This window comes from Schistocerca americana, chromosome 7, assembly GCF_021461395.2.
Source record: "Schistocerca americana isolate TAMUIC-IGC-003095 chromosome 7, iqSchAmer2.1, whole genome shotgun sequence".
Taxonomy (NCBI): domain Eukaryota; kingdom Metazoa; phylum Arthropoda; class Insecta; order Orthoptera; family Acrididae; genus Schistocerca; species Schistocerca americana.
The window spans coordinates 104,812,630-104,956,808 of NC_060125.1; the positions used below are offsets into that span (position 1 = coordinate 104,812,630).

Here is a 144,179-nt window from a genome sequence, read left to right on the forward strand (position 1 = left end):
TGTTATAGGAATAATTACTTTGTGTTCATGGCAGTCATCGTTTTGGCGGAATGTAATTTGAAGTTATCCGTAAAATGTGTGTGTAAGGAGACCTGCACTAACATTTTTGATCTGCAATGAGGCCTGCTCTTTAGCGATAGGAATGAAAGTCCGTAAAAATATAAATATGCGAAGTGACTTCGTGTGAATGTTTGGTAAGAACTACAGGAATTCTCTTTTTATTTATTAAGAGATACAGTCCTGTCACGAACATTTTCAGCTAAAGGACCATCGTCGCCGTTGGCAACATTAACCTACAGGTAGCTAGCTCCCCATTGTATCTTCAGAGCCTCCCCACGGGTCTCACCAGATGCCACAGGCCACATCACGCCACAGACGTCGCTAGCAGCTTCATTCCTGCACAGAGTGCTCCAATCGCCATTGTACTGTATTGTTTTAAACCAGGAACCTAGAAACCACGGAGAGGCTTCGTCCCGCCGTAGCCTTCAGTGGTTCTCACCCCCACAACAGGCCACAGCAGTCCAACCACCCTATCGCCGCCCCACACCGAACCCGGGGTTATTGTGCGGTTCGGCCCCAAGTGGAGCGCCCCGGGAACGTCTAATACCAGACGAGTGTAACCCCAAGTGTTTGCGTGTTAGAGTAATTATGCTGTACGCGTACGTGGAAACGGTGTTTGCGCAGCAATCGCCGACTCACTGTAACTGAGGCGGAATGAGGGGAACCAACCGGCATTCGATGAGGTAGATGGAAAACCGCCTTAAAAACCATCCACCGGCTGGACGGCACAACAGACGTCGACACCACTCCGCCGGGCGGCTTCGTGCAGGGGACCCGCACGCCTTCCCGCCCGGAAAGCAGTGCGTTAGACCGCGCGGCTAGCCGGCGCCCACTCGCCGTACTTGCTAGGTCTGCGCCCGCTGTCGGGTATACTCCAAGACTTGTCGACGATCAGGTCATTTCGTATCAGTCAGGACGGCTGATAACATATCGATACACCGGTATACCGATATTTTCTCCAAACTGCATCGATATATACTTTGGCTATAGTTTATCTCCGATGTATAGATATCGAAACGACAATATCGAAAGCCGATGTTTTTATTTCATATTTTTTTCGAAATTTTCTATAAATCCTTGAAGTTGTTCTTTTGAAATTTTAATGGAACAAAATTTTACTTTCGCTGTGTGAAGGAGTCATATTACCTTCAGAGCTTTCAACACGTCCAGTTTCTCTTATTAACTGTTTGAAGCAAATATAGATGGCACAAAGAAAAATTCTGATTACACTGGGTGGTGGCGGTGTGAATGGAATAACAAGATATCCGATGCGAAGAAATAACACAACAGTTGCGTAAAAAAATTGTTTTATAACGCAACTACTGCACTATTTCTTCACATCGGCATTCTTCAAAAACAGTTGCTGAAAGTGATGAACAAACATCTAAATGACAAGATTTTTCTTTGCTGTGGGAGGAGTCGTGTAAACAGAAATGCTGGCGTAATCGGCACTCGGGGCTACAAACAGAAACTCCAATGTTTAATTTCCAACGCCATTCTGACACTACAACTGCTAGGTTTCTGGCGTTTGTAAGAAATGAAAAAAAAACAGGGAAGTCAACATTACGTGTTCCAGACAAATCCGATACGAGGCTAAACCGAATGAAGGACCGATCGGACACATTTTATTTGTGGCACTTACCTGCAGTTATCATTGTTAGCAAAGTGGTTATCGCCAAGAGTGAAGGTGCATCGTTTCCTTTCAATTCTTGCTCTAAGGGGAATAAGCAGGCTTCTGGCTTGTTGGTGTACATAATGTCTAATAATAAATCAATACTTAAAAATACAGCTCTAAAATTCGCAGTCTACTTACATGTGCAGCCGATATTTTTTCCGGTACATTGATATCTTTCCCGTCGATGTATCGAATACCTTATACAGAATATCCCCCCTATGAACCATGGACCTTGCCGTTGGTGGGGAGGCTTGCGTGCCTCAGCGATACAGATAGCCGTACTGTGGGTGCAACCACAACGGAGGGGTATCTGTTGAGAGGCCAGACAAACGTGTGGTTCCTGAAGAGGGGCAGCAGCCTTTTCAGTAGTTGCAAGGGCAACAGTCTGGATGATTGACTGATCTGGCCTTGTAACAATAACCAAAACGGCCTTGCTGTGCTGGTACTGCGAACGGCTGAAAGCAAGGGGAAACTACAGCCGTAATTTTTCCCGAAGGCATGCAGCTTTACTGTATGATTAAATGATGATGGCGTCCTCTTGGGTAAAATATTCCGGAGGTAAAATAGTCCCCCATTCGGATCTCGGGGCGGGGACTACTCAAGAGGATGTCGTTATCAGGAGAAAGAAAACTGGCGTTCTACGGATCGGAGCGTGGAATGTCAGATCACTTAATCGGGCAGGTAGATTAGAAAATTTAAAAAGGGAAATGGATAGGTTGAAGTTTGATATAGTGGGAATTAGTGAAGTTCGGTGGCAGGAGGAACAAGACTTCTGGTCAGGTGACTACAGGGTTATAAACACCAAATGAAATAGGGGTAATGCAGGAGTAGGTTTAATAATGAATAGGAAAATAGGATTGCGGGTAAGCTTCTGCAAACAGCATAGTGAACGCATTATTGTGGCCAAGATAGATACGAAGCCCACACCTACTACAGTAGTACAAGTTTATATGCCAACTAGCTCTGCAGATGACGAAGAAATTGAAGAAATGTATGATGAAATAAAAGAAATTATTCAGATAGTGAAGGGAGACGAAAATTTAATAGTCATGGGTGACTGGAATTCGAGTGTAGGAAAAGGGAGAGAAGGAAACGTAGTAGGTGAATATGGATTGGGGCTAAGAAATGAAATAGGAAGCCGCCTGGTAGAATTTTGCACAGAGCACAACATAATCATAGCTAACACTTGGTGTAAGAATCATGAAAGAAGGTTGTATACATGGAAGAACCCTGGAGATACTAAAAGGTATCAGATAGATTATATAATGGTAAGACAGAGATTTAGGAACCAGATTTTAAATTGTAAGACATTTCCAGGGTCAGAAGTCGACTCTGACCACATTCTATTGGTTATGACATGTAGATTAAAACTGAAGAAACTGCAAAAAGGTGGGAATTCAAGGAGATGGGACCTGGATAAACTGAAAGAACCAGAGGTTGTACAGAGTTTCAGGGAGAGCATAAGGGAACAATTGACAGGAATGGGGGAAAGAAATACAGTAGAAGAAGAATGGGTAGCTTTGAGGGATGAAGTAGTGAAGGCAGCAGAGGATCAAGTAGGTAAAAAGACGAGGGCTAGTAGAAATCCTAGGGTAACAGAAGAAATATTGAATTTAGTTGATGAAAGGAGAAAATATTAAAATGTAGTAAATGAAGCAGACAAAAGGGAATACAAACGTCTCAAAAATGAGGTCGACAGGAAGTGCAAAATGGCTAAGCAGCGATGGCTAGAGGACAAATGTAAGGATGTAGAGGCTTATCTCACTAGGGGTAAGATAGATACTGCCTACAGGAAAATTAAAGAGACCTTTGGAGAAAAGAGAGCCATATCTATGAATATCAAGAGCTCAGATGGAAACCCAGTTCTAAGCAAAAAAGGGAAAGCAGAAAGGTGGAAGGAGTATATAGAGGGTCTATACAAGGGCGATGTACTTGAGGACAATATTATGGAAATGGAAGAGGATGTAGATGAAGATGAAATGGGAGATACGATACTGCGTGAAGAGTTTGACAGAGCACTGAAAGACCTGAGTCGAAACAAGGCCCCGGGAGTAGACAACATTCCATTGGAACTACTGACAGCCTTGGTAGGGCCAGTCCTGACAAAACTCTACCATCTGGTGAGCAAGATGTATGAAACAGGCGAAATACCCTCAGACTTCAAGAAGAATATAATAATTCCAATTCCAAAGAAAGCAGGTGTTGACAGATGTGAAAATTACCGAACAATCAGTTTAATAAGTCACAGCTGCAAAATACTAACACGAATTCTTTACAGACGAATGGAAAAACTAGTAGAAGCTGACCTCGGGGAAGATCAGTTTGGATTCCGTAGAAACACTGGAACACGTGAGGCAATACTGACCTTACGACTTATCTTAGAAGAAAGATTAAGGAAAGGCAAACCTACGTTTCTAGCATTTGTAGCCTTAGAGAAAGCTTTTGACAATGTTGACTGGAATACTCTCTTTCAAATTCTAAAGGTGGCAGGGGTAAAATACAGGGAGCGAAAGGCTATTTATGGTTCAAATGGCTCTGAGCACTATGGGACTCAACTGCTGAGGTCATTAGTCCCCTAGAACTTAGAACTAGTTAAACCTAACTAACCTAAGGACATCACAAACATCCATGCCCGAGGCAGGATTCGAACCTGCGACCGTAGCGGTCTTGCGGTTCCAGACTGCAGCGCCTTTAACCGCACGGCCACTTCGGCCGGCGAAAGGCTATTTATAATTTGTACAGAAACCAGATGGCAGTTATAAGAGTCGAGGGACATGAAAGGGAAGCAGTGGTGGGGAAGGGAGTAAGACAGTGTTGTAGCCTCTCCCCGATGTTATTCAATCTGTATACTGAACAAGCAGTAAAGGAAACAAAAGAAAAATTCGGAGTAGGTATTAAAATCCATGGAGAAGAAATAAAAACTTTGAGGTTCGCCGATGACATTGTAATTCTGTCAGAGACAGCAAAGGACTTGGAAGAGCAGTTGAATGGAATGGACAGTGTCTTGAAAGGAGGATATAAGATGAACATCAACAAAAGCAAAACGAGGATAATGGAATGTAATCGAATTAAGTTGGGTGATGCTGAGGGTATTAGATTAGGAAATGAGACACTTAAAGTAGTAAAGGAGTTTTGCTATTTGGGGAGCAAAATAACTGATGATGGTCGAAGTAGAGACGATATAAAATGTAGACTGGCAATGGCAAGGAAAGCGTTTCTGAAGAAGAGAAATTTGTTAACATCGAGTATAGATTTAAGTGTCAGGAAGTCATTTCTGAAAGTATTTGTATGGAGTGTAGCCATGTATCGAAGTGAAACATGGACGATAAATAGTTTGGACAAGAAGATAATAGAAGCTTTCGAAATGTGGTGCTACAGAAGAATGCTGAAGATTAGATGGGTGGATCACATAACTAATGAGGAAGTATTGAATAGGATTGGGGAGAAGAGAAGTTTGTGGCACAACTTGACCAGAAGAAGGGATCGGTTGGTAGGACATGTTCTGAGGCATCAAGGGATCACCAATTTAGTATTGGAGGGCAGCGTGAAGGGTAAAAATCGTAGGGGGAGACCAAGAGGTGAATACACTTAGCAGATTCAGAAGGATGTAGGTTGCAGTAGGTACTTGGAGATGAAGAGGCTTGCACAGGATAGAGTAGCATGGAGAGCTGCATCAAACCAGTCTCAGGACTGAAGACCACAACAACACAACGACAACATACAGAATATCGAGGGCCGATCATGAGATATTTTTAAATATTTATATACCGGACTTCAGATTTTTTTTTAAAGTATCAACATTTCTTGTCACTATCATCCCCAGAAACAGGGCCACGAGGCCAACGTCACAAACGCGATTAGATGCCAGCCACATGACTGTCTTCGGTGTATCTTAGGGACATCATTAGTTTCGCGCCTCGCTGGGAGACAACGTAATTCCAGAACTGTTATGCCTGATGCCTATTTTCAGGGCCTCTTGATAATAAATTGCAACAGTTTGTGGTGATTAATACAGCATTTGAGTAGTATCAGTACCACAGACTGCCGTCCGGTGTCTGTAGTTTATTGTGAATCCTTCACAGGTACACTCAACAGCTCCTGTGTGGTGTTTTTCAACTCGAAGTAGGATATGTTGGTCAACCAACGGAGTCTGACATATAAGCCAGCAGATACTGCACAAAAATGGTATACAACTGCAGGAGTTATCTGCTAATTACTATAGGCATTTCATATTAAAGGCAGTTACAACTGCAACACCATAAAATTTGAGGCGTAGCGCCGTATAACGATCCTGCCTTAGAGGCGATTAAGCGGGAGATGTGTCTCAGAGCTGGAGAGTGAGAGATGGTGACGCGAGACTCGACGCGCACGTAGTTTATATATCAGCCGATAGGGGACAATATTGGATAGGGGGACTGTGATTTTAGTTTAGATTGTGCCCACTAGAGTGCACTAAAGCAATAGAATGTTTTTCATAAACTGTTCTAGTGTTTTCATAAAGTGTTCTTATGTCTTTTTGTGTATGTAAAATGTTATAAATGTGTTTTAGCAGTATGAATGATACGTGGTTGTGGTTTAAGGTTGCATGGGGGCTTCATTAAATATTATGATAGAAAATGATTTTTAGGTAGCTGTATGTCTGTCCGATTACGCAGTCTCGTAATCGGTTAGCCCTGACTAGTATTATTACGCTATCTGACTGCAAAGAACAATGTAAGAAAATTTTCGTAGACACAGTTAATTAATTAAGTCCCCAGCAACTATAAAACCTACAAACCAATAAGCACAAGAGTAACTGTTCTGTATGTGGGAGTGTGACTCAACGTCCACATCTGGCACGGTTCTTCTCCAACAAGACAAGAATTTTTAAATACCAACTATACTGACGTGACAAAAGAAATTTAGAAAAACTATAATTACGCAAGAAAACCAGAATTACACTCTAATACAAGAACACAAGCCAGATGCTTTGTTGACTGAACCTGTAGTGACGCATTATTTCAGGCACACAATTAATAAAAGAACATTGTAGTTTTTACCTTCATATATATTGACGAAATGCACTCATTACAATAACATTTGCTATCTCTCCCATCAAATAACTGCATAAAACATGGAACAACACTCTTTACTACCACATCTCGCTCCAACTTCACGACAACCACGAGCTCTGCCCACGCACACACTGTCCTCTACGAACTCTCAACAACCACTGACTGCCATGAGATCTTAACACGCACTGTGGAGGCGGCTTAATAGTACTCTTTGGCGCAATCTCTGGCGCAGTGGCACAGTGTAGCCACCTTTCATATGCCCCTCCTCCACAGGCCAGAATTTGATGGTATTTTTGCCAGCATTGGTGGTGAAAATACCACCAAATTCGTCCAGAAAAATACAGACAAAAATAAAAGATAATATTAATACCTAAATATCACATAATTAGTTAAAATTTTTTGGCTTTGCACTGACCTTTCACTAACCTAATATATGCAATACAGTAAGCAATACAACTTCTTTTCATACATGTGACTTTACATAATAGTTTACACAATATACAAAAAATCAGTTTATACAAATGTTCACATAAAATGCTTTCAATGATTAGTTTATACAAAAAAGAACACCAACAGGTAACATCTTTTCAGTAAAAGCAGTCCATCAGTTGCACCCAGTAAAGTTTAGCAGGTACACCCAGCAACAAGTCACATTAGTTCAGTAGAAGCAATCCATCAGATGCACCCAGCAATGTTAAGCAGGTGCAGACGCCAACAAGTGACTTCATTTCAGTAAAAGCAGTTCACCAGTTGCACCCAGCAATGTTGAGAGCAGGTGCAGACACCAACAAGTGACACAATTTCAGTAAAAGCAGTCCATCAGTGACACCCAGCAATGTTAAGCAGGTGCAGACACCAACAAGTGACATCATTTCAGTAGAAGCAGTCCATCAGTTGCACCCAGTAATGTTGAGCAGGTGCAGACACCAACAAGTGACATCATTTCAGTAGAAACAGCTCATCAGTTGCACCCAGCAATGTTGAGTGCAGGTGCAGACGGGGCAACAAGTGACATCATTTCAGTAAAAACAGTCCATTAGTGGCATCAGCAATGTTGATCAGGTGCAGACAGCAACAAGTGACACCATTTCAGTAAAAACAGTCCATTAGTGGCATCAGCAATGTTGATCAGGTGCACACAGCAACAGGGGACATCTTTTCAGTAGAAGCAGTCCATCAGTGGCACCCAGCAATGTTGAGTGCAGGTGCAGACACCAAAAAGTCACATTCCTCAGCAGAAGCAGTTCCAAAAAATTCACTAGCACTGATCACACTGTTTATCAGAGTTTATGAGCAGAAATTAAACATGTCCTAGTGGCACCAATCATGTAGAAAAGGTACAAATAACAGTCCATAATTTTTTTTTTACAATCACTGATCACACAGTTCATCAGCAGAAATTAAACACGACCAAATGTCACACATCATGTTGAAAAGTGCAGGTAACAGTTCAGAATATTTATCTTCACTAATCAGACAGTTCAGGCATGAACAATAGTTTGAATGCACATACAAATGCTTTTACAGTAACATACAAATCATAACAAACACACAAATGATATCAGATAATTGTCCTATTAACTATTACAATACACAAATACCAGTAAACCTATAATATTTATGGGTGTCAGTGCAAGCCACTACAAACAAATAAAATAATATTTAGGAGATAGGTGGGTAGGATTAGTAAAGGAAAACACACAAAACACACTCACTCATCTTTCATCCACATTAGTGCTACTGTGTAATTGAATAGTGTCAACTGTGTAAATGAAATTCTGTCTAAATCTGATGTTCATCATGTGTATCAAGTAGTACTGGCAGCAATGTATAACAGTCAATAATAGTTAAGTCAACGTCATAGTCATCATGTCAAGACCAATGTTTGCCAAGCCAGATCAAAATGTACTGTTGTTGAACAACTGTCAGTGAGCCAAGATATGCAATTACTTCCTCTCTTCAAAAAAAGTATATACTGCTTAGTGATTTAACAAAGTGTGTATATAGACTATCTTCCTTCTATTTTAGTGTTCTAGTCTGCTATTTTCATCCTCCTTGTTCCATAAGACCAACAAAAAAATATGCTCCTCACTTACTTTACCTCTTATACACCAAAACTCCAATAATCATCAGCTTCACACAATCTCAATAATACCTTAATAATACCTCTTCAATACGTCTTATCATCAATATCATTTACCTTACCTCTTGTCCACAAAAACTCCAATAATCATCTACTTCACATACTCTCAATACCTCAATAATACGTCGCTACATATAAACCTCAGCACCAATATCATTACACTTCCATAACAACTCTTTCCTCTAGTCAGTCTCCTCGAACAAGTACAGATAAAATCCTAATGCAACTTCAATTCAGCATCCCATACAATCCGAAGACACAGTGTCCACACACAACCTCTGTGTAATCCATCTGACCCAAATTTTCTACTCATTATAAATTATAAGATACATTTTGGTTCCTTGTGCATCATTAAATAAAAGAAATGCATACCTGACCTCTAACAGACTTAGTTCGAATAACTCTCAGTAATTAAGTACGATTACGGAGTGTGAATGATCATAATATTTCACAGTGTGTACACCACTTCAAGAATCATAGCAGAAGCAAACATGTGGAGTATTTCTTGTATCAAGTGTCACTTCCTATTTCAATTGCTCACGAAAAATGCAGTGTAATACTGTCAATGGTCTAAACCTAGTTTTGGTCTGTCATGTCGTTAGCTTCCTTCCTATTAGCATACATTTATACAGCTTTCATAAAACCTCAGCTCATGTGACTTCTATGACTTTCTTGTACTAATGTCGTTCGTCGAATTATAGCAGTTAATTTTCTTATCTTAAAAATATAAGGCACTGAGCGTAAGCAAAACAAGCAATAGCGAGTAAATATACCAGTAGAGAACCGAATGTCAACAAGTGGATGCAGCACAATTCCTACAACGAGGCTCTCCCAAGCGAACAATCTATAATTAATCCAATAGTGTGACCTAAACTCTATGTTTGTACACCTTATATCAGCATTTCTATATACCAAATTAAAGAGCAGTTATGGCAACAAAACAGAAATGTGTAAATATGTAATCCATACGCATAGCAGTAAACATATATCTTACGTAATAAACAGGTCATTAGCATCATATCAGCATAAGCAAATAAATGTTCATATGTCATCTTAATAAGTAAACATGAAGGCGCAAGCAGATAAATGACAAAGTATAACCTACATACATAATCACAGTCAGCACAATAAATCAGGTTACAATTATAATTCAAATAAATAAGCACAGCAGGCACATAATAAAAAAAATGACATCAGTGAGAAAAAAGCAGCGCAGCCAAGCGATGCATAATATACACAAGTTACAACCCAGTTCATTAATAATCATTGTCAAAATCAGTTAACGTACGCAATCACGTCGCTTCACAAGTAAATTCATAGAACATGAAATTAGCACAAAGTATGAATCACGTAATCGCGAGCAGCAAATTACGTCTAAAGTACGTACCTAAGTGGAAATATGTTACCTGAAAAATGAACTCAATTAATAGTTACCCTTTTTAGTTTATTAGTTTCTTCATCGAAATTACATTCTTCCTGAAAATTTCTCGATAGCAAGTCCTCTTAACGTCGGAGACACACAGAGTTTACCTGAAGGTCTTAAATATTTTATACAACCGTATCCTGAAAAATACTGAATGTTAATAACATAATTCAACAAGTCACTATAGCTTTATACTGAATTTAATCGGAGAAATTAAACTGTGTATTTGTTTACGGCTGTCAGTGCATTCGCACTGAGCGCTCGATCAGCTGTAGGCGCGTGACGTAGGAAGCAATTGTTTGCGGTCAACGACTGCCTTGTGCGGCGCGCAGACTTGACTGTTGCTTTGAGTATGTGCCGCCGCCAAAACACAGCGCGGTATCCTTGTACTCTCCGCATGTTTACATGTAGCTGTTAGTTTCTCTAAAGTATGTTATTCCACAAAAATTTTAACGTTAGATATATGATGTATTCCTTTAGAGCGTCGAGATTTGAGAGTTTCTACTTCAACAGTATTATCATGTATAATTTTACGAATTCTATATGGACCGTTATAAAGCAGAAAAAATTTGCGACATAAGCCTTTTCCTTTGTGAGACAAACGGTGGGACTTAATTAATACCTTCTGACCAACTGACAAGATTTTTAAACGACCAGGACGCTTAGCTGATCTCTCTCTTCTAGCAGCCGCAGATGCAATATTTCGCAGAGCCAAATTGACAACTTCAGAATGCCGCAGTTCCCGTGTAGGTGGAAAAGGAACGATTTCAGATATGCGATTTGTCGGTGATTTGTTTTTTAATATCTGTATAGGCGGTAAAGAAGTCGAATCATTAGGGAGTTCATTCAGAATGTTTTGAAAAATATGAAGATACTGATCCCACGTTCTGTGATTCTGATGACAATAAAGACGACACAATTTATTGATTTCCTTCGTCCATCTCTCTGAAGCGTTAGATTGAGGGTGAAAAAGTGAAATGAAAATTGGTTTAATTTTACGACACTGTAGAGTACGAAGCCAAATTTTAGAACGAAACTGTGATCCATTATCTGATATAACCTTATCAACATGACCAACTTCTGTAAGAAAATGTTTGATGAAAGCGTTAGATACTGAACGAGCTGTTGCTTTGCGTAAAGGTGTAAAACACACATATTTTGACGTCAACTCCACTGCTACGAAAATGTACGCAAAACCATTAGTAGAACGAACCACTGGACCGAACAAATCGACTGCAGCCATCTCCTTTAATTTCGCTGGAATGACGGGAAACAACGGTGCTCTGTGAGAAATCGTTGGAGGCTTAGCCATTTGACATAATTTGCATTTGGCAAGAACAGATCGAATACGTTTTTCCATATTACTGAAGTAACAATTCTCTCGTAATTTATGAAAGCATTTTCTGGAACCAAAGTGTGCATAACTGAGATGCGTATACCAAATCAATTTATTGACCCACTCATCAGGAATACAAACTAACCAAACAAAGTTGTCGACCGATTTTCGTTTAAAAAGAATGTCATTGCGACTGAATAGCATCTAGTTTCTCTGGATCAGGAAGAATACCTTCTATAGCAATAATGTGACCGAGAAATTTCACCTGAGAACGACCAAATTCAGATTTTTCTAAGTTCACTGTAATGCCAACTCGTGCAAAAATACGTAACAATGAATCCAAAATTTTGTTGTGCTCACTCCAAGAACGTTTAGCAATAAGAATGTCGTCAACATAAGAAGTAATGTTGTCACGAAGATAAACAGGTAAAATTTCGTTTAAACTACAATGAATGCTGCTGAAGATACAGTAACTCCACATGGTAATTTCCAAAGTCACTTTTGGGTAAAACAGTTATATCCGGTTATTGTTCACTTACTCACTAGATAGATTGATAGTCGAAGAGTTGTTTTGACAGATGCAAAGAATAGTAAAAGAGTAGGCAGCGGTCCAGAAAACTAAAAGAGAAATAGCACCACTACAGCTCGGGGCCCTATGCTCGCTACGGCACATATTCACTTAGAGTAGTGAATCCCCTGAGGACTTTAATAGCCGCACATAATTTCCAGTTTGTGACTTTGTGGCAAATCTGGCGGAAGTGCGTAGGTAAATTGATCTAACCATGAACATGGATGAATGTCATTCTTAGAATTGCGAAAGATCTTAAATTTCCGAACAGTCAAAAAGTGTTTATATTCAAAGTTTTCGCCTCGTGGCGACAAAGACCTACCGCGTCTGTCCCAGTCCCAATGACGATTATTGTTAAATTCACGCGCCTGGCGCTCTCTTGTCGCATCCCGTAAATGAAATAAATTACTTTCTTCATACCCCTCTGCTATCTGTGATTCTAAGTTTCTTCTACTGTCCTTTCCTACTATTTCGCCTTCAATTTGTTTGACTTGCTTTCGTAATGCCTCAACTTCCCTTTTAACGCGTTCATTAAATTTTCCCTGATTTTCAACATGTTTATTTATGTTCTGGTATTCTTCGGTTTCTGCAAATGGCAATGGTGCTGTATCATCTGAATCTCTGTCCCCATGTAAACTAAGATTTGTCAATTTATCTGAAATCTCCTCAACTCTTTCCGATAAGTCACCTATTTGTTCTTTCTGTTTATTTACGTCTTCCGTAAGTGTCGCGACTCGGGTTTCAGTATTGACACATTTGGTAGTTAACTGTTCATATTGTTGTGTTAGATTATTTAATCTGTCATTTGGTATGGATCCTTCGATTCTCTCAAATATTTCTTCCTTATCCTTTGCATGTTGTAAATTTAATTCTGAAAATTTCTGTACTATCACGCCATCTCTTTCTTCCTGTTCTCTATCCTGTTCCCTTTGCCTGATTTCTACTGCAATTAATCTATTATTGTGAGCATTCAAAATTGGTTGCACTTCTTCTCTAATTTCTTTCTTTAATTCATCTTTCATATTTTTGAAACATGTTCCTATTCGTGAATCTATCCGAGTTTCCATTGTTCCCAACCGTGTTCCCATTGTTCCCATATCAGTTTTAATTGTTCCCATCTCTGTTTCTAAACGTGTTGCCACCGTTTTTAATTCAGATCCCAAATTTAATATTGCACCCATCAACTGCTCCATAGTAGCCGGTTCGCAATTCTTTTCGCGCCTAACATTTCCCGCAAAACCAGTTTCCTTCGTAATAGCTGTAAAGCTATCTGTGTTCGATACTATTCCAGAATCTTCTATCGTTACTCTCGTATTCTGTGAATTTTCTGATTGAGAAAAATTTTGAAATGGTTCCGGACTATTTTCCCGACTTATTACATTGTTTTCCACTTCATTATCCATCATACTGTTTTCCTCTGTTGGCGAATTCGCCATGTTAACAATTTCGTTATTCTCTCTATTCATCATTTTTGCCTTTTTCATTGAACGCGTAATCATTTACAAAACATACGAAAGATTCGTCACTGTACGAAAATTACACACAATGACTCTTTATCTCAACAATACCATTTACATGCATTGTCTCCCTCAAACACGATCAATCGAACAATTGAAATAATTGCACTAGATTGTCAAACGCGTAGACAAGACAACAACAAAAAAAAATTTTGAAAAATACCATTAGAAGAATGCCAATTACCAAATCTACACATGCAAAATAGACTACAATTACTAACTACAAATTACTGCAACAATACTACCATCTACTATTTCTACAATCAGAAGAATCCAAGGGACGATCCGAAGCAGCGGTCGCCACGTGCATGGGGGCTTCATTAAATATTATGATAGAAAATGATTTTTAGGTAGCTGTATGTCTGTCCGATTACGCAGTCTCGTAATCGGTTGGCCCTGACTAGTATTATTACGCTATCTGACTGCAAAGAACAATGTAAGAAAATTTTCGTAAACACAGTTAATTAATTAAGTCCCCAGCAACTATAAAACCTACAAACCAATAAGCACAAGAGTAACTGTTCTGTATGTGGGAGTGTGACTCAACGTCCACATCTGGCACGGTTCTTCTCCAACAAGACAAGAATTTTTAAATACCAACTATACTGACGTGACAAAAGAAATTTAGAAAAACTATAATTACGCAAGAAAACCAGAATTACACTCTAATACAAGAACACAAGCCAGATGCTTTGTTGACTGAACCTGTAGTGACGCATTATTTCAGGCACACAATTAATAAAAGAACATTGTAGTTTTTACCTTCATATATATTGACGAAATGCACTCATTACAATAACATTTGCTATCTCTCCCATCAAATAACTGCATAAAACATGGAACAACACTCTTTACTACCACATCTCGCTCCAACTTCACGACAACCACGAGCTCTGCCCACGCACACACTGTCCTCTACGAACTCTCAACAACCACTGACTGCCATGAGATCTTAACACGCACTGTGGAGGCGGCTTAATAGTACTCTTTGGCGCAATCTCTGGCGCAGTGGCACAGTGTAGCCACCTTTCAAGGTTAATATGAAGATAATTGTTTAACGAGTTGTGTAGTAGCATTTAGTGTGGGAACATTTCGAAGAAATATGGATATGAACAAAGGGGATTTTTGTAGAATAGATTTCAAAAAATGGCTCTGAGCACTATGGGACTCAATTGCTGTGGTCAGCAGTCCCCTAGAACTTAGAACTACTTAAGCCTAACTACGCAAAGGACATCACACACATCCATGCCCGAGGTAGGAATCGAACCTGCGACCGTAGCGGTCGCTCGGTTCCTGACTGTAGCGCCTAGAACCGCACGGCTACTCCGGCCGGCGGCCACTCCGGCCGGTTGCTTATAGTTCATACTATCATTTTCACCGACGCATCACTTTTTCTCAATAGTAGCCTATGTAAGTACAGAGCTCTTGACCTGCTTCCTAGGTAACCTTAACTTATAAGACTGAATAAATTATTTAAACGGTCAACAGTGGTTATCACTTTTGACACTCTCAATCAGCAGTACAATTTACACCAACATGAAGTGATTTGAAGTTCGAAATGACGCCTATATAGCAGGCCACGTGAAATATTTTAGGCTATCGGAAGGAAGTCCAAAATTCTCTGACTTTCTCGAAACTTGAAAAATCGTTGGTTATACCAGATTTTAATCATTTTTCGAAACATTTTGCTTCTTAAAGAAATTAAATTGCAACATTGTCACGAGGAATTTCTAAACGTAGTTCCCTCTGCAATGTCACATTTCTTACGCTTATGCATTCTGTGAGTATGAAATTAATAACTCTTCTTTATATCATAATTTACTGTTTAACTTCTGAACGTAGTTCCCTCTGCAATGTCCAGTTTCTTACGTTTATGTATTCTGTAAATATGAAATTAATAACTTTTCATTATATCATAATTTACTTTATAACTTCTAAACGTAGTTCCCTCTGCAGTGTCACATTTCTTACGCTTATGTATTTCGTAAGTATGACATTAATAACTTTTCGTTGTATCATAATTTACTGTTTACACGATGTACGTCGTCGAGTTGTTTTACCTGGTTTCCTGTTTCTCTGTAGTTCTCAAGAGTGACATTACTGACCGGGAACGATAGCGTGACGACAACTTTTTGATTAATTTTATACATCTCCCAAATTATAAGTACGGAACTGAAACGCAAACAGTGCTTATTGCTGGTATTGTGAATGGCTCTGTAATATTTCACCTCAGTTGCAGTACGATATAAGAATTTATTAATTCACAGATTGGTGTGTAATTCAAATGATCCACACGCTCATGGCTAGAGCTGCTACTAGCAGGCGAGCACGGAGCTGAGAGACGGCTTCTTACAGCTTCCTAATCGTCAACGCATATCGCTACGCCGTACACTCCCTGTAATTCCTAACTTTCTGTTGGAAATTTCTGAAATCAGACTAAGGGCGTAGAACAACAAAAATTAGAAACTGCAAAACTAACATAAAGCTGTTTCGAACCAGAATCTATACTCACTGCCTTGACAGGTCTGAAAACCAAACAAATCACACATTTTACAAAAAAATTCAAATTTTTAACCAATTCTTACTTTAATATATAAGTAGTTGATCGATAAGTTTCCTTACAAAAAAGTAGCTGAACTGAAGTACCATCTAATTCCCGATCAGAAAATTACTACATATGGCAGTTGAAATTATTATTCGTAAGTTGTCTTTCTCATACAAAGTTTTTGTGGTGTTTAGTTCTTCATTATTTCAAGTACTGCTACTCTCCCCAAGACTCAAAGTTTTCGCTACCACGTCACAATCGTGCCTGAACATTGTATAAAGCAACAACTATTAGTTTTACCATCGAAGAGGCACTTCACTCACTCCATTTCCTCTCTAAATGCATTGTTTCCGTTTGCCACCATTCTGTTGCTTCGCTTCTATAACTTTTTTAAGGGTTCTCGTGGTACACCCGGATTAGATCGTGGAATGCCCACGATATTTCGGCGAATAGCCGTTCCGCCATCATCAGGTTCTGCTGATACAACGATATTTCAGCAAATAACTGTTTCATCACCATCAGGTGGTGCTGGTCCAATGGCATCGACACAATGTGGTGATGGCGGAACGGTTATTCGCCGAAATATCGTGGGCATTTGACGATTGCGTCCGGCTGGAAACCCGAGTATCCTTCAAACAGCATATATGCCGGAAAAGCCTCAGGTAAGTGTTTTTAATTTTTTATTACGTTTATGCTTGTATCCGTCATTAGTTTTTTCATGTTGCTTTCCGTTAGTATGAAGTTCATAACATTTCTTATTTCATTGACAATCCACACTCTTGTTCCTTGTATGTTTTCCCTACAAACACAATGCCGTCTAGGACGATAACTTACCACTGCACAGGGTCTTTTATAACTTCTTAAATTTACAAATCACGACTACCGCAATTTTTGTACGGAAAGTGATTTAACAGAGAATCTAATTTACTGCCTTTTTATTTGACACACAAAATTGGAGTTACTCGAAACAATTATTGTCAAAGTGAGAGTGTACTCAAATTTAGCCAAATTTAGGTTGCTACTGGAAGCATTTTTACTCTATTTAACGAACTCCTGAAGTTCACTTTCAGATATTTATGCAGTTCCATTTAAATACTAAGTCCAAGAAAAAGTCATACTTACACATAACTAAAACATAGCGTAGTTACCACTGATTACCCACACCTTCCCATAACGTCATACATAGTCACAAATGTGGTGGATAAACAACATTTCCAGTCAAACCATCTGCACCTTCGCAACCTTCTAGCTTAGACATAATTAAATTATACATACAAAAACATCATCATCATTACAAAAACTTTCCATGGAGTTCTCTCTCTCACGCTTACTGTGACTCACGTGGTTCATTTCACTAAGACAAAAGTTTTTGTTCTATTTACTGTCTACCGGACTCCTTGGAGCCAAAATCTTGTAATACAATCGTAATAAGATCTCATTAGCTCGTAACCTAGCACCTTTCTACACCACTAAATAGTTTACGTAAAACTCTGGGTACTCCAATAAAATATCCTCTACAACTTATTTTCCGATTCATCAAAGTATATTAGTCAGAATCCTTCCATAACAGCATTCTGTTTTCCTACATGCTCCTTACTTATTTCAAGTCAAATTGATAAAACTTTACTTAGTTCCTTTATGAACCACTACATATTACCACAAAACGTTATTCTTTAGCGGCTAATATTTATTACAATCTTAATGCACCACTCGTTAGTTTTGGCTGAAAACTGATTCTTTATAACTTTTGACAACCAATAGCATTTTATTACATCCAATCATCATAATTTATGCACTGTAGCTCAATCCTATTCGTATATCACCACTTCGGTTTTATGACCTTTTATCCACACCTTCTGTTCCTTGTGTACATACGTTCCAAGCTCTTCTCTACTTTGTCGGAATCGCTTCTGGTTCCACACACCTGAATTCTCGAAATATCTAATCCACCTTCAATCATCTTCTTTTTCCTTCTGTGTCTTACGGCAGTACTATCTGTTTAATCTGGTGTAAGTTTCTTTCTACCTTCAGTGTCACAGTCACTTTTACAATGAAATGAACACCCTTAGCTGCTTACAGGCGTTGACATACGTCAATGGGGACAGATGAAAATGTGTGCCCCGACCGGGACTTGAACCCGGGATCTCCTGCTAACATGGCAGACGCTCTATCCATCTCAGCCAACGAGGACACAGAGGACAGTGCGACTGCAGGGATTTATCTCTTGCACGCCTCCCGCGAAACCCACATTCTCAACGTATTGTCCCGCACTACATTCCTAGTGCCCTAGCCCATTATACTCGTTACTCGCGGCGCGTTGCCGATTCCCGTAAGATTTCGGGCGCTGTTTGTGCATTCGCACAGAAGAGGAAGATGAGCAAGTGGCCGGTGAGCCTTAACTATATATATACTAAGATGGTATCTGTTCCTTCGGACAAGTCCGAAAGAGCAGATACTATCTTAGCATATATACAGTCACTTTTGTCATATACCAAGAAAACTAAGTAACTGCTGACGAAAAGCAATTACATTTGTTAAATGAATGCACACCAATTAACATGTCTACACTCAGTCTTGAAATTACGACTAAATATTGAATAACAAGTGATTTCCCCATACAGACTTTCCTTAATTTACATTTCCGTTTTTGTAATAGGAGACGTTATCTGCTATGCTAGGTGTTTTATGAGATTACCTTCACTTAGGTCTTTTCCGAACTTGTTTACCTTCAACTGATCCTTCATGTTTGTTATAATTTCTTTTGGGTGTTCTAGTGAGGTAGACACCACACTTGCTAGGTGGTAGCTTTAAATCGGCCGCGGTCCATTAGTACATGTCGGACCCGCGTGTCGCCACTGTGTGATCGCAGACCGAGCGCCACCACAAGGCAGGTCTCGAGATACGGACTAGCACTCGCCCCAGTTGTACGGACGACTTTCCTAGCGACTACATGGACGAAGCATTGCTCATTAGCAGAGCAGATAGTTAGAATAGCCTTCAGCTAAGTCAATGGCTACGACCTAGCAAGGCGCCATTAGTAACATTGTATGTATCTAAAGAGTCTCACTTGTATCGCCACAATCTCCAGATGTACAAAAAGGATGGATTAAAGTTAAGTATTCCAGAAGCTACGTATTTTTCTTTATAGCATACATAACGTATCCTGTTTCAGACCTCACGCACCCTGCTTTGGCTTAGCGCGTGCCTTTCGGCTTCCTCTCATTGTGTCTAGACTGTCTTGTCTAGACACAACAATTTTTGGCGACGCGTCAACGGAAAGGGTCTTGTTCTTTCTAATCGCTTACATTTACTTGTGTCATGGCTTCGCCAGATGTACTGTCCGAATTTTATCGCCTGCAGAATCAGCAGACGCAGGCGTTATTGGATGCCCTTGGACAGCTCGTCCAGGGTCAACGCGCACTGCAAAACGATGCGGCGGCCGCCGCTTCACCGCTACCGCAACCACAACATGCAGTTGCACCACCATACCGTAATTTTGAAGCAGACGTGGAAACATGGACGGAGTGGTCACGCCAGTTTGGATTTCATCTCACCGCCTACGGAATTCAAGGTAACGAGCGGCAGCCTCATTTATTGGCGTGTTTAGGGGTGCAAACGTACCGTGTGATAGTGAAATTATTTCCCTGACGCGACGTAGCGACTCTGTCCTACGAAGAAATTTTGTTGGCATTGGACGCCTATTTCAAAGAAACAGTCAATGTCGTTGCAAAAAGGTATACTTCCTTTCGTACAAAACGTACAGCCGGTCAAACTAACAGGGACTGGGTTGCAACATTGCAAGGCCTTACAAGGGATTGTGCTTTTGAGTGTTAATGTGGACTCCCTTATTCAGATACTATGGTACGTGATGCAATAGCACAGAGCGTTTCTGATGTTCGCATACGGGAACAGATTTTGAAACTAGTTAATCCCTCCCTTCAACAAGTGATAGACATATTGGATAGACAAGACACGCTTGACTTTGCTCAGGAATCATTTGCAACTTCGCCAGCCATGTGTAACATTAACCGGCCCGCCGGGCGCGCTGCACGGCCCGGTAAACTGCCCTCGCACACATCTGCGCAGCTGCCGCCACGCTCTAAACCAGGTGTGCCGCACCAGCATACAAATGCAGTGAAATCATGCCCGCGGTGGGCTACTAGACATTCGCGTGAAAATTGCCCGTCATGCCACGCTATTTGCTTTTTCTGTAATAAGAAAGGACATGTTCAAAGTGTTTGCCAGAAAAAGCTCAGATCAGGCAATCACAACCATTCCAGGCCCTTTGCTTCGCGCCGGAATCGAACCACGAATACTCAGGCTCGTGAACCTTCGCCCATGGACATTCATGTAGTTAATTCCACTCCGCCCAGTGCCACTCATTCTAACAGTGACTGTGTTCGTCCCACAAAAAGTGTGCGTCGACGTCGCTGGAAATCACGTCAATTAGCAAATGATGCTGTACCTGTATCAGTTCAAATTGCACGAGACAGTCGCTCTTGTTGTCAGCAGGAAAATAAACTTTTTGTAGATTTGGACTTTAATGGCAAGGTCATACCATTCCAGCTCGATACCGGAGCTGCAGTTTCATTGATCAATCACGACACGTACAAACAACTGGGCAAACCTCCGTTGCGTGCCGCAAATGTTACGTTAAATAGTTATTCAGGTCAGAATATCCCTGTGTTAGGACAGTGCACTCTTCTTGCAACATACAAGGGACAAACAAAACTTGTGTCATTTTACGTTCTTCGTTCTTCTACTGCAGTGAACTTGTTTGGTTTAGATTTATTTCAATTGTTTAACATGTCTATAGTAAATCAGGTCCTATCAGTGAATCAGACTGTGCCTTCAGACAGTGTTTCTCATCTGTGTGAAGAATTTGCAGACATTTTTGCACCGGGCTTAGGTTGCGCTCAGAACTATGAACCACATGTGGAACTGAAAGTCAACGCGCAACCGAAATTTTTCAGAGCGCGCAATGCTCCTCACGCATTGCGTGATGAGGTCGCAAGAACATTACACGATTTAGAATCACAAGGTGTGAGTGAATGTGCGCAATGCCTCTTCCCTTTCAGCTCCGCTTCATCGCTTACGCCGTACAGGTGTTCCGTTCGTCTGGACGACGGAATGCGAACGCACCTTTCGCCAGTTGCAATCGGCGTTGCTTTCAAATACTTGCCTTACGCCATTCGATCCCCAGAAACCCCTTTTGTTGATGGTAGATGTATCGGTTTCGGGATCGGTGCTGTGCTTGCGCACAAAGATGGGTCGCATGATCGCCCTATTGCCTTTGCGTCCAAATTGCTCTCGTCTGCGCAGAGAAATTATTCACAGATAGAGAAAGAAGCTTTGGCTCTCGTGTTTGGCGTTACCAAGTTCCATGATTTCTTGTATGGTCGTCACTTTACCATCATCACAGACCACAAACCTTTGACGTCGCTTTTTCATCCGTACAAGCCTGTACCTCCCAGTACAGCGCAGAAATTCATTCGCTGGTCTATTTTCCTCTCGCAGTACCGCTACGATATCTTGTATCGGTCCACCGCTAAGCACGGAAACGCCGATGCGTTGTCCCGTTTGCCTGTTGCTGAGGATAGAGCATTCGATTCTTCCGAACTTGCTTGCATGTTCATTGATGCGGAAACTGATGACGTGGTCGAATCGTTTCCGATTGATTTTCGTCGTGTAGCTACAGCCACAGCTGCTGACCCTGTCCTTGCTACGCAATGGCCTTTGTCAAACTCTCGGATCGAGGATCCGTTGGTTCGCCGATTTTTTGCTCACAACGAGAGACTTTTTGTTCGACGTTTTGTTTTGTTGTTGCGTTCTGATAATGATCAGTCCAGAGTCGTGGTCCCACGTTCATTACAGTCCTCTGTTTTACGGCTTCTTCACCAAGGACATTGGGGTATAGTGCGCCCGAAACAACTTGCTCGTCAGCACTGTACTTGGTTCGGCATCGATGCTGCGATTACGAATATGTGTTCTTCTTGCATGGCGTGTGCCGAACAACAACCAAAAGCCACTTCCCCTTGGCAACGCTTGCACATCGATTTTGCTGGTCCATTCTGGAATGCTCGATGGTTGGTTCTGGTAGATGCCTTCCGTAATTTTCCTTTTGTTGTCCGGATGTCTTCCACGACGTCCTCTGCCACCATCCAAGCGTTGTCTGCTATCTTTTGCATTGAAGGTCTTCCGCAGACTATTGTTTCAGACAATGGCCCACAGTTCATGTCCACAGAATTTCAGTCATTCTTCCAGGCCAATGGTATTCAACATCTGACATCCGCGCCGTTTTAGCCTCAGTCAAACGGTGCCGCTGAACGATTGGTCCGCACTTTCCAGTCACAGATGTTGAAGTTGAAAGAGTCGCATTCTCGGGAGGACGCGTTATTGCTCTTTTTGTCCTCGTATCGCTCTCAGCCCCGAGATGGTCGCTCGCCGGCTGAATTGCTCCACGGTCGTCCTCATCGAACCTTGATGTCTTTGCTGCACCCGCCGCATTAGATGCGTCGCCATCTCAATCAGTTGCGCCTCTGTCGTCGCACGGGTTCTGCCGCTCCCCGTCTGCTTTCAGTGACGGTGCCGTCCGGTCAGAGCCCTGGGGACTCATCTACTGGCTCGCCTCATTCCCAGGTGTTACCGACGATGCCTTCCATTTTGCCCCATGGCGACGCGCCGCTGCCGCCTCCGCCGCCGCCGCCTGTCCTCCAGCCGGCGCCGCCCGCAGTGGACGCTTCGCTGCAGCCGCCAAGCGCCTCCCTGGGTCACGCGCCGCCGATCGCTTCCCGTGACCAGCTGTCCTCCGCCATGGAACTCTTGCCCGCTCCGGACCACATGGCGTCTCCCGACGCAATGGAGGTCGACCCTTCGGCCCCTCCTGTCTCTTTACGGGCGCATACACCGCATGTTGACGTGCACCCTGGACTAGGTTTTCAGGCGTTTCCTAGCTCCCCTCGGACCGAATGGCCGGGTGTCGGTGGCACAGCCTCGCCTGTTGTTAGGCTCCCCACCTCATCGCATACGTCAACATGGGGTCCTCCCCACGGCGGGCGGAAGCCTTATAACACGACCGTTCGCCGATTTGCGGGGGAGGAATGTGGTGTCACCGCCAGACACCACACTTGCTAGGTGGTAGCTTTAAATCGGCCGCGGTCCATTAGTACATGTCGGACCCGCGTGTCGCCACTGTGTGATCGCAGACCGAGCGCCACCACAAGGCAGGTCTCGAGATACGGACTAGCACTCGCCCCAGTTGTACGGACGACTTTCCTAGCGACTACATGGACGAAGCATTGCTCATTAGCAGAGCAGATAGTTAGAATAGCCTTCAGCTAAGTCAATGGCTACGACCTAGCAAGGCGCCATTAGTAACATTGCATGTATCTAAAGAGTCTCACTTGTATCGCCACAATCTCCAGATGTACAAGAAGGATGGATTAAAGTTAAGTATTCCAGAAGGTACGTACTTTTCTTTATAGCATTCATAACGTATCCTGTTTCAGACCTCACGCACCCTGCTTTGGCTTAGCGCATGCCTTTCGGCTTCCTCTCATTGTGTCTAGGCTGTCTTGTCTAGACACAACAGAATGCCCTTTCCTTTCTTTCCTCCTCCTCTTCTTCTTGTTCTTCTTGTTTTCCTTTTTCTGTTTCTACATGGGTAAGTCATTTTAATTTTAAGTGATAGTTGATTGCTGGCTTCAAGAGCCATCACTCCTCCCCCCCCCCCTCCCCGGACGGAATCTGTGTACCCAGTCTGTCTGAAGCGTTATGTTCCAGTGTGTGCTGTGGCGCACCTACTGTGGAGCATCTCTGGCTGACTGTCTGCATGCTACAAAATTCAAACACCTGCAGCTACACTTGACCGTTCGAATCAGTGAGTCAGTGAGTAGACCATTAGATGATGATGCCAACAGCCACACCAGAATCTGAATCGTCGTGTACAGATAACATTATTGTATGCTGATAAAGCCCATATTGTGCTTCCGCGACTTAACTAAGCAGCCAGTCAGAAATATGTAGTACTCTTCACATCGAGGATTTAATTTCCCGCCATGGCAGAAGGAGTGACATCACCAGCCCAAAACCGATTATCTTCACCAGAGGTGCAGCTTTTGTTAACGTTCTGTTCACCATGCACTGCCGCTCTTCAACCAAGAGATCGTGTCCATAAGGCCCAAACTCTGCGAGCTGAGCATGTCTTGACTTTGTCTTCGTTTCGGTGATTTTAACTTTTTCTTTACTTATTCTGGGCACAGACTTAATGTTCACGAGCAGTGTGCTCCACAGTGGCCTGTCTGAACTTTAACTTAAGTTCTATCCATTGTATCATCCAGCAAGAGACTAAATTACTTGCTTTCCAAACAGTGACTTCTCATAAGATTGTGTAGTTTACACAGTGTTCAAGAACAGCTCTTCTAGCCACACTACATTTACTGAAGGAATATTTAATGTCTATGGTGATAACGGATTAGTTTTGACACATACTTCAAGAAGCAGTTTTGTGTTGTTGTTAATATTTAGATAAAGGCCCAGATAAGTGAGCATTCAACATACTGGTGTCAACATTTTTCCAGTTTAGATAATGTGTATCACAATAATGGCGACGAATGAAAAACTGTGTTCCATGCATGCTTTTGCAGAATGTGTGCAAGAGTAATTAGGTCTTGCCATTTGATTAGAAAGGCTACTGCGGACTGTAATTTTGCACCCTAACAGCAATCACTGTAACTTGTAAGCCTTCCACGTGTTTAAGTGGCCATGCATCAGCAAAATTGATTCTGCCGTGTGACAGGATTCAGTCATCCATAATACATAAAAGGACAATAATTAAAATTATACAACACACTCATTCTCAGAATCTAAACAGGCAAGCAACATGTGTCATCTGTTGTGCTTACTTCGTGCTTACTTCCTAGGGGAACGTAATGTTGTTTCTGCTACTTACAAGACATTTGCGTGCAGTTTTCAAATCGAATTTACATAAATACCTGACAAATTATCTCCACCAGAAAAGCTGTATCAAAAATTAAATCAGTTTCACAAGAGAATATACAAAATTATATGACAGTAAGAGTCACAAAACATCCTCACACTTCCTCCAAAAGGGTTGAAAGGGTCCTGTAGCCATCTTAGTCCGGTAGCCCATTTTCACTAGAATTTCTCTTTCTTTTCCTTGTTTCTCTTTTTTCATAACTGATTGAATGAATGTGGTTGTGTGTCACGTTGCTAGATGGTGGCGTAGTCTGCTGCAGAAAGTGTGCGATAGTCATACAGATTCAGCAGCAGTTGTACAGAATAGCCAACTTTCATGGTGGTCAAGTAGGCAAAGAGGTTTTCACTACTTGTGAGAAATCTACCTGCGTTAGGTTGGTGGCGGAAATGGCATCTTTGGGTTTTCCGGGCCACTCGGAGCGTGGAAGAGGCTGGAGGAGAAAAAGCGGGGCCGTCTGCCGCCGGTAGGGGAAGCGTCCACAGCTGTGCTCCAGTCGAAGAAGGGTGAGTTAGGCTGACCACGTAGCGTGTTGTTACTTGGTGAGAGGAGAGCTGTAAGCTTTTGGTCTCGCTTTTCAAATCTGAAAGACTAGTTTGCCTTGTCGGAGCAAGGAATGCAAAACTTTGGCAGATTTTTCTTTTATTAAATTTCTATAGCAGACTTGGATCCGCCGGAAGAGCGCCACACAAAGGTGTCACAACTATAAGAAGTGAGCCATTGCTTCTGTACGAATACCTGTTTGCCTTTAGCTGTGCCTGTATACGCTTTTATTTTTCTAAATATTAATAGCTTTGCCTTCTCGTAAGTTTTCCTTGCTTTATGTATCTCTCGTACGGGGGGGGCCAACCACGTGGTTGAACATTAGAGTTTGATGGGCTACCGTCGCCTTTAACTGTCCGATCTCATGAGTGTTTTGATGACCGTTAACTGTTCATGGTTGCGTGATGTGATATTGTTACAACTTGGCCGCGACACTTAGAAATTTTCTCTCCACAATCCACGTGGGCACGCTGGTGTGCTGCGAAACGTGTACCGTTTCAGGAGCCTTTGCAGTTAGACATCAGGCAACCACAGTTGTAAGAATGATTCACACCAATGATTTTAGGTGTAGATTATAACGGTAAATTTATCGATGCTTTTCTTTAATGTTTTAGGAATTAATGTTATCAGGAATTGTGTACGTGCCTCATATCCATGTCTTAGGAGTAAATGATTTTATCCACCATTTTCTCTTGCTTTCCGAGGTTATGTTTTTACACCTGAGCAACTCACCTCGTAGCCTTTCCGTTAACACATCCAACGCGTTTCCTTACGCACAGGTCCAGTGATTAGTGTCCCCGCTTATTTTAAAACAAACGCTGTAGATTAAGTCTTATTTTCAGGTGTGTTGCTCGGAGCTAATCTTAGGCACAGTGTTCATGCACTTTCTATTTTATTTTAAATGTTTGATTCTCGTGAACAGTGCTCTGGCAATACTATAATTACATCGTATCCCTTAAACCGTATGCAGTTTTTGATCTATGATCAAATTAATTTATTTTCCGACGCGGCCAAACCTTAGATTAGTTGTATGGCTAGAGTCGGCGGCGACCCTATTCTTCTCACGTTAATTTCACAATCAATAAGCATTTTCACTTGCATATGGTTCATTTAAATATTCGGACACAGTTCCGAGCGCTACGTTCTGTTGACTCAAAGGTGCTCCATGCCACTTACACAGAACGCAACAAGTACACGGCTGTCCTACACGATTTAGTCGCAGGTGCCGCACGACGACTGCCAGCAGCGACAAAATCCCTATGCTTTAGTTCAGTAGCAAGAAGTAACCAAGTGAGTTGCACGGAGTCGGTGCCGACACAATAACAACGTAATAACCCGTAGAAACAGGTTAGTTAGAGGATCCCTTGGAAAACAATTTACTTTTAAGAAGTCACAGAGATAGAAAATGGCACTAAACACACATACAAATTGTCTTAGGCCTGGCTAGAGCATCAAGGTACAGCGAGGTTGCACCAGAGTGAGATTTGCGCTCCACCCAGCACTTGATGTAGGAGCAGCAGCAGATGTCTCTGGTCCCCCACCTTGTCCATGGTAGCATCAGTAAAACATCTCGACCTCCAGCAATTGGCAGCCTGGGTCACTGTTTGGCGTGACTGACATGACACCTGGTGGGAGGAAATGAGACTTTAGTGTTAATCGATGTTGCCCACACCTCCAACGCAGGAGGTGAAATGTCTGCCCCTGTCATGTCTCTCACGCTGGTAGCTCAAGGAGTGCAATCTCCCCCTGAAATGAGTGGTGAGACAACATTGAATTTGATGCACAACCTGTCTCTTAGTGATAATTTCTTGACCCTCAGAGTGCCAGTCGATAGAGTGTAATGTCTCCACCAGTGCCTGTCTGTATCATAGTGCCTGATTGATGGAGAAACTAATCCAGATCATGGCCATACGACTCACGCCGTCTATAGAGGGGTGTGTCTGTCTGATGGATTTCTCCAGAACTTGTTGCAGCACTGGCTTGTTTGCAAATCATTTGAGGATGTGGTGCGATGTCAGGGATGAACCTCCCATCCCATGGGTCCCACTCACAGTGATCGCTGGGTGGCTGCTGTTGGCTGCCACTTACTCACGGACAGGCTGTCCACAAGGCTGTAAACGTGACACCAATGCAGGCTGCCCTTGTCCGCCGGGTTGCCTTCATTCATAGCCACCTGATGTAGGCTGTTTATGGCAGCCGCAGCATGTGGTGCAGTTCCCCCTCCGCTTTCATTCTAGCTAGGCTGCGAACGTGGCTGATTCATTCCCAGCTGTCCCAGCAGCATGCAGTGCTATCGACCGGCCCATCCCTCAGCAGCTTTCTGGGCGACCTATGCCACTAGCACTCTCATTCTAGCTACTACATGGTAGTAGTCGCCGGCCGTTGCCTCACGACGCCTCGTGGGATGCCCTGATACCAGATTTGACAGCTACCAAGATCTGCACAGTCCTGATAGTATGCTTCAGTACCAAGGTTTCACATCAATATTTTTGCAAATAGTTCCTTATGAAGAGAACAACAACACATACATTTTGCGAAAAAACAGTAAGAACCCATGTATGACTATATGAGTGATTTTAATAAAATTATGAGAAGAAATAAGTGTTATCGTACTGACTAAACATGACATCTTTAACAGTTGTAGTTGTCTTTATGGCATGAAGTGTCTCTCGTGTGTGTGTGACAGTTATGTTACTGCCATTTCCCATCATGCATACCCCTACAATATGTCACCACTGCATCCGCTCATCACTCAACATGCCCATCCCATACGACACTTAGTATTAACATATTATGTTTGCCCAACACCTGTCAACATTTCCGCTAAGCCCTCTATACTCTTAGATTGTGACTCTGGTACATAAACTCCTCCTGTTCTTAGTAACTCCGGCGGCGTTCTCACCCGATACTGATGTGGTCTGAAACTACACTCCTGGAAATGGAAAAAAGAACACATTGACACCGGTGTGTCAGACCCACCATATTTGCTCCGGACACTGCGAGAGGGCTGTACAAGCAATGATCACACGCACGGCACAGCGGACACACCAGGAACCGCGGTGTTGGCCGTCGAATGGTTCTAGCTGCGCAGCATTTGTGCACGGCCACCGTCAGTGTCAGCCAGTTTGCCGTGGCATACGGAGCTCCATCGCAGTCTTTAACACTGGTAGCATGCCGCGACAGCGTGGACGTGAACCGTATGTGCAGTTGACGGACTTTGAGCGAGGGCGTATAGTGGGCATGCGGGAGGCCGGGTGGACGTACCGCCGAATTGCTCAACACGTGGGGCGTGAGGTCTCCACAGTACATCGATGTTGTCGCCAGTGGTCGGCGGAAGGTGCACGTGCCCGTCGACCTGGGACCGGACCGCAGCGACGCACGGATGCACGCCAAGACCGTAGGATCCTACGCAGTGCCGTAGGGGACCGCACCGCCACTTCCCAGCAAATTAGGGACACTGTTGCTCCTGGGGTATCGGCGAGGACCATTCGCAACCGTCTCCATGCAGCTGGGCTACGGTCCCGCACACCGTTAGGCCGTCTTCCGCTCACGCCCCAACATCGTGCAGCCCGCCTCCAGTGGTGTCGCGACAGGCGTGAATGGAGGGACGAATGGAGACGTGTCGTCTTCAGCGATGAGAGTCGCTTCTGCCTTGGTGCCAATGATGATCGTATGCGTGTTTGGCGCCGTGCAGGTGAGCGCCACAATCAGGACTGCATACGACCGAGGCACACAGGGCCAACACCCGGCATCATGGTGTGGGGAGCGATCTCCTACACTGGCCGTACACCACTGGTGATCGTCGAGGGGACACTGAATAGTGCACGGTACATCGAAACCGTCATCGAACCCATCGTTCTACCATTCCTAGACCGGCAAGGGAACTTGCTGTTCCAACACGACAATGCACGTCCGCATGTATCCCGTGCCACCCAACGTGCTCTAGAAGGTGTAAGTCAACTACCCTGGCCAGCAAGATCTCCGGATCTGTCCCCCATTGAGCATGTTTGGGACTGGATGAAGCGTCGTCTCACGCGGTCTGCACGTCCAGCACGAACGCTGGTCCAACTGAGGCGCCAGGTGGAAATGGCATGGCAAGCCGTTCCACAGGACTACATCCAGCATCTCTACGATCGTCTCCATGGGAGAATAGCAGCCTGCATTGCTGCGAAAGGTGGATATACACTGTACTAGTGCTGACATTGTGCATGCTCTGTTGCCTGTGTCTATGTGCCTGTGGTTCTGTCAGTGTGATCATGTGATGTATCTGACCCCAGGAATGTGTCAATAAAGTTTCCCCTTCCTGGGACAATGAATTCACGGTGTTCTTATTTCAATTTCCAGGAGTGTACATATCCAATCGTTTGCATAGATGCCCTGTCTCATGACACCTGCTCCTGTATTCACACATCTGAAAGTTGTAAATGTCTTTAGTTCTCACTTACGTGTTGCTGTACATGTTGCCAAAGTGCCTCGTGCATTTCTCTTGTTGAATCGCCGCTGTAATAAAATGCAAAATGGTCGCCATCTTATTACTGCCTTCCTTCTCCTGAGCCTCAAGTACGACAGACCACCGTCAATCATTCTGTACGAACATACGCCTCATAATACATTTTTCCCCCAGCGCTCACACGGCGCCAGAAAAGTACAAAGACCTCGAGAAAGGCTTCATCGCACGTCGGGCGATGGACCAGAATCCCAGCAGACTTAGGGTCTCCAGCGAGAACGCTATCGCACGACCACGAGCTCAGGGCAGGGATGTCGTGTTGCCTGTCGGTATGTGTTTCCTCTGCCTGGTTGGTTTCGAGCGGGTGTCTCTCTTTCACCTTTGACCTAGCAATGAGACCTGAATTAGTCATTTTGTGAATTGAAGTCAGTCTGTTCCTGGTGCATGCATGAAGTTAACCAGTGGGCGTGTTGCCTCTGCATGGACGGGTCCGAGCGAGCGTCTCGTTTGCGGCTTTCTCATGCCCATTGTCTTTTGCTTTCATTTAGGAGCTGCCAGTCAATTTCATTTTGCTTTGTCACACCCCCGGGTTGATGTTTGTGGGATGGAGGTTGAGGCGCACCCGGCTCGTGTTCATGCCATTTATTGTTTGTCATCTATTACCGTACTGCAGCCTCGTTTTCTTATTCCATTTACTGGCGTGACTAACTTCCTGGCTTACTTGCCCGTGAGCGACAGCAGCAGCGCGTATCGATAAGTGCACCGTCGAACCAACTCTGGAGCGACCGATAGTATTTCCGGGTCGTCGTGTGTCTGGCGGTCAGTTGGAGACGGACCAGCAGTGCAGTCGGGACGCAGCTGCAGTGACGTCTGGAGAGAGCGCCAGTGAGGCGTCGACAGCCAGTGCTCGCCGACCGCTGGCGACAGATACGAACTGTCCGATGGAGGGAGATTGGAGCGGGACGACCGTTGGTTGGTCGTTTGGTTGGTCGTCTCATCGGCCGACGTATATTTGGTCCTTTCACCATTGTTGGTCGGTTGGTGTGGAGCAGCGAGGAAATCTCCACGGCGCGTCATTTGGCCGAGGCCGCTGGCGGCGTCCACGCGTGGTCGGAGTGTATGTTGCTGTTCTCGTCGCTACGACGTCCGTGGCTCACTGATCCTGGATACGAAAGCTGAGATTTAACTTAATCAACCAGCAAGTCACGACTGTTCACATTGTGTCGTTTGGATTTCGTAGTCGGCTGTTGGGATATTCCCCCGAGCAACAACGTGTATTTTCAAGTTGGCAAATTTTACCCAACCTCAGGTGGAGTTCAATTGTACCTGGTTATTTTGAATTGAAGTGCACTAGCGGAATCTTCTGCCTTGTGGCAGTGAAATCAAATGGCTCTGAGCACTATGGGACTTAACTGCAGTGGTCATCAGTCCCCTAGAACTTAGAACTACTCAAACGTAACTAACCTAAGGACATAACACACATCCATGCCCGAGGCAGGATTCGAACCTGCGACCGTAGCTGTCACGCGGTTCCAGACTGTAGCTCCTAGAACCTCTCTGCCACTCCGGCCGGCTGTGGCAGTGAACGTTCCGGTTACTGCCCTGGCCGTTGACGTAAATTCAGGTAGTGTATTTTCCTCATCGTGTTGTCGCTGTCCAGCACGGTGTGTAGTTTGGCAGCTTGCGGGCGCCAACACTTTCTACGTTGTTCCATTGAACTCCCTGTCGTGTGCTGGTTGGGTGGAGCTGAAGTTATCCTGTCGGTACGTCCGTTGACTGTCTGTCAGGTGGGTTGTCGTCGGATCGAGAATGGTTGGACCGACTGCCTGTCTCACGTAAGCAAGCATTAGTGTTTGAATTCTTGGCAAACCCTCGAAAAATTCTGAGGTTGTACTGGGTGTACTGCCTTTTCTTATTTTCTCTTGTTGTTTGTATTTGTATGGGTTCCAGCCGACTTTTTAAATTACGTTTGTTTTGGTCTTAAGGCGTAAGATTGTTGGGGCCTTCAGCCTAATTTAAGGAACTGTTTTAAATAAGGCGTTTGGCTTTTTTAGAAATTTAATTTTGTTGAGTCTTAAGTGATGGGCCTTCAGCCGATTTTGAATTAAAGTAGCTTTGCTCTTAAGGTGTCAGATTGTTTTGGCCTTCGGCCTAATTAAAGAACTGTTTTAAGATAAGGCCTTTTGCCCTTTAAAAATTTAAGTTGGGTGTGAGTCTTCAGTGATGGGCCTTCAGCCGATTTTTAAATCAAAGTTGTTTTGCTCTTAATATGCCATATTGTTTGGGCTTTCAGCCTAATTAAAGAACTGTTTTAAGATAAGGCCTTTTGCCTATTAAAAATTTAATTTTGGTGTGAGTTTTGAGAGATGCGCCTCCAGCCGATTTTTTTTTTTTTTTTTAATAAAGGTTGTTTTGCTCTTATGGTGTGAGATCGTTTGGGCCTTCAGCCTAATTGGAAGAACTGATTTAAGATAAGGCCTTTTACTTTTTAAATTTCCGATTTTGGTTTGAGTCTTAAGTTATTGGCTTTCAGCCGATTTTAAATTAAAGTGGTCTTGCCCTTAAGGCACGAGATTGTATGGCGTGTGCAACTGGATATTAAGTTCCAAAAATTAATGCTGTGTTTCCTTTTTTAAAATTTTCTGGGCTCTTGTAATGTTTGGTCAAATAAATAAAGTTGTATGTTCGAGTTTAACTGATAGCCGCTTATTTTGGCCCCTTTACACAATTTAAACTACCTGTCCTGTCCTGTCCTGCGGGTTTAGCAGGGCGTATCAGCCATGTCTCTCGAAATATTTTGATTCGCAGGTCCACGTCACACATGCGAGGCATCACAATTTTGCTATCAAAAGATAGGCTCTCAGCACTATGCGACCTAACTTCCGAGGTCATCAGTCGCCTAGAACTTAGAACTAATTAAACCTAACTAACCTAAGGACATCACACACATCCATGCCCGAGGCAGGATTCGAACCTGCGACCGTAGCAGTCCCGCGGTTTCGGACTGCTTATCAAAAGATAGCGTCTGAGTCCTACTGTGAGTGGAGGAGGAGATTAGTGTTTAACGTCCCGTCGACAACGAGGTCATTAGAGACGGAGCGCAAGCTCGGGTGAGGGAAGGATGGGGAAGGAAATCGGCCGTGCCCTTTCAAAGGAACCATCCCGGCATTTGCCTGAAGCGATTTACGGAAATCACGGAAAACCTAAATCAGGATGGCCGGAGACGGGATTGAACCGTCGTCCTCCCGAATGCGAGTCCAGTGTGCTAACCACTGCGCCACCTCGCTCGGTTACTGTGAGTGGATCGCCTGGTTACAGAAACTGTACTAATGAACCTTTTCGTCAGTCTTGTGCTAGTTAGAGGTATGGTGTTAGTGCATGCTCCTGACGAACTGTGACATTACCTGCTTAAACTCAAGGACCTGTCCTTTAGACGTGTCTCCCAGTTCTTCGTGCATATGAACAGTTACTCTGCTCTATGATGGCCTTTCAGAATACCGCCTTGGTGTTTGTGTCCAAGCTGGGCAAACCTGCCCATGGACTGCATTGTCCATACCAAAAGTAGGCTTTGGTGAGCCCGACATTCCACGAACAGCAAAAGAAATGGTTCAAATGGCTTTGAGCACTATGGACCATAACTTCTGAGGTCATCATTCCCTTGAACTTAGAACTACTTAAGACTAACTAACGTAAGGACAGCACACACATCCATGCCCGAGACAGGATTCGAACCTGCGACTGTAGCGGTCGCGCGGTTCCAGACTGTAGCGCTTAGAACCGCTCGGCCACTAAGGCCGGCACGAACAGCAGCGCCTCTCATCATGTGCGTAACGTTTCGTAGAACACGCACTCAAGTAAAGTTGTATTCGAGGCAAAAGATGTACATCTGGGGACAAAACACGATACAATGCCACAGGACATAAAGCCACTCCTCCCCACATGCGAATGTGGATTGTACTGAAGTGGCACAATTTGTGCAGGTCCAGGAGTCAGTCCTCATCTGTCGGGACTCTGAAGCGAAATCTCAGGTGGTCACGGACTCATATCCAGTCCCCAAAGTAGAAAGTATTATGACTCGTCTGCCTGGGGGTAGAATCTGTGAAGACTGGCATAAAGCATGCTTATCAGCAGCCCCCCCTTGAGGACGAATCTAAGAACTTACTAATGGCCATTTGGACGTTTATGATATAATCGATTGCCTTCCGGCATGTCCAGTGCACAGGCCATATGCGAAAGACGTTTAGAACCATTGTTCAGACAAGTTACTTGTAAGATCGAATATCTGGACACATTCTCGTATCGAGAAAAACTAATGAGGACCTCACTCATAATTTAGAAGCATTATCTACTATTTTTGAAGAAGTGATAGTACATTGCAGGTTGGACAGATGTGAATTGCTTTTTTATCAAGTGGAATACTTGGGACATGCTGTAAAAGTCTTGGGTACGCACCCCACCCCAACTTATTTGGAGGCAGTCCAAAAAGTAACTACTCAAAAGGACATCTTGCAACTGAAGTAAGTCCTGGGTCAGATAAATTACTACCACCACATCATCTCCCAGGTCGCAGCTGTAGTGGATCTGTTACATCAGCTCATACGAGAAAACACACCATAGAAACAGACAGACAAATGTGACCAAGCCTTCGGCAGTTCGAAGCAGTCTCTACCCAAACGTGCTTGCCTAATAGCATATGATCCTACAAATCAAATGGCTGTCGCAGCTGATTATGGGCTGGAGGCAGTGCTCTCACACATTGTGAATTGGGTGGGAACCCTATAGTTTTGTTTGCAAAACACTGAATCGTCCTTAGAAAAACTACAACGAGTAGGAGAAGGGGGATCTTGCTATCATATTAAGCACTAAGAAATTTCGTGACTCTGATTATGGCTGTCAGTTCACAATCCCCACATACTACAATATGCTCCTTCTGCTCCTACACTCCCTGGCATTTCTTCCCACTAAGACTGCTTGACACTTACAATGCTGGGTCCTCTTTTTACTAAGTTACTCATACGACATCCAGTTACGTTCAACAGCATACAATGCTAGTAAGGATCTTCTCTCCCATTTACCTGTAGGATCAGCTCCTTCCCTCTGGATGCTGACACTGTGAAACACAGAACAGCACAGGACTAAGTCTCCAACAAGGTCTTCAAATGCATGTACTTTGGGTGACCAGTTAGAAAGCGACTGCAGAACTCAGAATTCTGGCCTTTTGGGATTGGTGCCATGAACTTTCTACACTACAGAACAGAGGGCCCTTAAACTACTTCACCACGGAATGTGGGGTGAGGAAGTGGGGGAGCATGGTTCTCACAAAATAGCTGGAATGACCTCACATATAACGGTGGGGAGTGGACATAGGTACGACAAACATGCTTTCTGATTGTACCACTTGCCATTCCAAGCAAGGAGCACCTTCCTGTAGATATTTCCCACGGCCATCCACCACAAGTAATTAGGCAACGATTTATCCGGAATTCACTAGCTCCATTCTGGAGAGATCTTTGCTCGTTGTTGTAGATGCAGGCTCTGGATACCAATTTATCTCGCAGTTGACATCCACCAATTTTGTAGCTACCATCCAGACCTTAGCCAGGACAATTTCCTTAGAGGGTCTCCTGGAAACTCTAGCAACAGATAATTGTCCCCGATTATCATCCATTGAGTTCCAGAAATTTTATTGTTAATGAAATCATCCAGATGGCCACCTTCCACAGAGCTTCAGACGGCCTAGTGGAACATTTTATAAGAACTTCCAAAACTCAGATATCTAAACTCTGGCAGCATCACTCTGTCACTTATGTAAGCTTCCTTTTTCTGTCACATTTACAGGGAACGCCCTCACGAATAGGTTTCGCCCATCAACAAACTACATGGACGCTAGTTATGTTCCCAACTTTCCATGATCCAGACAACACTTCTATCACGTCACCCCTCCTGCCTACGTCATGACAGACATGGTCCGGCAAATCTATATTTCAGAGGTAGGCCACGATGGGTCCCAGCTACACTGCCTCCTAGGAAAGGCTGTGGTAGGCACCATCTTAACCAGCGTCGCACACAGTAGGCAGTGTAACAACTAGCAGAAACTCTGATACCACTGTTTGTTCCAGAAATCCTTGCTCCAGCAGCTCACGTTGAACAGGCACCGGCCTGAGAGGACTACACCTAACCACCAACAGCTCGACAGTAGTCCTGAGGGACTCCTAATGGACGTCGATCCATCACCGAACTTTCACCCACCGCCCTCCCCTTCCCCACTGTTGGAGAGCTCGGACGTCAGCAAGGTTGCCAGCACCTGTCTCCACCCCGATGCCACGGTGCTAGGGAAGGAGGGAAGCTGTGGCAGGCCTCCCATGGAGTTTCTGCAACTAAGCGTTTGCCACCTGCCCAATTCAAACTACCGTGGCTCCACTCGAACTGTGGCAGGGCCAAGAGGACAGCGAGCAGAGCATGAAAGGGCGACACCGGCAGCCACACCAACTGTCAATCGTCACAAGCACCTAGGATTGGCGTGCGCCAATCTAGACTGCGATCTGGTTCTGAGAGCCAGCCAAATAGGCAGTCAGAAAGATGTAGCCCGCAGACTCCATTTGAACTGTGGCAAGGCCAAGAAGTCTGCAAACAGACCATCAGGGGGCAATGCTGGTGACTGCGACAAAATCTTGATAGTCGTGCGCAGTTAGAATCGGCGCTGTCCTTGTTCTGTTCACCATCCACTGCCGCTAATCAACTAACGCATTGTATCCCTCGAGATCAGACTCTGCCAGCTGAGACCACCAGGACTCTGTCATCGTTTCAGTGATGTTAGGTAGCAACATTGAGGTTTCCATTACCTGTACGCCTGCGCTCAACGATGGCTTGTCGACATGTTAACTTATGTTCTACCCACTTTATCGCCCACCAAGGGGCTAGATTACTTGTTTTACAAGTATTTTTTGTTTTGATTTGATTACAGCTGTGCTCAGGAATAGGCCTTTTAGCACAGTAAATTATCTGAAGAAATATTCCATTTATATGGTGTATTAGTTAATTAATTTACACTTCAAGAAGCATTTCTTTGTGTTATTTATATTTCGATAAAGACCCAGAAAGGTGCGCATTCAAGGTGTAAAGAAACCTTTTTTCCGATCCGTGTATCAATTATGTCGGATGTAACACTGTGAGAACACTGTCTGAGTGATTTTGTAGTGGGTATTTGATTTGGGATGTTGGTACCAATAGAAGATTTACCTACGTGGAAGTGAGAAACCGTCTAAAAACTACATGCAGGCTGGAAAACTCACTAACCCTCGTCGTTAATCCACAAGGGAATTCGAAATGGGGCAAGCCAGGCTCCTCAAAAGACTGAAGTGTGGCACTTAGTGCTCGACTATATGGACGGGTTACTGACTATGAATTTCTGTATCTGTCGAATTATTGATCACACCGACGTAACGTACTAATATACACTGAAGCACCAAAGAGACTGGTACTGGCATGCATATTCAAATACAGATATACGTAAACAGGTGGAATACGGCGCTGCAGTCGGCAACGCCTATATAGGACAACGTTGGCGCAGTTGTTAGATCGGTTGCTGATGTTAAAATGGCAGGTTATCACGATTCAAGTGAGTTTGAAAGTGATGCTACAGTCGGCTCACGAGTTATGGGACACAGCATTTCCGAGATAGCGATGAAGTGGGGATTTTCCCATACATCTATTTCACAATTGTACCGTGAATATCAGGAATCCGGTAAAACATCAAATCTCCGACATCGCTGCGGCCGGAGAAAGATCCTGCAACAATGGGACCAACGATGAGTGGAGAGAATCTTTCAACGTGATTGAAGCACAGCCCTTCTGAAAATTACTGCATATTTCAATCCAAGAAGTGTCAGCGTGCAAACCATTCAACGAAACATCATCGATATGGGCTTTCGGAGCCTTGCCATCCCCCCCCCCCCCCCCCACTCGTGTACCCTTGATGACTGCACGAAACAAGGCCTTAAGTCTCGCCTTGGGTAGTCAACACCGACACTGGACTGTTGATGACTGGAAACGTGTTGTCCGGTCGGACAAGTCTCGTTTCAAATTGTATCGAGCGAATGGAGATTGGAGGTGTACAGGTATGGAGGCAACCTTATGAATTCATGGATTCTGCATGTCAGCAGGGGACTGTTGAAGCCGGTGGAGGCTCTATAATGTTTTGGGGAGTGTGCAGTTGGGGAGATATGGCAGCCCTGATACGAGTATGTCTACATACTGCTCTAACAAGTGACGCATACGTAAGCATCCTGTTTGTATACATTCATGTCCATTGTGCATTACGGCAGGCTTGGACAATTCCAGCAGGACAATGTGACACCCCACACGTGCACCATTGCTACAGACTTGCTCCATGGACACTCTTCTGAGTTAAACACTTCCGCTGGCTACCAAACTCCGCAGACATTCAACATATCTGGGATGCCTTGCAACGTGCTGTTCAGAAGAGATCTTCACCCCGTCGTTCTCTTGTGGATTTGTGGACTACTGTGCGGGATTCATGATGTCAGTTCCCTCCAGCACTACTTCAGACATTAGTCGAGTCCAGCCATGACGTTGCGGTACTTCAGCGTGCTCGCTACACGATATTAGGCACGTGTACCAGTTCCTTTGTCTCTTCAGTGTATTATTTGCTAACTCCCTAGCTGTTCCTCATATGTCATACGAAACACATGCCTTACAAAGGCTTCACCTATCGAACTAATCCTCCCCCACGCCGTTGTTGCCGTTCGCAACAGAGCCTTCATCACTACAGTTGTTCCCTTCCCTACCGTGTCGCCTGAGCAGGTATGGGCAACATTCTTTTGTGCGCACAGTATGGGCCGGTACACATCGACTGGTTGTTTTAGAAGCGCTGGACGCGCATTCCGATGGACCAGTGCCTATTACAGGAATGTCTTGGAAACGCATTCGTCGTTGGTGCGTCTCATTAAAATTGAAAGTGCTTTGGAATGTCATTGTACTTGTTTTGCGACTCTGTATTCACATCCTACGTGAAGAGGCAGCTAACAGGCGTCGTCTAAAATCTAGCGCGGGAGGGGGTAGGGGGTGGGGGTTGGGGGGTGACATCAGACGCGGCCGCTATTGGCAAACTGAGTGGTGGTTGACGCGACAGAGCGGCTAGTCTTGATTGATTGTCTATCTCGGCACAAAAGAAATACGGCCACTTATAGGGGCAGTGTCTGAGCGAACCGAGATGCGAACGCGGACTCCACAATTAGGGCTGCCCGTCAAGTTGGACTGATTGGAGCTGACAGGCGGCGCGGCGAGCGGCGTCTTTGATGGCCAGCCGTCGAACTTTACGCAGCACGCGTCCCACATGAAAGGCGGCGCCGCCCACAGACCAGAGGTGGGAAGCCGCACCGAAGGCGGGCAGCTTGTCACGTCACGGCTGAGGCGGCGGTGACGCGGACACGCCTCTCTGGCCGAGCGCGGCGCACACACACCCCAGTGGCCGCCGTCCGCTCTGGAGGACGGCGTGCATAGTTCGTATGGCGACGGCATTGCCATATGTACTGCACCGTCCGCGCCGCGTATCATTTCAAGGTAGTCTGTCCTCTAATCATCCTACCCCTTTAATTGGTTCATAACTTAGCAAGTACAACTGCACTGAGTAGGAGTGCTCACACTTCCACCTGCCGTGAATCACCACTTACGCATTAATAACAGCCTGAGACAGCCTACACATTGTTCACATCACTTACTTGCATCTCAGACGCGACATTGACAATTAGGTAGTTACCTGTCCCTCGGATCATATTCACTTTAAACATTTCCATATACGGGGTGTTACAAAAAGGTACGGCCAAACTTTCAGGAAACATTCCTCACACACAAATAAAGAAAAGATGTAATGTGGACATGTGTCCGGATACGCTTAATTTACATGTGAGAGCTCATTTTAGTTTCGTCAGTATGTACTGTACTTCCTCGATTCACCGCCAGTTGGCCCAATTGAAGGAAGGTAATGTTGACTTCGGTGCTTGTGTTGACATGCGACTCACTGCTCTACAGTACTAGCATCAAGCACATCAGTACGTAGCATCAACAGGTTAGTGTTCATCACGAACGTGGTTTTGCAGTCAGTGCAATATTTACAAATGCGGAGTGTGCAGATGCCCATTTGACGTATGGATTAGCACGGGGCAATAGCCGTGGCGCGGTACGTTTGTATAGAGAGAGATTTTCGGAACGAAGGTGTCCCGACAGGAAGACGTTCGAAGCAATTGATCGGCGTCTTAGGGAGCACGGACCAATCCCATGGCCTCCACGCTCTCCTGACCTCAACCCTCTTGGCTTTCATTTATGGGGGCATTTGAAAGCTCTTGTCTACGCAACACCGGTACCAAATGCAGAGACTCTTCGTGCTCGGCCGGCCGCGGTGGTCAAGCGGTTCTAGGCGCTTCAGTCCGGAACTGTGCGACTGCTACGGTCGCAGGTTCGAATCCTGCCTCGGGCATGGACGTGTGTGATGTCCTTGGGTTAGTTAGGTTTAAGTAGTTCTAAGTTCTAGGGGACTGATGACCTTAGAAGTTAAGTCCCATAGTGCTCAGAGCCATTTGAATCTTCGTGCTCGTATTGTGGACGGCTGTGGTACAATACGCCATTCTCCAGGGCTGCATCAGCGCATGCGACGGAGGGTGGATGCATGTACACTCGCTAACGGAGGACATTTTGAACATTTCCTGTAACAAAGTGTTTGAAGTCACGCTGGTACGTTCTGTTGCTGTGTGTTTCCATTTCATGAATAATGTGATTTGAAGGGAAGTAATGAAATGAGCTCTAACATGGAAAGTAAGCGTTTCAGGACACATGTCCACATAACATATCTTCTTTCTTTGTCTGTGAGGAATGTTTCCTGAAAGTTTGGCCGTACCTTTTTGTCACACCCTGTATAACGGGACAGGTTATCAAATGTAAAACACCTATTCGCTTCGTAAATAAAAGTCGACTTTTCTTGCAGCAAGAAAGGCGGTTTTTTACTACCAAACGAATATTTCTGTGCTTGCTGCGGACGATGGCCATGCGAAATACACTTCTAGAACACTCGTAATCAGAAACCAAGAAAATATTTGTATTGATATATCGTAGCCATTCAAGAGTTATTTTTGTATTAATAATTAATTATCTCTATTGAAGGATTCCTCAGTGATTTAGAGAAACTGTTGAGGCGAAACATCTCAAATCTGATATAAGCTCGCGGGCGGGTGTCAATTTGAATAACTCTGTTTCGTGTATTAGGAAACGTCATTATGTATTAGGCAACGTCATTACGTACAACATTCCATTTCATGTGACTCAACGGCCTCGTGCAGTTCTTTCAATTGGGCACCACTTCGGCCATATAGCTTTCCCTGTCCTACCCCAATAATTCTATCGGGGAGAGGGAAGGACCGGTGCGAAGACGATGGAAACGTTGGTGTTCTTGTTGTTCCAGTGTTTCACAACGGCACGGCCTAATCGGTAGAAATGCTACAGCATCCGCTGTTTAATATGTTTCAAAACGGCGCTGCAGTCTTCTGGAGCCGGCCCCGGTGGCCGGGCGGTTCTAGGCGCTTCAGTCCGGAACCGCGCGACTCCTACGGTCGCTGGTTCGAATCCTGCCTCGGGCATGGATGTGTGTGATGTCCTTAGGTTAGCTAGGTTTAAGTAGTTCTAAGTTCTAAGGGACTGATGACCTCAGATGTTAAGTCCCATAGTGCTCAGAGCCATTTGACCCATTTGAACTCTTCTGGAGTTCATACCTCAAATTCTCTTGGTGGAAGAGGGGTCAAGTGTTGTGGATAGCCCTTTCGCTAGGGATGATTTTTGTGCCCAATAGAATAATCGTCTGAGAGTCACTACGCTACAGTACAGGGTCAAAATATGAATATTAGTTCACGCTTCCTCCTGCTTAAGCAAGTTGAGCATATCGGTTAGTGTTTTTGCACTTGATGTGGTCTACTGTGAGACTTAAGGGGCTTATGACAGCGCCACTAGCTCATGGATGGTTCCTTAGAGAACCCCAAAATTAGGTTTTTATCACTTTTACGCACTAAAACCGAGTCGCAGTTTCCAAGAGGTCTATGCACAGCAGATCTCTGGAATTTTTACGAAACGTTTCTAAGATCCCGATTTTGAAAATCTAGAAATTTTTATGATTTGTATGTTAATCCGTTTCCGAGGTACAGAGGTTCAAAAATTATTAGCTCATTGGCGTTTTCTTAAGTGGCCTGAAAAACTCGTTTCAGTTACCATTTTTTCGCATCAGAACCGAGCCGCCTACTCTAACTCCGCTATACAACAGCAAATGGATTAAATTTTTACTATATATTGGAAGTAGGATGTTTAGGTTCTTATATTGGTAACCCCACGTAGCGCTTTGTATGAAAATCACTGGCTGTGCTGTGTGCAGTCTGTGGCTGGTTTGCGTTGTTGTTCGCTATTGTAGTGTTGGGCTGTTGGCTGTTAACAGCGCATAGCGTTGCGCAGTTGGAGGTGAGCAGCCAGCAGTGGTGGATGTGGGGAAGTGTGGTGGCGGATTTTTGAGAGCGGATGATTTGGACGTGTGTCCATCAGAAACAGTACATTTGTAAGAATGGATGTCATGAACTGCTATATATATAATGACTTTTGAACACTATTAAGGTAAATCCATTGTTTGTTCTCTATCAAAACCTTTCATATGCCAACTATGCCTATCAGTAGTTAGTGCCTTCAGTAGTTTGAATCTTTTATTTAGCTGGCAGTAGTGGCGCTCGCTGTTTTGCAATAGTTCGAGTAACGAATGTTTTTGTAAGTGATTTGTGAAAGGTATAGGTTAATGTTAGTCAGGGCCATTCTTTTGTAGGGATTATTAAAAGTCAAACTGCGTTGCGCTAAAAATATTGTGTGTCTGTTTAAGCACAGTCATGTATAATTTTTCTAAGGGGACGTTTCAATATTCCTAAGATCCCGATGCTGAACAGACGCGAAAATGTTCTTGATATTTTTATCCCTTTCAGAGAGACAGGGGTACAAAGTTACCTTACAAGTACACGTAAAATATGCATGTAAATTCCGATGCGAGGCGAAATGTAAATAATCTTATGAAATTGTTGTAATTTTAATTTCTAGCTATTTGTGTAGAAGTGCCATCTTCCTGTTTCCAAAAATCTTTATCCGTTATTTACAAAAACCGCAGGAACAAAGACGACTATACATTTATAAGACCTAAATCTCGCACGAACTTGAAAATTTTCTTGATTCCTTATCCATTTGGGAGGTATAGAGATCCAAAACTTTCGAACTAGTACGCACAAAAAAATGCACGTAAAATACTGTGTAGGGGGATAACTTAGTTTGTAAAATCGCGCAGTATTGAGGAATATGCTCTAAAGTGTCTCTGTGGTCATCACAATGGTTCTGGAAACCCCATGTTGCAGTACTGAAGCATGAGAAAAATATTTGTGGACGTAAAATTCCGTCTCAGTTGTCACGTTAGTTTGGTGTTATTTCAAAAAATGGCTTTGAGCACTATGGATCTTAATATCTGACGTCATCAGTGCCCTAGAACATAGAACTACTTAAACCTAACTAACCTAAGTACATCACACACATCCATACCTCAGGGAGGGTTCGAAACTGCGACCGCAGCGGTCGCGCGGTTCCAGACTGTAGCGCCTAGAACCGCTCGGCCATAGCGGTTTCAATTTTACGTAAGTAAACTATCAAAATTTTACTGACCTATAGAGGTCTGTTCATATGAGTGAAATGTCCAACTGAGGTAGGGGAAACAAGGGAACCAGCGGGAAAAAGGCGAATATGCACCTGTTTATTGAAAGAATCTGACTGAAAAGTGGGGTTCGAGTGGCCTCATTCTATCTTCCCCAGGACCTTTAAAATTTTTCCCAAGTGTTGTGGCAAGCAAATAAACGATAGTAGACAGTGCTTGTGGCATACGAAGTGCGCAGGAGACAATGGCAGTGCGAGAGAAAGAGCGAGACACTGTGGCAATGGAACCTGTTTGACAGTGACAGAACAGCGCTACGAAAATAGTGAAAGAAACAGCGTCAGAGGGAGAAGGATAAAGAAAAGGAGACAGTGAAAGTGGTTGAGAGCTCAGGTAATGAGAGACTGTCTGTGAAATAGAAAACATGGAAGAGGGAGATCGTGACAGTGAGAAGAAACTGCAGCAGTGGTAAGGAATGAAAGAGATAGTAGCAATAAGAGAGACCAAGTGGGAGGCAGTGGCAGTTAGAGCAGACAGTAATAGCAGGACAGAACGAGCGAGACTGTAGCTGTGACACAGAAGACTGTGACAGTTATAGAGGCACAAAGAGATAATGAGAGTGAGTAGGGTTGAATGAGTGAGTGGGAATGGGCAAGTGTTCGTTGATCTGCCTAACGTTCCGTCTGCTAATGCTCTCTTTAGTCATCTCTTCTGGTGGGTTTTATGCGCCCAATCACGATTTGCACTCCTGTGCCCAACTCTTCATCTCACATTAATTATTGCACGCAACGTCCTCAATTATTTGTTGTATGTATTGCAGTCTCTGTCCTCCTTTACCGGTCTTACCAACTGCAGACGCCTCTAGTACCATGGAAGTTATTTCCTGATGTCTTAAAACATGTCCTATTATACTAGCTCTCGTTCTTTCCATTGTTTGCGATACATGGGAACTTCCTCATTCCTTAACTTACCAAACCACCTAATTTTCAACATTCTTCTCTAGCTCCACATTTCGAATGACTCGATTCTTTCCTGTTCTAGTCTTTGTTCTGCCCATGAGTCATGTCCACACTCCAAACGTAAATTTCCGGATATTTCTTCCTCTTATTAAGGCTTGCGTTTGATGGTAATAGACATCTGTCGGCCAGGAACGCACTGTTTGCCTGTGCTGATCTGCTTTTTAAGTCCTCCTTCCCTCGCCCGTCGTGGGGCATTTTGCTTCCTAGGTAGCAAAATTCCTTAACTTCGTCTGTTTCGTAATCACTAATTTTGATGTTAAGGTTCTCCCTCTTCTAATTTCTGCTACTTATAATTACTTCCTCCTTCCTTCGCTTTACTCTCAGTTCTATTCTGTACTCATGGGGCTGCTCGTTAGTCAACAGACTAATTCTTTTTCACCTTCACTGCAGATAGCAATGTCATCAGCAAATATTGACATCCTTTCGCCATTAATTGTAATCCCACTCTTCAGCCTTTCTTTCAATTTCACTATTGCACCTTCGATCCATAGTAGGAGTGTCCAACCCGAAGCCTAAGGGGCCGCATGACGTCAAAAGTAACTATTCTGCATCTACATCTACAGGGATACTTTGCAAATCACATTTAAGTGCCTGGCAGAGGGTTCATCGAACCACCTTCACAGTAATTGCGTATTCCAATCTCGTACTGCGCGCCGAAAAGACGAACACCTGTATCTTTCGGTGCGAGCTCTGATATCCCTTATTTTATTATGGTGATCGTTTCTCCCTACATAGGTCGGTGTCAACAAAATATTTTCAAATTCGGAGGACAAAATTTGAAATATCGTGAGAAGATTCGGCCGCAACGAAAAATATCTTCGTTTTAATTATGTCCACCGCAAATTCTGTATCATTTCAGTGACACTCACTCCCGTTTTTCACCATAATACAAAACGTGCTGCCCTTCATTGAACTTTTCCGACGTACTCCATCAATCCTATCGGGCAACGATCCCACACCGCGCAGCGGTAGTCTAATAGAGACGGATAAGCCTAGTTTAGGCAGTTTCATTAGTACATCTGTTACATTTTGTAAATGTCCTCCCAGTAAAACGCAGTCTTTGGTTATCCTTCCCAACATCATTTTCCGCGTGTTCCTTCCAATTTAGCCGGCCGGTGCGGCCGAGCGGTTCTAGGCACTTCAGTCTGGAACCGCGCGACCGATACGGTCGCAGGTTCGAATCCTGCCTCGGGCATGGATGTATGTGATGTCCTTAGGTTAGTTAGGTTTAAGTATTTCAAAGTTCTAGGGGACCTCAGATGTTAAGTCCCATAGTGCTCAGAGCCATTTGAACCATTTTAGAACCTTCCAATTTAAGTTATTCGTAATTGTAATTCGCAGGGATTAGGTTGAATTTACAACTTTTAAATTTGACGTATTTACCGTGCAACGGAAGTTTAACGGATTCCTTTAAGCACTCATGTGGATGACCTCACATGTTTCTTTATTTAGGGTTAGTTGCAAAGTTTCGTTCCATACACCTATCTATTCTAAATCTTTTGCGATTTGTTTTGATCTTCTGATGATTTTACTAATCGATAAACGACAGTGTCATCCGAAAACAAGCTAAGAAGGCTGCTAGGATTGTCTCCTAAATGAGAAACAGCAAAGGGCGTATAACACTACCTTGGGGAACGCCAGAAATCACTTCTGTTTCACTCGATGACTTTTCGTCAATTACTACGAACTGTGACCTCTCTGAGAGGAAATCACGAATCCATTCACATAACTGAGAAGGGATTCCATAAGTATTCAATTTCACTACAAGCCGCTTGTGAGGTACAATGTTAAAAACCTCCTGAAAATCTAGAAATACGGAATCAATCTGAAAACTGTCGTCAACAGCACTCAACACTTCGTGTAACTAAAGAGCTAGTTATGTTTTACAAGAAGAATGTTTTCTAAATCCGTGTTGATTGTGTGTCAATAGACAGTTCGAACACAATAAATGTTCCAAAGTCCTGCTGCATATCGACGTTCAAGATTAGGCCTATAATTTAGTGGATTACTCCTACTACCTTTCTTGAATATTGTTGTGACGTAGGAGCTTTTCAGTCTTTGGGTAAGGATCTTCCGTCGAGCGAACGGTTGTATATAGTTGTTAAGTATGGAGGTATTGTATCAGCAGTTACTGAAAGGGACCTGAATGGTATGCAGTCTGGACCCGAAGACTTCCTTTTGTTAAGTGATTTAAGTTGCTTCACAGCTCAGAGGATATCTACGTCTACCTTACTCATGTTGGCAGCTGTTCTTGGTTCGAATTCTGGAATATTTACTCCGTCTTCTTTTGTAAAAGAATTTTGGAAGGCCGTGGTTAGTAACTCTGCTTTGGCAGCACCGTCGTCGATAGTATTTCCATTGCTGTCGCGCGGAAAAGGCACCATACTTTGTCTTTCCGCTAGCATACTTCACATACGACCAGAATCGCATTTTTGTTTCTGCCAGTTTGCGAGTTTCGTCCAGGAAACTATTACAAGTATCTCGCACTGAAATCCCCGCTAAGTTACGGGCTTCTGAAAAATCGATAAACTTAGAGATTTTGCATCCGTTTAAATTTGGCATGTGTTTTTCGTTGTTTCTGCAACAGTGTTCTGACCCGTTTTGTGCACCAAGAGGGATCAGCTCTGTCGTATTTTTGCTATAAATCACTTTCTATCGATATTATTTCTTTTAATCTAGGCCACATCTGGTCTACTCTTACATTGTTAATGTGGAAGGAGTGGGGATTATCTCTCAGGATGGCGTCACGTGAATTTTTATTAGCTTTTTTGAATAGGTATATTTTTCGTTTATTTTTCAAGGATTTGAGGGTTAAAATATTCAATTTCCGTACGGCTAACCAGTGTCCACTAATCCCTGTATCCGTTTTGATGCTCGTTAGTAGCTCAGGATTATTCGCTCTAAGAGGCAAAGTGTGTTTTCACAACAGTTTAGTATTCGCGTGGGAACATGAACTAACTGCTCGAAATAATTTTCAGAGAACGCTTTTAGGACAATTCCGGATGATTTTTTATGCGTACCTCCGGAATTAAATTTGTGTATTCGCCAACATATCGAGGGTAATTTAAAGTCACCACCAACTGTAATTATATGAGTCGGGTACGTTTTTAAAATCAAACTCATGTTTTCTTTGCACCTTTCAGCAACTGGATGATCTGAATTGGGAGATCGGTAAAAGGATCTAATTATTATTTTATTCCGGTGGCCAAGAATAACCTGTGCCCTTACTAACTCACAGGAACTATTTTATTTAATTTAGGGATAAGCTAAGCTACTTCAAACAGCAGCAAAAGCGCCACCGCCAACGATGTTCGGAACGCCGTTAGGCTCTTCGCAAAAAGATCTGCTGAACTTATCTCCGGCTTTAGCCAGTTTTCAGTACCTACAACGATTTGAGCATCAGTGCTTTCTGTTAGCGCTAGGAGCTCTGGTTCTTTCCCAACACAGCTACTACAGTTTACAACTGTTATACCGGTGGTACCTGTATCTACGTTCTTACTGTGTTCAGCCTGCACCCTTTGTGACTGAAGCCCTTCTTGTGTTTTCCCGAGACCCTCTAACCTAAACAACCCCCACTCCACGCCACAAAGCCCCCTGCTACCTGTGTTGCTGCCTTCTGCGTGCCGTGGACTCCCGACCTATTCAGAGGAACCCCAAACCCAACCACCCTATGGCGCAAGTTGAGGAACGTGTTGATACACGGTCGCAGAACCGTCTGAGCCTCTGATTCAGACCCTCCACTCGGTCCTGTTGACTATACTGCTTTCATCACACAACAGGCAGAATCACTTCCGATCCCAAGCGACACACATCATTGATACCGACGCGAGCTGCCACCTGCAGTTCCCTACAGGTTGTGGTCTTCATGTCATCCGGAATGACCCATGCCACATCTGGAATGAATCCACCCGGTATGCACACGGTAACGCGTTGGTTTTCTTCCCCTTCTCGGCAGCCATGTCCCTAAGGGGCCGCATAAAACAACTAATATTGGAGCTTCCAACGACGAATAATCTCTCCCTCGGTGATTGCCCAGACCTTGCAGGCTGGGAGGTTTCCTCCGAAAGAGGATAGGCGACTGGATCTGGCTGAGCGACATTGTTTGCCACAAACAGCACCTGGATCCAGTTTGATGATACTAATAGGGGAGGCCTTACGTGCGGTCCCCTGGGAAGCCTTTCTTCACCTGGCATGCCACGAAGTGACCTCCTACTCGACCACAGGTATGGTGTCAACATCAGTGAAAGCAGTAGATGGGCTGGCCACCGTTGAGGACCGATTGGAGGACTCAGACGTGCTGGTCTGTTGGATTCCCTTGGCTGGCCCACGCCAGTGGTGCCCATCCACTGCAGCTTCAAACTGTATAACGAAAGCCATCACAGCCTGGAGCTGAGAGCAGTCATCAGCTTGGCTCGCACACACACACAATAGTTGCTATCTGTATCCATACTAAAGACTGTGGAAAACTACACTTTTTTTTTTTGGTCATCACTCTACTGACTGGTTTGATGCGACCAGCCACGAATTCCTTTCCTGTGCTAACCTCTTCATCTCAGAGTAGCACTTGCAACCTATGTCCTCAATTATTTGCTTGATGTATTCCAGTCTCTGTCTTCCTCTACAGTTTTTGCCCTCTACAGCTCCCTCTAGTACCATGGAAGTCATTCCCTCATGTCTTAGCAGATGTCCTATCATCCTGTCCCTTCTCCTTATCAGTGTTTTCCACATATTCCTTTCCTCTCCGATTCTGTGTAGAACCTTCTCATTCCTTACCTTATCAGTCCACCTAATTTTCAATTTTCGTCTATAGCACCACATCTCAAATTCTTCGATTCTCTTCTGTTCCGGTTTTCCCACAGTCCATGTTTCACTACCATACAATGCTGTACTCCAGACGTACATCCTCAGAAATTTCTTCTTCAAATTAAGGCCGGTATTTGATATTAGTAGACTTCTCTTGGCCAGAAATGCCTTTTTTGCCATAGCGAGTCTGCTTTTGATGTCCTCCTTGCTCCGTCCGTCATTGGTTATTTTACTGCCTAGGGAGCAGAATTCCTTAACTTCATTGACTTCGTGATCATCAATCCTGATGTTAAGTTTCTCGCTGTTCCCATTTCTACTACTTCTCATTACCTTCGTCTTTTTCCGATTTACTCTCAACCCATACTGTGTACTCGTTAGACTGTTCATTCCGTTCAGCAGGTCATTTAATTCTTCTTCACTTTCACTCAGGATAGCAATGACATCAGCGAATCGTATCATTGATATCCTTTCACCTTGTATTTTAATTCCACTCCTGAACCTTTCTTTTATTTCCATCATTGCTTCCTCGATGTACAGATTGAAAAGTAGGAGCGAAAGTCTACAGCCTTGTCTTAAACCCTTCTTAATACGAGCACTTCGTTCTTCATCGTCCACTCTTATTATTCCCTCTTTGTTGTTGCACATATTGTATATGACCCGTCTATCCCTATAGCTTACCCCTACTTTTTTCAGAATCTCGAACAGCTTGCACCATTTTATATTGTCGAATGCTTTTTCCAGGTCGACAAATCCTATGAAAGTGTCTTGATTTTTCTTTAGCCTTGCTCCCATTATTAGCCGTAACGTGAGAATTGCCTCTCTCGTGCCTTTACTTTTCCTAAAGCCAAACTGATCGTCACCGAGCGCATTCTCAATTTTCTTTTCCATTCTTCTGTATATTATTCTTGTAAGCAGCTTCAATGCATGAGCTGTTAAGCTGATTGTGCGATAATTCTCGCACTTGTCAGCTCTTGTCGTCGTCGGAATTGTGTGGATGATGCTTTTCCGATAGTCAGATGGTATGTCGCCAGACTCATATATTCTACACACCAACGTGAATAGTCGTTTTGTTGCCACTTCCCCCAGTGATTTTAGAAATTCTGATGTAATGTTATCTATCCCTTCTGCCTTATTTGACAGTAAGTCCTCCAAAGCTCTTTTAAATTCCGATTCTAATACTGGATCCCATATCTCTTCTAAATCGACTCCTGTTTCTTCTTCTATCACATCTGACAAATCTTCACCCTCGTAGAGGCTTTCAATGTATTCTTTCCACCTATCTGCTCTGTCCTCTGCATTTAACAGTGGAATTCCCGTTGCACTCTTAATGTTACCACCGTTGCCTTTAATGTCACCAAAGGTTGTTTTGACTTCCCTGTATGCTGTGTCTGTCCTTCCGACAATCATATGTTTTTCGATGTCTTCACATTTTTCCTGCAGCCATTTCGTCTTAGCTTCCCTGCACTTCCTATTTATTTCATTCCTCAGCGACTTGTATTTCTGTATTCCTGATTTTCCCGGAACATGCTTGTACTTCCTCCATTCAACAATCAACTGAAGTATTTCTTCTGTGACCCATGGTTTCTACGCAGCTACCTTCTTTGTACCTATGTTTTCCTTCCCAACTTCTGTGATGGCCCTTTTTAGAGTTGTCCATTCCTCTTCAACTGTACTGCCTACTGCGCTATTCCTTATTGCTGTATCTATAGCGTTAGAGAAGTTCAAACGTATCTCGTCATTCCTTAGTACTTCCGTATCCCACTTCTTTGCGTATTGATTCTTCCTGACTAATGTCTTGAACTTCAGCCTACTCTTCATCACTACTATATTGTGATCTGAGTCTATATCTGCTCCTGGGTACGCCTTACAATCGAGTATATGATTTCGGAATCTCTGTCTGACCATGATGTAATCTAATTGAAATCTTCCCGTATCTCCCGGCCTTTTCCAAGTATACCTCCTCCTCTTGTGATTGTTGAATAGGGTATTCGCTATTACTAGCTGAAACTTGTTACAGAACTCAATTACTCTTTCCCTCTTTCATTCCTTGTCCCAAGCCCATATTCTCCTGTAACATTTCTTCTACTCCTTCCCCTACAACTGCATTCCAGTCACCCATGACTATTAGATTTTCGTCCCCCTTTACATACTGCATTATCCTTTCAATATCCTCATACACTTTCTCTATCTGTTCATCTTCAGCTTGCGACGTCGGCATGTATACCTGAACTATCGTTGTCGGTGTTGGTCTGCTGTCGATTCTGATTAGAACAACCCGGTTACTGAACTGTTCACAGTAACACACCCTCTGCCCTATCTTCCTATTCATAACGAATCCTACACCTGTTATACCATTTTCTGCTGCTGTTGATATTAGCCGATACTCATCTGACCAGAAATCCTAATCTTCCTTCCACTTCACTTCACTGACCCCTACTATATGAAGATTGAGCCTTTGCATTTCCCTTTTCAGATTTTCTAGTTTCCCTACCACGTTCAAGCTTCTGACATTCCACGCCCCGACTCGTAGAACGTTATCCTTTCGTTTATTATTCAATCTTTTTCTCATGGTAACCTCCCCCTTGGCAGTCCCCTCCCGGAGATCCGAATGGGGGACTATTCCGGAATCTTTTGCCAGTGGAGAGATCATCATGACACTTCTTCAAATACAGGCCACATGTCCTGTGGATACACGTTACGTGTCTTTAATGCAGTGGTTTCCGTTGCCTTCTGCATCCTCATGTCGTTGATCATTGCTGATTCTTCCGCCTTTAGGGGCAATTTCCCACCCCTAGGACAAGAGAGTGCCCTGAACCTCTATCCGCTCCTCCGCCGTCTTTGACAAGGCCGTTGGCAGAATGAGGCTGACTTATTATGCCGGAAGTCTTCGGGCGCCAATGCTGATTATTTATCAAAAATTTAGGCAGTGGCGGGGATCGAACCCGGGACCGAAAATGTTTTGATTATGAGTCAAAGACGCTACCCTTTTTTTTGTTATACTTGCGCAGGGGCCATGCTAATCTTCTCTGTATCGTTCCAATTTTAGTATATGTACCGCCGAAGCGAGTACGTCCTAGACCACGGGTTCCCTATACTTGTCAGAGAAATGTACTACTGACACAGCTGCGGAACTCTACTGTAGACCCCGACGAAAACATAAGAAGTGTGTTTAATAAATAGAATTAATAAGCAGAGATTCAAAAACCCAACTACACAAGCACTTAGGTGAAACTAAGTAATTCGCCTCTGATTAGGAACTTGTAATATGTCACAAAATCGGTTTAAGTTCCGACGCAAATGAAAACGCAAGAGCCAGATCGAAAAAAAGAAATCCATTGGATTCCGTTTATGTTAAGTTGTGAAGGTAATTAAATCTCATAAAAAAGTCCAAATGGGGCAATGAAATACCTCCGATCCCAGTTTTCTCTTCATGGGTGTTGTTAGTCTTAAGAATATTATGTGCAGCCCAAAGTATACTGGTCTTCTTCAAATGTGGCCAAGAAAGTTGAAAGGTTTGAACACCACTGATCTATACATTACACGGAAGGAACCAAAGACTGTCTTTTAGTCTTTTTAATCTGAGCCCTTCGTTGTTGTTCGAGTCTTGTTGGCACCTCTTGTTTCGTGTGCAATGGAAGTTGGACGTTCATAGCATTTTGGCTACTGATACGATTGCTGCGTGCGTACATAAAATCTGAGTCTGAGGCATTATTGTAGCTAGTGGTACCGAGCGGACAGTTGTTGAACAGAGTTGGACGCTGCCTGGTGTGGAGGGAAGCGATGCGTCAGGGGAGACCGCAGCCAGTCCTGACCACACTAGTAGCACCGGAGGAGACTTTGGTGTTCGCATGTTTGGTAATTTATCTTGTTGTTGCACGTAATTGTTACTTGTGCACTGGAGGAATTTTGTCAGAATGGTGTATGCGTACATTGAGAGTAATATTCGTGTCTTTGTTGTGACCAGATACGTGATTATTGATTACAGACATTGTGCAATAATTAAAGTTCTCAAACTATTAAATGGAAAGAAAGGTCAGACTACAGTCTTTCAATGTGTGAATCAACATTTTCAGAGTATAGTAAATTTGGAGTTCAGTTTATATATAAGGAAAAAACATAGGAGTAGTGGCATCTGTAGTTGTAACGATGCACTGCACTTTGCATGGTTCGCAGTATTTCTTTTGAATTATTTTAGCAAGTAGCTAGTCATGCAGTCACAACGGCAAGATGGGTAAGTTGTCCGTTGCATACAGGAGCATTGCAGTATAGTTGTTAGGATATGTAATAGAATATTTTGAAATTCGCAGTCAGATACTAGAGAATTGATTAATCATTATTTGTAGGAAGAGCAATTAATTTCTGTTTTTGTTCTCTATTAGAACACTGACATGTCCAATTGTAGGAGGTTCCAGAGAATGTTTGGGTACTGACATGTTTGAGTAAGCATTTTCATAATAAGTGTTGTACAGCTACATATCAGATTTTATGATACCGATTATAAAGATTCACTAGATTGCCTTGAAACTTTAGAAAAATTGTAGGTAACGATAATATTCTCAGACGTAGAGCATTACACATTTCCATACTACAGTTGTTGGATGATTTTTGCAGTAGAGATGATTCGTCTTGCTACTGCATTTGAAAAATATATGCAATTGTAGTTGGTCAGTACTTCTTACATATTTTTGTTGCTTGCTCGTTGCTCCGCATTAATTCATTTTTTTTATTTTTGCTATTTTCTGATTCAGAATTTGTTTAGTTATTTTGTATCACTGAGGTTAACACTGTTGTGTTGAGATATTTGTTTTACATTTTTGTCTCAGCGACAGCGAAAACTAGGTCACAGGCAGGAATGGACAGGACTGCAGAAGTAGCTCGAAACGATGTTGCGGAAAATTTGAGACGTAGCTAGAAAATTTTTCTCAAGATGATGAAGTCAGGGAACTTTCGAACAATACGACGAATAAGCAGAGTGTAGGCTATTATTTGCCAATCATGCGTGATGAGTTGCATAGAATTATACACAAATCAGGATATCAAAATACTGTGGCAAAATCCGATTTTGTTGTGAGAGATTCAGGTATTGCTTCTACTTTACAGCGCAAAGTAATTTTGCCTTCCCTTCTTTCAGTAATAATGTTACACAATAATACTAGAGAAAACTGCCGACACAAGAAAATCCAGTAATGATATTTGAGTATTTAGTAAGGAGATTAAAATTCTAATGACGATCTTCGTGGAGAGATCAAACAGTCTATTAATAAACTGGAAGATAATTTCAAATTGTTTCGGGGTGATTTTAATGACAATTTAAGTCGTAAATTCGAGGAAATGTCAGAACGGTTGAAAACTCAGGCACGCTGGTAACTCAAGTCTGATATTAATAATCTTGAGTACAGACTTGATCATGTGCAGTCTGTTGATATTGTTGGGTTGAGACAACAGACGTCACAACAAGAATTGAAAATAGAGGAATTAGAAAAAATGTTCGAACCATAACAGTTACGGACTAACACTGAAATTTCAAATACGCTAAATCAGTTGAGGAGGTTGCTAAACGATTCGAATAATTTCCCGAGAGAGTGATGCAAACGCACAGTGAATCAGATGAAAGGGCAGAAGGCACTCAGCCGGTTCGGTTCGTTGATAACGAAGTATTTCAGTCACTGAAACACTTTGAAGAAGAGCAGATGATGGTTAATCAGGAAAATAAACACAACGTGAAAGAGATATAGGAACAACTTGCTAGTATCTCAAAAGATCGGTCGTGGCAACGATACCATTAGGTTGACGAATTATCATGTTGGAAATCTCAACCAACGCATTAATTTTGGAGATGCCCAACTGATAAACGTGATATGTTTGCAGGATACAATGACTGGCATGCGAGTTACAGTATCAGAGGAAACTCATCCGTTCAGAAAACTATGGATTCGATTACAACCATTTTCTCACAGCTACGAAATTTAAAATTTTTCGCAATGCCACCAATAAAATTTACCTGTAACGTTATTTAAAAATATTCATTTTGTAGTACATTGAATGAATGCCTGAACGGAGAATGCATACAAAACTGGAGTTATCGTGTAGAGTGTTGCAACTGCAAGTGGTATGCTTACTCTGGGTCATTTTTAGCAAACAAATTTATATGAATTGATTGGACAATGCAACTCCCAATACCAGTTAAGAAATACAGTCACTGCAAAATACCTTCAGCCCCTTAGGTGCTGAATCCTCTGGCCCTGTTCAAAACTGATAACTTTGGTCCCTGTGCACATAACGAATAAATAAATTTGTCTTGCCTCTAAAGCGGCAACGGCGGATCGCGACGTATTCTGGTATCTCATGAAGAAGAATAAAACACCTGCAGGCTCAGCGGTGTGCAGTGGTGGCCGGAATACTTCGAAATATACATGAAATTCTTTTGGCTGTTGAATGAAAACATTTAAGAAAAAATTCATTGTCTTTGAAAAACATATTACCTGGACAGGGAGTGGTACTGATTTGGGTGACTTACTGACACCGACATTTTGAATAGTGAAATAGTATTCGAAGTTAGTTTGGCTTTTCAAAGCATCTGATAATTGAAATTACATTACTCAATAAATTACGTCCCTTTTACTAATTGAGTCACAAACAATGAGATTTACACAGCAAGTATTATCTAACCTCGGTAAAAAAGCATAAAGTCAAATCATCAAATTACGTATACCTGTGTCAACAAATCTCAGTAAAAAAGCATAAAGTCAAATCATCAAATTACGTTTACCTGTGTCAACAAATCTTAGAAACATTACAAAAGGGAAATATCTAACTAGCCTATAGATATAATCTGTTAACATACATAATGGGGTTACTCGAAATTATCAGCCAAATAATTTACACTAACGCGCTGGCAAAACGGAAGTCATAAAAATTTCACTTCTTTACTTTTCTTGCGAGAAGACGTCTGCTTCCAGAGTTATATACATGCACTCGTAATTCCTACATCATAATCTAACACTTGCCGGCTTCACAGAGAACAGCGCAAGAACTGCCTGCTCCATCCTCTTTCGCTCACACACAGATGCCCACTGGCGTGCGCCAAGCGGTCTCTTTCTCCAACACTATAGTCTCAGACCAGAAGCAGTATCTCTAACTCTGTGGTCGTCCACAGTCAGCGATCAGTTTTATAGAGCCCATCAGAGGCATACATCATCTATAATAAATAATTTCGTTTTAGTTTACATTAGTATCAATACAATATTCAGGTGCCACATATAAGTGTAAGCCCTTAGACTCCTTTCACACCCAAAGAAGCAGTTACAACAACTTGATTATTCTTTGGCACCAACATGGCCAACTTGAATTCACTTGTAGTTAGCTCGCAAGAGAACCTGTGACAACAGTGAGACTCAGAGGGCCATAGACACGGGTTCCCAGGTAGATGCCGTGTTTCTTGACTTCCGCAAGGCGTTCGATACAGTTCCCCACAGTCGTTTAATGAACAAAGTAAGAGCATATGGACTATCAGACCAATTGTGTGATTGGGCTGAAGAGTTCCTAGATAACAGAACGCAGCATGTCATTCTCAATGGAGAGAAGTCTTCCGAAGTAGGAGTGATTTCAGGTGTGCCGCAGGGGAGTGTCATAGGATCGTTGCTATTCACAATATACATAAATGACCTTGTGGATGACATCGGAAGTTCACTGAGGCTTTTTACGGATGATGCTGTGGTATATCGAGAGGTTGTAACAATGGAAAATTGTACTGAAATGTAGGAGGATCTGCAGCGAATTGACGCATGGTGCAGGGAAAGGCAATTGAATCTCAATGTAGACAAGTGTAATGTGCTGCAAATACATAAAAGGAAAGATCCATTATCATTTAGCTACAATATAGCAGGTCAGCAACAGGAAGCAGTTAATTCCATAAATTATCTGGGAGTACTCATTAGGAGTGATTTAAAATGGAATGATCATACAAAGTTGATCGTCGGTAAAGCAGATGCCAGACTGAGATTCATTGGAAGAATACTAAGGAAATGCAATCCGCAAACAAAGGAAGTAGGTTACAGTACGCTTGTTCGCCCACTGCTTGAACACTGCTCAGCAGTCTGGGATCCGTACCAGATAGGGTTGATAGAAGAGATAGAGAAAATCCAACGGAGAGCAGCGCGCTTCGTTACAGGATCATTTAGTAATCGCAAAAGCGTTACGGAGATGATAGATAAACTCCAGTGGAAGACTCTGCGGGAGAGACGCTCAGCAGCTCGGTACGGGCTTTTGTTGAAGTTTCGAGAACATACCTTCACCGAGGAGTCAAGCAGTATATTGCTCCCTCGTACATATATGTCGCGAAGAGACCATGAGAATAAAGTCAGAGAGATTAGAGCCCGCACAGAGACATACAGACAATCGTTTCCACGAACAATACGAGACTGGAATAGAAGGGAGAACCGATAGAGGTACTCAAGGTACCCTCCGCCACACACCGTCACGTGGCTTGCGGAATATGGATGTAGATGTAGATGTAGATGTAGAACGAGAGCTCATGAACGTAATTATCACGTACGATGATTTTTATCACGCATTCTTCTCCGCTTACTGGTCTGAAACAACTCAAGATCGCGTCAAACATAACATTATTACAACTCACAACTATGAACAATCGAATTTCTCAACTTCCGTGCAGTACTTTGAAACCACGATGAGCATGAACAGATATTTAACTAATCCGTACGGTCTGCCATAATTAATCCGCATTTTTTGGACTAAATTACCTATCATAGTACACCTCGTAGTTTTGGCAAGACGCTGTAAGGATGACTTGGAAGCTTTTCAATCTCTTTTGTTAGAACTTCAATTTGACACTAACGATCACACACGCAGAAACAATAATAATCAGTATTGGGAAAAATTTCCGTCAGCGGCGTAACCGTAAACGTAGATGGAATTCGCGTGAGCGGTATGTTGAGAGACGTGACGAAGACAGGCATGGACTTCAGACGCTACAGAAGTGTTTCTCGTGGCCGTCGAAATTATCAGAACAGGAACAGAGATAGCGGATCGCTGAATACATGTTATGGCATTGAAGACAATTTTAGACGTAAGAACAATGACAGAGTAAATCGATATTAACGAGACCGCAAAGTTTTGGTACCGAACGTGGTGCGCAGGTTGTATAAATTAGGGCATGGAGCCCACTGGACAACAGTACTAGTAATAGCTACGTAAAAGTAAATAATTCTGATTCTGAGAGTGGTACAACTTCAGAAATCAGACCGCCCAACCCAGTGCAGGCGAAACGAACCGACACAACGATGACTGGAAGCCACGCCTGCAAATGAAGTTTACAGTTGCCGATTGTCTACATACGAACCATAGTAACTTTCTAGGTTTTGACGACAATATAAACAAATTCTTACAATAAAAAGAGATTGTGAAAATACTCTGGTACTCCGTATTGTAAAAATTTCCGTAGGAAAACTTTCACTTTCTGCTGTACTTGATACTGGTAGTCCGGTTATCGTGATTAGTGAGACACTGTTTAGCAAATGTGCTCAATCAGCTGTTTGTCCTGTATTATGAATTGAAAGGACTGATTCAAGGAAAGAGTGTAGATGTATATTATCAGACCTAGTTACTTTTCATGTGTCAGGGACACAAGTTTTCTGCGAATTTTCTCATTGTTCCTCTTGTACCAACAGAAACAATTTTTGGTGTAGAGCTTTCTCGTGAATATAAAACGATGTTAAATCTTTGCGTTTCTGAAGTAATGTTACAAGTAAATCGTGAAACTGTAACGCACAAATTTCAACGATGGTTGTGAAAGGAAGACGAATATGTGAACGGTTTGTATTTTCTGCTGTCGCTCAAGGCACAACTCTCTCTGAATTTGTCTAACGGTTACATTAACGACATAAGAACATTTCATTGCGAACGCGAACAATCTATTAGCACAGAACAGTTAATTAAATAGAAAGTACGCGGAGATGAAGTAGATTCTGATGCAAAGACACATGAGTTATTCGAAATTATGAAATCACATTCTGATGTTTTTTCTGACAAGACAGGAACTACACATAATTTTCCTTATAAATTCAAAGTTAAGGAACATAAGAAATTTTTTGTAGCATCATACGTCCGTTGACACAAAGACGAAACGTGAAACAGGAGATACAATCGACGCTACATCAGGGAATAATAAAAAATGTTGTGAGTGCATAACAAAGACCGTTACTAGTTGTTAATGAGGAGGATGATTCTTTTAGACTTGTTTTCGATTCTAGACAGCTTAACACTATAATACAACCAGAAACAGATCGACAACAAACAACAGACGAATTATTACAGAAATTTCATGTTATAAAAGTCATGTCTTCTTTAGATTTACGATCCAGCTTTTGGCGAACTGAGTTACATACTGAATGTAGGAAATATACATCCTTTCTGCGTTTTGAAAACTACTACCGCTTTCGAAAATTACTATTTGGCCTCAATGATCCATCGGCCTATTGGTGTAACATTGCAGGTATACAATTGAAAATGAAAAAAAATTTGTGCCGAAATTTCGGTATTGTGACGATATTGCTCATGAAATCCACACATTGCATGTTGTATCACCATACAGCGACACCTTGAGAGGTGAGAGGTGGTGGATCAAATTGCTATACACACCGGTACCTCTAATACCCAGTAGCACGTCCTCTTTCGTTGATGGATGCCTGTATTCTTCGTGGCATACTATCCACAAGTTCATCAAGGCACTGTTCGTCCATTCCTCAACTGCGATTCGGCGTAGATCCCTCAGAGGGGTTGGTGGGTCACGTCGTCCATAAACAGACCTATTCATTCTGTCCCAGGCATGTTCGATAGGGTCCATGTCTGGAGAACATTCTGGCCACTCTAGTCGAGCGATGCAGTTATCCTGAAGGAACTCATTCACAAGATGTGCACGATGAGGGAGCGAATTGTCGTCCAAGAAGACAAATGGGTCACCATTACGCTGCCAATATCGTTGCACTATCGGTCGTAGTATTGGCATTCACGGATCATACAGCCTTTACGGCGCCTTCCATGACCACCAGCGGCGTCCCCACATAATGCCACGCCAAAACAGCAGGGAAGCTCCGCCTTGCTGCACTCGCTAGACTGTGTGTCTAAAGCGTTCAGCCTGACCGGGTTGCCTCCAAACACGTCTCCGGCGATTGTCTGGTTGAAAGCATATGCGACACTCATCGGTAAAGAGAATGTGATGCCAATCCAGAGCGGCCCATTCGGCATGTCGTTGGTCCCATCTGTACCGTGCTGCATGGTGTCGTGGTTGCAAAGCTCGACCTACACATGGACGTCGGGAGTGAAATTGCTCATCATGCAGCCTATTGCGCACAGTTTGAGTCATAACACGACGTGCTGTGGCTGCACGAAAAGCATTATTCATCATGGTGGTGTTTCTGTCAGGGATCTTCCAAGCCGTAATTCTTGGGTAGCCGTCATCCACTGCAGTAATGGCCCTTGGGCGGCCTGAGCGAGGCATGTCATCGACAGTTCTTGTCTCTCTGTACTTCCTCCGCGTCCGAACAACTTCGCTTTGGTTTACTGCGAGACGCCTGGACACTTCCATTTTTCAGAGCCCCTCCTGGCACAAAGTAACAATGCGGACATGATCGAATCGCGCTGTTAACCGTCTAGGCACGGTTGAACTACAGACAATACGAGCCGTGCACCTCCTTCCTGGTGGAATGACTGGATCTGATCGGCTCTCGGACCCTCTCTGTCTAATAGGCGCTGCTCATGCATGGTTGTTTACATCTTTGTGCGGGTTCAGTGACATCTCTGAACAGTCAAAGGGACTATGTCCGTGATACAATATCCGCAAAGAACGTCTATGTTCAGGCGTTCTGGAAACCGGGGTGATGCTAAACTTTTTTTGATGTGTGTGTTACAAAAATCTCAAACATATATTGGCATTCATTTAGCCAAAATCGTCAAAAGTGATGAGCTACTTGAATCGCACCATTGTTTCTGTCTTAATATTTTCCGAATATATCACGTTTTTATCATCATAGGAAAATCAAATACATGTTTGCAGATTTTCACTTGGATGGCGGTGATAAATGTGAATTTTCGACATTGCGTTACAGTAACGAATAGTTAATTTTAGTTAGCAGTTTATAGTTTATGCTCATTTAAGTCTCTGAAAACATATTCGAATCTTTTCGTAGCACATTCCACTTACTGAGAATTGCTGTGGGTTTTAGAAGTCCACTTAAATCTCAGTTACCTGTAATTTGTAGGAACAAATCCATTTCCAACAGCATATACGATAACCTGTTGAATATTTCGGTCTCCCATTTTAGATGGTCTAGAAACACCGTATTGGGATACTGCACCTAGTTATTTAAATTAATTTACTGTAAAATTACGAACTTATAGCTGGAATATTACGTACAGTACGGGTCTGATTTAATAACGCACTACGCCAAGGAGGGAGTTGCATGCAAGCTTAGTTATTTGCGATCATTATCAGCGGTCGTTGGCGATGTACTGTGTTAACCGCTAGAGAGAGGGCCTTTGCGCCGCAGAAACATAAAATGTCAGCCAGCGGCTATCTGTGATGTGACATACATGAGTTCTTGTACGTACAACCACACAGCTGTAATCGATGTACTTGACACGCGCCATTCGAGAGCGGAATGGTAGACAAGTAGTATGAAAATGGTTTAATGAACCCTCTGCCAGGCACTTAAGTGTGAATTGCAGAGTAACCATGTAGATATAGATGTAGATGTACAAATATGCACACATACACAGTCTTTTACATGTCATGCCACTAGTTCGGTCTTTAGAGATAAAGATCTAGCTGATATTTTCTTAAGATCGGTGCAAGCTGTGATCTTCCAGGAGGCATAATCGCAGTAAATACCTCGAGCGACGCGGACAGAGGTTCGCCAAACGGCCACCATGTTCTGAATGGTTACGTAACTGGCGATTCATAGGCACGTGTCTTGTTATGTGCCCATATTATGACAGTGTACGTTATGTGATCAGAATAGAACTTGACGTGCTGTATTTCTTATGTGATCCACTGCGTTTCTGGGTATGTGCGCTGTTTCGTAAAATAAAACAGTAGGAACAAATTGATTACAACGAGGAAAATTATGTTTGCCTGTTCCAGCATTGTACTCTGTTCAGAGGTGTAGCTGTGGTGAAGCTCAAATGTAGGGTAAAGATTATTCACAAAAGAAACAAAAACTCTCATTTTAAATTAAATAAATATTTATTGATTAAGTATAGGATACATAGATAACAAACTACGTACAATTCACGGTTCTGTAAGCCACGTTAGCCAAACAATTCAAACATATACCTTTCTCACCTTTTTTTCGGCAAACTTATTTATCAATCATATCTGAAGACGATTTTAGTTTTTCGAGATGTTATGCCTCTGTAGACAGCACGGACAAGTCTGAAAACTGTTCGTGGCTCACAGAAATCCTAAGATAGTTTTTAATCAGTTTTAATTTCGAAAAACTTCTTTCAGCTGTTGTAGTTGTTACAGGATGGGTCAAAAATAGGAATCATGCTGCTGTTACCCCCGGAAAAGTGGATACAAGGTTACTGAATTTAATCAGTGACATTTCCGTGGATTACTAAATAGAATGGATTTTCTGAATTTCAGTTTTTAAGCACATTTTGACAGAAATCAGTTGTTCATACAGATCAAATGACATGTCTTTCTGCATTTAGGAGACAGTTTTCCAGCTTCCTTATTTATTATTTCATTTGAAAATGGTAAGGGTTTTTTCGGTTTCAACACTTCTGATGTATTACTAAGGTCACGGACGCTTTGAAATCTTTGTTTAGTCTGAGAAATTAATATATCTAAACAGCAATAGTACACATTGACCTTGAAGTACAATTCCGGGTCTAAAATTCCCTCATCTTCTGATAACTCATCAAAATATCGCTTCATCATCTTCCGTCTTTGGCTTTTGAAAACAGTTACTACCCCCACTCTTTGGTAGGTCTACGGGCTATTTTAAGAAATATAGAATGAATTTTGATTTCTTATTTCTCTCAGTCTATTCAAAACATTACTTCCTAAAATACTAGCTAGTTGTTAGCCATTAATTTCATGCCGTGGAGCCTTATAAACTGGATTTATGATTTCAAATAAAGAATTAAAGAAGGCTACAAGTTCTACAAAATTCTACTCTCTAAAATATTAATTATAGTTTTACATTTGTCAAGTTCGTCTTTTTTAGTGGAGATTAAATTTAATCGGTACAAAGCTTTCATTGCTAATGAATAATTTTTCTTTATAGCCGATAAATTGGCTATCTTGAATTCCGCCTAGTAGGGCATACCTTCTTAAGCGTAATTTTATATTTTAAATGGTTATCGTGATTTAGCATTGACCATCGTTTTATAATATCCCCAAAAATGTTATATATTTTTTTCGAAATTATCGAAAAAAATTGACACTTCAGGGACACGTTTCGCAGCATCATTCAAAATTAAACTGAACGCGTTTGCCGCACAATGAAAATAATTCGCATTTGGCGCATGTTCTTTTATAAGGGCTTGTAATTCTCCATACACGCCCGAAATAATATTTGCTCCATCGTACCTCTGCCCTCTACATTTTTACAAATTAATTCCATATTCTTTTATAGTATTAAGAATTTCAGTTTAAAGCCCTTCTGCACTACAGTCAGCTACGCATATAAACCCCAAAACGGACATGCAGAATTTTATTTCTTTGGGCACACGATCATCATTTTCCGCTATCGAGGCCTATCGAAAAACTACAGATAAGTGGTTAGATTTGACACGTCTTGAGTTGTATCCAAAATAATTGCCAGAAATGGAGCTATTCTAATTTGTAAAACAATATTTTGTGTGACTGCTGTAACAAGTAAATTAACAAACACATTTTGAATCTTGGGGCTTAAGTTATTTATTTAACCTCTTTGGCATTAAAAGAAGTTCTTTTAAAATATGATCATAATTCGATAGTAAACGTAAAACTAACATGAAATTTCTAGATGGAGAATTATAGCCTCTTAAAGTAAATTGCATTAAGCTAAAATAATTATGACATTAATAGCACGATGCAATACATCTCGCCCCAAAGTGATTTTGTCATTGCTTTCACTCTGCAGTAAAGTTTCGATGGTATTACCTTGTAACCAATTATTAAAGGACAGAGCCACGTTAATATGCTGCTGTGACTTTTCTTGGTCAGACATACATTGTGTGAAACTGCTTCTAACTGAAAAACCGTTAACCTAGGTGGAGGAGTATGATTTGCACTGTCAATCTGCAAACAACCAACAGAAGTGACAATAGGTTTTGTTTACAATATTAGAATAACATAGCCATGGCTTTGAAAATTTTTATGCCACCCTTATTGAAATATGGATAATGATAGGCTGAAAAGTATCGCTTTGTTTCTGGATCCTTTGGAAAGGGTCCTTATGGTTTAAATGGTTCAAATTTAAATTTTTTTTCGTTCGCAGCCAGTAAGGCTATCACCAAATTTTCCTCTATCTGACGAAGATACGAAATTCCTCAGACTTATTAGGATTTTCGATATGGGTTTCTTACATGTCCCGAATCTCTGGCAGACGATGTGTTCCAGATGATTCCAAAAATAAATTCAAGTAAAACTGAAATAGAAAATTTTTGGAGTATTCAAAAATATAGGATTAAAAATGTTAAATAAACAAATCTATAATTTTTTGAATTAATCTTTAACTAGGCCTGGTGAACCCAAATTGTTTCACGGACCTCCTTGAAGACGTGCAACGTCAAAGCGGGTTATATTTTATAGGTTGTTGAGTCATAAGATCTCTGTAGTGTGGGGGGTTGCGAGGTGCAGAAGGTGGACGAACAACTGTGCGGTGGAAGGAGTGAAATAAATAGGCCTAATCTGCCCCATCTTACTCAGTGTAAGTAAAACACACACACACAAACACACACACACACACACACAAACACACACACACACACACAGTCACACACACATACACACACATCCTTTAGTGCCATGCGGCTGGTGTGGTAGAGATTCAACGAATACAAGTGAAATTTCGTGGAAGGACCTCCTTTGCAGAGTCATTGATATTAGTATGTGGTATATATTTCTACCGAAGAATATGACATTAAGGTAAACCAGTTATGATACAAATATTTCATGAGTTAAGGAAGACTGACATTTAAAAAATGGTACTTAGTAAACTTATACGATTCTGTTACTTGCTCTTGGGATGCGTTAAAGAAGTAGTCGAAAATGTGCCAGGAAAAGTTTCCTCACCCATCTTTTAATATTAGAAATTCAACAATGCTATAATCACAATAAAACATAAATGGCGTAACTGATACTGCAGCGCAACACAAATGTTCACTGTATAGATTGGATGATGTTTCAAAGCAGCACGAAAAGTTCCAAGCATCACGGGCGAGATTCCTTCAGAACATATGGGGATCGTAAAAAACTGAACAAATTAGTGGATTTCAGGATTTCATTCGGGCCGGAACACGCCGGACCGGCGATTCGCCACCTTCGAGACGAAATTCTTTTGTAACCGACTGGACCAAGTCAGCGCTGGAGATTTATTACATTTATTTTAATTCCAATCGCAGAGACAGCAGGTGTTGATAGGCGTGAAAATTACCGAACTATCAGGTTAATAAGTCACGGCTGCAAAATACTAACACGAATGAAAAAACTGGTAGAGCTGACCTTGGGGAAGATCAGTTTGGATTCCGTAAAAATATTGGAACACGTGAGGCAATACTGACCATAATACGTATCTTAGAAAACAGGCTATGGAAAGGCAAACCTACGTTTCTAGAATTTGTACAATTGGAGAAAGGTTTTGACAATGTTGAGTGGAATACTCTCTTTCAAATTTTGAAGGTGGCAGGGGTCAAATACAAGTACTGAATGGCTAGTTACAATTGGAACAGAAACCAGATGGCAGCTATAAGAATCGAGGGGCATGAAAGGGAAGCAGTGGTTGGAATGGCATGGTCAGGGTTGTAACCTACCCCCGATGTTATTTCATCTATATTTAGAGCAAGTAGTAAAGGAAACAAAAGAAAAATTTGGAGTAGGAATTAAAATCCATGGAGAAGAAATAAACACATCAAAAAATGTTTTGGATCGCCACGGTTCCGAGAGTTCCGGAACCTGTACAGAAAATTGGAACAGGGATAAACATAAACATCATTTCTGCCCTTTTTATTGCCCTTGAAAATCACACAAGGCAAGTTGTAACGTCATGCAGCGAAACCTCCAATGGTGGTGATCCAGACTACAGTATACGCTTTGATTTTCCTCGCCGTGGCATTTCCTGTCTGGCTTGTGAATATCAGACAGCAGATTAATAACAACTATTAATAATAGTAGTGGTCAGTTTATACAAACTTTGCGCGCATGACAAAGGCTTTTGGCGTAAGGTCCGTTCTTGTAAGATTGACCGTGTGTGATTCTTTGTCGGACATCGTACATTGAATAATTCCCAAGCTTTGGTTTGTGCTGCACCTTTGATATAATTTGTAACACGGAACCTTTAACCTTGCCAAGACGCCGTTTAAATGGAAGAATAACTTGCAACATAACTGAAACACAAGATTAAATAATATCATTGTATTCACAAAATAGTATACTAAACAGAATAACACAGAAACTTACATTAATTCTGTTACTGTGTGCAACTGTGAGTATGCCTAGTGAGATTGTGTCTCAGTACATGTAATAATGGCGGTATGCCAATTAATTATCTGCAGCGATGGCAGATATGCGTCCGATCAGGTCGGCTTCCAGAGCAAAAATGTTGCCGTGTTCTCGGCAAGACAAATGCACTGCGTAATTATTCTAATGTTTCAGCGGTTGCACGCTACAATCGATACGACCGCTTATATTAATTAATATCTTATGTTATTCTGTATTTATATTCAGAACTTGTGTCAATCTTTTCTATATATCCACGCCCATTATACAAATGTACCTTTAAATTGCCCCCTGAATTGCGAAGGGAAAGGAATCACCTGCAGGCGAGCAATTCACCCTAAAGCACATTCAGTACAATATTTAGATACATATCCAAACACAGTTCATGGTATACAGTACAGGGCTATTACAAATGATTGAAGCGATTTCATAAATTCACTGTAGCTCCATTCATTGACATATGATCACGACACACTACAGATACGTAGAAAAACTCATAAAGTTTTGTTCGGCTGAAGCCGCACTTCAGGTTTCTGCCGCCAGAGCGCTCGAGAGCGCAGTGAGACAAAATGGCGACAGGAGCCGAGAGAGCGTATGTCGTGCTTGAAATGCACTCACATCAGTCAGTCATAACAGTGCAACGACACTTCAGGACGAAGTTCAGCAAAGATCCACCAACTGCTAACTCCATTTGGCGATGGTATGCGCAGTTTAAAGCTTCTGGATGCCTCTGTAAGGGGAAATCAACGGGTCGGCCTGCAGTGAGCGAAGAAACGGTTGATCGCGTGCGGGCAAGTTTCACGCGTAGCCCGCGGAAGTCGACGAATAAAGCAAGCAGGGAGCTAAACGTACCACAGCCGACGGTTTGGAAAATCTTACTGAAAAGGCTAAAGGAGAAGCCTTACCGTTTACAATTGCTACAAGCCCTGACACCCGATGACAAAGTCAAACGCTTTGAATTTTCGGCGCGGTTGCAACAGCTCATGGAAGAGGATGCGTTCAGTGCGAAACTTGTTTTCAGTGATGAAGCAACATTTTTTCTTAATGGTGAAGTGAACAGACACAATGTGCCAGAACAGCGAGCTCGCATCAACGATGCTTTCGAACTCATTGATGGGCACATGCTGCGCCGAGTGTTGGAGGAACTTGATTATCAGCTTGATGTCTGCCGAATCACTAAAGGGGCACATATCGAACATTTGTGAATGCCTAAAAAAACTTTTTGAGTTTTTGTATGTGTGTGCAAAGCATTCTGAAAATATCTCATATAATAAAGTTATTGTAGAGCTGTGAAATCGCTTCAATCATTTGTAATAACCCTGTATTTGAGTGGGGAGCGTGCGCCCAGATTTCAATGTTGGTATTGCTGCTGCCGCGCATGCGCAGTCGCGTGTATTTCAGTCTGGCAGTAGCCGTTAGTTGAACTCGCGAAACGGTGATAACAGTTTATATACAGTTCGTATGTGCGTGTGCGCAGGACATCACTGTGACAGGACATTCCATGACGTTTTTACAAAAAATATGCACTACTACCTAAAACAAGTACAATAATCTCAAAACTACTACATATATTGAAGCAAAAAGGAGAGGGATTTCATTATTGGTCATTGTCCCTCATGCAATGTATAGCATTTACATGTCTTTCTGTTTTATATTAGCTGTCGTCCTTTGCAGTTCATTTACACAATACATAAAATAATAGCACAAAGGAGAGCATTGTTTTGGCAGTTTGTCTAAAGTAAATGTCACTGCATATCGACGTATCTGTTAACATATTTAACAACCGGTATATGGGTACGTTCACTCGTTGCTCTGTTTAATTTCACTGATAACACTGTTCTTCCTAGGTCATGCGTCGCGTGATTGAAGACTAGTGGATTTCTATTCCACAACATGGGTTTCGTGAAGGCATGGATGCAAGACTTCGCACGCCAAACTGCTGGCATCGAGCCCCGATTTGTCCAGGTAAGAGTGGCCATCGTATTCCGAGAATATTACATTCCCTGAAGTCCTATCCAAAATTTATCCAACCGTGGAGTTGTGTTCAGTGCTTCTGTGCGTCGCGGCCGTATTTCCAGTGGTTGACCAGATCCTTATTCTGCACAGTTACCTCGTGGTAAATGTCCTTAGGCGATGCACTATAAATGTTATTGCACTTCGCATGCACAGTTCCATGGCTCTCACAATTTATTTGGCGAGTACTAAAAATGTTTGTTATCAAGTTTTTACATAAATATTTCATCGCGATCATTCTCATAGCGATATATGAAGAATAGTTCCAACAATTTTGCACACATACTTCATCGCGGTTACAGGCATTCCGATGTATGTAGAATGTTTTTAAAGCAGTCTCTTTCACATAAATCTCGTGATTTTGCACATTTTAATACATATTACAAATTCAGATCACATTTCATACCAACATTTTACATTTTGCTTTTCATCAGTACAGATAATTACGCATGAATACATAATTACATTTTGGGTTTACACAGAATACAATTATTTACATAATTTTACAGGTATTACAGATTTTGAACCAAATATTGCATTGCGCAATGTGTGGTGTCACCGCCAGACGCCACACTTGCTAGGTGGTAGCCTTTAAATCGGCCGCGGTCCATTAGTATACGTCGGGCCCGCGTGTCGCCACTGTCAGTGATTGCAGACCGAGCGCCGCCACACGGCAGGTCTAGAGAGACTTACTAGCACTCGCCCCAGTTGTACAGCCGACGTTAATAGCAATGGTTCACTGACAAATACGCTCTCATTTGCCGAGACGATACTTAGCTTAGCCTTCAGCTACGTCATTTGCTACGACCTAGCAAGGCGCCTTTACCAGTTAATATTGAAATTATAAAACATCTATCAACAAGAGCGATGTACACCACGTATGGATTAAAGTTAAGTATTACATCAACTACGTACTTTATTTGCTACTATTAATTCCCTTAACTGTTCCAGACCTCGCGCCAGCCTGCGTGAGCTTAAGCGCGTGCCTTTCGGCTTCCTCTCATAGTGACTTGGCTGCCTTGCCAAGTCACAACACAATGATGTCACCTGAAATTGGAAAGATTAGACGCAACATCTAGTTACATCAACAAACAAGCCCACATTTGCTAACGGACAAACGTCTAAAGCAACACACAGAATTCTCGAGTTACGAGTGTATGTAGAGTGGGTACATGGGTATATGGCCTTGGCTTCACATAAACCTTTGTTATGCTCTATGAAGGGCATCTAATCAGTTCCTAGGTGATAGTGTTTGGTTGTAGCCTGTCTTTGTGTGTACGTCAATCAGTCATGAATAGTAGTTGACCGATGCTACAGTTAGTCTATTATGCTGTCCCAAAATATTTTCATCTCGCTTGCGTAAATGTCGATTGCTTTCTTTGCAATTATATGTACTGATCGACTGGTGTATGGAAAGTAATGTACTGCCCATAAATGTCGCGATTGTAATTGGGTGTCACGTGAACAGGTGTGTACAGTTGCTGTGAGGTGTGTGTTGTGTACGGAGAATACGTGTCATACCTATATTTGTTTTCATTACCAAAGAAAGCACTTTGATTATTAGTGTTATTACACTCCTGTCGTATGTCATCATTTAGTTGTTTCTGTTGTGCTGCGTTGGACTGAGTTGCCTCAGCTATGACATGTTTGTTATTTTTAACGAAGTCGGCTACAGTGTCGTGCACAACCGTCGGGAATTTTTCCTCTGTACATTGGCCAAAATAATTACTTTTCTCATCAATCCAGTCATGAAGTTCTTTATTTTTGTTGGCAAAATGGTTGTCTGTGTGTAATTGCAGTTTGTAAGTTTTTTATCCATAGTGTTAATTTTGACTTCAATTACTGTAATGCTTGTTTTTATCGAATCATGAATCGACGGATAAGATTTCACTTGACTGGCAACAGCTTCGCACGTAGCGTTTAAATGTTTGACTTCAGTCAGAATATCTTTTACGTCTTTTGCAGTTTATTCTTGTTGTAAGTTCAATTCGGGAAATTTTGAGCAAAGTTCGGACACACAGTCTCGTGTTAATCGCGTCTATTCTTTCACACAAAGTGTCGTTACAAGTTTTTAGTGCTCTTAATTCAGCCTTAAACTCGTCATGTCGCGTTTTTGAAACTGTCATGTGTCCGTCAATGTCTTTTTTGTTTTCAGTTATCTGATTATGTATTGATAACATATGTGCGTCTGTGTCTTACTAGTTTTTAGTCATTTGATTAGGTATTGATGTCATGTGATTTATGTTTTGAGTCATTTGCTTCATAATACTGTCGAACATGCTGGCAATATTTGTGAACTGAAACAGCTCTGCCCCCGCCACGTCGTTTGACGTGACGTAACGGACAAGAAAGGCCTCTGAGCTAGATTTAGCTATTTGACTGGTGGTCGGTCTATTAACGAAATTTCCGTCACTGGGCATGTTAACTGCTGATTTATCGTTAATAATGTAGTCAACTCTGGAGTCACTGTCAATGTTTTGTCCAGTGTCCAAGTTGGATTCTGTTTGTGTGTGTTGTCTGTAGTGTTCCATATTTGCTAATTGTTTAGGTGTCACCACCATGCCACACGTAATGTATATTGCAAGAAAAATCTTTAAACACGATTGAGGATGAATTCATGAAATTAATTTCGTATAGCATCAATGTTGGCTTAAGTAAGCAAGAATTTCCATTAATGGCACAAAAATTAAGATTCATGGCTGCTTGCCATTTTGCGTTACACATGACACAATTCGGCCATTTTGTGGATTGGTATGACTGTATTGCTGTGCGAAAGTGTATGAAAAAAATTATTTGGAATACGCGATCTTGCGTGAAAATGACTGCAACAGTTACGGAAAATGTTTACAGAATTAGGAAGCAAGCTACAATTACTGGAAGCGCTTGGACTAGCATGCTAATGTAAAAGTGCAGTGTCTTACCTTGGATCCAAGTATGCAGTGTGGATTCTAGGTTTCATCAACCATTTCAGTGGTTGGTCTTTTTGATTGGTCTTTACAAATGTGCAATGGCAATGGCTCCTCAGATATGATCCCATTATCCATGCAACAAAGAATACAATACAAGCACCAGACACGAAGTCGCCAGTTTAATTTTTCTCGCCGTGGCTTTTCCTGTCTGATTTGTGAATACCAGACAACAGATAAATAATAATAATTTGTATTAGTAATAGCAGTGATCGGACCGAGCGAGGTGGCGCAGTGGTTAGACACTGGACTCGCATTCGGGAGGACGACGATTCAATCCCGCGTCCGGCCATCTTGATTTAGGTTTTCCGTGATTTCCCTAAATCGCTCCAGGCAAATGCCGGGATGGTTCCTTTGAAAGGGCACGGCCGACTTCCTTCCCCATCCTTCCCCAATCCGATGAGACTGATGACCACGCTGTCTGGTCTCCTCCCCCAAGCAACCAACCTAATAGTAGTGATCAGTTTATAGAAATTTTGCGCCCTTGACAATGGCTGGTGGCTTTCTGCGTAAGGTCCGTCCTTGTAAGTTTGACCGTGTATGATTCTTTATCGGACTTCGTACAAGGAATAATTCCCAAGATTTGGTTCCTGTTGGACCTTTGATATAATATGTAACACGAAACCTTCAGCCTTGTCAAGACACCGTCTAAATGGAACAATAGCTTGCAATATAAATGAAACAAAAGATGAAATAATATCACTGTATTCACGAAATATTATACTAAACTGAATAACACACAAACTTGCATTAATTATGTATCTGTGTGCAACTATGAGTACACTTAGTGAGATTGTGTCTCCATACATATAATAATGGCGGTGTGCCAAATATTTATCTGCAGCGATGGCAGATATGCGTCCGATCGGGACGGCTTCCAGCAGAAAAAAAGTTGCCGTGTTCTCGGCAAGGCAACTGCACTGAGTAATTATTCTAATGTTTCAGCGGTTGCACGCCACAATCGCTACAACCGCATATACTAATTAATATCTTATATAATTCTGTATTTATATTCTGAACTTATATCTACGTTTATCCACGACCATCCTATAAATGTGCCTTTAAAATAGCGATATCTCTAATACCCAATAACACGTCTTCTTGCACTGATGCATGCCTGTACTCGTTGTGGCACAATATCTACACGCTCATCAAGGCACTGTTGGCCAAGATCGTCCCACTCCTCAACGGCGATTCGGCGTAGATCCCTCAGAGTGGTTAGTGGGTCACGTCGTCCATAAACAGCCCTTTTCAGACTATCCCAGGCATGTTCCATAGGGTTCATGTCTGGAGAACATGCTGACCAGTCTAGTCGAGCGCCGTAGTGATTCACAACATGTCCACGATGGCGGCGCGAATTGTCACCCATGAAGTGGTTGCTCTAACGGTTGGAGGATGGCATTCACGTACGGCCGTTACGGCGCCATCCATGCGCACCAGCGGCGTACGTAGGGCCACATAATGCCACCCCAAAACAGCACGGAACCTCCACCTTGCTGCACTCACTCGATAGTGTGTCTAGGGCGTTCAGCCTGACCGGGTTGCCGCCTAAGATGTCACCGACGATTGTCTGGTTGATGGCATGTGTTACACTATCGGTGATGAGAACGTGATGCCAATCCAGAGCGGTTTATTCGACATGTCGCTGGGCCCATCTGTACTGCACTGCAGCCGGCCGGAGTGGCCGCGCGGTTCTAGGCGCTTCAGTCTGGAACCGCGCGACCGCTACGGTCGCAGGTTCGAATCCTGCCTCGGGCATGGATGTGTGTGATGTCGTTAGGTTAGTTAGGTTTAAGTAGTTCTAAGGCCTAGGGGACTGATGACCTCAGATGTTAAGTCCCATAGGGCTCAGAGCCATATGAACCATTTTGAACTGCACTGCATGGTGTCGTGATTGCAAAGGTAGACCTTGCCATGGAATTCGGGAGTGAAGCTGCGCATCATGCAGCCTATTGCGCACAGGTTGAGTCATAACACGACGTCCTGTGTCGGCACGAAAAGTATTATTCAATGTGGCGGCGTTGCTGTCAGGGTTCGTGCAAGCCATAATCCGTAGACAGCGCCCATCCACTACAGTAGTAGCCCTTGGGCAGCCTGAGCGAGGCATGTCATCGACAGTTTCTGTCTCTCTGTACCTCCTCCGCGTCCGAACAACTTCGCTTTGGTTCACTCTGAGACGCCTGGACACTTCCCTTGTTGCGAGGCCTTCCTGGCACAATGTAACATTGCGGCCGCAATCGCACCGCAGTATTGACAGTCTAGGTATGATTAAACTACTGACAACACGAGCCGTGTACCTCTTTCCCGGTGGAATGACTGGAACTGATTGGCTGTCGGGCCCTCTCCGTCTAATAGGCGCTGCTCATGCATGGTTGTTTACATCTTTGGGCTGGTTTAGTGACATCTCTGAACAGTCAAAGGGACTGTGTCTGTGGAACAATATCCACAGTCGTATGTCTTCAGGAGTTCTGGGAACAAGAATGATGCAAAACTTTTTTGATGTGTGTAAAAATTTAGAGTTTTGCCGATGAAATTGTAATTATGTCAGAGACAGCAAAGGACTTGGAAGAGCAGTTCAACGGAATGGACAGCGTCTTGAAAGGAGGATATAAGATGAATATCAACAAAAGGAAAATGAGTATAAGAGAATGTAGTCCAATTAAATCTGGTGATACTGAGGGAATTAGGTTAGGAAATGAAACACTTAAAGTAGTAGATAAGTTTTTATTTTTATTTTTGGGGAGCAAAGTAACTGATGATGGTCGAAGTAGAGAGGATATAAAACATAGATTGGGCACGACAAGAGGAAGTGAAACGTGTTAACGTCGAGTAGAGATTTAAGTATCAGGAAGTCTTTTCTATAAGTATTTGTATGGAGTCTAGCAGCGTATGGGAGGTGAAACATGGACGATAAATAGTTTAGACAAGAAGAGAATAGAATTTTTCCCAATGTGGTGCTACAGAAGAGTGCTGAAGATTAGATGGGTCGATCACGTAACTAATGAGGAGGTGTTGAATAGAATTGGGGAGAAGAGTAGTTTGTGGCACAATTTGATTAGAAGAATGGAACGATTGGAAGAACATGTTCTGAGGCATCCAGGGGTCACAAGTTAGTAATGGAGGGCAGCGTGGAGGTTAAAAATCGTAGAGGGAGACCAAGAGATGAATACACTAAACAGATTCAGAAGGATGTAGGTTGCAGTAGGTACTGGGAGATGAGGAAGCTTGCACAGGATAGAGTAGCATGGAGAACTGCATCAAACCAGTCTCTGGACTGATGACAACAACAACAACAACGTGGTACTTACTGGAATGAAGGAAAACGTGGAAGGGAGGACCCATCAATAACTTTCTTTTTAACAACTTGTTTATTACCAAATTACAAACTGTGTTTTACAGATAAGCGAAGCATTTAACCATAAAATTTTCTTAACAAAATGAACCAATTTGGAAAATTTCTTTTGACCTTAAATGTTAACTTGAATAAGCTTGTACTCCTTGCAAAAGAAACCTGAAGTGCTGTATTTCGCCGGCCGGAGTGGCTGAGCGGTTAAAGGCGCTACAGTCTGGAACCGCACGACCGCTACGGTCGCAGGTTCGAATCCTGCCTCGGGCATGGATGTGTGTGATGTCCTTAGGTTAGTTAGGTTTAAGTAGTTCTAAGTTCTAGGGGACTTATGACCACAGCAGTTGAGTCCCATAGTGCTCAGAGCCATTTGAACCATGTTTTGCTGCATTTCAAAACAGCAAACAATATAACAATATTTACAAGTCCCCGGGCCTGCAGCCTGCCCGTTATCGGGTTAAACAGCGGTGTCTACTGCCGCGCTCGACGCAGTCTGTCTTATTAAATGCCCTGCTGCAACACATGATAACTATATAAGTACCATTGATGACAAGAGTAATTCAACTACTCAAAACAGATGACTTAGCTTTTAATTTGAATGCTGCATGTCGAAAGTTTCGGGATTAAGATGCGCCCCTGTGCTTAAAGGTTATATAGATTAGCAGACAATATGACAATGATAAGGCTTACTTCAAAGCAACCAACTTCATAATTTCAATCGCCAACTGAGGTACGACTGGAACCCAACCCGATCCTACTGAGATTTTCATTTTGACTAAAGCCCTGGTGACAGTTGGCTATTAATATTTTCAAAGTTAAACTGATTGCAAGTTATTAGCACCGCTCTGATGGAAGGTACTAAAACCATTACGTGTGAACAGGTATTACAAGAGAACTCACTCGGCGGAACCACAAGATCCAGCTAAAATACATAAATAATGACCCGGTCCTTCAAACATAGAAACTAACAGCTCAGTACAACAGGTTGTTTTGATTATAACTAGTGACAGAGAAATGCAATTACAATCAAAGAGCTGAACTGGTTAACAGCTAAATTTAACCACAAGGTCCCTCTTTTGTTTAATGGCAACTGTCCCTCATAGATATTGGCAATGTGCGGCGGGGGGGGGGGGGGGGGGGGCTAGAGGGATTGTCGATACTAGACCTGAGCCACTGTCGCCTGACAGAACAGTCTACTAATTCGATTGCACCACAGCTCATTGACCTATGATGTTTCCCAAGGCGGATAAAGATAGAAACAAATATTTGTAGTAGCTCTAAGATGAAGTTAATGGTATTGGGGAATATGCAACCAGCAGCCAGAAAGGAAAGTCCCTATAATACAGCTACAAATTTTCGAAGGACTATTAGTGTCTTAGTACACCACTACTGCCTATATCTAAGCCCAAAGAGACGACGGAGTAAAGCTCAATGAGGGTCGGGTACAAACCAGAAAATAATAAGAAGAGCAGGTAGACAATGAAACAAATCACCACGAGGATTACAGAATGCTACTCCCCTTTATCAGCAAGCAGTTCCATGGATGTACGGTGCGTAGCAGCGGTTGCTGAGTGGTGCCGATGAAAGCCAGGTGTAAGAGGGCAGCCAGGCCACGAGCGGTCGTCCGACACGAATGTTGCCAACCAACCGACGGGATGTCGGCCTGCTGCTTGTAGTCGACGCTGACCCCGGTGAAGTACTCCGCCATCTTCGCTCTGCGCGGGCCCTCCTTGCGCAGCTCGTGGCTCCGGTCACTCGGACCTCGTGACCACCTGTTGTCGCGATGCTAACGCCAAACCGTAAACTTCGTGCCTCCCTCTCAGGCCAGCGAACCTCGTATATACTATATCGGCAAGCAAAGACCTTCTAAGGATACACAACCCACTGATACCAACTGTCCCTCATTGATATTGGCAATGTGTGTGTGTGTGGGGTGGGGGGGGGGGGGGGCTAGAGGGATTGTCGATACTAGACCTGAGCCATTGTCGCCTGACAGAACAGTTTCTACTAATTCAATTGCACCACAGCTCATTGACCTATGATGTTTTCCAAGGCGCATGAAGATAGAAACAAATATTTGTAGCAGCTGTAAGATGAAATTAATGGTATTGGGGAATAAGCAACCAGCAAAGTCAACACATCGAAAATAACATCCTGGAATTTGTATAGCTGGTTCAGACCTTTTCCTCTAACCTATAATCCACAAATTCTTCGAACTTACTCGAAAAAATCTATTATCGTCTTTACTTGTAACGAAATTTCCATCGGGACAGTGCTCCCAAGAAAATATTTCTTTGCTATTGGAGGTATCAGTTCTTATTTTGTTTTCAGTACGCATGACAAAGCGCAAAACTCTGTAAAACATACTTTTATAATCTTTGCTAAATGTACCGTACACGCAGCGCGGGCTAACCGCGCGGTCTTAGGCGCCTGCTTACGGTCCGTGCGGCTTCCCCCGTCGGAGGTTCGAGTCCTCCCTCGGGCATGGGTGTGTGTGTTGTCCATAGTGTAAGTTAGTTTCAGTTAGATTAGGTAGTGTGTAGGCTTAGAGACCGATGACCCCAAAAGACCTTTCCACAAATTTAATTTTTTTTTGGTACCGTGCACGCTGTAAATCGCTCCTCCCGACCTGCTATATCTTAGAAACGAACCAATAATTGGTAGTTAGCTCTGTATTTAAATTTCTTGCATTCATTTCGGAAAAAAATGACTGTAACATTGGAAGTTTGTGTTAAAATTAAATTTAGTTACGCTTGGGGCCGAAAAAGAGTTCGTGTTAACCGATAAAATTTACTGTTACAACTAATATATTCCTCCCTGTACTGAATTTTTTTTCGAGTTAACATTGAGTTCGTCTTGAGCGATTTCGCAGTAACGAGGTTCAACATTAATGTCGTACTATATTGATCAAATTTTAAGTTTATTGAATGTGTACTTAACAAAATCTACATTGACTGATTTTATTTTTCATACCCCTTTGCACACCATATGTGTTGGCTGGAAGAGACCTTTTCCTTACATAAGCCCACTATAATAAAAAAAATTAATTTATCACAATGTTGTTAATTGTGTACGATAAAAAAATTATTTAATTAATACACTCTACACGAAATGCGTAAAACTGAACATAAATGTGGGAGAAGGGGTGTGTATAAAATTATGGAATGTGTTTTCGTATAAAGATGGGTACTGCATGTGTACACGCTGCTCGCGTTATTTACTTAGTGTAATTTTTTCTATTAGACGATACACCTAGATGCAACTTCTCACAAGATGCTGCTCTCGAGTGATAAGTATGGGATGCGTACCCTTAATGTAACACTGTGGTCTGTTACCACAGTTCAAATAAAACTGAGTTTGTTGTACATTTCGGCTACGACGTGTAGTTTTATGTTACACAGCGTAGAACCCTACGTAACGTGACCTAAATTACAAACAAGAAGTATTTTTTTCCGTGGAGACACGCAGGGTTTTAGTACTTACCACTGAAAAGTAAATCATTCATAGAATTTGATATCTGGAAAAATGAAGAAATTTTAGGCAATTTCTTTAGAAATTTCTCCTGTTTATTTTTCTTTTCAGTGCTCCACTGGGGTAATCTCTCTTTCTTTCACTCATATCTTTCACAATCAGACTTACTAACGAACAAATAACGACTAGATTTACAACGTCTAAACATCATGAACCGCGTGCACAGATTGAAATAAACACGTAAGATTGTTCTCATTCACATGAAAATGAGAAACACCGTAATCATTGTTGCCTGCTAACGTGCACCGTTGGAAATGTGAGACTTTCAGTGTTACCAACATGTGAACTCCCGGCTAATTAAGAGTTTAGTGTACGGCCTACGACTTAAGCGTTTACCTTCAGTGAGAGTGTGGAAACATTCTACGAATTTTTGCTGATATATATCGGGGCCCCAATACACCTGGGACCCCGTATCATTCATGCGGTTGATACGGCGTTAGCTACGTCCCAGACTGCTGTAAAATCTGCCAAAGATGGCCGCCTATTCCTGTTTGCCTCCTACCTCCACGACCTGTGGTGAGGTGTGAACGTCCAACACATTGTCTCCTACTCCCGTTTAAAGTCACTTATGCCACTGGATTTTCCGATCTGCAGCCGTAATGGTTCACCATTCACCTCTGATCCGTTAGTTATTTCATTTTTTTCTTGCTTACGTGTCCGTTATTTGATGATCCGACACAAAGCCCGCCTTTAAATTACGTAAACTCGCATTTAATAGAGGCCAGACTTCCGTAGGCAAGCCAATGAAATAAGAATATGTGAAGAGAATAGAATACTGGCTTTGCATTTATTTTTTGTTGGTGGAATCAGTTTCTCATAAAGGTGCCTAAACAATTTCTATATTTTAAGAGCTTTTAGGTGTTAGTCAGGCCAAAGTTATTGTACCTATCTTGGATCTAAAATATTGTTGATACTGACACTACAATAAAATGAACTGTTTGCTATGCAAGCTTTTATTAAACGAAATGCTTTAAACTGCTTCGTGGCGAAAATTTTTCGTCGTATTTGAAATAACCGCGTAAGGCGGCTGATAGTTGTACACCAGCTATGAGCCGGCCGAAGTGGCCGTGCGGTTAAAGGCGCTGCAGTCTGGAACCGCAAGACCGCTACGGTCGCAGGTTCGGATCCTGCCTCGGGCATGGATGTTTGTGATGTCCTTAGGTTAGTTAGGTTTAACTAGTTTTAAGTTCTAGGGGACTAATGACCTCAGCAGTTGAGTCCCATAGTGCTCAGAACCATTTGAACACCAGCTATGTTCTGTTTCCTGGCGGCGCGGCAACTATACATTGACAGAAATTGTTTAATTGTTCGAAACATTGAAATCAGTGATTGGAAGGTTTCTTTAAATAACAACAAGGTTAACATTTCGTGCACATATTAACAATTAGAACGTAACCCGCATTCTCAACTTAAATGACTCTTTCTCCAATAGCAGCGAAAACAATAGTAGAGCAGATAAAATATCTAACAGCTATTACGACCGTTTTTTGATACAGCAAGAAAATATATTATTATCTATAATTGCTTTCGTCAAGGATGGTAGCTATGTTCTTCAGACCATGTCTCTGGCGGAAAATAGTTAACTATACTCTACAGACATTTTAATAATGGTTCAAAAATCACTCAGTGTTTAACGTCCTAATTTTGAGACTTCATACGTTTACGTACTTTCCTTAACGATCCAGGTGCCCACATCATTACCAGGCGCAATTCAACCTCTCGGTTGACAGTGGTCACAATGGTTTGGCTCAATCTGTGCAATCAGCAGAACTGTGAGTATACTCTAACAAGAGCCGCGTCTTTCGAAGAGAATCGCCCAGTCGTGCCTTCCGACTGTTACATAATGATTAGCTAACAGAGCTGCAGACACGGCAGTGAGACATCGGACAGTTCCTATCCGGAACGCCTACCTACGACCATGGAAGCGCCAGCCACCCAAACATGGTACCTTGCTCTTGCGGCCAACACACAACAGAGACACTTCCAATTGTCCAGCTCGTACACAGCACATAGTTGGCTCTCTCAAACGAAAGTTGCTGCGAAACACACATTCGGAAAAGCGATCTACGTTTAAATCTGCGTCTCACAAGCTACAGTACGGTGACTAAGAGGAGTGTACATGGTATGCCATAATCATTTTACCTTTTTGCGATTTTCGGAATGTATGAGGTTAACAAACTGTCAGTATTCCCGTGTACAGATTTGAGTTTTCTGTTCCGGACAACGTCGTGCACAGCACCAGACCCAACTGCATTCACAATCAAGCCTATGTATCGAACATACTTCGCAATAATTAGTATATGGTGTATACCATTTTGAACAGTAAAGTGCTGTGATGACCCAAAGCCGAAATCACTCACAGAAAAACAAATTTCTGCTTACTAGTAGCTTTGGTGTTATATGAGGAACGGTCAACATTCAGTGATATGACAAGAACGACCATTCAAAGCCAAAAGTCTAGTAAACAGGATATCTTGAAAACTATGAGCACTTCTTCATCTTCGACACTGTGAAACAAATCTCTTCCACTGCAAGCTCTTTGTTTTTCATACTCTGACAGGTGGCAGTAAAGGCCATAATAAGAAAAGCAGGCCTGTAAAGTGCATAACGTAAGAGCTATGACCACATTTTCGTCGTATTCGCCGTGAAACGTTTCTCTTCTAATGAACAAGTGCTCATAACTCATGACTTTTTTTTTTTTTTTTTCTTGAGTGCGTCTATAGCCGGCCGCGGTGGTCTAGCAGTTCTAGGCGCGCAGTCCGGAACCGCGCGACTGCTACGGTCGCAGGTTCGAATCCTGCCTCGGGCATGGATGTGTGTGATGTCCTTAGGTTAGTTAGGTTTAGGTAGTTCTAAGTTCTAGGGGACTGATGACCACAGTAGTTAAGTCCCATAGTGCTCAGAGCCATTTGAACCACTTTTGCGTCTATACTAACTACTGCCAAAATATGAAAAGCAAAGACCGTGGGGTGGAGGAGATTTGTTTCACAGTTCCGAAAATGAAGAAGTGGTGATTGCTCGCTCTTAACGTATACATTTTCGAGCCCAAGTTTATTTAAGGTTCTGCTACGAATGGTCGTTCCTGTCCTATGCCTAAATATTGACCGTTCCTCCTGCGATATCCTGTATATAACACCAAAAGCTGCTGTCAAGTAAAAATTTTTGTTGTTGCTGCGACTGATTTCGGCTTTTGCATTTTACAGCTGAAAATGATATACACCACGTTTCGTACAGCAATGTCTGCAGCTCTCCCATTCTTGTTCTGTCAGCTGCAAATGACTTAAGCCTAGATAGTGGCGAAAATGAGCGTACACAAAATTAACTCCTCCGAATTGTCTAAAACCAGAGAAGGTATGCAGAGAGATAACAAGATCGTTAGCGGTGGTCGCGAAATGTGTATCGCCGACTGAGGGGCACGGATCCACAATAGTGGTCATGTGCGGACGACGTACACAACCAACAAAGAAGTTAGAATACGTGTTATATATAATAGAAGGGCAGATATTCTTGCTGTGACAAAGTTCTTCCCCACCTTTTTTTTATCAGGGGTATAGTATAAGATTATGGGTGAACAGAAATAGCGACTGCGACATTGCACTCAAGGGTTATAGCGTCCATACTTACTGCATGTTCATCAGGCATTAAGAGATTTTTAATAGAAGGTTCGCTTTTTGCATAATGTTTATAATTAAGTATCTGGACTTAATGACTATCGTATCGCAGGCTGATGGTGTCACTTTTAAATCTAATAGCGAGGTAAATACCTGCAATAGTCATTAGTGGTCAGGAGTAAACACACCCGCGAGCAACGCAACTAGAATATCTGGAGCATAAACACGAGGTCTGGCCGCTTTCATTATACCTAATTTTACTTTTTGTATAAGAAATTACGTCGCGAGCGATACACTGAATTCCTCCAGCATGCACTAGGGAGTTTCCGGCCAATTTTGCACTAGAAACACGTTTCTTAATGTGAGTGCAGCAAAAACAAGCTACATTCACAGATAGTTTCTCTTAGATTTCAGAAATCCCTGCAAATCTAGACTAAAGGAAATCGTTGAGGCCGCACTTCCAACTCTTGAGCACATCAAGCTAAGTATCAACGCAAAGAAAGGTGTCTGCCTCTGCTTACTTACATCAGGTACGATAACAATGTGAAGCGCAAGATATTATTGTTCTTTCGCTACAATAATACAATTTCTACTCATTCTTTATGTTGCATCTTGTTTGTTCCCGTTCAGTTCTCGACACCACGTAGCATTGCAACTAGAGATATTTAGCCATCTAATCGCAACGATGGCTATATTCGTTAAAGATTATTGATCTCTACAGCGGCTTCGATTCATCGTGCTCACTCGAAATCGCACCCAAATCTCGGAATTAGTACTTGTTATTGTGTGTAAATGGCTAGAACTCTCCCCTGACACGCCAACTCTGGGGGTTTTCCATGCACCAATATTCGACTGGCACGGCCTGCGCCCAGAATCTCGGACCAGCTCTCCGGCAAAAAAACAAAACAAAACAGAGTTTCTTGCTGTCCTTTACAGCAGCGAGGTGTGGAGTCTGCTAACATGAACTACATTACGAATCAAACGACATTGTATACATAGTGATCCATTGATAGTGACCGAACCAAGTATCTCACGAAACAAGCGTCAAACGAAAAAACTACAAAGAACGAAACTTGTCTAGCCTGAAGGGGGAAACCAGATGGCGCTATGATCGGCCCGCTAGATGGCCATAGGTCAAACGGATATCAACTGCGTTTTCTTAAATAGGAACCCCCATTTTTATTACATATTCGTGTAGTACGTAAACAAATATGAATGTTTTAGTTGGACCACTTTTCTCGCTTTGTCATAGATGGCGCTGTAATAGTCACAAACGTGTAAGTACGTGGTATCACGTAACATTCCGCCAGTGCGGACGGTATTTGCTTCGTGATACATTACCCGTGTTAAAACGGACCGTTTACCAATTGCGGAAAAGGTCGATATCGTGTTGATGTATGGCTATTGTGGTCAAAATGCCGAACGGGCGTGTGCTATGTATGCTGCTCGGTATCCTGGACGACATCATCCAAGTGTCCGGACCGTTCGCCGATTGTTACGTTGTTTAAGGAAACAGGAAATGTTCAGTCACATGTGAAACGTCAAACACGACCTGCATCAAATGATGATGCCCAGGTAGGTGTTTTAGCTGCTGTCGCACCTAATCCGCACATCAGTAGCAGACAAACTGCGCGAGAAAGGAAGCAAGTGATTTTTCTTTTGCAACAATCGGAATGATCATGGATTGGAGAAATTAGTAAATTCTTTAAATTGAAATGAATGCTTGTTAGAAATTACTTTATATGACAAAGATTATTATTAGGACATTTTTTAAAACATTTACATGGGTGTTCAGATAACATTACTAGATATGCGCGAAGCTGCTTTTTACCTTATACAATAATACTCAGGCTCCGGCATCGCTGCACCGCAACCGACCAGCCAACACGATACACCACACCAGACCAGAGCAGACACCAGACTAGCCACTAGCAACAACTTAGTGCTACAGCTACACAGTTCCTACTCAGTCAACACTGCTCTCTGGTCAGCGATTCTCTTATACCTTGCATATCGCAGGCAGCGCATGAGCAATACATCGAAATTACATCTGCTCGGACCTCTTACAATCGATATTTGTGTTTTGATAGTAATAACTTACGTTCTTTAATATTTGTTATACATCGCGCACCCGTACACAGTCTTGAAATAATTTATAATTCACACGTCTCATAACAAAAACTTCCTTTCCCTTTCTCTAAATGTCCATTTATGTGACGTACCGTCACATTCGTCTCAATTTCTTGTAGAACCCGGTTTTCCAAATCTGTGGTACGCACAGACCGCCGCCTCCCTGCGCGTTCGTCTGTCTGAAAGAACCCATGATCGCCCGGAGTCCCACAAAGTGCTCGAAATGTTGTGTGTTGTGGTTGATGTCTGTGAGGGTACTTGTTTTGGTCTAACCAACCGCCTCTCGACTGTTCCCATCTGCTTGGTCATACACAATCTGGCATGTGCATGACGCGAATACCTTACCATTCTGCCGCTTACATTCCGCTGCGTCAATCACACAGCCTGTAGCGCACACGGAACAAACGGCAGGTACTCAGTGGAACTGACATTCGACAGCACCATCTACCGTGGCAACGATGCATTTCCAGACGCATGTTTGTAGGAAATTTTTGCTCCACTTCCAGTCAGGAATCCGTCCCTGCAGTTAGTCCGTTTCATTAACTGTGACCCTTCACAACGTGAAAAAAGTTCGTGCAGTCCGATGGCACAGCGCGATTCCTTACGTACTAACACTGCAAAAACTCCAACAAAACCTTGTCCTATGCATATTTTAGGTAGAAAATGGACCAAGAAAAGTTAAGTATCTACAGGCAGTACTCTCTGTCTGTGGTACACAGTTATTATTCCGGGTACAGTTGTGCTCCAGACATGTGAGGTCGAGAGTTTGTTTCCGTGCCTAGACAATTTTTTTTTTTTAATTTCTGCTTTTGTACTTCTTGAATCTGTATATGGTTCTTAACAGGTATGCTGCAATCAGAATTGGTCCTGTAAGAAACACGTGCCATTATACAGGGTGTCCCAGCTATCTTGTCTACCCAAAATATCTCTGGAACAATAACAGCTATTGGAAAACGACTTTCACCGGTATCAATGTAGGGCTGGGGCCCATGAATGTAAATATTTGGAAACATTCTAAAACGAAAGCATATGTGTTTTTTAACACAAACTTCTGTTTTTTTAAATGGACCTCCTATATTTTTTCTTCAGAACTCCATAGCATGACAAAGCACACACACAATGGCGTTAATTGCATCGTAATACTCCCATTACATCCCGAGATATTGATTCGCGAAGTTGACGCTTGAAACACCCGACATGCGCTGCTAGCGCACGTCCTGAGGCTCAGGCGTGAACCCCATGCTGCCCGTAATCGCGATGTGATTGTCATGTGTAATCACACCTCCATACTTATCAAGAGGTTTGAAACGAATAATACGGTCTGCTGCCATCAACTCTCATAAGTACATAATGGTTTCCCTCTTGCACGTTTTACGTAGTTTCCCTCTTGCACGTTTTACGTATCTACGAACACAATATGAACCAGTACCGATCGGTGTACACCCGTCAGGTTGTCTTATTTATCCTGCACACCCAAAATAAGTTTTATCTAATGCGTTATATGACCCATTGTGCCTGTCGCGCAGGGCCTGGCTCTACCTAGTCAAGTGTCCAACGTAGTTCCCACTACTGCCACAGTTACCACTTCGCCTTGTTTATGATTTGCGACCCATGCAAACTCCTGTACTCCACCACCCTCCGAGCATCCCATCTGTTGTTGCTTTGGCGTGCAGTACACCGCTTACCAGTGTAGTCGTGCATCAGAGTAATCTAGTGATGGCACAGATGAACGTGCTGAAGTTGCTGTGCTCGCTACCGTAGCTGTGAATCCTCAAATCAGCACACGTCAAATTGAACGTGTGCAGATGGTGTGTCGAAATCAAGTGCACAGCGTATTCTTAAACGTCATAAATTTCATCCTTACCATGTTCATTTACACCAAGATCTTCATGGAAATGACTTCCGCAATAGGGTAACATTTTGTCGGTGGGCTCAGCAAAAAGTTCTGACTAATCCTAATTTTTTTGCAGATGTTCTCTTTACCGACGAGGCATCATTCTCCAACAAAGGAATTGTCAATATGAGGAATATGCATTATTGGTCCGCAGACAATCCAAAATGGCTCCGTCAGGTAGAGCATCAACGTCCGTGGAAAGTTAATATTTGGTGTGGGATTATTGGAGATACCATTATCGGACCTTTCTTTATAAATGGCATCCAAATTGGCAGACAATACTCCAGATTTATACGACACAATCTTCCTGTTCTCTTGGACATCGTACCTCTGAACCGGAGAATGGTCATGTGGTATCAGCATGACGGATGCCCTGCACATAACGCCTTACGAGCACGACGACTTCTGAACCGTAAGTTCCCTGGTAGGTGGATTGGACGAGGTGGCCCAGTTAGGTGGCCTGCCCGATCTCCGGACCTTACACCGCTGGATTATTTTCTTTGGGGAACAGTGAAGGATGCTGTTTACCAACATGAACCAACAACACCAGAGGACATGAAGCAACGCATTATTGATGCTTGTACAGCCATCAAAGAGGAAACAGTAGCACGACGTAGGGCATCCTTCATCAGCAGAGTGACCCTATGTATGCAAGCCAATGGGCATCACTTTGAGCATGAGATGTGAACGCTATGTTTAGTATGTAGTGCTGGTATCACAATGGAAGTTTCTACAAAGGGCCATTTTACCCAGCGATGTTAAGAAACATTTGTTTGCAATAATTTGTCATGTAGCGCCTTAGATAAACATAACATTGATAATTATGTGATAATAAAACTAATTGGTTAAACATGTTTACATTCATCTTCTATGTCCTACCTGAACTTCCCAAATCAAACCATTTTTACCAAAACAACGGTAAAACTTTTAGTCCACTTGCTCGTTTCACTAAAACCATGAACATGAATTTTGCTATTACGAGTGAATGATTAACTGTCACTTGCGCTAGATCTATAGTAAAGTAAAGTTTTAACGTTTAACGGTATTACCTTTTTAGTAACGAATTAACGATAAGCAAAGTTAACCTTTTTGACTAACGTTGCGGTACACAGATATGTTACAGAACCCTATGGGATAAATACCTGCTGGAATGTACGTTGTTAATGCAGGATGGCAGCAGACCGTATTATTCGTTTCGGACCTCTTGATAAGTGTGGAAGTGTGATTACGCATGTCAATCACATCGCGATTACGGGCAGCATGGGGTTCACGCTTGAGCCTCAGGACGTGCGCTAGCAGCGAATGTCGGGTGTTTCAAGCGTCAACTTCGCGTATTAATATCTCGGGATGTAATGGGAATATTGCGATGCAATCAACCCCATTGTGTATGTGCTTTGTCATGCAATGGATTGCTGAAGAAAAAAAATAAAGGAGGTCCATTTAAAGAAACATAAATTTGTGTTAAAAAACACATATGTTTTCGTTTTAGAATGTTTCCAAATATGTACATTCATGGGCCCCCGCCCTACATTGATACTGGTGAAAGTCGTTTTCCAATAGCTGTTATTGTTCCAGAGATATTTTGGGTGGACAAGATAGCTGGGACACCCTGTATAGAAGTGAAACCGGTATGAGAGTACAATAATTTCCGTTGTTCCGTTTTTGGAGACATATTAGGCCTTTAATCTTTTACGCATTCTCTTGCATGCAAGGAGCCTTCCTTTGTCAGTACTACTTTCTTTTTTTCTGTGAGATTGTAACGTCCCCTTGGAAAAATTTATGAATGATTGTGCTGGTAAACTTCTTACGTCATTTGAATTTCAAACAGCTGAGCAAAACTGAACGTACTGCGACATTTCTCTCTTTACTTATTCTGATCATCACTAAACAGACACACTATTTTTAGCGCAACGCAATCTGACTTTCAATAATCTCTACAAAAGAATGGCCCTGACTAACATTAACCTATACCTTCCACAAATCACTTACCTCAAAAATCTTCGTTACTCGAACTACTGCAATACAGCGAGCGCCACTACTGCCAGCTAAATAAAAGATTCGAAGGCACTGACTACTGATAGGCATAGTTAGCGAATGAAAGATTTTGATAGAGAACAAACAATGTATTTACCTTAATAGTGTTCAGAAGTCATAATATATTAACAGCCAACTGCCCAACACTACAACAGCAAATTCTAACAATGCAAAAAAAAAAGTAAGGAGATTACGCGTCGTTCCCTCTTGCTTTGTCCCTTTCATTTCTTTTATCTTACACATCGCTGCATCGGAAGAAATCACATACCCACACCGTCAGAGTCTGATGTTTCGCACTGCTTCCTCAACTACAGTCGAAAATATTTTCATACTTATCACTTACTAATCCATTACATATCTTCAGGACATTGCAACTCTAGAAACACGCTTTGCGGGTAATTACTGACCTCTGTTACAATACTTATTACCAGGTTGTAATGACTAATTATGACTTTTATCCATGACCACATTTCCTTCTTACATTTCTGTGTCTGTCTGTACTTTTCGACCATGAAAATTCACGCTACATGTGTTAAGTGTTGGACAACATAAAGTAAAAACTCAGTGAAACTTCACTAATCTGTGTTACTCATCATTTTGTCCATAGTCTTTTATGTCTGTGAAGTACGTACCTGAAGCAAACTGGAAAGAGAAGTATTGAAAAATTCGAAATGCTGCGGTGTAGATACAATTACGAAATACAAAGGGGATTAAAATGAAAACCTTAAGCGTGTAATTTAAAATCAATATAACGCGCCGTTATTGTGTAAGTTGGCGGTACTGTTACCAGTTACGTAAGGAATATCTTCCAGGCGGCAGCTTTCTGCAGGCAACCGGAATGCTATCCCGCTTGCTAGGGAACACATTTTTTTTAATACGTTTTCTGCGCAGTGAAGATACGAAACCCATTTAAATCCATCGATGAATGAAGGTGCTGTAAAGTGATGCATTTCTATCACTTCAGAAAGTGTACAAGGGCGAGGAGAAAGTTCGTAAATGACGCTCAGCGACCGTATCAGGCAAATCGCGTCGTGTCACCAGAGTGTACCGCTGTAGCTGAAGCCATTGTAATGGAAAATCGCAGTTGGACGGTAGATGCAAAAGCCGCAAATCAAATCATTAGTCATGGCTCAGTAGTATTACATCGTTCATGAAGTGCTTACGTTTCACAAAGTCTCTGCAAGATATGTGCCACTGCAGGTCACTCTAGAACCGAAAGAGCAACGCGTTTGCACCTGTGAAGAACTTCTGCGGCACTTTGAAGGAGAATGTGACAGCTTCTTCGCGAGAATCTTTACAGGTGGCGAAGCCTTGGTATACTACTGCCAACCAGAAACAACGACACTGAACATACAATGGTGCCATTTCTTATCACCAAAACCCAAAATGCTCTGGACGCAGACATCTATAGGGAAAGATTTGCTGATACCCTCTTGGGATGCGCCGGCCGCGGTGGCCGAGCGGTTCAAGGTGCTACAGTCTGGAACCGCGCGACCGCTACGGTTGCAGGTTCGAATCCAGCCTCGGGCATGGATGTGTGTGATGTCCTTAGGTTGGTTAGGTTTAAGTAGTTCTAAGTTCTAGGGGACTGATGACCCCAGAAGTTAAGTCCCATAATGCTCAGAGCCATTTGAACCTCTTGGGATGAACGTCAAGGTATCTATGAACACAACAGCACACAAAGAAACACCGTCGCCAGTGCGTCATATCGCAACACATTAAAAAATCAGCTTCGACCTGCAGTAAGATCAAAGCGATGTCGGTTTCTGACAACAGCTGTAATTTGGCCACATGACACTGTTCGGCATCATACTGCTACACTTGCAACCACCAGTGACCTGCCGTTTGATAGTCCGCGACATACGCCGTATTCACCAGAACTCGCACCGAGTGATTTCCACATGGTTTGGTCTCTCAAAGAGGCGACTGAACGAGAGATATTTCGTTTCGATGAAAAGATGCTGCAGGCTGTGCACGAGTGGCTGTCCATACTACCAAAAGAATTTTTTTTCAGAGGAATTCTTGCACTCCCTAAGCATTGGAGGAAGTGAGTAGATCGACAAGGGGAATATGTCGAAAAATATTGCACTTGTGTTGCACTTTTGTTAAATGAAAAAGAGATTTAAAAATAATTTAACGTCTTAATTTGCTTCCCCCTCGTAATAATGGTTTTAGAGACCTAGTAAGACTGCTATTCGAAAGAGCCAAGAAGTCATTAGTCAGCTGGCAAGGGTGACAAAAAGTGAATACCCTTTCTAAGCTCACAACATACAGTCCATTATACTTGAAGAATTTTAAATTTACTAGTATTTTGAAGAGATTACAGTTACATTTAAATGATGGAATCAATATCAAGCCTTACAGGTGTAGAAATAGAACACTGTAGAATTCGATGGTAGAAAGTGGTAACCCTCAGTTTAGGAAGCATTCGTCTGATCACGTAATCTGTTTTCGAATGCACTACATGCTGGTAGCAAGTAGTTCACTATTTACTACTAGTAACCACTGACAGATACATACATTTACGCCACTGTCTTTAACCTAATTTATAACATTCACTAACTCAAAGTAAGCTGTTGTGTTTTAGCACTTTCTCACCCGACCATATTAGTTTTTTACCATGTCTATGGTTAATTTAGATACTGTGGGCCTTAATCTAAGAATGGAAAATGGTAGTGACACTGTAACTACAGAAACTAATTAAGCCACTGTACTATTCTCTCTAGTCACTTAGGGTCATTTGTTTTAGTTAACGAAGGTGCAGAAGCTACAATAAACAGCAACTACCTCATCCCTTATTCTCTTACTAGAGCCACCAACAGAGTCAAATACTAATCGAAATAGGGTACTAGAAATTCACGCATATCAATATTGGGAGGTCGATGATTATCATTGCGAAATCATTAACTTACAGCAGGCTATTTAAACGTATACCTACGAAATACTAGAAAACACTGCACATGGCTGGCACTAACGCGAGGCAGTATAATTCTATTTGTTTTTAACATTTTCTGCATTTAAAATGTGGAAGTGGTTTACAATTGAAACGTCCCCTTTGAACAATTATACACGACTGTCCTTAAACTGATAGACAATATTTTTTTTTTAGCGCAACGCAATCTGACTTTCAAAATTCCCTACAAAAGAATGGCCCTGACTAACATTAAACTATACCTTTCACAAATCACTTACCTCACAAAAATCTTCGCTGCTCAAGCTACTGCAATACAGCGAGCGCCACTACTGCCAGCTAAATAAAAGATTCAAACTATGGAAGGCACTAACTACTGATAGGGATAGTTAGCAAATGAAAGATATTAGTAGAGAACAAACAATGTATTTACCTTGATATCATCATATATAAATATAGCAGTTCATGACAAATTACAAATCTCCGCCATCTCTCTCTCCACATCCACCACTGCTGGCGGCTCACCTCCAACTGCGCAACGCTACGCGCTGTTCAGATCCAGCTGCCGCTGCCCAACACTGCAATGGCAGACAACAATGCAAACTAGCCACAGACTGCACACAGCACAGCCAGTGATTTTCATATTGAGCGCTACATAACGTTGCCAATAAGAAAACATAAACAGCCTACTTACATAGAGAAAACATAAACAGCCTACTTACATAGCCCCCATGCTCCCCACAAAAAATTTTACAAATTGGGTTGGGCAGTGGTCAATACAGATTTGAAAAAATTTTCATAATTGCAATAACAAAGATATCAAATGCACACACTTATTGATACAATGTTGATCAAAAGCTAAAAATTTCTCACAGTCCATAAAGACAGTCCAGATTGTTCATCACAGTAAAAATGCAGAGTTTTTCTCAAAGTCTGAGCAGTAAAAGAAAATGCACACAGAAGTAGTGGATTTCCATGCAGTCTTGAAGAAGTAGTGTTGTCCTTCCAACGGAAAGACAGTGCTGACTCGACATGCAGACAGGTAATGGGCCACAACAGAGTAAACCCACAGCAGAGTCAGTCGACGTTTTGAAGAATATTGGTAGTTAGGTCATCACAGAGCAGACCCACTGTAGTCCTGGTAGAAATTACGGTGCTGGTGGGCCACCAGAGGTGCAGACCCACTGCAGTCCTTGTAGCAATTGGTGGGCCATCAAAGATGCAGACCCACTGTAGTCCTGGTAGAGACGGCCAGCAGCCATCTGTTGCAAATGTGCAGGTGCACAATCACCATCGAAGAGTCTTGCGGACAATATAGCAAGTCCATAAACCACCACTTGTGCACTCACAAAGTTTCTGGAATTGTCCTTAGATCCAGCAATGCTGTTATCCAGTCCCTTGCTGAAACATTAACACACGTGCAAACACAACCAGTCCCTACTTCTCACATATTGTCCATGTACTATGACCAACAGAAACGTGTGTAGTGAAATGTTACTTAATTTGAAGAACTGGTAACAATTACAATTTGGTAACATAAAAATACAATAACAAAGGTACAAAATACATCATTAAAGAACATAATAATACAGATAACATTTGTAGTACAGGCTTTACAAAAGAATCGAACTAACATATACATCAGTGGAATTATGACATGAGTACATACATAAAAGATCACAATAACTTTTGAAACATCAACTTCACACATGAGCATTAAACAGAACGGAATTAATTATGTCTAACATCTTTACAAAGTAAATAACATATTATTAATGCCAATTATATTCGAGGATAACAGTATTCCTCATCATAGTGAATGTAGCTTAATATTAAAAGAAAAAAAAAATTCTATGAAACTACACAGAGACAGGAAGAAAACAAATACACAAGCGTACACAAACATATAGTGGGATAACACAAAAGGGAAAGGACAGGGTTTGTTTTACTGCAGTATTTTGCATGGAAATCTCCCTTTGTTCATCATTATTCCCAAAAAGTCCTATCTAAGCCTGCCTTCTGTATTGTGTTCACATCCTCTGTCAATAATAGTTTTTCTCCACTGTACAGTATCCTATTTCTTATAAATTTATAATAGTTAGTTTCTTATATAGTTTACCCCCTCTTAAGCTAACTTAAATCTACTGAGCTCAGATGCTTAACTAAGGGATGAGGCAATGCAGCAGCACATAAAACAATTAATATAAACAGCAATAAAAAAAAATGGAAAATCGCAAAGCAAGCTAGAGTAAATCTAAATTACCAAGCAATTCAACATTACAACTAATATGAGGCAATGCGCAGCAAACAAAAAAAATAAATCTGGCTTAGCAGAGTAACACAAATTAAAGTTCAGTAGCACTATGCCTGGCAAACAGCAGCTTATATCGAAACATGACATAGCTCAAGCAGAAAAAATAGTACACTAAAGGTAACAATGCAGATAAGGGAAATGTATAATCACATCTTAATGTCTAAGTAATGAAAGTGGTGCACCACAACAACTTATTGTAAAAAAAATAAAATATTACCATGTACTTGAAAAGAAAATTATGTGTCCAGTTACTGTTACTAGTCCCTTTTTATTGTTCTTTCCTTTCCAAGTGCTCCTTTTTTTAAAGAATGTGGATTACAAAATTATCATTTAATAGATCTGTTGACAGAAAGTGTTCACATTAGCAAATGCATCTAAGTTTATTTTATAAAACTAATGCTGTAACACAGCTGGAAAACAGGTATCAAATGAAATAAGCAATTACGCAAACCAAAGCATACAAATATTATTCAATAGTCATGTGACATTTCATAAGTCAGTAGCTCTCAACTCTCGTAGAAAGACACTTGTCATTATCAGGTTTGCAGATGTAAGAATATTTCCCATCAGTTTATAAGCATTTCAGTAAGTAGCAGAAAGTAGGCACTCCACAATATAATCATATGTTTCCAAGTAATGAGCGTGTCTTATTTGTGATGCTTTCCACAAAGGAATGTCAATAGCGAGGTTAATGGTCTCTCCTTTTTTTTTCTCCACCTGCGCCTCTGAAAGGCTAATGGCTTTTTTTTTTTTCGGGCGGCTGTCGCCCAGGTGGGTGCCCGCGACGCATTACGTGCAGGTGGTCACTTAACTTTCTTACGGAAATATTTACGACAGCAGTTTCCGCTACAGTGACAGTCTCACATAAAAATATTTCACAGGTCAAGAATTAGCGTTGCAAATCTGTAGAAAGAAAATCCTATAAATATAAGTGTCCAAATAAAATATTCGTCACCATTGTGATACAGTCACGAATTTACGCACATTTCATAACTCTTAAAGTACGATTCTTGGTTTCCAACATACTTCTTATTCCTCATATACGGTAGCATCATCTTATTGATCATAAACATATCTCAACAGCATAGTACACATCGTCGTCGTAATAATAACATCATAACACCTCAGTCAAATCTCAAAAACGTCATAGCTTTCTGCAATAATTTCAAAACCTAAAAAAAATTCTCTGCTCATTTCAATAGTGTCATCTACCTCAAACGTACTTTAAAATCATGCTCCCTTACCAAATACATCATTCAAAGCTCTCATAGTATCACAATGATTCCGAAAAAATATGAACAGTTTACAAAGTACAGACAAAATACAGTTTCATAAGTGTGAAGTTACCCAACTGTGTATTGCGTAAACATGTGTCACTGATGTAGTAAAAAAAATTTTTATCTCTCAGTTAAATGATCAGATAGCTGTGTAATTTGTGTGTTAGAGAAATATGGTACCGATGTGTAAAGTTGTATAAGCAAATACCATATTAGCTAGGGTTCCTTGTGGTTGCCAAACACATGGTACACAAAGTAAGTGTATACCCCCCTGAGGATTAATGTAATTATACCCTCAGGTGTTACAGATTACAGCAATGAAATGAAATGTATCACTGAAAACCTTTGTATCATTGTACTTCAAATATCTTTAAAAATAAATGTTTTAAGTACAAAATTAATCACTCAAATGCGTGTCCTGTAGCGCTAAATGTGCGTCTTGCTGTAAGACAATTCTGTGGAAGTGTCGTACTTATCGTCCTCCGAAAGCTAAGTTCTGCAGAAGTCAATGTACTTACCTCATGATAAACAAAAGTGAAATGCTTTATGTATAGATATCTTAGTTATTACGCTTATTGCCATGATGATGAAAGTACTGTGCTGTAACATATTGTTGTGCTACGGAAAAGGCAATCTCATTGTAACTATACCACAAAAGTTACTACTAAAACATGTTTTACTTTCCAGAATAAAACAGAAAACTGTGCAGATATAAAACAGAAACACTGCAAAAGCAACATTGTAAATTGTCACTCATTAGTAGCGTCGTGATAAAATCGTGTAGCTGTCACATAAACTAACCACTGTGTCCTCTGGTATCTCACAGAAAGTACTTTAAACCCAGAATGTATTTTCAAGTAAACCAAAATATTGCATTAAAATCTCATTAGCAGTACCAGTATGTGTCCTAAGTATGTAAGCCTGATAGTCGTTACGTAATCGTGCAACTAACAAGCAAGAATGTACAACTAACAACACTGTGTTGTCTGTTCATTATAACAATGCATTCGTAATTTCTGTTTAAATAAGTTCTCTTGGTTCTTGACTGGATATTTCGCTTCAAACATTGTTACATGTTAACAGATTCTAAATCTGACAAAGCATACTAGAAATGTGAAGTGAAAAGTTTTATGGCAAAGACAAACTTAAAAAGCAGATTATCTTTCAATAAATGGTTTTACATGTGAAATGTGGTGTAAACCTTTACTCTTCCTAGTACGCAGAGTTTCAACTGAAAAGCAATTGTCATGTTTTATACGTCGGTAAGGAATGTTAAATCTTTTCTCAAGGTTAGCGTCTGTGTTATTTTTCTCTGAGACAGCGGGCGCACGTGGGTGCCTGCGGCGCGAGTCATTGTCTGTCTCTTTGTTGGCGCGCGTTGTTATTGGGATTAGGAGACCTAACTTCTACAAATTCACCTCCTCGAGAGGGCCCTGCTCTGTTTGAATCCCGCCAGTTCTGATGCAATTCAGGTCTGTTGTTACGATCACATCGTCTGTCGTCATGTCGGTAGTTCCTGTAGTTTCTTTCTTGTTGGTTAAGTTGTGGAGAATTTCTCCCTGAATCGTAACTGCGCACTGAACTGTTGCGTCTGAAGTTGTCTGTTTCTCTGATTGTCTCAGTGATAGTCACTACCGCGGAGAGGTGATCTTTCCCTGTAATTATTACTACTCTGCCAACGGTTGTCGTACGGGTGGTGTCTATTTTGGTCACGATTTGCGTTGTAAGAATAGACCAGTCGTGTCCGGTTATTGTTTCTGTCATCACGGAATTGTGACGGATGTGACCTGTAATTGTTGTGTCCTTGTTTTCGCATTCCGCGATTATCAGTGTCAATTTCTAGTTCTTGTAACAGTCCCTGAAAAGCTTCAATGTCGTCTTTGCAACGTCCTGCTAAAATAATATGCCGTAAATGTTCAGGTAATTTGATTAAGCAAATGCGGATGAGTTCTGAGGGGCTTTATGGGTTTGACAGGTACTGATTCTTGTGCAACATGTCTTGAAAATATTTCACAAGACTGGAGAATTCAGATTGTTCGAAATGTTTCATCATTATGATACCATGTTTTACTCGGTCTTGTGTGGCTTGAGACCAATATGCTGAGAGGAAGGCATGGTAAAATTCTCCTTCACTGTGGCAATCGTGAATGACCGATCGCATTCTTACAGCTGGTTCATTCTCTAAGTAGCCACACATAAATTCTAATCTGTGTTCCAACGACCAGTTGGGAGGAAAACAATGAGAGAATTGATGGAGCCATGCTTGTGGATGAATGTCGTTGCCAGAATTCTTAAATGTTCTGAATTTACGTGTAGTAATGAACAGCTTATATTCAAAATCATCATGTCGGCGAGTCGCATATCGGTCATTGTTAGGTCGTGTCGGCTGTTCCATCTCAAAATTCGGTGCACATTGCCAATTTCTTTCATAACTTCCGAAATGCCCTGTGTTATTATTTTGCGGCTTTTCCGTGTTTCTAAGTCCCTCTTTCCGTGTTGGAGCGCGAGTGTCCTCTGAAATACGTAATTCTTGTATTACCTGTGTCAGCTGATCTTGTACTTCCCGGATTTCTCTTTGGTGTTGTGTATTAATTTGATTCTGATTTTGTTTGAATTTTCTTATTTGTTCATACTCTTCTGTGTCAGTGAAGGCTACAGGTCTTGTGTCATTCAGATCAACATCTACCTTTGTAGATAAGTTAGTGACCTGATCCGAAAGTTCGGCTACTTTCTCCGATAGTGTACTTATTTCTTCAGTGTGTTTTTCTGAACCAAGTTTCAGAGTATCTACTATGTCCTTAAAGTTTTCCTGAATTTTTGCAAGTTGCGTAACCGAATCGGTAGATGCAACTGAGTCAAATTTAGCTTGCAAGGTCTCATGATTTTCATGAACAATAATTTGCAGTTCTTTTATGGCTGCTTCGTGATTCTGTAATGCATTTTCATGCCGCGAAAAAATAGGTTGAAAATGCTCACAAATTTGTGTTTTTACGTCATTACAGACTTTTTGACATTTCGATTCAATGTTATGTAACTCAGTAGTTAAATCTTCACGTGTTTGTTCAAGTGTTTGCTCCAATGAGTCTAACTTTTTAAGATTTTGTTCCACTGTGTCTAACTTTTGAAGCTTTTGCTGTGTTTGTCTCTGATTTTGTTCCATTGTGTCTAACAGTTGCTGTGTTTGTCTCTGATGTTGTTCCATTGTGTCTAACTTTTCAAGGTTTTGTCCCATTTGTTGCATTAATTGTAATAACAATGCACTGGTGTCTGAAACATGTTCCTCAGTGCTTTTCGGCAGTGAAGTTGCACCGGCAACATTCACATTTTGACAAGTGGAAAACGGTGGGAACCCAAAACCTGAGTCTGCAGTATTTGCAATATTGTGTTCTGTCATTCCCGATTCCTGAGGCGAGCTGTTGCCGACCAATCGATCGATAACGCTTCCCTGTTCACTACCTGTTTCACTGTCTACACCATTGTTTGCCGCCCGATCCATTTCCCTATGCGCAATTACCAAATTACTACTTTGAACATTAGTTAATTCATTACTCTGCGGCGCTAACACACTGCTTTCGTCTTCACTGTCATTTCTCAGTTGACTTTGGAGCCTAGTATTACGTTTTTCACACGCCATTATTGTCACAGTATTTCACACGATAACACAGAAAAGCGCAATTTGAAGAGCAAAATAAAATAACATAGCAATGGAAATAATATCTACTTAATTGCCAGCGCAGCTGCGAAATACTTGGTGCAAATCTACATGCATGCCACAACTGTTTTACTGTACAACAATGAAAAACTACAACTACAAAGGAAATTCTCTCTATAATTACGCGCTAGCAATAAACAATAGCTACACTAATTACACAAACTACAAGAAATATATCAGAAGATTCCAGTGAGGTATCCTAGGCTAAGGGTCGACATATGAAACGTCCCCTTTGAACAATTATACACGACTGTCCTTAAACTGATAGACAATATTTTTTTTTTTTTAGCGCAACGCAATCTGACTTTCAAAATTCCCTACAAAAGAATGGCCCTGACTAACATTAAACTATACCTTTCACAAATCACTTACCTCACAAAAATCTTCGCTGCTCAAGCTACTGCAATACAGCGAGCGCCACTACTGCCAGCTAAATAAAAGATTCAAACTATGGAAGGCACTAACTACTGATAGGGATAGTTAGCAAATGAAAGATATTAGTAGAGAACAAACAATGTATTTACCTTGATATCATCATATATAAATATAGCAGTTCATGACAAATTACAAATCTCCGCCATCTCTCTCTCCACATCCACCACTGCTGGCAGCTCACCTCCAACTGCGCAACGCTACGCGCTGTTCAGATCCAGCTGCCGCTGCCCAACACTACAATGGCAGACAACAATGCAAACTAGCCACAGACTGCACACAGCACAGCCAGTGATTTTCATATTGAGCGCTACATAACGTTGCCAATAAGAAAACATAAACAGCCTACTTACATAGAGAAAACATAAACAGCCTACTTACATAGAGAAAACATAAACAGCCTACTTACACAATAAAGAGCTTAAAATATTTGAAGTGTGATAAAATGCTTATGTCTGTATAACCATTCACTTCTGGAAGCCGGCCGGAGTGGCCGAGCGGTTAAAGGCGCTACAGTCTGGAACCGCACGACCGCTTCGGTCGCGGGTTCGAATCCTGCCTCGGGCATGGATGTGTGTGATGTCCTTAGGTTAGTTAGGTTTAAGTAGTTCTAAGTTCTAGGGGACTTATGACCACAGCAGTTGAGTCCCATAGTGCTCAGAGCCATTTGAACCATCTGAGCCATCACTTCTGGAAATCTAATATGTGCACTTTCTAACTAAAAGTGTATGGACACCTATTAGTGGATGTGTTCCCCCTTCGTCGTCTAGGACGGCATGAACTGCGCTGACATACGAGGAATACGGAGGAATGGCAGGTCATTCTTCCCCAAGAGCTTGAAGTAGTGAAGATAATGTTGTATACTAGGGTCTGGTGGGAAATCGAAGTTCTAGCTCTTCCTAAAGTGTTCGATTGGGTTCAGGTCGGGACTCTGGGCAGAACAGGGCATCACACGAATGCTGTTTTGTGGCAGGGTTTATCGTCATGTTGATACAATGATCGCTTCCGAACAGCTCCTCCACTGTAAACAGTACACAATGCCGTAAATGTGCTCACTCCTTTCCTTTCTGGTTCTTGCTTCAGCTCAACAAGTAGATCACAACCTGATCACGAAAAACATGCCAACACCGTAAAACCAAATCTTCTGCAGTTCAATGTAGGCCCTACACATGATGACAGGTAATGGCCTCCAGACATTCTCCAAACCATAACACTCCATCGCATTACCACACTCTAAATCGCTCGACTCCGGCCATTCACTCTCCAGTGATAACACCACAATAACCGTTCAGTATTCGTTACAGGAATGGTGTGACTTATGAAGGGCTGCTCGACCTCTGCACCCGCGCTTCTTAACTCCCTAAGCACGAACATTGTGCTGGTTGAACTGTTGGTACCACCTCGTAAATCACGACGATTTCTTCCGCCGATGTCGTGCGAATTTTTACAACCACTCTACGCAACGCTGGGCGGTCGCAGTCATGTTGTCTGCCTGGTGCGGTTGCTCTTTCTCGTTTCACGTCACAGTCACATCACCAACAGTCGGCTTGGGCAGCTGCAAAAACGTTATAGTGACCTTCATGGATCTGTTACTCACATCACGTAACTTTCAATGACTAGCCCACATTCGAAGCTTCGAACCTCTCCTCACCAACTCATTCTTCTGTTACTGCTTCTGTGGCGACAACACTATACTCTTTACCTGATTTTATAGTGGCGGGCCGGCCCCCTGTAGCGTCTAATGGTCAATTCCGCACTACATAATGGTTTCCGTATAGAATTAGATTTTCACTCTGCAGCGGAGTGTGCGCTGATATGAAACTACCTGGCAGATTAAAACTGTGTGCCGGGCCGAGACTCGAACTCTGCCTTTCGGGGGCAAGTGCTCTACCAACTGAGCAAAGATCCAGAGTTCGAGTCTCGGCCCGGCACGCAGTTTTAATCTGCCAGGTAGTTTCATATCAGCGCACACTCCGCTGCAGAGTGAAAATCTCATTCTGGAAACATCCCCCAGGCTGTGGCTAAGCCATGTCTCCGCAATATCCTTTCTTTCAGGAGTGCTAGTTTTGCAAGGTTCACATGAGAGCTTCTGTAAAGTCTGTAAGGTAGGAGACGAGGTACTGGCAGAAGTAAAGCTGTGAGGACGGGGCGTTGGTCGTGCTTGGGTAGCTCAGTTGGAGGAGCACTTTCCCGCGAAAGGCAAAGGTCCCGAGTTCGACTCTCGGCCCGGCACACAGTTTTAATCTGCTAGGAAGTTTCATATCAGCGCACACTCCGCTGCAGAGTGAAAATCTCATTCTGGAAACATCCCCCAGGCTGTGGCTAAGCCACGTCTCCGTAATATCCTTTCTTCCAGGAGTGCTAGTTCTGCAAAGTTCGCAGGAGAGCTTCTGTAAAGTTTGGAAGGTAGGAGACGAGATGCTGGCAGAAGTACAGCTGAGAGGACGGGGCGGGAGTCGTGCTTGGGTTGCTCAGTTAGTATAGCACTTGCCCCCGAAAGGCAAATTTCCCGAGTTCGAGTCTCGTCCCGGCACACAGTTTTAATCTGTCAGGAAGTGTCGGTTTCCGTATGGTTTGATCATAGTCTATAATGCAGAACCACGGTAACGATTTTCCGAGAAAATATAAGGACTTGGTAGGATGAAATTCAAATTTCAGATTTATTATAAAGGTTGTTTCTAAATCTACAGAAATAACGTAAAAGCTTCTTCTTATAAAGGTCTTGCAACTATGTTTTATGAACAATTCCTGCGCTGCCACTTGTGAAAATATGTCGCGTAGGTAGATTGAACATAAGTCTCAGCGAAGGCGCAGGACGATTTACCTCCATCTGCATAACACGTTGTAGCCGTGATCTAGGGGTAGCGTCTATGATTCATAATCAAAACGTCTTCATTCCCGGACTCGAATCGCGCCGATTCTCAAATTTTGATTAATAATCAGCCTTGGCAGCCGAATGTTTCCGGCATAAGGAGTCACCCCGCATTCTGCCAATGGCCTTGTCAAAGAGGGAGGAGGAGTGGACTGAGGTTCAGGGCACTCTCTAGTTCAAGGGGTGGGACACTGCCCGTAAAGGCGGACGAATCAGCAATGATCAACGGCATGAGGATGCAGAAGGCAATGGGAACCAATGTATTAAAGATACGTTGCGTGTATCCACAGGACATGTGGCCTGTAATTGAAGAAGTGTCATGACGATCTCTCCATTGACAAAAGATTCTAGAATAGTCCCCCACTCGGATCTCCGGGAGGGGACTGCCAAGTGGGAGGTTGCCAGGAGAAAAAGATTGAATAATCAGCGCAAGGGTAACGTTCTACGAGTCGGGGCGTGGATTTTCAGAAGCTTGAACGTGGCAAGGAAACTAGAAAATCTGGAAAGGGAAATGCAAAGGCTCAGTCTAGATACAGTAGTGGTCAGTGAAGTGAAGTGGAAAGACGAAAAGGTTTTCTGGTCAGATTAGTATAGGGTAATATCAACAGAAGCAGCAAATGGTATAACAGGAGTAGCATACGATGTGAATAGGAAGGTATGGTAGAGAGTGTGTAACTGAGATCAGTTCAGTGACAGGATTTTTCTTATCAGAATCGACAGCAAACCAACACCGACAACGATAGTTCAGGTATATACGCCGACGCCGCAAGCTGATGATGAAGAGACAGAGAAAGTGTATGAGGATATTTAAAGGGTAATACAGTATGTAAAGGGTTATGAAAATCTAATAGTCATGGGAGACTGGAATGCAGTTGAAGGAGAAGGAGTAGAAAAACAGGTAACAGGATAATATGGGCTTGGGACAAGAAATGAGAGAGAGGAAGACTAACTGAGTTCTGTAACAAGTTTCAGCTAGTAAGAGCGAATACGTTGTTCAAGAATCACAAGAGGAGAAGCTATACCTGGAAAAGGTCGGACGGTTCGGAAAGATTTCTGATTACGTCGTGGTCAGACAGAGATTCCGAAATCAGATACTGGATTGTAAGGCGTACCCAGGAGCAGCCATAGACTCCGATCACAATATAGTAGTGATGAAGAGTAGGCCGAAGTTCAAGACATTAGTCAGGAAGAATCAATACGCAAATAAGTGGGATAGGGAAGCACTAAGGAATGACGAGATACGATTGAACTTCTCTAAGGTTATAGATACAGCAATAAGGAATAGCTCGGTAGGCAGTACAGTTGAAGAGAAATGGTCATCTTCAAAAAGGGACATTACAGAAGTTGGGACGGAAAACGGAGGTACAAAGAAGGTAACAGTGAACAAACCATGGGTAACATAAGAAATAATTCAATTGATCGATGAAAGAAGGAATTACAAGAATGTTCCGAGAACCTCGGGAATAGAGAAATACAAGTCGCTGAGGAATGAAATAAATTGGAAGTGCAGGGAAGGTAAGACGAAATTGCTGCAGGAAAAATGTGAAGACATGGAAAAAGAAATGGTGTCCGAAGGACAGACTCAGCATACAGGAAAGTCAAAACAACCTTCGGTGACACTAAAAGCAAGAGTGGTAACATTAAGAGTGCAACGGGAATTCCACTGTTAAACGAAGAGGAGAGAGTGGCTAAGTAGAAAGAATATATAAAAAGCCTCTATGAGGGGGATGATTTGTCTGATGTGATAGAAGAAGAAACAGGAGTCGATTTAGGGGAGCCAGTATTTGAATCAGAGTTTAAAGGAGCTTTGTAGGACCTAAGATCAAATAAGAGATAAGGATAGATAACATTCCATCAGAATTTCTAAAATAATTGGGGAAAGTGGCAACAAAACGCCTGCTAACGTTAGTTTGTAGAAAGTATGATTCTGGCGACATACCATCTGACCTCTCAGAAAAATATCATCCATACTGTTCCGAAGATGGCAAGAGCTTACAAGTGCGAGATTTTCCCAGTCAGCTTAACAGCTCATGCACCCAATTTGCTTACAAGAATAATATACAGAAGAATGGAAAAGAAAATTGTGGATGCGCTAGATGACGATCAGTTTGGCTTTGGGAAAGGTAGAGGGACGAGGGAGGCAATTCTGAAATTGCGGTTGCGGGCTTTCAACAATATATGGTGATTGGTGTGGCCCTTTGGCTGGTTTCGTTGTCTAGAGGCTGGGATACGTAGTTTCCGCATTACAGGCTAAATAATGCTGGGTCGACAGTATACAGCATGAATATACACATGAATCGAATGGTAGAAGGTTCCTATCACTCGGCAATTGCGAATTTTTAATGTATAGATATTTATAAATGAAAGACTGGAATTAAATAAAATCTGCAGGTGCTATTCTTAACAGACGTACCTATAAGAATGCCGTTTATTACTACAAAACAATTATTGGTGTCGATGGTACAGCAATTAAATAAAATATAAGTTGAATAACAGGGAAACAATAGATTCTTACTTCACGTAATTAGTTATGAACAACAATATAGCTCGCGAGATATTCACTTCTAAACTGATACTACGTCTTCACTGCAGAATCCACGGAAATCACACAAGAGCACAAATTGGCTATCCGAAATATTTCTGTCTTCGCGACCACGTGCAAAACGCCACTCCGAAGACTTTCCCGTGACCGTGCGTCTGTCGCGCCATACTGTCCCGCACTCTCCGCTGTCCTCTCCCGTACTCCCACTTTCATCCAGTCTCCCCATTCACGAGTGCTGTGAATGGCTAGAGTGCTCCCTCCATGTCTTCAAGCCAACACACACGCACATACATAATGAAGCACATTCTAAATACTGGATTTATATTTAAATAAATTGAAAATAAATAAATATTCGTACGGATGGACCAAAAACACACTCTACACACATTATTAAAGACATAAACAAATCAAATAATCATATATCGAAGGAATAGAACACAAATAATCCTGGATCCTAATGTCTTTGTGCTTTCTAAACCATAGTAAATAGTTGATCAATTTGTTCATAAATAGTATATATAAGATATAAACAAAGACACTGATGAATAAATATATTTATAAGCATACTGCTACCGTTCTTTGTGTAACTGTGGAGTAGTTATGGCCTGACGCGATTAATAGTCATCGGCCACTTTGACCTCCAATATCTCACGTACTATTCAAGTTACATGCCTGTAATTCATACCAATTTTAGGTTTACACCAATAACTTCCTAGATACACATCGATTGACAAAATCGGATGAACCATCTAGATTTTGGAAATTCGTAGCTCGGTGTTACCTGTATAATTTATCGTCAGATACTAAACTTCAAACTAATAAAGCTATTGAAAATCTGATTATACCATCAGAATTGTCGTGCAAATAATGGTAAGGTATATGTTTCGTTTTGAGGTATCATGATTCATCTGGCTACTATTAATTTCTGTACAAGCTGTGAAATGGCTGCCATTAAGGTTTCACAAAGTCCGCCATCTGTGGCACTCGCAGCATGTCTCGCTCATCGACACAGCGCCACCGTGGAGTTCCCAGACATGCGCTCCCTGGACCCCGGCTATCGTTGGGCGCCATGCGGCCGCCGACGAGCCGCGGCTTACCGAGAAGCCGCAGCGCGGCCACGCCGACTCCGAACTTAAAATACACTACTGGCCATTGAAATTGCTACACGACGGAGATGACGTGCTACGGACGCGAAATGTAACCGGCAGGAGGAAGATGCTGTGATATGCAAATGATAAGCTTTTCAGAGCATTCACACAAGGTTGGCGCCGGTGGCGACTCCTACAACGCGCTGACATGAGGAAAGTTTCCAACCGATTTCTCGTACACAAACAGCAGTTGACCAGCGTTGCCTGGTGAAACGTTGTTGTGATGCCTCGTGTAAGGAGGAGAAACGCGTAACATCACGTTTCCGACTTTGATAAAGGTTGGATTGTAGCCTTTTGCGATTGCGGTTTATCGTATCGCGACATTTCGGCTCGCGTTGGTCGAGATCCAATGACTGTTAGCAGAATATGGAATTGGTTTGTTCAAGAGGGTAATACAGACCGCAGTGCTGGATCCCAACGGCCTTGTATCACTAGCAGTCCAGATGAGAGGCATCTTATCCGCATGGCTGTAACGGATCGTGCAGCCACGTCTCGATCCATAAGTCAAGAGATGGGGACGTTTGCAACAACAACCATCTGCACGAGCGGTTCGACGACGTTTGCAGCAGCATGGACTATCAGCTCGGAGACCATGGCTGCGGTTACCCTTGACGCCGCATCACAGACGGGAGTGCCTGCGATGGTGTACTCAACGACGAACCTGGGTGCACGAATGGCAAAACGTCATTTTTTCGGATGAATCCAGGTTCTGTTTACAGCATCATGATGGTCGCATCCGTTTTAGGCGACACCGCACTGAATGCACATTGGAAGCGTGTATTCGTCATCGCCATACTGGCGTATCACCCGACGTGATGGTATGGTGTGCCAGTGGTTACACGTCTCGGTCACCTCTTGTTCGCATTGACTGCACTTTGAACAGTGGACGTTACATTTCAGATGTGTTACGACCCGTAGCTCTACCCTTCATTTGATACCTGCGAAACCCTACATTTCAGCAGGATAATGCACGACCGCATGTTGCAGGTCCTGTACGGGCCTTTCTGGATACAGAAAATGTTCGACTGCTGCCCTGGCCAGCACATTCTCCAGATCTCTCACCAATTGAAAACGTCTGGTCACTGCTGGCCGAGCAACTGGCTCATTACAATACGCCAGTCACCAGTCTTGATGAACTATGGTATCGTGTTCAAGCTGCATGGGCAGCTGTACCTGTGCACGCCATCCAAGCTCTGTCTGACTCAATGCCCAGGCGTATCAAGGCCGTTATTACGGACAGAGGTGGTTGTTCTGGGTACTGATTTCTCAGGATCTATGCACCCAAAATGTAATCAAATGTCAGTTCTAGTATAGTATATTTGTCCAATGAATACCCGTTTATCATCTGCATTTCTTCTTGGTGTAGCAATTTTAATAGCCAGTAGCGTATTTTCAGGGCGCCACACCTCGCCCGTTACCTCACACGGTTAATAATGGAAGGAAGACTAAAGAAAAATCAAGACACATTCATAGGACTTGTCGACCTGGAGAAAGTGTTCGACAATGTAAAATGGTGCAAGAGGTTCAAAATTCTCAGAAAAGGAGTGGTGAGCTATAGGGAGAGACGGGTCATGTACAATATGTACAACACCCAAGAGGTTATAATAAGAGAGGACGAACAAGAACGAAGTGCTCATATTAAAAAGGGTGTAAGACAAGGATATAGCTTTTCGTCTCTACTGTTCAATCTGTACATCGAGGAAGCAATTAAGGAAATAATAGAAATGTTCAGGAATGGAATTACAATTCAAGGTGAAAGGATATCAATGGTGCGATTTGCTGATGACAATTCCTATCCTGAGTGCAGATGAAGAAGAATTAAATGATCTGCTGAACGGAATGAACAGTCCAATGAGTACACAGTCTGGACTGACAGTAGATCGAAGAAAGACGAAGGGAATGAGAAGTAGCACAAATGAGAACAGGGAGAAACTTAACAACAGGAATGATGATTCAGAAGTAGTTGAAGTTAAGGAATTCTGCTACCCAGGCAGTAAAATAACCAATGACGGACGGAGCAAGGAGGACATCAAAAGCAGTCTAGAAATGGACAACGGGCTTCCCTGGCCAATAGAATTGCACTAATATCAAATATCGGCCTTAATATGAGGAAGAAATTTCTGAGAATGTACATCTGCAGTGCAGTATTGTATGGTAGTGAAACGTGGACTGTGGGAAAACCGGAATAGAAGAATATTGAAGTATTTGAGATTGGGTGCTGCAGACGAAGGTTGAAAATTAGGTGGACTGATAAGGCATGGAATGAGGAGGTTCTGCCGGCCGCGGTGGTCTAGCGGTTCTGGCGCTGCAGTCCGGAACAGCGGGACTGCTACGGTCGCAGGTTCGAATCCTGCCTCGGGCATGGGTGTGTGTGATGTCCTTAGGTTAGTTAGGTTTAAGTAGTTCTAAGTTCTAGGGGACTTATGACCTAAGATGTTGAGTCCCATAGTGCTCAGAACCATTTGAACCATTTTGAGGAGGTTCTGCGCATAATCGGAGAGGAAAGGAATACGTGAAAAACATTGATAAGGAGTAGGGACAGGATGATAGGACATCTGTTAAGACATGAGGGAATGACTTCCATTGTTCTAGAGGGAACTGTAGAGGGCAAAAGCTGTAGAGGAAGACATAGATTTGAATACGTCCAGCAAATGGTTCAAATGGTTCAAATGGCTCTGAGCACTACGGGACTTAACATCTATGGTCATCAGTCCCCTAGAACTTAGAACTACTTAAACCTAACTAACCTAAGGACAGCACACGAGGCAGAGAAAATCCCTGACGCCGCCGGGAATCGAACCACGGAACCCGGGCGCGGGAAGCGATAATGCTACCACACGACCACGAGCTGCAGACATCCAGTAAATAATCGAGGAGGTATCTTGCAAGTGCTACTCTGAGATGAAGAGGTTAGCACAGGAGAGAAATTCGTGGTGGGCTGATGACCAAATAAAAGACAAGCATGTCACTTTTCCCCCTCTTTGCATCTTCCGTGTCATGATGCGTGACTGAGTGTAGCGATCAGGTAGTTACGAAATTACTTGTTAAAATTTAGATTACCAGTACAAAAGTTGTAACTGGGGCCGAGAAACTCGCTTACACCTGCGGGCATCGTTGACTGTACTAGTCAACATGAAATGTTAACACAAAGAGTAAATATCGCTCTCTGCTTCGTAGAGTCACGACTTGCTGCTCATTTTTGTTGTACTGCAACAGAAGAGCTTGTACTGTGTCCACTTCGTCTGTGTATTGAGTGAAATTTAAGTTCGATTTTTGTTTAATACGATTTAATGATGCACCGTGTTTTGCGTTTAATGGCGGTATTATCGAATAACAATTACACTCCACTCAATTGTAATAAGACGCAGCATGTAGACCAGAAAAAAAGGAAATATACAATAAATAAAGCCCACAAGAGTACCTGGTATGTTTCACAGAACAGTAGAACAATTTGTAATTTCTGATATGCATTTAGCAGAGGATTCTAAATATATTGTTTTTCATTATTCTTTTTGCTAGAACAGCACATTCAGAATTCTTTATGCTTATTAACATTTAATAAAAGTGTCACTACAGATTCAAATGTATTCCTGCAACGCGAAAGGTTTTAAATTCTCAAAAATGACGTCTACACGACGAATGATTAATCCAAGTAAAAATCACGGTAACATCTGCCTGTTGTTAATTATTCATTGCAAACTCTACAACAGTTATTTCGCTTCAAAATTAACAGGAAAACTTTAAATTGGACCTACTTCGTTACTTCGTAATCAGAGAACCTGAACGAGTTTGGATTACCACTTCGTATGTCATTAATCTCTGTTGTTAATATAGAAAGACCTTGATATTACTTTTCTGTAAAATCTATACTTTGTTAAAACCAATGCTTCCTTGTTGTAAACTGCTTAATTTTCGTAATATAATATTAAATAGCTTGACTATTTCGTAGAAATGCTCAGCTTCTGTGGATGAAAATTATATATTTGTCTTTTGTTTATAATAGCAATGTTAATAGAATATTTAGCTACTTCATTTTACTTATGCCAATAGTGTGTTTGAACTCTGAGTACATATTATAAAAAATGAGACAATTTAGTTTATTTCCTTATTCCGAAATAATTATTGCAGGAAACCTGGTTTTGGTATTCCTCAAGATAGTCTATTTCCTACCTTCGAGTCCGATATTCGTAATTAAATAAGTCACCCAAATTTCTTTGTAGTGTGTTTCATTACGACGAAAGCACTGGTACGAAATCGCCTTAACTTTCTTGAAACTTATAGGTTAAAATAAGAAATGCTGATTTGCGGTTTTTGATTTCTATAAGAACTTATTTTACGTTTGTACTTTATTTTTGTCAATTAGTTCCTTTTACAAAATGTAATGACCAAGTGACAGCAGATGAATTTAATTCCCTCTAATGAAGTCGAAAGAGCAACTGAATTAAAAATAGAATAGTATCACCGCCAGCTTACACCAACGTTAAGGTAATTAATAGACAAAGCCAAGTCACTACAGGGTTGGACAGATAGCGAATCTCAATAATGAACTCAAAATTAAAAACGGTCATTTGTCACTCCATGAATTACCAAAATGCAGCACAGACGCATGTGATTTCGTAATACGGTTCCGAATTTCAACGGAAATTTATTATCATAGATAGGAAAGATCACCGCCATACCACTGTTCAAAGCTTCCTGCAGTCTTTCATCATAAATTTCCCCGTTTTACTCATTGCTGTTGGCTGTTATACCAAATGCAATAACCACTTACACACCAAGAGATGTCATCTTGCTCGAGTAATCCCAAGGCACCAACAACCATTAAATCAAAATGAAGCTCACCCTCAGTTTCCCTTGAGCGAGCCAACAGATCCATTAGCCTTATTTTAAAAGAAATATATCGAATCCTCGATCCTACAAAATCCACAATACCAATCAAAATTCCAAAAAAAAAAAAAAAAAAAAAAAAAAACAAAGGCAAATGAATAAGAACTGCAGAAGCTAAACTTGTTGTATGAATCTGTTTTTCCGCATCAAAGCGTAAGAAGATCTTCGTAGCTGTAACATCAACTCTCCCGACTGTAAATAAAGGGATCTGTTCTCTTGGAATGAGACAAAACTTACAACAGGCAAATTCATGCCTAGCGTTCTAACGTCAACCTTCATAAGCGTAGTTAGACTTACCGCTCCTGAACGTAAAGTTCTTGACCCAAGTCTACTACCTAGGACAATCTGCAGAGTGTAATAGTCAAGAAAAATCTCTTAATGTTGATTACGTTACGAACCATATTTTCAGAAAAACATGTGCCGATACTGCAGTTTTACAATAATCACTTCACTGTGTTAGACGGTTGTCAGTCAATTTTGTAGCGACCAGATTGTAGCGCCAGTAAATGATCTCGGACTCCACAGTTATCGTCTCACACGCTCTTTGCTTTGCTGCGTACTTTTTTTATATGCAGCCATCCTTGTACTGGATTTTTATAACAGATTTTAGTACAAATGTATTAACTGTACTCAATTTTAATTTAATTTCATTCATAATTTACGATTATTTAAGTAACTTTACAAACATGGGAGGGCGAGAGTTAGACCAAAAACATATGTCAAACATTTTGACACAGTGTACACTCTAAGCAGACAGAACGCCTCAGTACTGAAGCTTCCTGGTATATTAAAAGCGGGTAACACAACGGGACGCTACACAGACCCTTGACTGTTCGATTGAGCTGTTGGCTAATGAGTGATGATCTGAGTCCTAGATTTCAGCGCTCCTAACCTTCCAAAACTAATTGTAAACTCTGGCATATGTCACGTGACTGCCTAGCTACGAACATAGTAACCACCAAAAGTGTATGACTTGCTAGAGAAATGTTCGAACTGGTGGAACCCGCTGGATTTTAGTGAAGAACCAGTGTTCCACAGAAACGGAAGTAGCATCGAAAATTTCGCAAGGAAGAGCAACAAGATTTCATTTGTTCTCAGTATACGCGATATGGGTATCAGAAACACTGAGCAGCATTGTCGGATTGTTCACTCATGACGCTGTTGCCTGCAGAAAATGTAGTACTTCGTTCCCTGCAAGGAAATCCACAACGAGCCGTGCAGTTTGTCGACTCTGGTTTCCGTATGACAAATCACTAACTGTGTATGCATGCAAAGTGGAACACGTAAGAAAGAGACGGAACTTAATAGAATACGATTGCAAGATTAGTGCCAAGTGCCTCACCCCTGTGAGATCGTTGGAATACCTATGAATAATACAAAGAAAATTTATGAAATTAACTAAACGTGCAACGAGTAACAGGCGAGAAAAGTGGAAGAGTTTCTGGAAAAAAGTGTGCTTCATGTGTAACATATATTACTTACAAGAGTCTAATATGAATTTTTATCTAGAGCGCTACTTCATTACTTTGATTTATACATTTTTTTATCGAATATGGAGACGCACTGCTAGTTTATGGGTCAATAGCCCTTACGGAAATATAATAGAGGGGCTCGAGGAACCTCAGTCGGGATCATTCAGAAAGATGGGCCCAGTGCGAGGGAAGTCATGGGGAGGAGGGCAGGGACAGTAACAGAGAGGGGAGAGACAGAGAGTGGGGAGGACAAGATGGGCAAACATAGGGAGATGTAGGATGCAATGAATTAACAGACAGAGAGGGAAGAGGGCATGGTGAGAGAGAGGTGGAGGAGATTTGTACAGAGAGAGGTGGAAGAGGATATAGTCATAGGTAATTGTTGGAGCAGTTGGACAGAGAAGATCGGAGATAGAGACAGGCATAAAAGTTGTGAGTAGGAGATAGAAGTAAATAAGAGGAAATGGAGAGAGAAGTGGGGAGGAGTATATGGTTAGAGATAGGGGAGTGGAGGAGATGGACAAAGGGTTTGTAGTAGATGGGGATGGACAGAGAAATGGGGAAGAAATTGATGGAAAGAGAGAGGTAGAGAAGGGAGAGGAGGAATGGACAGAGAGAGTGGGAGGAGTGGCTGGATAAAAAGTGGAGGAGGAACGGAAAGTTGAAGGTTTATAAGCATCTGGACCGATTTCAGTATTATCACACAAACAGTCAAACTCACCAGTATTAGTACTGTGTGTTTTATTACCTCCTAGTTTCATTATTAGTGGAGATTTGGTAAACATTTTTCTTTTTAATCCCTGATGTACAAGCTGTTTTGCGTGAAGGTGTGTTGTGTGGGAATAGTATTGACCTTCATTAATAGCCTGCTTTGGAGCGCAGCCAACATGTCAGGGATAGAAACTAATTTCCAACCCCAACTGCCATATTGTTTGGAGTAGTGTTGGCCTTTTACATCAACCTGTTGTGTAGGGACTGCATGTGAGGATGGACATGTGTGGGGTGCAGTTAGGATGTGTAGATGAGACGATGACCAGAGAGGGGGCAGGAGGTGATGGACAGAGAGTGGAAGAGGTAAGGGGGCAGTACAGAGTGAGGACACAGTGGAGACAGATGGGGAGAGAGGAGAGGAGGTTATCAATAGGGAGAGGGAGGAAGAAGCATTGGGAGAGGAGGAGGAAGAGATGGTAGTGACAGCCAGGTGAAGAAGGAGGAGGGGAGGACGAGATAGACAGAGCGAAATGGAGTAGGAGCAGTAGGTGGACGTGGGGAGAAGATGGGAAGAGTGAGAGAGATGGGACAGGAGTTGAGATGGATGGAAAGAAAGACATAGGCAGAAAAAAGGGTGAAGAGTGGCAGCAGAAGAAGAGAGGGGGACATGGGGGTAGAGAGAGGAGGTAGAGGGAAGAAGAGGGAGAGTGGGAAGCACAAAGTGTGGGGTGGACATGGATATGCCAGAGGTGCATGGGAAGTATATATTCAAAGTGGACCTGTGGAAAAGGAAGTTTCGGAGGAGGAGTTAGAATAAGAAAGGGGGAGGAAGCGGACAGAGGAAGGGGGTGAAGATATGGTCTGCTGGATGGTGTGAGGAAATGGACAAAGACAGGAATGAGGGGAGGTGAAGTTATGTACCGAGTTAGGAGGAGTAAGGTAGATGGAGATGTGAAGATAAGCGAAATGTGGGCAGGAAGGAATAGACAAAGAGAGTGTGGAGGGGTTTATATATATATATATATATATATATATATATATGTATATATATATATATATATATATATATATGCTGAACGTTTATACAGACGAAAGTGTGTTCCTCCAGTCTCTGACATAAAGGCTTCCCTACATATCACATTTTGTCTCTGCTGCTTGTTTAGTCTATTACTTTGGCCAGAAGGGTCGTTGGATCTCTTGCAAATTGACAACATTTAGGTCATTAAAGGCAGGGCTGGCCACCCATATTAGGATTTTGACGATCTAACGCCTCAATTTGACATAATTTGGCACGATATCCCCCATGAGGACATCCATCAACTCTGTGAGCCAGTTGCAGGCCGAACAAGTGTTTGCATACTGGCCGGAGGTAGACCGATGCCTTACTGACTTGCTCAATTTTTGAAGCTCCTTCTCGTGAATAGACCATCAAATTTTTCTGAAATTGTAATCGTTTGTTTGTATGTTTGTATGTTTGTGAACATTACATCTACCGATTTCCTTCCTATTCGAACAATTCCTTCGTGCGTCGTTTTATATTATCTTAGAGTATATTGTGGTACAGCCTGCTTCCTTTAGCCCGCATCTCGTGGTCGTGCGGTAGCGTTCTCGCTTCCCACGCCCGGGTTCCCGGGTTCGATTCCGAGCGGGGTCAGGGATTTTCTCTACCTCGTGATGGCTGGGTGTTGTGTGCTGTCCTTAGGTTAGTTAGGTTTAAGTAGTTCTAAGTTCTAGGGGACTTATGACCACAGCAGTTGAGTCCCATAGTGCTCAGAGCCATTTTTTTTTTTTTTTTTGCTTCCTTTATTTGTGACAGTTCTTCAGCATTCATTCGTTCTATTTCTGTTTAATTCTGCGGCCGGATGCTCTCCCTCTTGCCGCAGCCGTCAGTTACCTAAGGGGGGGGGGGGGGGGTAGGGGGAAGTCTTGTGCTCCACTTGTCTCTTGTCTGTGAATCGTGTAAAGTTCGTCCTGAGTGGGATGGTAATTTAACGATGTGTATCATGTTTTCTGTGGGGTCCTGCTCTCTTGTCGCTTATAGGGTGCCTAAAGGATGCCGATTTCTCGGACAGCTATGCAACAATTCAAGCAAATCAGATTACTGTAACAGTTTTTATTCCAAAACAGGAGATTGGCAATACTTAAATTTGAATTTACAACGGTGTCGCAAGCGCTGGGCGACATGAAAATAATTAAAGTCCTTTACTGTATACAAGGTCCATGTAAGCAGTTGATGCGTATCACACGTCACTGCTATCGTAGTGGTCTCTGCTGGTACTTTGCTGGCCTGCAGGTCCCGGTTGGTACTGTGTCAGTACTGTGCGGCTGAGTCTGGCAGGAGAGGTGCTTATATTCTATTCGGCTAGAGTGCGCTCCAGACGTGGTACGGTCCTAGTCAGCGGGCTATTGGCTGACGTCGTCTTCTTTGCTCTTGCGTTATTCCTCTTCGTGCCGTCGCTTATCGTTGGGCCGGAACGTTTTCCGAGGTTCATTTTGTAAACATGCTCAGTACTTGCCCGAACGATTACGAGACAAATCACTCTTGGGCTTGTTGACGCACGAACCGCGATCATTGATCCGCCTCGCTGATTCGGTCCAGGCCAGCTTCCCGTCTCGCAAGCAAGCGCGCCGCTCATTACGGTACATGGGCAGGTACGAATATATTGTGACAAGCGGAAAAATGCTTCTATCGGAGCATTAAAAGGCCAATATGTCCCAGTTTTACAAGACTCCTGCTGGCCGGAGTGACCGAGATGTTCTAGGCGCTACAGTCTGGAACCGCGCGACCGCTACGGTCGCAGGTTCGAATCCTGCCTCGGGCATGGATGTGTGTGATGTCCATAGGTTAGTTAGGTTGAAGTATTTCTAAGTTCTAGAGGACTGATGACCTGAGAAGTTAAGTCCCATAGTGCTCAGAGCCATTTGAACCATTTTTCCAAGACGCCGACTGAAAAATGGGTTACCAGCTGCCTCTTTCTACCTTCATTAGCATCTTCAAAAATTCGCCTCACAGAATTTTGACTTGCGAGTATGTTCACGCTCTTTTTTAACATTCAACTCACATCTCACTCCTACAAGCTGCGTTTACTTTAGCTAATTGTAGGTAGCCCAGAGGTGTAAGCCGCTCTTACCCATCCAGTACCACTTGCCCATTGTCTCTTACTTATTCAGCCCACCCCATTATCATAATCTCTTTGTGTCTCTCTGTCAATGTCTCCTGTTTCGTAGCCACGATCTCGTTCATTCTGTCCTACTACTACTCTCTCCTTCTTGCGCTCTCTTGCTGCTACTGTCTCACCCATTCTTTTCCGTGGCTGCTGTTTCTGGTAAATATCTTTATCTCTCTCTTCCGCGCTGTCATTGACATAGACTCTGTCTTTCATTATCACTTCACCCACTTCCACATTCTCTTCTCTTTATTCCTCTCTCACTGGCACTGTGTCCTTCACTCTTTCCCTGGCACTGTCATTGTCAGCTACTTTCCACTGTCAATGTTCCCCTCTCCCACACACATACACACTGCCATTGTCTCCTTCGTTCTTTATCACAACAAGTATCTACGGTCTTACACTATTACTTTCCTGTCTCCTTCCCACTGCCACTTGTTGCATACGGCTCCGTACACAACAGTAAGGAGCGATGGACGACAGAGCTGTACGACAACTGTCGTTGTAGGAAAGCTGGACAGGAGCAGAAATGATTAGTGTTGTACTGTATTTTCCCAAACGTACGAAGGCTAAATACAAATACTGCAGCACGAAACAGAGTCCAGTTCATACAATAGCAACATCGATGACACTGTAGGCACAACTAGGCGGTGTCTGCGTGTTGTCCCATAGTGAAGTCACTCCAGACGCATGTGGGCCGAGGGGCCGAGGCGCTGCCGCTGGCCCTCCTATAGTGTGGCGCCAGAGGACGCTGGAAGTACCGACCCGCTAGTGCCGTGATTCAGCGGGTGTGTTCCATTGAATCCGACGGATCGCGCAGGAGCGCTGTCGGCGTCTCACGGATACTTGCAATTCAGTTCAAAATGGTTCAAATGGCTCTGAGCACTATGGGACTTAACTTCTGTGGTCATCAGTACCCTAGAACTTAAAACTACTTAAATCTAACTAACCTAAGGACATCACACACATCCATGCCTGAGGCAGGATTCGAACTGTAAGTAGGCTGTTTAGGTTCTTATATTGGTAACGCCACCGCCACGTAGCCCTCTGTATGAAAATCACTGGCTGTGCTGTGTGCAGTCTGTGACCAGTTTGCATTGTTGTCTGCCATTGCAGTGTTGGGCTGTTGGCTGTTAACAGCGGGTAGCGTTGCGGAGTTGGAGGTGAGCCGCCAGCAGTGGTGGATGTGGGGAGAGAGATGGCGGAGTTTTGAGAGCGGATGATCTGGACGTGTGTCCATCAGAGACAGTAAATTTGTAAGACTGGATGTCATATATATATAATGACTTTTGAACACTATTAAGGTAAATACATTGTTTGTTCTCTATCAAAATCTTTCATTTGCTAACTATGCCTATCAGTAGTTAGTGCCTTCAGTAGTCTGAATCTTTTATTTAGCTGGCAGTAGTGGCGCTCGCTGTATTGCAGTAGTTCGAGTAACGAAGAATATTTGTGAGGTAAGTGATTTGTGAAACGTATATGTTAATGTTAGTCAGGCCCATTCTTTTGTAGGGATTTTTGAAAGTCAGATTGCGTTGTGCCAAAAATATTGTGTGTCAGTTTAAGCACAGTCTTGTACAATATTTTTAAGGGGACGTTTCAGAACCTGCGACGGTAGTGGTCGCGCGGTTCCAGACTGAAGCGCCTAGAACCGCTCGGCCGCAATTCAGTTGCTAATGGCTCTGAGCACTATGGGACTTAACATCTGAGGTCATCAGTCCCCTACAACTCAGAACTACTTAAACCTAACCTAGGGACATCACACACATCCCTGCCCGAGGCAGGATTCGAACCTGCGACCGTAGCAGTCGCACGGTTCCGGAATGAAGCGACTAGAACCGCTCGGCCACGGCGGCCGGCTAATTCACTTGCTAGGGCAGACGTGGGGTTGTATCGACATGCGATACCACGTCACTGACTCTTTCTCTCTCAGCATAAAAATCCCCAAATATGTTCGCATGCAAAAAATTTTGGGAAAAAATAGCGTCAGCCAGCTGGTACCCCATTTTCAGTCAGAGTCTCTTAAAACAAGAGCATATTCGCCATTTTTGTGCTCTGATAGGAGCATTTTTGCTCTGGTTCCCTTCTTCTCCCTGTTACAGGAAGGAACGGCACTCATATGAGTAGAAATGTATGTGTCAGTAAAATTTTGATAGTTACTTACATGAAATTTAAATAGCGCAAAACTAATTTTGCAACTGAGACCGGATTTTGCGCGAACAAAAATTTTGCATGTGCTTCAGTACTGTAACATGGGATTTACCGAAGTCTTCTAATGATAACGGACACACTTTATAGCACATCTGCTGGTGCTACGTGATTTTATAAAACAGGCTTTTACTTTACACTGGATGTTACGTCCATATTCTGAGCCTCTGCATCTCGGAAGCGGATAAAAGTATCAAGAAAATATTCTAGGTTATTCGAGATCGTGCAACAGCCGCCGTTGCGAGTAAGGACATCAGCGCTCGGAAAGGTTAAGCGGCGACTGCAACGTGGGGCACGTCGCGCACGCTTGGGTGTGTATTGAGACGGGTTTATGATAAGCGACGAGGTGTATGACAGAGAAACCTGCCTGTCGCGCACACGGGTTCTGTGATCTTCTGACAGGCTTCTTGCGCTGATCCATAATAAGCTGTTCCTCGCGGCTCCTTGCGCTCTTGCAGTTACAAGAAATGCTGCTTCAGCTGTAGGCAAGCGAAAAGAGAACATCGTGTTTAGAAGAGACAGTAAAATTAACGTTTCATACTAAGGCATTCCGTGTCGTTATTCCGATTTACTACAGAAAGACGAAGCACTCTTCGAGCGCGCGGACAGCGGTTCTATGGCGCCGCGAGTTGCCAGTGTACGAAGAGGACAAAAAATGTGCCTCCGATCAAACAAAAATTACTTTCTACAGGTGACAATTAAAACGTGCTGAGTAACTTTTGTATTACGCATTGTCATACTCATAACATTTCTTCCGGTACGCCGGCCGGCGTGGCCGAGTGGCTCTAGGCGCTACAGTCTGGACCCGCGCGACCACTACGGTCGCAGGTTCGGATCCTGCCTCGGGCATGGATGTGTATGATGTCCTTAGGTTAGTTAGGTTTAAGTAGTTCTAAGTTCTAGGGGACTGATGACCTCAGAAGTTAAGTCCCATAGAGCCATTTGAACCATTTATTTCTTCCGGTACGCCCTCCTATCCGCATCCTCCGCTGAGGATGACACGGCTGTCAGATGGTCCCGGTAGCCACTGGTGGTATGACGTCGGAGTGCTTTTTATCACTTGTTCCACAAGCGAGTCTCCTATTACTGTAAATACCATTACCTTGTCAGTTCTTTTAGTAAGTATTCCCATACCACTTTCGGAAGTTGTAGCTAGGATTTGGGTGATGTTGGGTTCTGGCTGGGATTCTGCAGGCGTGAGCTCTGTTTTACAATCATAAAATTTGCTTCCCCGGAACTAACAATAAGCAGTGGCACTAAACGTAATCTACAGCCCAGTTAGATTATTGAATGCATGGCTTGGAATGAGAGGATAACAACATGAAATCCTTTGAGCACAAAATAACAAAATTTAATTTAGGCTTTGCCCTAGTAAGTAAAATCGTTCAATCAAAACAACGGTTCACAACATGTGACCCTTGGCCACAGATAACGAAATGGCAGACGGCAGTAACTTCCACAAATAATCAGATAAGAAACAATAAAAAGACACAGAATACTATTCCTTAGCTTCATTAGGACTTCCTTAGATTATCAGTAACCTAGATATCGAGCAGTCTCACCACCAACTGGTCACCAAACGTGACGTCCCCTCTCCCCTTTTGTTGTCGCTGTGCTGTTGAGCCGCTACTGCTCCGTGGAATAGATACGCGACGCGCAGTGGTGGTTGTCCCCGTCGGATAACGTGGAACAGCACGTGAAAGTCTCTAAAGAAAATTGTTCCTCGCGTAATGTGTGAAACTCCGTTTGCGAGTCCGCACAGACTTCTCAGCGATGCGAACTGCTGATTTTAATTGTTTGTTGTGGTCTTATGGTCATTTGCTATACTCGATTAGTTAGTTATTGCAGTATTGAGTGGATCATTCATCACCGGCGTCGTTTCACGCCACTGAAGCGAGGAAAATATCATTTGCGATTCAGTCTCAGTAATTGTTGTTACGTTGCTATGAAGAATTGTTCACTACGGCACGACGCAAATCCAGAGACAATCTATAATGCTATCTTGCTTTCGTGCGTCGTAATATTATTTCGGCATTACACTCATTTCCGTGCTCAATATTCATCAAGTCACTCCTTCAATTAAAGTGTTCGCAGTTAATTAATTTTGATCATCAACTATCACACAGTTCAATTAATGATGGAGCCAACACGTAAGATTTGAATTACTGACGAACAATTTTTATTGTTCCTTCTTACCACTTAGTTTATAATCATCACACCACACGCACACCGATGGAACAGATCAATTACGATTCTTTTCAGTTCGGTGATCGTGAAATTACGACAACTTTTACAATCGGAGTATTTGTATTATCTTCGTGTGGTCGTATTAATGTTTCCTACTCAAGGCTAATCAGGTATTGTAGTCATCGATACTATGTCCATTCTTCATTGTAAATGTTCACTTTATGGACTGTGCGGCTGGTCCCATCAGAGGTTCGAGACCTCCCTCGGGCGTGGGTGTGTGGGTTTGTCCTTAGGATAATTTAGATTAAGTAGTGTGTATGCTTAGGGACTGATGACCTAAGCAGTTAAATCCCACAAGATTTCACACATTTGAAAATTTTTTTGAACTGTTCACTTTGATGAAGGTTGAGTCCAACAATAGTATCTCCAATAATTAGAGTTCATTAACTCGTCGTACACTGTCAGAATATCACTTCAGTTCAAGTTCTCAAGGCACAATAACTGAGAACAAAGTCTGCGCATCTCTATCACGTAATAGTACTCGTAGCGTTCCGTTTGTAGTACTATAACAAACGGTGCTCTCTCACGACTTGATAGCAAGCAAGCTAGCAAGCGACCTACACTTCCATGATCTAGCATTGTAGACGCATTGAATTTCTTTTTCGCCGCGTTTACGACTCTCTTTCACAATAAATGTTATCTCTGATCGACATATTACGTTGGACTTAACTTTCGTCTTACTGATTTGCAGTTATTACTGAGACGTTTGATAGCTAATTGAAAATAACCTTTCTTTCTTTCTACCTTTATATCGTGACATACTCAGTAATTATTGAAACTGGTGTCCATCAAAACTTTAAGGTGTTATATTATTGTCAAAGTTGTCGTACCTGTCAGGATAACACTGTTCCCTACTTTAGATTATCATGACATTCTTGTTTGGGTTTTCGGGTTACTTGGGGTGTTACACAGAGTAACGCTACTATCTACCCACTACAGTAGAACCTACGCAAATTTTATGATTACAGATTTCTGTACAATGGCACACATAAAATCAGTCATGCTCACGGTATAGCAAAACAACGATTTTCCGTATGGCACGTACTGAATCAGTCACGCTCACAGTATAAAATTAACATCATTACTGCTTTTAATTACAGAAAACAAACGCACCGCCATTGTGTCAACACAGAATAAACTTAACACATCGCATAGTAGTCACGAACCTTCCATGTTGGGTGTTACTGACATTTCGTCACATTGAACGCACAGCCTGTACTCTCCACTGTACACTATGTAGCACCACTTGGTTGACCGAAATGCCTCTGTCGGTTGCTAAAGCACCCAGCCAATGCTCCTCTTGTAATCTACAAGCCCCTTCCTACGCCTCCTCTGGAATCGTCATCCTATCGCCCGGGAAAAGACAACAACTGCCCAACTGGGTTGCTTGTGTTTGACAGCCGACTAAATTCAGTTCGGCTGCTGGGAGCACCAGCTTTGAAGAAGCCTTCCCGTTCGTGGCTGTCCATCAACTGACTCCACCGTCCACTTCTCCTCGCAGCCTCGTACCAGCGGCCATCGCCTTGATCACACGTGCGGGCTCCCTACCCTCTGGTGGGACGCATCCGCGACAAGTCGACAAGCGTAACACTGTCTGACTATAATTTCATTATTGGTGAACGTGATATCCTTCCATAATATTCTTAAATGCTTGCTCCATGGGGGCCACACTCCTCCGATGACACACTACAATTGATTATCGTCTTGCAGAATGCGTTCGACAGCACTCTATGATAGACGTACTTGTAAATCCAGAAAGGTAAGACTGTTATAGAGAAATACTGGTCCTTAGTTAAATTGACCAAAATCGGTTGTGGCTAGGTAACTGGACAAAGATTAATATTGCATTATGCGTTAATGCTGGCTTCAAAATCACAACGTATAAATTGATTAACTGATGACCACCATTGTCGCTAGGCGAGATGAGACTAATGAGAGCCACTGCTTACAATCTGTTTCCGTTTCACATGGCCAAGGGAGATGCGTGAGCTCTACGAAAGCTAAACTGGGGCCTTAAGAATGCACAAGGAAAACCTTTCTTTGAGCCCAGTGGAAGCTTCAGTAATGATACATGGTTTCCATGCCACAGGATACCCTGAGCCACGATGTGTGCAGGAAGAAAAAGCACACTGACCTGTACCTGCATGCAGACAGTTGCCACCACCCTTCTCAGAGGAATGGAGTACTAAAAACACTAGTGCACAGGGCGTATAGCATATCAGATGCAGAGAATCTGCCCCAGAAAGTGGAACACCTCAAAACCGCGCTCCGAAAAGACGGGTACTCGGAATGGCATATTAGACGCGCTCTCCGTCCCACCACCACAGCACAACCTGTGGAGACGGATGAAGTCACGGAAGAAGTGGTAGCCACTGCCATTATTCCGTACAATGGCTCACTGTCGGGGGAAAATTGGCCGCATATTAAAGAAAAACCGAGTTAAAACCGTCATCTGCCCTCCCAATAAAACACGGGCGTTACTGGAAAGCGTGAAAGATGACCTCGGTTTGAGGAAGGCCGGCATATACCAAATTCCCTGTGAGTGTGGGAAGACTTATATCGGACAGACAGTACACACCACCGAAGATCGTTGCCGAGAACATCAAAGGCACACTCGAATGAAATATCCAAATAAGTCGGCGGTAGCAGAGCACTGTTTGTCCGAGAAACACGAGATGGATTATGAGCGTACCAAGATCCTGGCTCAGACCTCTAAATATTGGGACAGCTTATAAGGGAGGCTATCGAAATTCGCACCAGGGAAGATCTTATCAACCGAGATTGCGATTACAATCTCAGCATGGCTTGGGTCCCGGCATTGAATGTAATTAGGAAGACTCTCAGCAAGAAGTACGAACTGGCGACCAGGGCGGACGTAGCAAGTACATCGACACTACGACAGATTGCGACGCCCACGTCTTCGCGACCGCCGGTGCGCGGGCGCCGGCGCGGACGGCGAAGAGAGTGGCCCGCGGGGGAAGGGGATTGAAATCGGCCGCCCGCCCTCAGGGGCTCAGTTAGTCAGCGCACCTGACGATGGCGACATGTCTGATCGCCGAAATATTGTGCCCGTTGGACACTATGAACCGGCAGTATACCCGTGGACTGTTCGGGCAACAAATCGCCGGTAGAAACTGAAGAATCACATTAAAAAGCTGTTAAGCGAAAAATATTGGCTGCTGCTAACTAAATTTTGACTCAAAAGTCTTGACGCTCTGCATACTTTTTGCCTTACCTTGTATCATGATTTGAGTGTTGAGTGGCAATGTTTTCTTGTTGTACATAATCGATATAGTGCCTGGAGTGGCCAACAGCATGTTTATGAAATGGCACGGTATGCCAGTGTCTACTTGCTGCTGTTGATATCCAGCAGCGTAGTTGGGTTGCTGAGAGTTTGTGCTCCTACGCGATGCTGTGGACCATCGTGTCCTACTCTGTCGTTGCTCGAACTGAGAACAGGCGCAGCACACTGAATCTCATCGTGGACGATCTCTGCGACTGTACCTACTGTAGCAATCAGGGCATTATTTGCACAGTCTCTTACTGTTTGCGTATTACTGAGGTGCTCTGCTGATAACATTGTGCAGTGGCAGCCCTTAATTGTTTTGAGATCTACGTCGGTAAGACGGGAAAGGCAGTGATCACTTATTTCTGATGGCGCCTGATAAGGTGTGGGGTGGTAGTGATGGCGGTGGTGGTGGTGGTGGTGGTGACTGGCTAATCAGCACAGAGACACACTTGTGACACAGACAAATGTCTTTCCGAACTTTAAGTACGCATCACGTCATTAGCAATGTGAGGCACTCCTGTGACTCTCGTCGGGGTTGGCTCATGGCTGCTGCTTCCGTCCTGGCATGCAGATACTCGCACAGACGTCCTGCGATGTTGATGTCAGGCCGAGTGACAGCTGCTAACACACAGTAATCCGCGACACTTGCGTCAGTGACGTTCTCCTACTTCTGCTGCGATGGTGTTCCTTTGTTGAACTGCTGCCCTCAGCGACTCATGGTATGCACGCGTCGGGCGTGCAGGTGTATAGAGACTGATGGTCACAGGACATAGGCCGCTGCCCTCTGGCTGGAATCTGGTTACGACAGACACTGACACCAGATCAGCAGCAGTGTGGCACCCTGTCCCACAGGAAGACTCACTGCAGGTGGCGGCAGGACGGACCCAGTCTTGAACCCACGGATGCAGCTTACAGTGCATAGTCATCTCATCATCTACATAGACCTGAGATTGTGGTGGTGGTGCTGTGCTCCGAATGAATCTGCGTCAAAACTAGTACCTATTTATACAGGGTGTTACAAAAAGGTACGGCCAAACGTTCAGGAAACATTCCTCACACACAAAGAAAGAAAATATGTTATGTGGACACGTGTCCGGAAACGCTTACTTTCCATGTTAGAGCTCATTTTATTACTTCTCCTCAAATCATATTAATCATGGAATGGAAACACACAGCAACAGAACGTACCAGCGTGACTTTAAACAGTTTGTTACAGGAAATGTTCAAAATTTCCTCCGTTAGCGAGGATACATGCATCCACCATCCGTCGCATGGAATCCCTGATGCGCTGATGCAGCCCTGGAGAATGGCATGTTGTATCACAGCCGTCCACAATACGAGCACGAAGAGTCTCTACATTTGGTACCGGGGTTGCGTAGACAAGAGCTTTCAAATGCCCCCATAAATGAAAGTATAGAGGGTTGACGTCATGAGACCGTGGAGGCCATGGAATTCGTCCGCCTCTACCAATCCATCGGTCACCGAATCTGTTGTTGAGAAGCGTACGAACACTTCGACTGAAATGTGCACGAGCTCCATCGTGCATGAACCACATGTTGTGTCGTACTTGTAAAGGCACATGTTCTAGCAGCACAGGTACAGTATCCCGTATGAAATCATGACAACGTGCTCCATTGAGCAGTACATACTGACGAAACTAAAACGAGCTCTAACATGGAAATTAAGCGTTTCCGGACACATGTCCACATAACATCTTTTCTTTATTTGTGTGTGAGGAATGTTTCCTGAAAGTTTGGCCGTACCTTTTAGTAACACCCTGTATAGCTCTGAGATGCCTTTCTTGCACGACCACCCAGCCCGTGCTTACGTAGCTCACAAAATGGGGGCTTGTCCTGGCGTGGTGACGTTGCCCTGCCTCCGTCAGCTATTACTTTTGCGCAGTGCGTTTCCACTGCTTACGGCTAGCCCTTCTCTCAATGCTTTTGTGTACCTGTTATTCTAACACAAATGTCGCCACAATGCGCTTACTGGCCCACAGTTGCTACTGAAATACTTTTTGATGGATTTATTGTCTCTTCTTGCTAAACTTGACATCAAAAGTAAGTGGGGAAGGAGCAAACGAGGTGACAATTTTCTGATTAGGAAGAATGCTTTGGATACCTTAAAAGGAACCTCCAATGCCGACTTGCAGAGAATGTCCATTATCGTGCCTGCGTGTGTCTGATCTCTTTTCTCTCGTGATTGAAATGCTACGGTGTGGATTGGATTCCCAAATCTCAGTGAGTGAGTTGCAAATATCAGCATGGAATTTACCACAAGGATCCGAAGATATACTTTGTGGACGTAATGAGCTAATGCAACATAGTTGAAACATTACATTTTTAACTTTGTAGTTTCGGGGTGTATAAGGTGTAGAGCTCCACCAGGGCTGGAGCTTGGATGGCAGATACAGTTACGTCGTATCATTCTGCTCCGAATATGTGCCAGAGTTGATCAATCAGAGCGGCGGACCTGCGGTAAAGTGGCAGTCCCTAGGCAAGCCCTGACCAGATGGTTTAAGCTGGTGACAGATATGGGGAAGATGTTGGCTAGCGCAGTAGTCGAACACTCTTTGTAGCGACATGCTGTCAAGAATCAGCTTTTAGAAAGATTTCACGGAGTACTCAGAGAAAGGGAGCGGCATTGGTATTTACACTTCAGCAATGGCTGATGTCTGAATTACCGGCAATGGGAGCCAGAAATCATCGAGTAATGTACCCGACGGCAGCTCGTAACATGATGCTAGATGCTGGTGTCATATGACGTTGATGAAAAATGTATGTGATTCTCCGTAGAGGCTCCGCACAGGGACATGTTGTCGTGATGCTGTACAAAAAACCGGGACTCGTCTCAAAAGAGAACTTGGTGCCATTCCAGTGTCCAGAGTCGTTGGTGGGCGCACAACACCCGACGAGCCTCTTCTTGCCACCCGGTTATGGGAAACCTCGACAGCGGTCACCGAGCTGACATTCCGACCTGCTCCGTACGTCAGCACATTCTCGGTGTGCTTACGTTTCTTGATGTGAACAAACCCGTTTCCTGATACAAGAATAACAGTTTAACATTTCATCCACAACGCCCTTAATGTGGAGTCACTAGCTCACCTAGTAGAGGGCCAAGGACGCGCTTTGGACTTAATATGTTAAAGGAGCCATCCAAGAATTCATGGAAGAAATTTAGGATAAGGCTGGAATGAAGAAAATAAGATTATCATCCAACATCCCGTCAACGACTACCTCAGTGGTATATATTACAATTCTGGCGAGCAGAAATGACTGTGTATTTATCCGAAGGACAATTGTCTCTTAGCTATTTTTGAAAACTTTGGAAACCGCAATCTGTATGACCGTACGGCCTGCCTGATCACCAAGCCAGCTGAATGCGAGACAGAATTCTAAGCTGTTGATTAGTTATAAAATGCAAATCGTCGGAAGGAATCTAGCTTTACGTCTCCGTTGCTCTTTATGTTCATGTTGGTGCTTACAATATACTGGGTGTTTGACAATCAAATAATCCTCAAATACATGGCCCCGGAAACCAGCTGTTCCCTTGATACGACGTATCAGGACTCAGCACATGAACAACTTGTAACACAGACCCTGACGATTGAAAAACTGCAAGTATGCACATGAGGACACACACTACCAAATGCATGTGAACGCGGGCTGCAACGCGTCAGTTGATCGATGCCCACAGACATTCAGATATATAAGCGTGGTCCGAATGCGCTGACATCCTTCCACAACCCTTTCCCGGAGTTCATCCACACTATCAACAGGGCTACAACACGACAAAGCTTTTAAATATTCCCACATTCAAAATCCAATGAGTTCAAGTAGGCGGACCTGCAAGCCACATTATATGCAAGCCATATACTTGTTGCATACACTTGTTGCCGATAGTACCTGCTACGCATTCCCGAACAGTCACCTAAAAGTGTGCTGGTGAAGCATCAAGCACCCACCACATGCTCATCCTTTCGCCATAAGGAACATCACCCAAAACGTAGCCTTACCAATGTTGTGACATTGGCTTGACTACACTTAAGTATACATCGTATTGGACAGATACTGGTTTGCGAACTTGAGTTTGTTCAGGTTATTTGCTTGTTTCATTGACGTCTACGCGCCCCTTCCGTTTGTACATCTGACAGGTAAACACGCGCTATAATAATGATCCAGGGCATAACGCTGTAGCTTCCGTGAAGATATTCGCGGACGATGGTGTTGGCTATGGGAAATTGGAAGAACGGATATGTGTGAAAAGAAGGAAGACTTGCGGAACACGGATGACTGCTGCAGCGGTTGGCAGTTGAATCTGAACGTTAACAAAAACTACGTACTTACCATAAATGTCCGAAAAAAAGACTCTGATATTCAGTTTTTCATTTGTGTGGCAGTGCTTTGTACACTATGTGATGAAAAGTATCCGGACGCCCCCAAAAACATGTTTCTCATATTAGGTGCATTGTGCTGCCATTTACTTCCAGGTACTCCATGTCAGCGACTCCAGTAATCATTAGATATCGTGAGAGAGCAGAATGGAGCGCTCCGCGGAACTCACGGACTTCGAACGAGGTCAGGTGATTGGGTGTCATACGTCTGTATGCGAGATTTCCACACTACTACGTCCACTGTTTCCGTTGTGACAGTGAAGTGGAAACGTGGACACGTACAGTACGAAAGCGTAGAGGCCGACCTCGTCTGACAGAGAACGCCGACAGTTGAAGAGGGTCGCAATGTGTAATAGGCAGACATCTATCCAGACACATCACTAAGGAATTTCAAACGGCATCAGGATCCACAGAAAGTACTATGACAGTATGACAGTTAGGCGGGAGGTGAGAATACTTGGATTTCATGATCGAATGGCTGCTCATACACATCACGCCGTTATATGGCAAACGACGCCTTATTTGGTGCAAGAAGCGTAAAAATTGGACGATTTAACAGTGGAAAAACGCTGTGGGGAGTGACGAATCACGGTTCACAATATGGTGATCCGATGGCAGGGTGTGGATATGGCGAATGCCCGATGAACGTCATCTGTCAGCGTGTGTAGTGCCAAGAGTAAAATTCAGAGATGGTGGTGTTACGATGTGGTCTTCATGGAGGGGGCTTGCACTCCTTGTTGTTTTGCGTGGCACTATCATAGCACAGGCCTACATTGATGTTTTAAGCACCTTCTTGCTTCCCACGGTTGAAGAGCAAATCAGGGATCGCGATTGCATCTTTGAGCACGATCGAGCTCCTGTTCATAATGCACGGCCTGTGACGAAGTAGTTACAGGAGAATAACATCCCTGTAATGGGCTGGCCTTCACAGAATCCTTAACTGAGTCCTATAGAACACCTTTGGGATGTTTTGGAACGCCGACTTCGTGCCAGGCCTCACTGACCTACATCGATACCTCTCCTCAGTGCAGTACTCCGTGAAGAATGGATGACATTCCCCAAGAAAACTTCCAGCACCTGATTGAACGTATGCCTGCGAGAGTGGAAGCTGTCATCCAGGCTAAGGAAGGGTGGGCCCACACCCCATACTGAATTCCAGCATCACCGATGGAACGTGCCACGAACTTGTACGTCATTTTTAGCCAGGTGTCCGGATACTTTTTATCCCATAGTGTATTTTGCGTCACATGTCGTGCCACGCATCCCTCCATTTGAGCTGGACCAAGTGAGCCAAAAACGTGGCGCGAAATACCGCAAGAAAATCAATATGTTTCTCGCCGAACTGCTTTTCGATCCAGACAGAATCACACTATAAATATCTCTCATTGCGAACCAAAGGTGATACTTCAATTTATCGAAATCCGTTTGGTGACAAAAGCATGTGCTTTCTTGTAGCTGTAAATTTGGAATTAATGTACCCCCCGTTACTCTGCTACTCGATTAAACTATTTGTTAGAAACCGTTGAAAACAGTAACAATAACAAAATAGCAGGAGGTAACCAAATGGAACGAAAGTGGAATATCCCCATGAGGCACGGTAGGTAGCTGCTTTGTTACAGCCGGCCGGAGTGGCCGTGCGGTTATTGGCGCTACAGTCTGGAACCGCGTGACCGCTACGGTCGCAGGTTCGAATCGTGCCTCGGGCATGGATGTGTGTGATGTCCTTAGGTTAGTTAGGTTTAAGTAGTTCTAAGTTCTAGGGGACTGATGACCACAGTAGTTAAGTCCCATAGTGATCAGAGCCATTTGAACCATTTTGCTTTGTCACGGTTCGCGCAGCTCCCCCAATGAGGGTCGAGTCCTCCGTTGGGAATGGCTTAACTTAGATTAAGTAGTGTGTAAGCCTACGGACCGATGACCTTAGCAGTTTGGTCCCATATAGCTTACCACAAAATTCCAAATTTCCAAATTTTGTCCCCATGAAACAACTGGAAGGAAGAGCGGATACCAGTTTGACGTTCACTAGGTGAGCCTTAAAGAAATGGAATTTATCCATAGAGGAGTAACTTACAAAACACTTTATAGACCGACAGTTGAGCATCCCTCGTCAGTGTGGGAGCCTCTTCGGACAGAGAGGATCAGACTAAGACGAGCGTGTTTCGTCAGGGAATCGCTTAGTCGGCTCGAGGTCATTACGGATATGCTCCACAGCCTCCAGTGACTGAGGCGTTATGCAGGTTAACTGCTGTAAAACCGAGGACGTGCGTTTGCAGGAGAGTCGAGCAGTGCATTACTTTATCCCACAAACGTCTCGTGAAATAAGTACGATGAGAAAAATGACATTAATTAGAGCTCACACGCAGGTTTACCTGAAATATGTTCCCGAAGCGCCATTCCTTGAGGAAACAGGGAAGGCAATAAAAGATAGTGATGCCACAAGTAACCTCCGCCACACACAATCAGGTGCCCAGCAAGCTGTGGCTGATGATGTTCTTTGAGGATTATCTCCGATAGTGGAGCTGTTACTACTGGCGACGTCAGAGAACAACGTCTGGATTCACACAGACCATTACATTTTGTGACGTATCGTTGCTTGACGCGTTACGCAGCTGCGCGTGTGAGATACAGCGTCGCCGTCCGGACACGCAGTGCACGAACTGCGCTCCTGTCACGCGCTGTCGTTATATGGAGTCCACCGTGCGTGCTATCGGTCTTCTGCTGTGCCGCCCGGTATACGCCAGTGCGCTACCTCCAAGGTCGGACGACGTTGCATGTGGTAGTTAAGTCTTGTCGATGAGGCTAATAGGAGCTGACGCCGCAGCTCGTGCTGAAATCGATAAACCAGTTTCAACTTAAGCTGTTGTCTGATATTTCCTGACGTGTACAGCTTTCGCTTTGCTGCACTCCTTTAGCCTAACAAGTTGTCTGAGAAGGAGCATATTTTATCGGTTGCAATCAGGTCAGTGAAGTTTTTACAATTTTTTTCACATACAAGCAGTCACAACTGCGACCACTTTACCATGACACCTCTAATATCAAGACACTTTGTTGGAAAACTGATAGATATAAATAATTTCTCACACAACCTTTAAAATGTCATTTAAAATGTGCACAGAATAATTGTACTAAGTAGTGAGGAAAAATGAGGGACATGCCTCCGAAAATCATAAGGAACCGATAATGTCTAAAGAACACATGTCCAGCATTGCATAAGGTTGATCCATTTGTAAGCGATTGTACACGAAATTCCTGTAGAATAACCAACAACACAGCGGTCCTACGAACAGGTTGGATATGTGTTGAAAAACTCGTGTTTTCTCTGCGGCAGGCAACTTTCTTAATGCCCAGGTCTAAGAAAATTCCAGTGCACGCCTCAGTTTTGTGTGAGCAAGAGGAGGTATTCGATAACGTCCGATCAGAAGACGAGTGGTGAGTGTCTGGTGCAGTCCACATCATAACATCATAACATCATGACAAGTGATGGCTGATGGGGTGCACATATTGTAGTGGGACGAAATTAAGCGTCATCCACCCACCAAAGTCAGCCCAGTTTGCAGGTGACTATAAGTTTAATTTAGTTTTGTTTATGTGTTTTCTTATTATTTGTAATAGATGTGAATTATCTAAAAGTTTTGTATTTTTTTTATGTGTTTCATGTACGGAGAGGGCGGCGCAACGAACGGGGACAGCATCTTCGTTGCCGCGACCAGAGAGGAAATTGCTGGCCGCTATACGTCGCGGGTCGACAGCCAAGGAGCAACAGAAGATCCTGGAACCGAGTTGTTGCGTCGTGCTTCTAAAAATTAAAAATGAAGTTTTATACTCTTTTTGTACAACAATGACGTCATATAGAGCTTAATCTTATTGAAATGTCAGTCACTAACTCTCAACGCTCAAGGTCACATCTGTATGTGTAGGAAGCTAATAAAATAGTGTATGCTACTAAAGTTGAAACACGTGTCTTGAAGATTTATTTATGAAGAATTATGTCAACGGATTAATAATATATTTGACAAGATTCGTGATTCTTACGGCGTTCGCCGAAACTTTGAATCTAAAAAGTTTATTTAATGTGTGATTCTGATATCGATTAGATCAAGATAACGTGTGTCAATATAATTTCTGAGGAGAAACAAACGAAATTTAAATTCGGAAAAGTTACAAAAACCAATTGGCCCAAGTGATGTAATTCTTTGCACACGACTCAACGGATGTTTTACAGTTTCGTTCAAGAACCATCCTATGACAATTTAAAAGAATATGAATCATTTTTGAAGTGGGTTGTAACTGACGTAGGTGACGAAGTCTGCACATGGTCATACATATATCAAACGAAAACTAATACGTCGTTACACTACAATATCCGTTAGAAGAGTATCTTTAGCATCATTCACATGCCCCCAAACAGCCAGAGCACACACAAAGCGTTAGCAGGATGACTTCTTTCAACTGTCTACCCAGGGATACTTCCGTCAAGAAAACGCTAGCTGTCAAAACCACCCGTCTTGTACACTATAACAGTTGTATTGTACTAGAGTTGTATTGCATTACAATGTTATTTAGTGTACCGTAGGTGAGCGTTCTGACTTTCGTTATATTAAGTACAGCTTCGTACTTATTAATTCTACCAAAAATCCAGCTTCGTGACTTCCTAACAAGTGTGACACTTATTTATACATCGTCATAAGCTGATGATTCAAATGGCTCTAAGCACTATGGGACTTAATATCTCAAGGTCATCAGCCCCCTAGACTTAGAACTATGTAAACCTAACTATCCTAAGGACAACACACACATCCGTGCCCGAGGCAGGATACCAACCTGCGACCATAGCAGCAGAGCGGTTCCGGACTGAAGCGCCTAGAACTGATCGGCCACAGCGACCGGCCATAAAGTAATACACAGAAAACTGACCAAATGTGGCTATCAATGCTTCATACTTACCCTAATGATCCAAGGTGTATGTAAGGAATGGAGATACTGTTTGAGGACCTGACTTTATCCAGATGTAAACGTCTATCTCTGTTCGTCACAAGGTCACATTCATACAAGAGGTAGACAAGATCCAACGCACAGCAGCATTCACTCGATCACATAGTTCACGCGAGAGTGCAGGCTGGAGTGGCCGAGTGGTTGTATGCGCTACAGTCTAGAACCGCACGACCGCTACGGTCGCAGGTTCGGATCCTGCCTCGGGCATGGATGTGTGTAATGTTCTTAGGTTAGTTAGGTTTAAGTAGTTCTAAGTTCTAGGGGGCTGATGACCGCAGCAGGTAAGTCCCATAGTGCTCAGAGCTATTTCAACTACTTTACGTGAGAGTTTTATGCTAAACAAACTACAAACTACAAAGAACGAAACTTGTGTAGCTTGAAGGGGGAAACCAGATGGCGCTGTGGTTGTCCCGCTAGAAGGTACTGCCATAGGTCAAACGGATATCAACTGCGTTTTTTTAAAATAGGAGCCCCCATTTTTTATTACCTATTCGTGTAGTACGCAAAGAAATATGAATGTTTTAGTTAGACCACTTTTTTCGCTTTGTTATAGATGGCGCTGTAGTAGTCACAAACATATGGTTCACAATTTTAGACGAACAGTTTTTTAAATTAAAATACATAACGTAGGTACGTTTGAACATTTTATTTCGGTTGTTTCAATGTGATACATGTACCTTTGTGAACTTATAGTTTCTGAGAACGCATGCTGTTACAGCGTGATTACCTATAAATACCGCAAAATGGCTCTGAGCACTATGGGACTAGTCCCCTAGTCCCCTTCAACTTAGAACTACTTAAACCTAACTAACCTAAGGACCTCACACACACAGATGCCCGAGGCAGGATTCGAACCTGCGACTGTAGCCTTCTCGTGGTTCCAGATTGTAGCGCCTAGAACCGCTCGGCCACTCCGGCCGGTTGTAAATACTACATTAATCCTATAAATGCTCAAAATGATGTCCGTCAACCTCAATGCATTTGGCAATACGTGTTACGACATTCCTCCCAACAGCGAGTAGTTCGCCTTCCGTAATGTTCGCACATGCATTGACAATGCGCTGACGCATGTTGTCGGGCGTTGTCGGTGGATCACTATAGCAAATATCGTTCAACTTTCCCCAAAGAAAGAAATCTGGAGACGTCAGATCCGGTGAACGTGCGGGCCATGGTATCGTGCTTCGACGACCAATCTACCTCTAATGAAATATGTTATTCAATACCGCTTCAACCGCACGCGAGCTATGTGCCGGACATCCATCATGTTGGAAGTACATCGCTATTCTGTCATGCAGTGAAACATCTTCTAGTAATGTCATTACGTAGGAAATCAGCATACATTGCACCATTTAGATTGCCATCGATAAAATGGGGGCCAGCTATCCTTCCTCCCATAGTGCCGCATCATACATTAACCCACCAAGGTCACTCATGTTCCACTTGTCGCAGCCATCGTGGATTTTCCGTTGCCCAATAGTGCATATTATGCCGGTTTACGTTACCGCTTCGTCGCTAAAGAGAAAGCGTGCAAAAAATGTGTCATCGTCCCGTAATTTCTCTTGTGCCTAGTGGCAGCACTGTACACGACGTTCAAAGTCGTCGCCATGCAATTCCTGGTGCATAGAAATATGGAAGGGGTGCAATCGATGTTGATGTAGCATTCTCAACACTGACGCTTTTGAGATTCCCGATTCTCGCGCAATTTGTCTGCTACTGATGTGCGGATTAGCCACGACAGCAGCTAAAACACCTACTTCGGATCATCATTTGTTGCAGGTCTTGGTTGACGTTTCACATGTAGCTTAACACTTCAAGTTTCCTGAAATAGCGCAACTATCCGGCTAACGGTCCGGACACTTGGATGATGTCGTCCAGGATACCGAGCAGCATACATAGCACACGCCCTACGTGGACGCTGAGCAGCGGAGTAACGTCTGTGTGTATGCATATACACGTGCACTGATCTCTTATTCCCTGGGCTAGGTACACGTGGTGGAAGTAGAATAATACTGCAGTCTACCTAGAACTTCCATTCCTTAAACATAGCTGGCCGCTGTGGTCGAGCGGTTCTAGGCTCTTCAGTCCGGAACGACGCGGCTGCTACGGTCGCAGGTTCGAATCCTGCTTCGGGCATGGATGTGTGTAGGTTAGTTAGTTTTAAGCAGTTCTAAGGCTAGGGGACTGATGACCTCAGATGTTAAGTCCCACAGTGCTCAGAGTCATTTGAACCATTTGAATCCTAAACATACCCTACATAGTTTCATGACAGTACATTTTCTTGCATCCAAGGAATCCCATTTAACCCAGAGATCAAAAACCAGCCCGGGAGGTGTATGTTAAGATGTCAGAAACAACGTTAAACGAACCTCAGGCTGAACTGTGTACCAGACAGACGCCCAGAAATCCTATGCACATTTCATCTATTCTCTCTAAACTACAATTTGTTATCCACAGTGATCTTTTTCCATATTCGACATCATACGGAAGACATGGGCTACTTTCCTAAATAACTTTTCTCTACTGCCAGTCAACACTTTCTTTTTAATTATGGCCTGCATGCCTAGTTTCGGAAAATGATTCCCATTTTCAGTTGCGCTTCCTGAGTATTATTTGAATTATTCGTGATGATCTCGATGTGTTAACTGTTCTTTGTTCTGCTGCCTTTACTATCATATATGACCTCAGTATTACTGCCATCGTAGTCTATATGGAGCGTGCACTGTTGTCTACTTTAAATAGTACAGATTGGTGCAGATTAGGTAAGGAAAGGGCAGTAAATCAGTCATGTCCTTCTCTCTATGGAAACATCAGTCCTGCCTACTAGGGCCTCCATTCCATACTGCAATGCTACAGAAGAGGACTGACAACCATAGTGTAGACAAACACTTTAGCAGATTTGCTGTATCTTATAAGTATTATGATAACAAATCCTAGTCGATGGCTCATCTTTCCAAGTCACCAAGTGGCGGCTAATTGCGTTATTTCACCCCTTTCATGTGAATTTACAGATGTTATTTAGAACGCGAAACACTAAGCAAAGCATGGTTAAGGATAATTACAGCCCGCACCGGACCAATTTGAGTAACTGGATTTTAACTATTAACCACCCAATACTTAGCTGCATGGGTAGATTAGTGGTACGAGGTATTAATGTCTAAGCTTATGTAGTAACTGCTGCAGACTATCCACGCATTTTAAATAAAGTGTATATTATATGCTTTCGTATACATTTTAACCATGTACTGTCGAGTGTGTCACTCCAGATGCTGCTTCAGGCTGCGGTTCGATTGCTCGAAGACACTTGCCTCTTATTGGCGTAGGGTCCGGATGGGGTGGAGCACTAAATTTGCGCGTTCAGACGATCTGCTGGGAGCTTTCCGCCTCGCGAAGTTATTGCACCCTGGATCTCGATGCCAGCCAGAGACCCTAGTAGGTGCGTGGCCCTACTGGAGAAGCTCGGTGGAGGCACGGACAAACTGGCTGGAGTCATGGCGGCAGCGGACTGGCCGCTCCAGCGGTGCGGAAGAGTGTCTTGACAGGCACAGGGCCGGTGGGGGCCGCGTCTGATTCCTTCGGGTAAATAAAGCCGCAACAACACACAAGCAGAAGTAACTCCTTAAACATTAAAATTTTCGTGTTGCTTTACTCTACATGTGTCCTTAGGTGACAGTCTTGAAAAGTAGTCCTGGTAACGATGTGTGATTTACAGCATAAGCTTCTCACAGTCACCAGGTTCTTAAGTGTTCCCACCTCACGTTTAACAGTGCTTAAAAGTTATAACACATTAAAATACATCATCAAATGCCTTTAACAAACAACCTATCTTGCTCGTTCCACGAAATTTGGTGCGAACTGCCGGATGTTTGCAACTTCCTACCACAATATTTCGGCGCAGAGTCTTCTGGCCATCTTCAGGTGATACTGGCGAAAAGTCCCTGAGCTCTGGTATTCAAGGCCATTCCGGCGCAAGCGTGGTGGATTCACTTGTCGTTGCGAATGCGCTACTTGAGCGCGTTCGATTCTGCTGCGCCGCGCGCCGTCCGTCGTGAAGACTCGCCGCATCGATATCAGTTCGATTGTCTTCCCACGGTTCCATCACAGAACTCCGCCGGCTACGGAGGTCACGAAGTTTTTCGACGGTTGGATTCCATACCGAATTCAAATGGAAACCGCCGCCACGATTAATAAGAGACTCATTGTCAGACAGCCGTATTTCCACGGATTCATTAATGATAGAACTCCAAAAGTTAGACGTATGGGCCACAAATTTTTGTCTCATTGTAATTCATGGCATGACCAGTGGACATACAGTGTTCGGCGATGGCAGACTTACAAGGCTGGAGAAGGCGAGTATGCCGCTGATGTTCTACAATGCGATCCTGCACAGTACGCGTCGTTTGCCCAATGTAAGATTTGCCGCATTCACACGGAATCCTGTAAACACCTGCCTTGCGCAGCTGTAGTTCGTCTTAGGTAGATCACAACAGCGACGAAATTTTTGCATGAGGGCGAAAGATTGCTTTCACTTTATATTTTCTTAGGATTCTGGCTATTGGCGCTGAAATATTACCAATATATGATAAATAGGCAGTCGTTTTAAAGGCCTCTTCTTTGTGTCCTCGTCTACAGATCTGCACCGCTCTCTCCACCTGCTGGGACGAATACCCATTCTTCAGAAATGCAGTTTGCAGGTGCTCCAGTTGCGATTGTAAACCATCGGTGTCAGAGATAACGTGGGCTCGGTGAATCAGTGTCTTCAGAACAATTATCGTTTATGCCAGATGGTGGCAACTAGCGGCTTGCAAGTAAAGGTTTGTGTGAGTGGGCTTTCTCTGTACAAAATGACCAAGTGTGCCATCGCTCTTACGTCGCACCAATACCTCTAAAAACGGCAGACAGTCCTCCTTCTCGAACTACATAGTATATTTTATGTTTTCGTTTACAGAGTTCAGATGTTGTAGGAACTCTCGCAGACGATCCCAAACATGAGGCCAAACTGTAAAAGTATCATCAACATATCACCAAAACACTTTTGGTTTAAAAGTGTCTCAAGCGAGTGCTCGCTCCTAAGTCTTCCATAGAAAGATTGGCCACCAGGGGTGTAAAGGACTCCCCACGACGACACCGTCTGAGTGCTCATAAAACTCGTTCATCATCATCATCATCATCATCATCATTTAAGACTGATTATGCCTTTCAGCGTTCAGTCTGGACCATAGTTCCTCTTATAAAATTCCTCCATGATCCCCTATTCAGTGCTAACATTGGTGCCTCTTCTGATGTTAAGCCTATTACTTCAAAATCATTCTTAACCGAATCCAGGTACCTTCTCCTTGGTCTAACCCTGACTCCTCCTACCCCCTACTGCTGAACCCATGAGTCTCTTCGGTAACCTTGCTTCTCCCATGCGTGTAACAATACCCCACCATCTAAGCCTGTTCGCCCTGACTGCTACATCTATAGAGTTCATTCCCAGTTTTTCTTTGATTTCCTCATTGTGCACACCCTCCTGCCATTGTTCCCATCTACTAGAACCTGCAATCATCCTAGCTACTTTCATATCCGTAACCTCAACATTATTGATAAGGTAACCTGAATCCACCCAACTTTCGCTCCCATACTACAAAGTTGGTCGAAAGATTGAACGGTGCACAGATAACTTAGTCTTGGTACTGACTTCCTTCTTGCAGAAGAGAGTAGATCGTAGCAGAGCGCTCGCTGCATTAGCTTTGCTACACCTCGCTTCCAGTTCTTTCACTATGTTGCCATCTTGTGAGAATATGCATCCTAAGTACTTGAAACCGTCCACCTGTTCTAACTTTGTTCCTCCTATTTGGCACTCAGTCCGTTGATATCTCTTTCCCACTGACATTACTTTTGTTTTGGACATGCTAATCTTCATACCATAGTCCTTACATTATGATCTAGCTCTGAAATATTACTTTGCAAACTTTCAATAGAATCTGCCATCACAATTAAGTCATCTGCATATGCGAGACTGCTTATTTTCTGTTCACCTATCTTAATCTCACCCAGCCAGTCTCTTGTTTTCAACATATGATCCATAAATAATATGAACAACAGTGCAGACAGGTTGCAGCCTTGTCTTACCCCTGAAACTACTCTGAACCATGAACTCAATTTACCGTCAACTGTAACTGCTGCCTGACTATCTATGTAAAGACCTTTAATTGCTTGCAAAAGTTTGCCTCCTATTCCATAATCACGTAGAACAGACAATAACATCCTCCTAGGAACCCGGTCATACGCCTTTCCTATATCTATAAAACATAGATACAATTCCCTGTTCCATTCGTAACACTTCTTCATTATTTGCCGTAAGCTAAAGATCTGGTCCTGACAACCTCTAAGAGGCCTAAACCCACACTGATTTTCATCCAGTTTGTCCTCAACTAATATTCGCACTTTCCTTTCAACAATACCTGAGAAGATTTTACCCACAACGCTGATCAAAGACATACATCTGTAGTTGTTACAATCTTTTCTGTTTCCATGTTAAAGATTGGTGTGATTACTGCTTTCGGCCAGTCTGATGGAACCTGTTCCGACTCCCACGCCATTTCAATTATCCTGTGCAGCCATTTGAGACCTGACATTTCACAGTATTTGATGAGTTCCGACTTAATTTCATCCATCCCAGCTGCTTTATTGCACTGCAATCTATTGACCATTTTCTCCACTTCCTCAAGTGTGATCCTATTTCCATCATCATTCCTATCCCATTGTACATCGAAGTCTGAAACATTACTGATCGTATTTTCACCTACATTGAGCAACTCTTCAAAATGTTCCCTCCATCTGCCCAAGAACTGCACAGGATTCACCAGCAGTTTTCCTGACCTGTCCAAAATACTCGTAATTTCCTTCTTACCTCCCTTTCGAAGACTGCTAATTAAACTCCAGAATGGTTTTCCAGCAGCTTGACCCAAAGTCTCCAACCTGTTTCCAAAGTCTTCCCAAGATTTCTTCTTGGATGCTGTAATTATCTGTTTGGCTTTGTTTCTTTCTTCAACATAACTTTCTCTGTCTACCTGAGTTCTAGTATGTAGCCATTTTTGATATGCCTTCTTTTTCCTTTTACAGGCTGCCTTGACTGTGTCATTCCACCAAGCTGTTTGCTTCATCCTACCTTTACGCACTACTGTTCCAAGACACTCTTTGGCCACTTCTAGTACTGTGTCCCTGTACCTTGTCCATTCCTTTTCCAGTGACTGCAATTGACTACATTCAACTAACTGGTACCTTTCTGAGATCACTGTTATGTACTTGTGCCTGATTTCCTTATCCTGAAGTTTCTCCACTCTTATCCTCCTACACATAGACCTGACCTCCTGCACTTTCGGCCTCACAATACCAATTTCACTGCAGATTAAATAGTGATCAGTGTCATCACAGCCTTCCTGAATTCCTGATCTGTTATTGTATAGTCAATGACAGGTCAGGTTCCCCTGCCTTCCCAAGTATAACGGTGAATGTTCTTGTGTTTAAAAAAGGAGTTTGTGATTACTAAGTCCATACTAGCACAGAAATCCAAGAGTTGTTTCCCGTTCCTGTTGACCTCCATATCCTCTCCAAATTTACCCATAACCTTTTCATACCCTTCTGTTCGATTTCCAATCCTGGCATTAAAATCACCCATGAGCAGAACACTGTCCTTGTCCTTTACTCTAACACCTACATCACTGAGTGCGTCATAAAAACTATCCATCTTATCTTGTTCTGTCCTTTCACAATGCGAATATATTGACACAATCGTAATTTTCTTGCTAGACACTCTCAAATCTATCCCCATCAGTCGTTCGTTTACATACCTTATTGCAACTACGCTGGGTTCCATTCCTTTCCTGATGAAAAGCCCTACACCCCATTGTGCTATTCCTGCTTTGACTCCTGACAGGTAGACCTTGTATTCTCCCACTTGCTCTTCTTTCTCACCCCTTACCCGAATGTCACTAACAGCTAAAACGTCCAACCCCATCTTACTTACAGCCTCTGCCAGCTCTACCTTCTTCCCAGAGGAGCCCCCATTGATATTAATAGCTCCCCATCTCATTATCATTCGTTTGCCGAGTCGTATCTTAGGAGTCCCTGGTTTGTCAATTACAGGTGGGGCTCCGTCACCTCCAAAGGTCCGAGGCATTTTGCTCTGATTGCTGCCAGCTTCATATTTATAGTATCAGGGAAGCAGGTTGCTAGCCTTACTTGCCCCGGGTCCCATTGAGTTTTACCCGTAACGGTTGAGGGACTAACCGGTGGATTTGGTAGTGTTTGCCGTCTGAGCACAAAGGTGACCACAACTCGGAATACGTCCGAGATGTCCAGCCGTATTCCAAAGTAACTGGTATCCCGACTGTCAGGACCACTTAATTGGCCACTCATACGTTGCCCGTGGTTCATGAACTAGGACACGACACCAGGAACCCACACCATGAACTCGTTGTTGAATAAAAAATATGTAGAGCAGAGGGTGTGCTCGAACAGCGCTGTAATGTCAGCTCCAAACCTATTGCCAGTGAGATGTAGTGAGTCCACAAGAGGTGCATTTGTAAAAAGTGAAAATCTCACAAACTATCTTGCATTTACGAAGTTCCAACTAGCAACTTGGATTATTAAATTTCTTTTCCAATTTTCTGTCACAATTGCTCGCTGCCTCATCTCTGAATTGCGTGGATGCTTTTCTTTAATCCCAAACACTCGAACAGTACAGCACATGCGTTCTATAAGCCTTCTCCGTTACAGACGAGTTACACATTCCTGAAATTCTCCCAACATAAGGAAGTAGTGTACTGGCCTTCCCTACTACAGATGGGCAAGTGGACACCCCTCTGCATGAAGTCAGGATAGAAGCGACACTAGCAAAACTGTGTCAGAGGTAAATTGTTTATTAACCATATTTACTGTCGCCTTGTTCCACACCGGCGTTGTAGCCTATACCTCATTCAGCTGCATGTTGGACTTCCGCTGACGATTGCCGAGCAGTGTGCGATTTGTGCTTCTACCAGTGGGGGGGATGTCTTAGGGGGTTAGTAGAATTATATATGTTACTAGCTTGGACCGTGGCGTTACGCATGTTAAACAGTTATTTATAAATAGATGTTAATGCCGAAACTCACTATTCACGCGTATGCACTATCAGAAAAACCACTTTGTGATTTGTTTTAGTAAACCTTCAAATTTAGATCTCTCCTGAGTTGATCAGGGACCATCATGTCTCAGTTTTTCAAAAAGATGGACAAGAGAACTGTGACTTTCAAGAAAAGCTCGAACAGCATTAAATGAGGAAGCAACCCAACGTACGCGAAAAATACGGCCTAGTTTTAATGGCTGCGAGGATAATTCTTGTGAAGCACTTTGTAGTAGTCTCTGATTTTTGGGACTTCGAGAAAACACAGAATATAAGGAATCTAAAAAAAAACCTGTATATGGTATACATCTGCTACATCATTCATAACGTCGTGGACAGCTAATTCCATTTTGTGGTTCATACAATGAAAGACAGTAGAGTGGCTACGCCTTTGTAAGGTGCAAGCATTGTTGAGCCATACTTTTCAAGAGCTGCTAACAGTGTGCTGAAATTGCATTCTCCTGTACCACTTTCTAATACAACAATGTCAAATAAATAATCGCAAGCAACTCCTTCAAAGGACAAACGTATAAATATTATTAAACAAGTTTTATTGGAAACCGTTGTACTTTCGTCCATCATGATACTAAAGTTTGTGCCCGATTCTACAAGGAAGTGAGCAAGATTCTCTTTCATTTCTTCTCCTACAAACATAATGATTCGGCATGCATGGTCAGAATGAAGCATATTACCGACTGATAAACCATTAAACTTTGTAGTTTGACTACTGCAGGATACGATTTGAATGATAATTTCTGCTTAGCTATTACATATGCAGATCTGAACAACGAAGCAGTTCGATTACCTTTTCTTGATACCGCTTTTCCCGCAACTTTGCACTTCAGTGACACATTTTTCTAAACTTTTCTTTTCTTTTATACTCATGATTTCTACGCACTTCATGTGTGATTTGCAGTTTGCATGATTCCCGATTTTATCATTTAGTTTTTTGGCGTTATTAGCATAAAGACCAGCTAAAAACGCGTTATCGATACGCACACGTTCACCGCTTTCCACCTGAAGTTCACGAACTTGTGAACACACTGTGCATATTACTAAGTTTTTGTCATTTACGGACAGCCACGGCTTAGTCTCTTGGCAGTTTGGAAAACGTGGTAAGGCAACACAATTTCCTACTATAATCGCAAGAGTACTGCTACTCCCATTCCTATCTTGAGATTTGTCAGAGTTTTCAGTCACCGGAGATTTAACCTCTTCCCCTGTATTACCGTTTTCTTTTTTGCATTCAGTGTCTATTGTAACTCTTTTAGCACCACTGTTAGTATCCCGAAATGCCGAGTCAGCTCCTCGTCTACAGACCCAGGCGAAGAGTGAGTGACCTCTCACCGCGGTGAG

General features: G+C 42.8%; 1 non-coding gene across 1 annotated transcript; it reads right to left on the reverse strand.

Annotated features, from left to right (window-relative positions):
* Window positions 1-52,819: 52,819 nt before the first annotated feature.
* LOC124623478 lies at window positions 52,820-52,924 on the reverse strand. The gene has a single exon (XR_006980690.1). It is a non-coding gene; the product is annotated as a U6 spliceosomal RNA (small nuclear RNA).
* Window positions 52,925-144,179: the final 91,255 nt, after the last annotated feature.